Here is a 140,864-nt window from a genome sequence, read left to right as displayed (position 1 = left end):
GGAAACGGAACAAAAAGCAAACCTCACGATGACCAACATATGGTAAGAGAGGCCCCGGTTCCCCTAACTTTTCCAGCCTCCTTCCGTTAAATTCATGGAGGCAGATTATCTTCCATCCTGTTTGGGTGTCATTCTCATCATCTCTTATTTTGTGCGGTCACAATTAAGCCACGTCAACATTTTATATTGATTTTTTTATAAAGATAATAAGACAAAAAACAATAGATATATAAAATTTTGACGTGGCTTAACTGCGACAGCACAAATAGAAAGGGATGGGAAGGGCACCCAAACAGAAGGGCAGACAATCTGCCTCCTAAATTCACTATGTATCACATTTTTTTGTTTTTTTATTTTTGGTCTTCCCATCAGCTATACATGGGTTTAAAAAATTAAGAATGTATAAATTTTTATTGTTTGTTGTGCCACAAACCATGTGGCCCGGTTTTAATCCCATTTTTTTTGTCTTCCCAACAGCTATACACGGGTTTAAAAAATTAAGAAGGTATAAATTTTTAGGGGTGTGCTATCCACACACCTCATTTTATTTCTCACACAACCTTTGTTAATTTCGGTCCATTAATCTTTTTCAATTCATCTGATCCGACGGTCGAAAATTAGAAGGGTGTGTGAGAAGTAAAAAATGGTGTGTGAATAGCACATCCCAATTTTTATTGTTTGTTGTGCTACAAACCACGTGGCCCGGTTTTAATCACATTTTTTTATCTGCCCACCAGCTATACGTGGGTTTAAAGAATTAAGAAAATACTAAAAGAAAGACTCCACAGATGGAGGAACGGGTGAATAAAAAGGGCAAATTCGGGATTTTACTGTACAAAAAAGACAAAAAGTAATGGCTGAAGACTAACTTTAGGGGCATTTTGGTCCGCACGCTGCCCTAGAACAGTGCCACCCGAGTTTGGGTTTTAGTATATATAGAATATAATTTTCCATGTATAGATATATACTTGGCACATTTTATTATTATAAGATATATGTACAAATACTAGGTAAATGTTGTAAACTTTAATAGTTTAAGTGAAATTATGTAAATCCTAAATTAGATTTTATTCTAGTTATCCTTTCCTATATGAACTTGTATTCCTTGATTCCTTGGGGATGAAGGATTTCTTCCCCCTCTTATTACTATAAATAAAGGCACTACGTAGGAGGAAATAACACACACATTCCTCCATACAATTCTACAAAGGCATCTCTCTCTTTTCTCTCATTGTCGTCGGCCACCTTCTTCTTGTCAGATAAAATAGGCTACAAGACGTTATCAACATGTTCCTACTGTTGCGCTTAGGAATCTAACATAAAAGTTTTCTGCATCAAACCAGTTCATCCATATCATTATGCAATCAAGTTCTTCCAAAACAAAGGTTTTTATCTCGATATTTTTGTAGCCTTGATAGCATGAACATTCACCATAATGCATGACCCAACTTTACGTTTTTCAAATTTTAAAGTTTTCTGCATCAAACCAGTTCATCCATATCATTAAGCAATCAGGTTCTTCCAAAACAAAGGTTTTTATCTCGATATTTTTGCAACCCTGATAGCTTGAACATTCAACATAATGCACGACTCAACTTTACGTTTTTTGAATTTTAGATTCTACATAAATTGTGCATGCATTATGTTCATAATTGTTGAATTATGTGAAATTGATATTGCCATAAATTGCATCAAATATATGTCCATGCATTAAATTATTAAATTGAATATGCAAGCAATTAAATTTTATAATCTAGAATTAAGAAAAATTTTAAAATTAAGGTTTATTAAAAACCCATCCCATCGAGTCGCGAGTCGCTGGCTTCCAAGCCGCGCCACATCGAGCCATTATCAACAGGCTTGCAGCCTGTATAACTAAGCCGAGCAGCAAGCCGAGGGCCAGCAGCTCTTTCTCCATGAAAACCAAAAAGACGTCTTTCATGGCGTCGTCCCACACTCGCTAGTAGACGAGTCACGGCACCAATGCTGACAATGATTATTAAAATTCCCGTCAAATTTCATTAAATTTTTTCTGATTTCAATTCGAAATCCCCATGGTTTTCACACCCAACATCAAGAAATCTAATTTCTTTGTTCAAAATAAGGTTCCAGGTCGAACCTGTAGTTCCCCTAACCAAAATTCAGCAAGAACACGATTACCAAAAGCGGCGGCGCTGGCTTCAACTCCTGCGACCTTACCCAATAACGATGGGATGTTCTTTGGTCCTTACTTGAGCCCACATAGGCTTGGCTACCCTTAGTACAAACACCAGCCCTTTGAGTTTTGGTGTTATTTTCAACTCATTGGAGAGATTTATTAATCTGGGCTCACATATTGCAGCCCATAATCCGAAGCTCGGCCTAAGCGCGGCACCAACCCGTAGGACTATGGTGTCCTATACTCCTGCATGAGTTTTGGTGTTATCGGAACTCATGAAGAGCTCGCGAGAACTGCCGCCTACTTGAAATCGGAATTTGAGATTAAAGATCTAGGAAAAACTCGATACTGTCTTGGTCTTAAGATACAGCACTGTTCGGATGGAATCTTAGTGCATTAAATGAACTACACCCAGAAGGTGTTAGGCCACTTTAACTAGGATAAAGCAAAGCCTTCAAGTACTCTTATGGTCGTTCGATCGCTAGATGCAAAATAAGATCCCTTCCTTCCGAATGAGGATGATGAAGAGATTTTGGAGCCTAAAGTTCCTTATCTAAGTGCGATAGGCGCTTTATTATACTTAGCTCAATGCATTAGACCCAACATCTCTTTCATTGTTAATCTTTTGGCAAGATACAGTAATGCACTAACACGCATACATTGGACTGGTGTTAAAGACATTTTATGCTACCTTAAGGGTACTAGGGATTTAGGCTTGTTCTATCCATATGGATCCTTAAGTGATGCCGCACCCCGGCTTCTCGAGTCAATTCTTGCCTTATTGGTTATGCCGACGCATGATACTTATCTAATCCGCATAAAGCACGTTCTCAAACAGGTTGTCTTTACCGTTGAAGGCACTGCAATCTCTTGGAGGTCAACTAAATAGACCTTAGTTGCCACTTCATCTAACCATGCTAAAATTCTCGTCTTACATGAAGCAACTCAAGAATGCTTTTGGTTTAGAGCAATTATGGGCCATATTCAAAGCTCCTAGGATCTTTACCCCATCGTGGATGTCCTAACAATGATCTATGAAGATAACGCAACATGCATCGAACAGCTCAAGAAGGGTTACATCAAAGGAGACACCACCACGCACATTGCATCAAAGTTCTTCTTCTCACATCAACAACAAGAACATCAGAAGATTAAAGTCAAGCAAATCCATTCACAAGACAATCTGGCCGACCTCTTCACCAAATCACTACTGAAGACAACATTTTAGAAGCTTGTTCAAGGAATTGGTATGCGTAAAATTTCAAAGTTGTAACATTGCTAGTTCTCTTTGGAATTATGTCAAACTCAAGGGGAGTATCTTGAAGTATAGTTGCTTGATCTTAATGTACTCTTTTTCTTTATGGCACCCACCTTAGGTTGATCATATCCCTGATGACGTCTCATAGACGTTTCATTTGACTTTGCATTACTCACGCATTTTTCCTTAGACTATGCATTTTGTCCCTACTTAGCTTTTTACCATAGCCATAGGGTTTTTTTTGGTGGGACTTACTTCTTTATACAAGTTCCTACCTTATTCAGAATAGCATTGTTCCCATAATCAATGCCGACAAGTCGACTTCCTCAACTTCTACATGATGTTGAATCTACCTTGAGTATTTACACACTCAAGGGGGAGTATTGTAAACTTTCCTAGTTTAAGTGTGATTGTGTAAATCCTAGATTAGATTTGATTCTAGTTATTTTTTCCAATATGAACTTGTATTCCTTGGGGATGAAGGATTTCTTCTCCCTCTTATTACTATAAATAAAGGCACTGTGTAGGAGGGAATAACACACACATTCCTCCATACAATTCTACAAACACATCTCTCTCTTTTCTCTTCTTGCTTTGTTTTGTAAGTAAATGAATTTTGAATCAGATAACATTCCTTTATCATGTAGGTATTTTATTTTGTATGTATCAATATCACATTTATATTGGGCACATTTTATTATTATAATGTACAAATAATAGGTAAATTAGTATTGTATAAAATAATATTGTTTTATTATGTAGGTAAATTATTTTGCATGTGTTGGGTTTGCTTTATCATGTAGGTAAATTATTTTGCATGTATTTTGCATATATTGGGTTTGTTTTATTATGTAGGTAAATTTTTACATTTATTTTACATATATTGGGTAAATTATGTTGCTTTTTTTAGCAATCTAACATTTTAATATTAAGGGTACAAGTCATCAATATAGTTAGCAAGTTTGTTAGTATTTGGTTAGAGTTGTTAGGCTTTCTAGTATAAAAACAGAGTGTGTAATCTTCATTCTTTTAAGTCAATATACAAGTCTCATATTTCTCTCTCTAAATTCTCTGTAGTTCATCTTTCTTAGTTACTCTTTCTGCTCCATTTTCTTTTCGATTCTCAAATATTTCAATGTAGTTAACATGGTATCAAAGCCACCAATCTCACGCCATAGGTTCTGATGGTTCTGCATCATTAGTTTTTCATCGTCTTCTAGTTTTATTTATCTTCCGTTAAGTTCTTCAATGCTTCCGCAATCGTCAATTAGAAGTGGGAATTTTAGGTTCTTGAATATCTTGGTTCTTGAATTTTGAATTCTTTTTAGATTTTCATCAAGTTCTTCATCTCCTATTGGTAGGAGGAATGCCTACATCTTGGAGGCTCATGATGGTGGTCTACAATTTGGGTTTTGCTCAGGAAATGGGTTTAGCTCCGAACATGGTCGGTGTTATGATTCACATCCTGTCATCAATTTATGAACTTTATGCAGTCTAAGTGTTTGACGAAATGCTTAGCTCAAGATTTTTTGTGAAGCTTATGTTTCTTGTCACTTTCTCTGATTTCTTTGAAGAATTAGAATGATTTCTTGCTAGTTGCTACAATTACTTATATGATGTGTGAATCAATTGGTTTCATCCACACTAAGGCACGTAATCATCTCACTTCTAATCATCTTTTCTGGGTTTTCAAGTTTTTGGTGGTTGTTAAGGATTACGATTCTGCTACTGGTTCAAGGTTATGTCTTGTATTGCCGATTCATGAAGGATGAGATTTTGCATTCCACATGTTTGACTAATTGACCCAAACAAAATAGTTCTCTGTTATCTCTGGGTTCTGCATCTTTGATGTTTTGCTGCTTATTTTCTATCTTGGTTTTCACTTCATTGAAATGAGTTTTTCTTGGCAAAGTAGTGTGACATATTTCTTGCTTATGTCAATTAGAGTTTGGCACAAAGTTATCTATTTAAAGTTGGGTATACACCATTCTCAAACTAGTTGTGGAATGAGAAAAAGTACAATAAGGACATAAATAAATTTTTGTGATTAGGAGTTCTAGTATATACTATTATTCTTCTTGTTCTTCAATTTCTTGGGCAAGTGATCATTTTCTTGATTAATGTTGGAAAAGAATTGAAATTGGGATTAAGGCATGATGCCAATAGTTAAGGAGCACTGATTTAGATGCAAAAGTAGCTTTGACATGGAATGAACTTCAATTATAGTTAAAGAATGGAGTGCATTGCCCTATTGTTGGTTATTTTCATGTCCTTAGCTAATAACTTGGCCCAAATTCTAGTAAAAGTGGTTGTTGCAAAGTAACGAAGGCATCGATTATCATACATTGACAGATACTTCAACAATATTTGAGTTCCTTGCCTCAGCCTATAATGTCGAGTTTAATCAGCTTAGTTGTTAGCATGTATCTACTGTAAGTTTGGTTATACGATAAAGTTTGACGAAGTTGTTAGTGGTAAATGCCACAAAGGGTAATCTCGTGATGTGAATTGGTAAATCCCACGAAAGGTAGAAGAAGTTATTAACGGTAAATCCAACAAAGGGTAGTTCCGTGATGTGAGTAGGTAAATCCCACAAAGGATAATCTTACATAGATGTTGATTTTTTGTTGGTGAAATTGTGAAGGCCGATGCCATTGTTAAGAGTAGTTGTTTTTGGTAAAATCCATAAAAGGCGATCTCATGGTACTATAGTTAAGGTCGATGCCACACTATAGTTTGTTAAGTTTATGTTTTAAAGGCGGAAGCCAATGTTGAATGAGATTGTTGACGGTAAATCCCACAAAGGGTAATCCCATAAGAAGTTGTTATACCGGCATGAGGGTGTGCTATGACTACTTTATAGAAGGTTGTTCTTTGTGAAGCTCTTGTTAAAGGCAGAGGAAAGATGTCATGATTTCGATACACTGATTAGAGTCAGAACTATGCAAAATCTGGAAAGATCAACAAGAGACAGAGGTTTTGGAAATTGTGCAAAATTTGATTGATGTTGGCACGGATGATAATTTTCATATGCTCTATAACACATATGGGAATGGTTTTCATACGAAACAAGGTGATGTACATGAAGATATTATGACATGGAATGAATCTGAGGTGGATGAATTCAATCATCCATATGGATTACAAGATTGCAGATGGTTCAACTATGTTCTATTTTCTGGTTTCATAGTAGTGATTGCAGATGCTCCTCCAATCTTAAACTGGGTTTCTCCAGTTGAGATTGAGGTGGAGTATTAAGGGTACAAGTCAACAATACATTTAAAAATACAATTAGCAATACAGTTAGCAAATTTGTTAGTATTTGGCTAGAATTGTTAGGCTTTGCTTACTGGTGCATCTACTCAAGATATCTAACGTTCTTCCTGCAAAAAGCACATAACTAGTGCTTCTTGAACTCAAAAATATTTTTTGTAAAAGTACTTTATTTAGTTATTTTAAAAACAATTTCAAACGAGCTCGCACTTGAATGGTACTGTGTATAGGAGTTCTACTGCTTTTCTTGTTTAAAACTGCCTATCTCTAGGGTTGGGCTTGGGCTGAAAAGCTGATCCCAAAATTGGTCGGCGATCCCAACCCATGTAACGTTGCAGAAGCTCTGGACTCTTCCTCGTAATACACACACTATTCTCACTTCCTAACCTCTCCATTTCACAATTTCAAACGACCACCTCTCAACTCTAGGAAGCTCTAGAAGTTGCTCTCTCTCTCTCTCTCTCTCTCTCTCTCTCTCTAAATTGTGAGCCGAAGCGGTCCTTGTTTCTGCTGTAATCCCTCACTGATCGTTGGTGCTCTTCTATCTCTCACTCTACTGTAAGTCCCTGACTTCCTCTGTACACAATTAGTTTCATTTTATTTTCCTTAATTAATAGCCATGCTAGCTAGCTATGTCTCTCTCTGTGTGCCTGTAAGTAGCAATGCATGCACTTGTTTTTGCTGTTTTGTATTGACTTAAAACAACTTTTATTACCACCCAACAACTTGTTTTTGCTTTCTGGAAATTGGAAGAGGCTCTTCTCTCTGGTTTCTATCTTTATTGTTCAAAATTTTTGTTTTCTTGCCAAGTTTTGACCTATTTTGTTGGGGTTTCAAGTAAAATATGTGGGGTTGTGGTTTTTTTTTAATTTTACTTTCATGTTTCTACCAACAAATGTGAGATGGGTAAGTTGCCTAAGAGGTGTTTGTGAGAAGGCCTGCTTGAACTATATTTTCCCAATTCTGTCTGTATACTGCAAAAGCCAAGACGTATCAGCAGGTCTTTTAGGATTTGATGTTGCCAGCTTAGATTTGTTGGTTTCTCTAGTTTTTCATTTTTTGAGTGTAACTTTCAGAACATGTTCCAACTAGGAATTAACTCAACACATGCTCAAATGGAAAAACAGAATCAATTTTTTTTTTTGCCGTGTTAAATCGTAAAAAAAAAGGATCGAGAATGCTAATATAGGAAGATAGAGTTTGGTAGATAGCAGAGATTGTGATTGTACATGAAACCACGAGATTTGTAGGCGTTGCTCGGGGTAAACTAGTTCAAATGGATGATTGGGCAGCACAATCTGGGGGGAAGTAGAACTTGAATTACATTTTTTAAGTGGTTCCAACCACATACAAATGTTTCCTCATTTAGGGAGGACTTTAATCCTTTTTTTCTTTCTCTCTTTTCTTCTCATCTCTTAGTTTTCATCACCTTCTCTTCATCCATTTGCAATTTTTGAAATGCAGGGATGGCTGAGCCAGCATACACAGTAGCATCTGATAGTGAAACCACTGGAGAGGAAAAATCGTCTTCTCCTTTTCCTGAAACCGCTATTGGGATTGACATTGGCACTTCACATTGCAGTGTTGCAGTCTGGAATGGCTCCCAGGTTGAGCTCCTTAGGAACAGTAGAAACCAGAAGATGATGCGGTCGTATGTCACATTCAAGAACGAAAACCCTTCAGGAGGAGTAAGCTATCAACTCTCCAGTGAGCACGAGATGTTATCTGGAGCTTCAATTTTCAACATGAAACGATTAATTGGCAGGGTTGACACTGATCCCGTTGTCCAGTCAAGCAAAAGCCTTCCCTTTTTAGTACAAACATTGGGCATTGGGATGCGCCCACTGATCGCAGCCTTGGTGAACAATGTATGGAGATCCACCACTCCTGAAGAAGTTCTGGCAATATTCTTGGTGGAACTCAAGGCAATGGCAGAAATCGAGCTAAGGCGACCCATAAAAAATGTTGTTCTGACTATTCCAGCTTCATTCAGCCGATTCCAGCTTACTCGTATTGAAAGAGCTTGTGCCATGGCTAGCCTTCATGTACTCAGACTGATGCCTGAACCAACTGCCATCGCACTGTTATATGCACAAAAGATTTCAAATCAGAATGTAAACACCGGATCTGAGAAGATTGCTCTAATCTTCAACATGGGTGCTGGATACTGCGATGTAGCTGTTACTGCTACAGCTGGAGGAGTTTCCCAAATAAAAGCCTTAGCAGGATCTGCCATTGGAGGGGAAGACTTGCTTCAGAATATGATGCGTTATCTGTTGCCAGATTCCGAGACTCTTTTAACTAGCCACGGACTTGATGACATAAAATCAGCGGGCATTCTTCGAGTTGCAACACAGGAAGCAATCCACAATCTCTCCTCCCAAACAAGTGTCCAGATTGATGTTGACTTGGGAAATGGAACAAATATATGTAAGGTTGTGGATCGTGAGGAATTTGAGGAAGTTAACCGAGCAGTGTTTGATAAGTGTGCGAGCCTCATAAGCCAGTGCTTGCACGATGCAAAGGTTGATACCGAGGATGTGAGCGATGTAATAGTTGTTGGTGGATGCTCATATATTCCAAAGATAAGAAGTCTTGTCATGAGCATTTGTAAAAAGGAGGAGCTGTACAAAGGGATGAACCAGTTGGAAGCTGCTGTCACTGGAGCGGCACTAGAAGGAGCGGTGGCATCAGGTCTTAGCGATCCCTTTGGTAGTTTGGACTTGCTTACCATTCAAGCCACCCCTCTCGCCATTGGGATTCGAGCTGATGGAAACAACTTTGTGCCTATCATACCTAGAAACACAGCAATGCCAGCACAAAAAGATATGATTTTCACAACTGCCCATGATAATCAAACTGAAGCACTAATAATCGTCCACGAAGGCGAGGGGAAGAAGGTGGAAGAGAACCATTTGCTGGGGTATTTCAAGATCACTGGAATTCCACCATCCCCGAAAGGAGTTCCGGAAATAAGAATAATTCTGGACATCGATGCATCGAGCGTGCTGAGAGTTTTATCGGGGGTTTTAATGCCGGGGTCTCATCAGCCGGTAAATCCAGTCATGGGAGTGAGGATGCCAACAGTTGATGATGGTCACGGCTGGTGTGCCCAAGCCCTGCACAGAACTTATGGTTCTACTCTCGACTTGGTTACAGTGTAGAAGATATAGTCACTACTTAACACGAATGCAGAGAGTCATGTTTTAGCGTTAACTGGTGAAATGTAAAGCTGATACTATATTTTTGTATGCATACTTTACTGTGTGTGGATTTGGTGTAATAAAATAAAATTGAGCAGCTTCTGCTCAAATGGTTTGATAAATTATCAGATTAATATTTTCTATTTTCTAAGTGATTTAGATGGCACCAAAAGTATTGCCTTATGATTTACCAGTTGCAGAGTACTGCGTGTCGAGACATATTTTCCTCTATCCCGCAAATCACCAACGGGCAAGTACCCAAAAATGCTTAATAAAAGACTAAGTGTAAAACCACGTCTTAAAGACCATATCGGTACCATTTTTCTAACAGAGGTGGACTCATTGACACATATAGATTTCATCTCTATTGGAAAAATGATACAATTTGTTATAAAAATGTGGTAAGAACAACATTTTTGTCAACAAAAGCGGAAAAAAAAAAAAAAAATTCTTTGCATGTTTATCAAATTAATTTGACAGATAGGTAAGTAGGAATGTCTTTCCAGTGAAATGCAGCAAAACATTTAAAGTTCTCATATGCATAGAGTTAACTTGGTTAGTGAACCAAGTGCATTAACCAAAAGATCATTTTCTCCACATCGATGAAAAGTTCACTCTCACAAAAACAAAAGAAGTCGCATTTAAACTTAAAAAAACTGCATAGAATAAACCCTAACAGCAGAAGCACGACCAAGTAGAAATGGTCATCTTCTTCAGAACTTCACTGTACTTTAAGAAATACTTTACCACTTCCATTGCACCCCGTAGTCCATTTAATCCCTTCACAGAGCTGGTGTTGAGTTGCGAGGACAAACAAACAGGCAAAAACTCTAGTGGATTGAAGGGCTTGAACTATCCGCCGAGTCTTCCAACTTTAACACGAGATGTTCGACATTAGGTGACTTGTCAAGAAACTCAACTAGGACTTCCCGCTGTACCTCATAAAAAGTTAGCTTCAATCGCTTCATGTTTCTGGAAGCAAGCATAGAGCAAACCCCAGACCAAGTTCTAGCTCCCGAAAAATTAACAAGAGACATGCCTAAACTGGAAATTTTGCCAAGAATGCAGTAACACGGTCGGCGTAGGCAGGAATTGCATTGTCTATTTAATCACCGATAACAAGTTTGATCTTGAGTCTTGACTAAAGCTTTCGGATTCTCCAGAAAGTAATTTGACGATGCAAACCCCATGACACAAAGTTTTTCAAGATTTGGGGCATTGACAAATAAATTGTTTGACAACTCTGTATCTTTCACAGTTGTTCTTAAAGTCTTTGATTCAGGAGCAAATATTTTGAAATTCATTGCATCTATTCCGAAAAATGGATGTATATCCAAATCTTCAAGAACAAGGGAGTTACGGAAAAGCTTTTCCAATGAGGTATCACCTAATACAAGATCTGTAATAACATGAAGCAACTTGAGACTTGGGAAACAACAACGCAATGTCGCAGGAAACCCAAAAATTTCACTAAAAAGCCCAATTATATTTGGAAGCTTAGTCATTATATATTCGTAGCAAACCAAGCTCAAATTCATGAGTAGAGTGCAAAATGAGGAGTACGCAAATTCACATTCATGCCACGCCAAAAGAAATGATAATTCATAATTCGGATATTCGAAAAAACTCACAGTAAGCCCATGTAAAACCATGTGTATTGATCATGCCAAGCCAAATTGAAATAAGTTTATAATATTAATACATTAACAGTTTAATTCGAAACACACCAACCTGCTCTTCACCCAACATGCTTAAGTGGGCCAAGCCACATAATGAAGATTGCCGAGCGGGTTGTGGCATTGACGGTTACGAAAAGTCCATTGGGCCTACGTAGGATTCGAGCTTGTGGAGATTTTGGGCTACTTGGGAGAACCAAAATCAAGGCCCACAACTCTAGTTTCACACGGGAGGTCATGAGAGATATCCCAACCCGTTTCCTTACAAACCAACCAAAATGCTTCACACAACCAGTTTGCCTAGATTTATGGGTTGATAGAGTCTAACCTTGGGCCGCACACCTCATTTTAACGTGGTGGAAGAACTTTACCATTTGAAGCTCGCGCAGGAAATCAAGGAAGAAAATGGAGAAGGTAGCCAAAGATGGAGCGGGATTTGGTGCAAGGCAAAAGGAGATTTGGGCAAAATGATAAACTTAGCCTTCACAAGGCGACTAACTCTCTACAGTACTATCCCAAAGAGGCATGATGTGGCTTCAACAATGGAAAAGAGAAGGAACGACTTAACAAACCAAGACGAGGAGAGAAACCTAAGGGATTCTCCAGCTGGGATTTTGAGGATTCATGTACCTATAAATTCAAGCCATCAGCACATACGCTTGGAATGCAGAATGCACCATGCACAGCAAGCAATCTCTAAGTGTTGAAAAACCCTAATTCATGCGCTTTAGCCTTTCCTTCATTCTTATCCTTGCCATAAGACTCCCTTACCCTTCAAAATTACCACCCCATTAGAAACCCTAATTAGCCACTTCAAAACCAGCAACCATCAACGACATCTCTCTCACACTAAACTAGAGGGCTTTTAGCTCTCACACCACGAATCACTCACGCAATTTATAAGTTGTTATGATTATTCAATCATTGCTAAAAGGAGCTGTTGATATATCTGGGATATCTCTTATGACACGCTTTTTTTTTAGGTATCTCTTATGATTATTCAAGCGTTGCTAAAAGGAGCTGTTGCTAAACATTTTGTAGCTGTAGTGAAAGCTTATGGCTTATATGTCTCAGGTTTTGGACTCCACCCACAATCTAGGAGCTGAACTCTAAGCCATAAGCAGTTAACTTGATGCAATATATGTTCAAGTCAAAATGAGAAAAATAAATAAGGTAGTCAATAGCAACACTGAACTTCGATATAATATGTGACTAATTTAACTACAATGATGTACAAATTGCCATGCACAGTCTAAATCCTCGTAAATGCAAAATAGAAACTGCAGTGCTAAGTCTGAAGATGCGTTTACCTATTTCAAATATAAAAAATTTGAGAAAATCGTTGCCAGTTGTATATGTAATGGCTTTAGTTTGCAATTTTTGTTTGGTTTGGACGCATTAGTGTAATAGGAAAGTCCATTAACTACAAATTAGAATAGTATGATTGATATATTCTTAAATTTGAAAGGTTGATTGAGTTAAGATCAAAGGTTTCTACTTTTGACTAATACAGGAGAGATCGAACTTGTGTGGATAGAGAGAGCACATCAATCTTAATTACTGTTGTGTAATCGCTTCACTTTGCATGGCAAAGTTCATATTAAGTACTACCATTTGTACTTTTCAGACAAAGCAGATGTTTTTTTTCTCGCTTGAACTACTTGGTTTTACCGATTACTTTTGTTAAGTCACAAACATTTTAGATTAGGTCGCATCTTCGCTAAAAACTACAATTTGTTGGATTTAGCCAAGTTGCTTAACAATGTTCTCCTTCATTGCACCTAATTTCGACTCTCCCTCTTAGAGTTTAGATTAATTAAGAGTAGATATAGTTTGAATAAAAAAAACTGCAGCACTTAATATTTAAACTCAAATTGCCCTAAAGAAAGTGAGTGTTAAGTACTGCATATGACAAGTCTGTCCACGTTCTTCCAAAATACTCACAAAGGTAAATGAAAGGGACACAATCGAACTCCAAAAAACTGCACGGACTAAACTCTAAACCTTCAACAGTAGCTGTACCAATTTGTCTTCATATAATAAGTTCAAACATATAAACGATGATTGCCAGATGTCAGCTCCTAAAAAATTTCAGAAAACAATTCACCAAAACTAACTCCTCTAGTTTATATTCTGTAGCAGTAAATCCATACGAAATCAAGTGTGAATCGACCTGCAAATCTCAACAGTGGAAACCGATCTCAGTAAAATAGAGTGCGCTGGAAAAAGGCATATAAGTTCCAAACAGATGGACTCCGATACTTTAACGTCATCTCCTGTGGAATCGAACGCCGGTACCTCCTGAGGACAATTGGTACTCGACAAAACCGCACCCCCAACCCAAATATGCATGTACATACAATAAATCAAAACCACCCTGTTTACAAAATCTATTTACATTCGCAGAACTCCACTCACTCCCTCCACACTCACATCACCACTTGCATACAGATATATTATCATAAAGTATACGACTTTGCTTGAAATGAAAATAAAAACAAATGTAGGCATGTAGCCACCGCACTTTGACTTCTTAAACAACAAAACCCGACACATATTCCTACCATTTCTGCTCACGTTAAATATAATACAAAGAGTTTGAGACCCCAAAAACAAAAACATAAAACATATAAATATTAATTACCAAATCATACAAGAACAAGACTCCAAAACAAAATTCAAAATTCAAAATTCAACACCCAAAAGATTCCACAACAGCAAAAGATAAAATATATAAATACATTTATATATATCAAAGTTTGAATTGAAATAAACAAAGGCTTTTTTTTTTGTTCCTAATCACTTGATGGCTTCTTTTTTTTTTCTTCCTTGTTTTACAGCATATGGGTTCCAATGCAGTTTTCACCGTGTCGACCACGCTATCTTGTTCCCAAGCTTTGTTGCCCTTCGAAACCCTAAAAACTTAGACTTTGTGAAAAATTAAAATTAGAACCCCTACACATTTCAAAACTAGACAGTGGTGCACAATCTCTCACACCTTGCCTAGTACGTCGTCGTCTTAGTACTTTAATGCACGAGGAGAGTTGGACTTTGTGAAAGGATTATCTCCGGATTCTTTTCATCAAATCTACCCAATCAATCAACCCGAGTCCTTAAAATTATATCCAACGGCTATAAATAAAGAATCTATTTAAAAGTTATAATAACTTTAACCGTTTGATCAAATTTCAAATATCCAGATTAAGTGATAGGTAGATTTAGTGGAAGAGATCCGAAGAGAACTTCTTTCCTTTGAGAAATAATTAATCAATTATTACTGCTCGCGTCAAAGGAGACTCCTTGTTAATTTAACAAAATCTATGTACTTCTCTTCCCTTTCTCTGGGTTCAGAACCGTTGTGATACGGACACGTGGCGGCGTCTGATGTGGGGAGAGACGATGGAGATGAGTCCGCCCAGTGGGGGCCGCATCTTTGACCTGTAGATCATCTCGTCGTACGGCCTCCTGTAGAACTTCAAGAACGGCGCGAAGGACTCCCGGGACTTCTCCGTCCTGCTGGCGTGGCTCTCCCTACGGAAGAACGTGGCCGGCGATTGGAGGAACGAGGGGCGTGGGGTCCGCGGCGGCTGGTTGTGGTGAGGGGTTCTGCTGGGCTCGCTGCCGGAGCACCGTTGGGGGAGTGGGGTCGATGGGAACAGGCTTTTTCTCATGGCAGCGGAGTTGCCATAGCCGTGGATTGTTCCACGTGGTGTTCTGGCGGCGGGGGATGCGAAGGAGAAGGACCGGGCGTTTAGCGGAGAGATGAGCGCGGGTCCCAGCGGGGAGGGTGTGGTGGGGCCTACTTTGGATGCGGACGTGTCTGTGAGGCTGAGGTACCAAGGCTTGAGAGAGTCGAACTGATGCTGAGCGACAGTGAAGGAGAAACGAGAGGATGAGCAAGAGCCGATCTTGGCCGTTGATTTGATTGAGGCGGGGTCGAATCGGAGGGACGAGGCTCGCGGGTAATTTGAGAAGTCACTGAAATCCAACGACTCCTCAAAGTCTAGAGATGATACCATCATCGTAGCCGCTGATAGCTCAACAAACGGTCGAACACCCTACAAAGTACAATCCAATTAAACAAGAACGGTCACACTAAAGACATTCACCTTTTTTTTACTTTTACCTTGTTGTCATATAAATTAACTAGTAAAAATTTAAATACAAACTTGGTCACTCCAAAAATTGAACAATGACACACATTAATGGTAACGCATGGAAAAGAATTAGAAGCCAAATGTAACATAACAGCTAACCGCACGACTGTCTAAGATCCCATTCTTTAAGCTACCCGTTGAAGTATATAAATGTTATGGTGATATTGCTTTACCTAAAGTTCGATCTAGTAGCAATGTTAAAATAATATTTTTAAGTACTTATAGACACTTATCGTCGACACATATATAATCATTAACTCAGTTTAAGCTGGTAAACTAAATTCAACAGTCAATAAATGTACGTAGGTATTAAAATAGGATGAGTGTTTTAAACTGTTGATAGCTATATTATATTCTGTGAAAGCAAACAAGCAATAATTGTGGCATAATTTGAATCCAAGCAAGCAATCAGGAGCTCATGATAGCTATCTTGACTTGTATTTTTTTTTTGAATTCTGGGAAACCCAGCACAAGGATGTGACCTAAACTTGAAAAGGATAAGAATTATAGGTACGTTTTGGTTTTGTACCCAAAAAGCACCACACAGAATGCACAAGTTGTCAAAACAAATACAGTAACATTGGACTTTTATACCACCAACCCAATGAGCTAGATAATTAAATTTATATAGGTTAGGTTAATTTGATTTTTGAAAATTTAATTAATTATTTACCTTCCAAAGATATGAGAACATTGTGGGAGGGTCAATTACGAACGCTTTGAAGAGCCGTCTTGGGTAGTACTCCGCCACAATTTTCAGTCCGGCCACCAGCAAGTTCATAAAAGCAGAAGCCGACCTGAAAAAACCTGCAAACTTATCCCATTAAGTTTTAATTTAATCAACAATTAAATTCAAAATCATGTATTTTAATTAGTGATTAAAAGAATAAAAAGTGATTAGTGTCTGGTGGCGTAAAAGTGGAATCCTGGGTACTTCTGCCGCAGGATCAAAAATATTCAAAAGCGAGCTGTATTGGAATTGACGAATTCTCGGAAGGACTCCAATTCCCTACAATGCCCCTACATTCGTGGACCGCTAAAGAGGGTTAGACTGTGACACCTGGGGGGCACTCCGGACAATTTCTGATGATATCTCAGCTTCTCCGACATAGCTGCTTGCCTGGTCTCTCATTAACTACGCTGTTCCAACCATATCGTGCAGTTTCTAACGTGGAATGATGTTGAATGACTAAATTGGCCTTCGGGATTAGGGTGTGTGTTCGTTGGATTTATGAAGGGTAAGTTTGGGAATTGGGAGTAGGGGGCTTACTTGCGTCGAAAAGGAGGACGAACTGCTCTACGGTTTTTGGCATGGACTGAATCGCCACCTCCAGCGTGAATACCAACAAGCGAGTGAACCTTAAATTTACAAAAATGGAAAATTAATTTCAGAAATAAAAAAAGGTTGCATGAAGAATAAATAATTTCAAAAAAATAAAGGAAATATTAATTAAAAAGGCTTTCTGGAGTTTGTTTACTCACAGTTTTTGTGAATGGAACTTCTGGTAATCTTGTTTAATCCTGAAAATCTGTGAATTTAAAATAAGAACAAAAAAGTGAGGTTAAAAAATACAAAAACAAAAGATTAAAAGGGGAAAAAAAGGAGTGAAATGGTAATTTACCACAACAGGCCTGGATTCTTCATCATGGCCAGACACGTAGGCAACACCTTCAGCGAGCTCAGCTGAGAACTCATCTGCTATCAAGTTCTCTGTGTGTTCAAAAACATGAAAAATTAAAATAAAATAATAATAACAGATTTCAACTTTATTTTTTTTCTCCTTTTTTGTGGTTCGAAAAAATAAATTAAAAAAAAATTAGGGAAAGAAGTGAGATTAATCATTAGCCGGAGTTGGGCTTACACTTTAACGTTTAATTCAAAGTTGTGGAAAAAGCAAGATTCTTTGGCTAACCACAAAACAAAAAGAGAAACCAATATGCACTTAAAAAAAGAGAGAACTAGAGAGAGAGAGAGAGAAGAAAATTGAAAACCTGGGTTTTTACATACCAGTGCCAATATTCTGTCTCCACGAAAGGCAAGCCCTAAGTTGCTTGGCCGTCTTCTTAACACTATCTCCTTTTGCTTTCAAAAACCTCTCCACACAAGCAGTGTTGCAAAACTTCTCCTGCAAAAACAAAAAAATGAGACCTATATTCCATAAAAAATTATTAAAACAGACAAAACACATTTAAATTAAAGTTTGAAAAATAAGAAAACCAATTAAGATCGAAATTTTAAGAAAACCCATGAAGTTAAAAATGGAGATCTGAAAGTTGACGTGAGAATCCAAACCTGTTTAACTGTGAGTGGGGCTTGTTTTCTCAGAAGCTGAAGAACTGCTTCCACTCTTGCATTTCCTTTGCTCTGTTCATCTCTCGGGTGGTGATCCTTCTTCCCCATTTCGAATTTCGGACCAGTGATGAAATAAAAAAACCAACTAAATTCCACCAAAACACTCGGACGTTTATACCAGTCTTCAAATTTACGCAACCATTAAAATGTTCACTCAGGAGGGAGGGGGGGGAGAGAGAGAGAGATATATATTAGATAATGAGAGGGAAAAGATGTTGAAACTTGAAAACTGAGAGGGTCATAACGTTGAATAAAGGGGAAGGGAGGCGGAGAGGGCGTTATATATAGCAAAACGACAGCTCATAACGCCGTTACTATAAGGGGGCTTCTTTGAATTAAAGCAAAGTTCCATCCGCGTCAACTGCTTGGCTTTTGGTCAATGCTATTGTAAATATTTATTTGAGTTTTTGCAATGATGGGTCCGAAAGTGATTCGTAACGGAAAACGTCGGCTGGTCCAGGCCCAAGCCCATCGCCCACCAATTACCTTTCAATTGCTTTTATTACTTGCCAATTTTACCCTGATCTCGACCTTTCCCTGTTTGTCCCTGTGTTTCTTTATCAGAATAGTATGGCTGCCTACTTGTTGGCTAAGGCTCAAGAGTTGACTGTTTATGGAGGCAGTTTTAATGGCACTCCCCCCATAGATTTCAGGATGATATCTCTCTCATTATTGTGTGATTTGGACACTGACATGTTGCTCGATGGTCACTCATTTATGTTAGACAATGTAGCAAGTATATGTCATTATAAATTTTAATGTTAAGATTAAGAGTTTTGCTTCCATCAATTATATAGTTATATATATGGAATTCAGTGCTGAACTAACGGTAATAATAGCGTATTTAGTGTGAACAACCAACGGTAACAATGGTTGACTTTCACTTTTGAGTAATTGGCGTGTTTGAGAGGACAAAGATTAGTACTCTACCCTTCTATTAATGTAGAATTCAAAATTGTTGTTTTTTTTTAATTTCTAATTTAACTGTTTTATTTCCTATTTAAACGAAAAATTCACTCACCTCACGTTTTTTTGTATGTACAATATCAATCAACTAGTAAGATTCGTTCATGGAAATGGGGTGATTTTAACAGTTCAACAGAAATAATGACTGACAACTTTTTGCGTACTTAGTGTGCATGAGAGACAAATGTTAACATTTTACCCTTCCGTTATATAATTCAAATTTTTTGTTCTTTTGTTCCTATTTTTAATATTTTGTTTTCTTTTTTGAAAAAAATATCACTCACATCATGTGTCTTAGTATGCAAAGTAACAACCAACTAATAAGATTCATTCTTGGAAAGAGGGAGGATTTAAACTAAGAGCCGAGAAAACAAAGTGAAATTGATTTTCTTAAAGGAGTAGGATTTTTTCCTCTTCTATCTCCATCATCTTCTCTCCCCTTCCCTCCTCTCCTCTCATATTTTGTCTCTAAAAAAAATTAATATAAGATATTGACGTGGTTTAACTATAACCATTCAAGTAGGAGAGGAAGGAAGGGGGGAGATTACGAGGGAAAAGAATTTTCATCTTTTCTTAAATGCACGTAAACATCCTTGTACAAATATATTTTTTTATATTACCTTTTCTATACAATTATGTCTATTTTTCTTGTTATACGTTAGCTTCGTCACATGATGGCAAAAAACAGGTAGATATTTTGATGCAACAGATAATATGGAGGATCAGAAGACTCCATCCCTTGTATCATAGCACTTATTCTTATGGTAGAGAATTAGGACCATATGTGCATGCATGATTCATATGCACTAACACTGAATGTGATGATTGGCACAGTGACTTTGTATGGAGTAAAAAGGCTGCATGCAGTGGTACTGGATGTAATTATTGCGCGAAGAGACCAGTTTTGTTCTGGTAAATTAATAATCGAGGGTTTGTAATGATGACACTTTTTTAGAGCAACTTGGGATGGGATGGTTTTGGTTATCATTGAAATACAGATAGTATATCACGTGTTTTTATATAAATAGTGAGAAATTTTTTATTTTTTAATTTATTAATTTTTTAACATATATATCTCATCATTTATACGTAATGTATTACCATGTTCTAATCACATTGAAAAATCTCTAATGGTATAGGGTTTGATGACAGAAGCCAAAAATTTCAACATGTGATCAGATACTGCGGGATATATACATGAACACAACAATTTAGATCAGAGGGTATATGCGAGTCCTACGCCTGCATGTTACAAACTTACACACAATATCTTCGTATAAAAATCAAAGGCAAATCTAATTTACTGTTATTTTCCCAGTTTTACATATTGATGAAACATTGAGTTGCTCTCCCTTTTCTTAACCAAAATCGATCGTAGTACGTTTGTTGCTGATTTACAGTAAATGGGTAAAAAGGAATACCAGATCTTACCTAATGACGTGACTCCAACATCATCATGACAACGGATGGAGGGTTTACATTTCTATACGTACTTTTCAACCGCTTTTACACATGGATAATTGATATCGAGTAAAGTAAAAGTGCATGGTAAGAATTAGAGTAATCACGTTGATAGCTTGCTTTCGTACCATGCTAAGAATTAGAGGTAATCAACCAAAAACCGGTAGTGTGTGTGTGTTGTGATATTTATGTATCAAAATTACAGTGTTGAATATGAATTTGGATGTGGGGATGGATCAGATAGAAGCAGAAAAGAAGTGTTTGAAGAGTTCTGGCATCAAGGTGATCAATCGAAGGTGGTAGACAATATCGATCGGATATGGCCAAATAAATCCTCTTGCATTTCTTGTTTCGGTTTTTGTTATTTGGCCTAAATCAATCAAACTGATTACGACTTACAGGTTGATTGGTAGTTGTTTTCACCATACATAAAAGAAGAGAGACTATAACTCAAAATCAAACAATCATGCATATATAACAAGACAGCATAACATGTCATATTACAAGAATATATATTGTTTTGGTTAATTAATCTATGCTATTGCTACGAGTACGTAGATAGATGAGAAATGTAAGGAACAATCACTGTTCATTGTCCATGAATTATGATACTACATATGCTGATTTACACCACAATTTCCGGAACAATGTTGTGAGCAAACAAAGAACATAAATATGCACATATTAAAACAAAACACTTAGTCCCATGAAGTCAAAACCTTGATACTTGACGTCCATAAATATCATACAATATCCAAGTCCGTTGTTGTTACGGCGGAGAATTTTTCTTCTTCACACTTGGCAATTGCATATATATAGATACCCACATTGTCGCCGACATTCTTCACGTGTCCAAGTCCTTAATCAAACCCCTTGATCGCTTTTCAATAATTAATTATCCATTTGTCCTCCCTCAATTTTAAATTGTGTTGTACTTTGTTTCTTTATGCAAATAGCAAGCTTCGATCTCCTCTAGAAGTAGTAGTAGTAGTGATTACTAAGTTAGCCGCTTGCCCAGTTTCGAATGAAAGAAGTCAAAAGGAGCTTAAAAATTGATGCTATGTGCATGCCTCCTTATATATTCCACCTATAATTATCAACTTTTCTCACCAGTATTGTTTGTCAGAAGAACGTAGGTTAGGAAACATTACCCTTGTCTTTTTATACTCTCCCACAATCTAATAGTTATGTTATGTTGTTCACTTATAAATTACTATTGTTGGATTAGGTCAAATACAAACAACATCATATGTCCAACAAAAAATATCTAGTATACGATGAAAGCAGACGAGGTCTCAATCCCAAACCTAATTAGCAATAATACGGAGAATAAACCTAGTCCTTATAAGTCTTGCGAGATTTCATAATTACTTTTCTACGTGAAACAATTCTTCCTGTACTCGCATATTATATCGATGAAAGTGTATGCATATTCAGTCGGTAATTCTTCATAATCAACGATCTTTAATTATGATATTAGCAGCATAACATGTCAATTATTTAGCATAACATGTCAACTATTTAACATAGTATTTCTCCATAGATCCTCACAAGATTAAGAATCATATAATTATGGACAGATTTGTCTAACACACGCACAAAGAGAGAAGATCGTTGGGCTCCATATGTAAAAGCCATTGCTCGTCGCTTAACTAAAAGGACGTACAAAGTTAAGGTTAGGCAAATACATATAAGTTTAGTTAAATCTAAATCAAGCGCAATGTAGGCTGGTAATTTGGGGTTTCCAAAGATGAAGTTGCAAGCTTTATCGTGATAATTAAAATAATGTAACAAAATTAATGTTTAGTGAAAGATTTGTTTCGTTTGTCCACGTTCAAATGTGCGAGAGATTCTTTCCGCACACTTTACCCAACTCTCTTTCCCTTTGTATTTCTAATATTTTTTTTTAATTAATTTATATATTTTCTCAAAAAAAAAAAAAAAAACAATATATTGTATGCATGCTTATGATTTTGATACTTGTTATAGTTGGGCATGATATTATGACGGTGGGGATCAAAGGAATATGATGTTGTTGCTTCAAATCCCTCCCACGTGGCCCTAGTTTACTAATTAAAGTGGTCTCCTAGTATATTCTCCATTGGACCATTTCACACCTAACCCTTTTTTGTGATTCAAATTTTGAAACACCAACCTTTTTTGTCACAAAACATTATTTCCTTCTAGAAAAATAAATAAATAAAAGATACAATGTGCAACATAATGCACCCAAGTCCTTTAAACCTGAGGTCCAAAACAATATGATATAAAATAATCATTACGTTTTAAATTCAAAAAAGTGTAATGTTATTTATACCATATTTTTATATCATATTTCTATATCATCTTAGATCACATCTGATGTGGACAGCCATATCATTTGAAAAAATTACAAAACTCAAGGAAATGAAGGAGAAAGACTCTTCATATAGCGCAATTATTATTTAATTAACTAGTTTTTCTTAATTATTAGTTTATTAAATACTGAAGTAAATTTAAAAACCTAATTAATTCAAATTATGTAGCTATCCATATCAAATGTCACCTAAGAATGTATAAAAATATGGTACAAAAACATGATGTAAATAGCATTACTCAAAAAAAAAAAAAAAAAAAGAAATATATATATATATATAATCTTACTGCTTTCCTCTCTGGCTCGTACTCTCTCTCCCTAAATATTCATCTAACCCAAATATATTCATATAAAACGAGAAACGGGGTAAAAAGGTGTACAGTTTGTCTGCTAAAAATGTTGGGGAAGGAAGGGCCTAGGCAATTTGCCGAATATCGACGGGTGGGGGTAGGACCTTTTTTGTTTGTCCTAACTTTCTAACTTATCGGGGTAGAAGTTGCAAGCAGCTTTGTGACTTTGTCTCGATGAAACTAGACCAAGTCTCCAGATAGATAGCAATCTGCACGAACGAAACAATTTATCCTTTTTCAACCAGTGGCCGGGTACGGATATCAACTGTTCATGGCAAGCATATACCCAAGCTCGAAAAGAACAGTGGTGTATTGGGCATATATATGCACGTGTATTTGTACGTTTAAATATATTTTTGTAATTTGATTCTGGTTTTTCTTCTCAAGGGGTATCGTCGATCTTGCCTAACAGCTAGGGTTGGGCATGGTTCAGTGCGGTGTGATTTTGGAGTAAAACCAAAATCAACATTGAATTTGATTTTAGTTTGGTTTGGTTTGGTTTAACAGTCTGCACTCGGAAGAGGTGGTCATCCTTAGAGAGCTGACCACTAGAGAGCAGACCACTTGAGAGCCGACCACTAGATAGTTGGCCACTTGGAAAATGTGATCAATCATGTGCCAAAGGGTCTCTTCCATATAACGATGATCTAGTCCCCAACCAAAGAGTCTTCCATCCCACAATAATCTAGTCCCTTGTCAACAAGTCCACCATCCAAAATACAGTAATCTAGTCTCCAACCAACGAGCCCTCTATCCAACGGTAGTTTAATCCCCAGTTAACGAGTCTTCCTTGCAAATGGTGACATGACAAGAGTGAAGTTGGGTCAGACAGGGATTCACGTTAACAAAGACCATGTGATTGAACTAGATAATATGCTCTTTTTTCTGATAAGACTGGTAATATAGTATGATATCAGAGTTGGATTAAATTTTTGTGTAATATAAGTAGTGTTTACTGATATCAGTGAAAATATCGATATGCAAGTTTGTGGAAATATTGATGGATATATCAAATATTGATATCAATTGTTTTCGATGGAAATTTAGAATGAAACTTTAGGGATTGTCAAACATTGGTTTGGATGAAATATAAAAGTTTCTCCGATATTAAACAGATGTGTCAGGACGATACCTGCTTCACCTCCCACCCCCCCGGGGGGCCCCAAAACCACAATTTCATATCTTCCTGTCATGAAGAAGATCATGTTTCACAATAAAACTAAGTAGTAATTAATATGATAAATTTTTTTTATTATGATGAATAGTCTAATATCTTATAAAATTCTTTAATTTCTCGATGTGGAATTTATACTCCCAACACTCTCCGGCTGTTGAAGAAAGTGAAAGTAGATGTAACATCAGTTTTGTTTGGCTACATATAAACAATTTCACTACGTGCGAGAATGTCATGGGTTCAATATGGGATAGAGTTGGTCATTTTTCTCAAAAATTCAAATTCAAAACCAAAATATGTTTTTTACTAAACTCCACTTTGACTACTTAGTAAGTGATATTTTTCCTCTCCTACTCTAAGAAAAAAAATCAACCAACTAGCGACTATTGTGTTGTTTGAATGTAAGTGACGTTTGTGAAAGTTAAAATATATAGCCAAAAGCTGATGGAAGTGTGAAGTGGTATGGCCAATGCATGATGCGTCGTATCGGATTAGACTTTGGTGGCACAACGCACCGACTTTTCTGTCTTGAAGTCCTTGAAAGGAACCATTAGCCATTTGTGGGTTCCTATCTCAGCTGCTATTTTAATTGTTGACCACAAAACACATAATTATATCATATAATGGACTCTCTGCAGCAATTTCACATGGTAGTTGGGACCCTTTGTCCTAATTTGCGACTTCATCGCAATGACTCTTCCATTGAGAACAAGACATTTTTATATACCATACTGCCTAGTTTGTCATGACACCTTTGTTTCTACACCACCTTTCTGGAGACTTGATCATACCCAAAATAAATAACGAAAGAAATATAGAGGAGAAGTGGATAGAACCCTAAGTGGATCAGAACCCTCATAGTATTAACTGCGAAGATCGATAATTAAAAAATTATTGGATGCAATGCAACAAGTTTTTGTATGTAATTCATTTGTACAATTTAGTTGACGACTGATGTGTTATGATTCATAATTTCATACACAAAATTAGAAATTGTTTTCTTTCTTCTTTTTTATTAATGTGTGTGTGCAACATGCTGGCATGCATTGTATTCACTAATATTCGATATGGTGTTTCGACTCTGAAGGGATTTTAATTAGTATCTCTCCATCAATTTTTTATAGAAAAAGATTCTAAAACCATATTGTTAGTATTCAATTTTAAATGATGTAAGAGAACCAATTTACTACTGAATTTTTTATACTAGGATAACGATTTAGTGAAGATAAGAACATTCAACATGAAGGTGAAAGTAATGAAGGTGAAACAATTAAACTTCGAACTCGTCATTCATCATGAGATTTGAACTTAAGACATCTCATTGTTAAATGAAGAGGAATGCTACTACACTACAGCGTTAAGTGACAACTGACAAGACCCTCCACTTAGAAGTTGTAAGTGAAAATAAATATCATTAAATCGTAGTACCAAGTAGCAAGAATAATACTTGACTACTCAAAGATGAGTAGGAACTCCTACTCAAAACTCTTAGTGTTTTAATCTTTGAGTTTTGTGCTTATGATTAGAACCGTTCATACTATGAATCACACTGTAAATGTCATCTCTATAAAAAAATAAATTAAAACTAAGGTCGTTTAGTCAATTTATTGTAGCAGTCGTTTAGTCAATCTATTGTAGCAAATACATAGACAGTTCGTAATGCTTTTACCAATATGGTTCATTTGTTTTTAAACAGTTTGATGACTAAACGACCTTAGTTTTAATTGATTTTTTGCAGAGACGATCTTTATAGAGTGATTTATAATATTAACGGTTCTAATTATAAACACGAAATTCTATAAATTGACAACGAACAATTTTAAGAAATTTTAAGTAGGAGTTCCTACTCATCTTTGAATAGTCAAGCATTATTCAAGTAGCGACAGGCAAATAAATTCTTAAAACTTGAAGTAATGAGATTTTTTTGGAATGATTTAAAATTTGATAAGTCGACTTGACGTTAATGGAATGAAAAATATATTAATATTTGATTAATTTCCATGAAAAGTTTTACATTGATTAGGGCAATCAAGGAAACTTACAACCGTACAAGTTAATTCATGCTACAAATTCAAATTTTCATTTCATCAACATTCTCTTATATGATATCATGTTCTATAGAATCCATTGGCTAATATGTTGTTGAATTGACATGGAGAACAGTAAAACTACCGTTAAACTGAAATCATGTAAGGATATGGTTGAATTGAGACAACAATTCAAGTAAAAGTGAATTTGGTAATGATAGTAAGTTAACTTATTAACCTTTTCACTTGGTCTGATGAATTGGTGTGATTAGACAAAAAGGAACTTGTAACATTTAGATGATTTGACTCCAATATCTCAATATTTCTTTATGTTGTTGCGTGTGCGCTTTTTACAAGTGATACTGAGATGGAGGAAACGAATTTATGCATATGGTCTAAATTAATAAATTGATGACATATTTACTTAACATGAATTAGAAGTAAAGAACTGAAGAAATCAGAATAAAGGAAAGAAAGTGAATCAAATCAACTAGTTCTTCTAGTTTTTTACTTTTTTACTTTTTTATTTTTTTTCTTTTTTAATTTATTCAATTACGAATTTGAAGGTAAATCTACAGTTTTTTCATATACCATATGAGCTGATAGACACATTACAAGATAACGTGTTCAAATAAAATTGCTATCGTTTCATTTCAAAAAAATAAATACATGAAAAGTTAAGAATTAAAATAATTCTAGAGACACTTACTTTTCAGTCTCTCATGATCAAATGATAGAAACTCATGCCTTATTTAGTTCAAAACTTTGATTCAAGTCCTCTATTTATCACATTGTCATAACTCATCTTAGTGACATACATATATGTACCTTAAATTACTAGCATTGCCACTAAAATCTCCAGATTATCCAACTCCTGATTAACGTCAAAATTATCTCAAATTTAAATCACGCACACCAAATATGTCAGTTAATTTAATTTTCAAATTTGAACATCTAAATCTGCACTGCTCACTATTGTATACAAACCCAACTAGAACCCACAAACAATTTCCTTCTGTAACATTACCCAAGCACTCCAAAAGTTGTAGGTACAAAATCATAACACCGTTAATTGTAGTATATATGAGGTATAATTGTTTTTATTTTAATCTTTGCACCCAAGAACCAAATTTATATTTGGTCTTTCTACTCACAAAGTGCAAATTAAACCAGTGTTTTATGTTCATTTTTGTACACATTTTAATAAACGCAAGAAACTAAAAGGCTATAACGATTCCAATTCGTATTTGCTAACATGCCTTTAATTATTCTACTAGCTCTTTTACTCATGTTTGTATTACTTTTTTACCATGAAGAAGTGAGAAGCCCATGAATCAAGTATGCATTGTCGTAAACATTGCAGATCATTTCCAATCACATGGCGAATGCAGGTACCCCGCCAAATGAGGGCTGCATGTCTAAATGGTAAAAGTAAATTACATCATCTTGTGTATGAGATATGGCGAGGTCAAACTTTGGGAGTGGAGATGGAGCATCTTTATTTCCGGATTTTGGATGAAATGATTGAAACCCTGTGTGAAAATCAATAATTATTGGAAATCCTTTTACTGTAGACGATCTCAGTCAGTCTTACAGATGATTGTATTGGTTCTATCAACTGAGCTTTTGCCTTGGGCCAAGGGAAATTTTAATAATTTAAAAAATAAAAATTTTCACCACTTATATAAAAACACATGGTGTACCCTTCGTGTTTCGGTCACAATGAAAATTTTCTCTTGGACCAGAGGATTGGTCCGGTTTCAAGGACACCGATTGAACCGTAGGTTCATAGTCTAGATTATGCATGCATCGTATTGGTACATGTGTATCTGAAAAGAAACTTACGCATAACATAACATTATTACAACGGGAAGCACGGTAGTGGTTATTCATTCGATACAAATTACTTTCATTTTATATGCTTTGGCCTTAATTGGTAGGATTAACGCAACCAGTGGTGCAAGGGCAACCCAAATCCATCGAATCCGACTCAATTTTTTTGTTAGTGTGTGAAGAACTGTTCTACATTGAAAGTTTACGAAATATTGTATGTGCGTATAAGAAATTAAGTTACTCTTCATACTGTCAGTTGCTTTCATGGTTAAACCTCAACTACCTTCATAGTATCTAAGTCTGGTTAGCCCACATATGAAGCTTAACGACCCCAAGTGCTCCACCATATCGAATTAGTGTTGCTTACATGTTATATTCATTATACATGAAGAAATGTCTCACATAAAAAGTATAAGATATCTCACATATCCGTATAAACAGGTAAACTCTTATGCCCATATTACTAATTAATTTAGAGTAGAACTTGAACTTTCCTTAAAAGTGTTCTGGCACATACACTACCTACTTCATAGAGGGAAAGTAAACCATGTATATATTTTGTGTTTCTTATTACCAAGCACAAATAGAAATATTTGTCTAGCCAAAAAAAAAAAAAAAAACAAAAGATTCTTCACAAATCATATTATTGTACTACAAAGATTTTAAAATCAATTTTCGTGAATGACCAGTTTCATACCAAATTATTATAATTAACTCGTTGTATTCAGAGGGATCCTCCACCATATCATATTACTTTACAAATCAAATTACATAAGCGGAATTTAAGACTTACAATAAACATATACTAAAGTAGAAAAACCACTATTTTGCGAGAATGGAATGTCCCCATTTGTTGCCCTACTCTTGGGGTTTTGTACTTTCCTCCTGTTGCTGCTATTGCTTTGATGCAACGTTATTTGTTTCTGGTGGCTGCAGCTTATGCTGCTTGTTTTGTATTTTTTTTTTAATATATTTTATTTACAAAAATAAAAGTAGCAAATCAACGACTGTATTTCAAAAGAAGTGTTGGGCTTTCTGTAGGCCTATTATAGGAGCCAGTTTAGTGATTAGGTCCAATGACTTTGATAAAAAAAAAAAGCCCAATGCAGCAACATCGGAAGAATAGCAGCTGGGAAAGAGTTTTGAAGTGGTCTGCAGAAGATGGTACTTCTGTGATCGGGCTAGACTGAAATCCTCATTATTGATCACCTTGGGAAGAATGGAACGAAATTTAACTGTTTGAAAAACCAAATTGAAGAACTTAATGGATTGAATGAATAGGAAGGGCTAATGTGGCTGATGTTTATTTTATAGTAAGCCCCAACTCAATTATTGCCCAAGAATTAGACCAAAAGCAGTTTTATAACTTTTATTTATTTTTTATTTCAAAAGCAATGTCTCATTACATAATATGGATTCCAAACATTCATTACCTAGATGTGAATGAGGCAAATTACTTAGACCGATTGATCATAACAGAGACATATATGACTAAGATGCTAAAGGCCATTTCTTACCTATGAGAAGAGGAGATTATGTTTTCTGCTTCTTATTTATTAGTTTGAAGAATGTGCTATTCAATCATGAAGGTCATATCCCTAATTAGAAAATTAGGACTAATCAAAAGCAAATTAAGAATGGTATGGAACCAAAGGGTTGATGAGTCAGCTAGGGAACCATGGTCTGAGACACTTCTAGGGCAACCAAATTGGAGTATGGGACAGGTTGAGGTACTGAAGACACAGACCTTGTACATGAGTCCAATGAGAAGCTTGGGGGTTTACTTAAACGCAAGAAGTGACCTAAAATGGTAAAACAAAAAAGGGAACTGATTTCCGTAAACTTATTTTTATTTTTTATGCATATTTCTGTTTAATTGTAGCCTTTGGATTGAATAAATCAAAGGAGAATTAATAGATAATAATAAACAGAATGTGAAAAAAGTAAAAAGTTGAAAAGGAGTGCAGGAATAGGAAAATGTGGCTCGAGGCATAAGGAACTCAATTCACAAGAGAGAGAGAGAGAGAGAGAGAGAGAGAGAGAGAGAGCTCTGTGTAGAAGTGTGTAGAAAAGCAAATGTGATTGGTGAGGGTGGCTGAGTGGCTCCTTGTGTTATAAGATATAAAAGGGCGAGGGTTTGACAAAGACATGGCAGCAAGAGCAACATGTGATACGCGTGACTGGCCTGCATTGCAAAGGGAATGAAAGTAAAAATTGTCTTAGCAAACAGTGACTTCAAAAACTTCACCCCTTCTCTAAGCAATACCTAAATTTCATTTCTCTCATTCCGTTTCTTTGTCTCTTTTTGTTTATTTTTCTTCTTCTTATTTGGTTTCACCTACATGCGCGTCACACCCTCTTCTGAAAATGGGGTGGCTGCACTCCCTCTTCTCTCCTCTTAAGAAGATGTGGTTTCGCCTCCATTCCGGTCCGAAGAAAAGTAAGTTCTCATCACTCTCTCCAACCCTTGCATTTTCTACATACTTCTGCACGCTCAACTACGCGTTCTAGTTTCATGTTCATGCACCCAACCTGCATTTCCCTCCACTTTTGAGTCTTCTGCACAATATCAGTGTCTTCTTGAAACTGTCGCGCACGCACACACAAGCCTTTTTAAGATCTACAATCTATTGCGATTGCTAATATTTGGATCTCTTTGTGGCTGTTTGTAGCAGGAAGAGGAATTTACATTCTGTATGAGGATGTAAAATCCTGCCCCTGCGAGGATGTGCATGTCCTGTGGTCAATACTAGTGGAGGCCCATACACATACCACACCTTCTTTACCACCACCAAAAGCATGAATTCATATGAAGGCTCCATTGTTCTCCATAGTATATGAGTGAGAGTGATTTCGTGCTGCCAAGTATACATCCTATTTATGTACTTATGTGTGTATATATACATTTTTTATACTGGGGTACATGTAAAAGGTCTTTGTCCAGTATTTTTTTTTCCAGTTACCGGTAAATGCAATGCATTGAAATATTTTGCCTTTCTTGTGATTTAGGAGTTTTTGAATGGCTTCAAAGCTGAATGAATCTTTCTTCTACATAATCAGATATGCAGTATGCTTTTCTGAAACGAAACGACATATTTCATATGTGAAAGCAGCAAAATATTACAATCAAAACTGTGGGCCGTTTGGATTTTTATCCAACGGCTATAATTATTATAACTTTAAAATGATCCCTCTATTTATAGCCGTTATATAAAAATTCAACGACCTACAGTTCTTGGTCAGGAGGATCCTCTCCTTAGGCTCAGGAGAGGATCCAAGTCCCTTTTTTTTTGTTGTTTTGTCTATTTCCAGTGGTTGAGGTGGCTCTTTTTGTTTCTTCAGTTTGTCTATCAACGAATGGATGGGACAACCTACATGATTTACGTGTCTTATATTTTTTTAGAAACTAAAAATATCAAATCAGTAAAGTAGTTTATGATTGCACAAAAATGTCAAGCAATCTTTAATAATGTGATTTATTGACTGACTGATTCTAGAAAAAAAGTAGTGAGGAACTTTGATGTGTAGTTTTATATTTGATATTTGCGATGTCGTGGATCCTTTACTAAGTGATCGAAATAATAGAATATAAAAGTTATAGATTTGGATCAATATGTAGACAATTTTATGATTGTTTGATAACAATTTTATTTTTTAACTAAGAAATCCTAATATTTTCTTTTGGTTTTTAGAGCTGAAATGGACATGCATGTACTTCTCTTTATGAGATATAGGAGATAGAGGAATTTTAAGAGCACGGTGGCTAGCTAAGGAAATAGAGAGAAGGATAAATTTTTGGTTTTGGGATTCATAATTTATTATTTATTGCAAAACTGAATTTTCTTGATCTTTGGTTGTTTTAAAATTCATAATTTACTGCAAACCTAAATTTTTTTTATTTTTGTAGGTTTATGTTTTAGAATTCGTAATATACTACGATGCTTTCTTGTTTTCAGTTAGTTTTTGTGTTATATTCTGTAACTTACTGCAAAACTGAACTTTGTTGGTTTTCTCAGTTTTTGTGTAGTTCGAGCCGGACCGTATCAGCACTCAAATTGTTGTCCGCATCTTGCTACTTTGAAACATTTCCTTTAGTTTTAAACTTTTTTTTTTTTTTTTTTTTAACAACGATATATCTTATACTAAGGAGAGGAGGAGTTCGGCTAAACCACATAATGATCAACTTAATTTGGTATCAAATTCACCATCAACGAGATTCGAACCTACGAGCTCTCACTTATAAGTGAAAAGGAATACTACCAGACCGTAGTACTGAGTGTCTTTAGTTTTTAATGTGGAATATTGATGAAAATAGGATGAAAGCGGTATAGGTTCAAGCAATATAGGTCTGTGGCATTAAAAAGCAAAGGTAAATAGGAATGCAGGTCAAATTCACGTGTGTGACGTTCCGAAATGGGTTATAATTAGGCCTGGTTTGGTATTGAGGTAATTCTGAAAAACGCTGGTATAAAAAAAAACTGGGAGCTATTTTTGTGTTTGGTAAACATTCAGCTTTAGCTTTTTTTCACAGTTTTGGGTGAAAAAAAGCCAAAAACAAGAAGCTGCAAAACACAACTTTGAAAAACTAGCTTTTTGCACATCTGTTTTGCATAAAAGTTTACCAAACACTATAATACTGTTTTTTTTTTTTCAAAAGCACTTTTACAAAAAAGTTTACCAAACACTTTGCTGCTTTATTTCACAGCTGCTTATTCTCACAGCACTGCAGAAGCAGTTTTTTTTCAAAGCACAACAATACCAAACCAGCTCTTAGTTCACTCAGTCATCTGAGGCTGATTATATAATTATGGAACAAACATGCGCCAGAATACAAAGTAACTCTATTGTCTCTCTAAAATGGCTCTTAGCAGCTCATTTCAAACAGACAAGGGCATTTCGAACAGGATAACGTCCCCGGAATAACCTACTACGCGCCTGATATTTTAGGGCGAAGTGACACAATAAGCAGTTGAACACTACCAATCTTTTGATAACTATGAGCTTATGTTTGTAAGTCTAGTTTCTATAACTTCTGTTTCCTGTATACATATATTTCCAAAGCATCTTAAACACCAACACATCGCACGAACACTTTGCTAGTAACATACTAAATCTTGGTGTCCACCGACCTGGTCCATGGATGATTAAAAAGCAGTAATCAAACTGTCTTTAGGTCATTTTTTTTATGCGTGACTCGAAACCTTAATGACTAATTTCGGATGAAGTGGCCATTCGAGATGTAATTATTTCCTTCTTTTTGGTTTTTTATAAGTGTGCGTTGGAAACACAAGACACCTGGTCGAGTTGGTAGCAACAGCCACTTTCAGGCCACTAATATCTCCTAATAAAGTAGTGCGATTTAGTCTAATCTTTTTTACTAGATTTAGATATTTTTAGAACTTTTTTGCACTTCGGGCAAATACAACTTCAACACGTTAAATAGGACACGACAAATCTCCTAAAGTCCCATCCCTCAATATTTTCGCAAAATTCGACTCTAATTACGGAGAACAATTTACATGACATTTCATACCCTGTCTTATACTAATAAAATAAAAATATTTAAACTTATACATGTACACATATCTTTATAACAGTATATCCGTATATTATAAGTCATTCTAATCACTGGAAAATACTTGTGTAAGACAATTGTTCATGTGTATTATGGTGAGTTGCCTCACTACGGCTGCATAGCCGAAAATAATACCTGAGAAACTTTGCAAGCGTTTTAGTGACACGGAGACTCAATTGGCAACGAATTAATTCCAGGCCCTCAATGTACATAACACTTTCATACTAATTCGTAAAAGCAGTGCAAAGACCAGGTTTGATAACACAAGTACCTAAAAATTATAAGGTTCAAAATTAACAAATATAAAAGAATTTCAGGCTTATGAAAACTTTACTGTGTTATACTAACCAGGTCGTTTAATAGCTTTATAAAGCCGATGGAGAGGGGCGCTCAACCACGGTTGGAAGCCACTCTTTGAAGTAGGTCTGGCAGTCTATCTCAGCATTAGAGATGACACCAAGAGGAGTGACAGTAATCTGATCAAATAGTGAGTATTGTGTTAGTGTATAGTCATGCAAACTACAAAGATACGTCTGCAGAAACTAAAATGATACGCACATATCCTTCTTGAAGAAAGCGGTGGTCATTATCATCCTCATCAACTTGCGCACCCCTTACCTGCAAAATTGGAAATAGATTACCCTGAAATGATGCACACAAACCAGGAAAACATTCCCTTTAATTTTGGCTGCTCTAAACAGCATCAGATTTGTGCAACTCATTCACTCAAGTCAACTACAATCAAAAGAACGAGAGAAAGGAAATCAAACACACGAAAATATCTCAGAAAGTATTGCATGTTGCGGAATGAAAAATATTAAGGAATGAAAGTTTTATCATCCTTACTTCCATCATCCAAAATCTTAATTAATTAACCTTGAACTGAATGCTGTTTAAACCCTATACATTATTACCATCATTTCCCTCCTTACTATCCTTTCGGCAACAACTGCCACTAATACCAGTATTGCCACCATCATTACCACCTCATGTTCAGACATAGCCAAATACATGCGTCTACCATCAGTCATTGGCAGCACCACCTTCCACCACCAAGACCACAACCACCAAATTATCAGCCTTCTTATCTAGTCGTAAGCAATTAGCACCAGCTTTCCCTTACTCGGAACTATTTTCAACTATTAACCAAAAAAGTGTACTTAAATCAGTTCTAAATTTACAGCACTTCAAATTTCAGCATCGATAACCCAGCATTTAGCACTAAACAATTTCAAAGACTACAACTTTAACACTACAATTTATCATTCAATGCTTAAATTTGAGTTTTATAAATAAGGCCCCTGACCACCCTTCTCCCCATATTAGCTGGTATTCGAAGATACCTCAATTCAAGAATTGCAGTTCCCTTTAAAGGAAGAACAAAAGCATCAAATGTGTTCGTCAACCACCCACATTGGTGTACTCCAAAAAGGTTCAGATTAACCGATAGTTGTTTCAACCAAATATACAATTACAAGAGCACCAATAACCCCATGGCCACTTTTTAAAAACTCTCAAAGTAACTTTCTTCAAGGAAATGACAGTTCTCCGTATGAAAGATGGAGAAAACCCAAAATTCTAGATGGTGTACTTTTAGACTAGTTTCTAAAGAAGAACACAGACTAGCACCAACAAAAAGACACCAAAGACTGCACTGCTTGATTATCTAATTCCTTCATCAGTTTGGATTCGAGATTTCTCATTCAATGATGTAACCAAGAGAACTAACAACAAGCCAATTATTATGTTTCTAAGGAAGAAATGATATGGAGGTAAACAACTAATCAAGTTTTATTTAAAAGAAAACAAAAGCAATGGAAAAGGGAAACAGCCTAGAATACAGTAAAGCAGAAAGAAAGAGAAAAGGACCCACTTCTCTCGCGAAATAAGGATTTTCAGCTGGTGTGGTTGATGTAGCAATTTCAGCTGACGCAATTGAATTTACCATTGTTGACAACATTTTCCCGCCTTCCGAGTCAGAAGTAACTTGCCTCCACCCCATTTTTATTATACTTTTACCTTGCTTAGTCAGCTTATACCCCTATTAAGGCACAAGAGAAGAAGAAAACAATATTGCAAAGCCATATGTTAAAATCAATGGATAATATAAGGGATAATGCTCCTGTCATAAAACTTGAAGCAGCATCCATTTCACTAAGGGTATGTTTGGGTGAGGAACTTCAAAATTCCAAGAGATTTAGGCATAGTGATGAAGAAATGGACCACAAAAAGCTTGACAGGGGGATTAGACATGCACCACATTAGCATTATAAAAGGCATGATAGAGGAATTTGAAAATGCCTACTTGGAATCATTTACAAATCTCTATCACATACAATGCTCATGAGGTGCATTTCTAATTCCTCCTGTCTTAACTTTCTGTCCATTTCTTCTTCACTTTGCCTAAATGCCTTGGAATTTGGAAGTCCCTCACCCGACCATACCCTAAGAGAAAACCAAACTTAAGTGCAATCCAGTAACGCTAACTAAAGCATATAACAATAAACAAACTGCCTACAAATCTTGCATTGAAAGGTATTCAGAGTAAAAGAAAACGAGAGACAAAGAAGGAAAGGAAAGAAAGAAAAGCTACTGATACAAATTACTTCAGTAGTGAAATAACCTGGATAAGCATGTTCATGCACAAATACCACTGCGCTTATCATTCAGTTTTGTCTTCTGCAGTATAGTGAGTCTTAAAATGACTCAATACAAGCACATTGGAAAAGAGAAAAGACAGAGTAGGCGTGCAAGTTGGCAAATGTAGTTGTTAAGGAGAAACTGCATTTGACGAGGGTTGCTATACCGAATATTACAGACACACAGCATGCATCCAGAAATTTACCTTATGATTAGCAACATTACATGGCAGATCTACATTCAAGAAACATCTTTGAGGATAGGTTTTGTTTCTTAATTCCACCAGTACTCCATTTATGATGGGTAAGCAAGCCTCGGCAGCAATTGTGAAATCATTAATATTGCTCTTACCTCCAACCCTGTACGGCCAGAACTCAATGTAGTCATACAGGAGATTAAAATAGGTAAAAACACACAAGAATTTGCTTTTTCTCCAAGTAAAAAAAGGAAAGAATAAAATTACAAGAAAAATATAATACCGGCCCTAACAATTTGAAATGTTCATTGAGATTCATCATTCATTCATGTGCAGAGAAAATATTGTTCATCAAGCAATAAACCATCAAACCGGTACACTTACCAATCATATGATATAGATATTGCAGGAACACCGTTGAAAAAGGCCTCGCGAGCACCAGCCACCGTTCCAGAGTAAACACTACAGTTACAATAAAGAACTTTATTAATAATGTTATGGGCTGAAAGAAGCAAGAAAATAAAACTAGCACTTTGAAATTTTTAGGGACAACTAGATTTGTAGGCTACTCTCGAGAACAAAACTATTGGGTGTTTGTCTTTTATTCATCAAAATAATAGATCTTCATAACTTTTTGGGAAAAGATTACATCTTTGTGAGAAGTTGTGCTTGGAATAAAATCATTCTAGTTTCCTCACTATACCATCTTTTGGAAACCCAAATCTTTTCGAAAGCAAATAGTTAGTATAAAATTACATTGGGTTTCAACAATTAAAAGATAATCATTTCAGTTCCACTGGCCAAAGCTGATGCAACTTACACATATCTTTGTGTTTAAATGTGATAATTTTGAAACAAAATCTTAAAAAATGATAACTAATTATCGACAGGAAACAGAAAACAAAAGATTACTAACATGTGATAACCGCAGTTGCTGCCCTTGTTTATACCACTGATTACCTGTGTGTATAAACAGTAACACATGTAATTACAAATCAGAAAAACCCCAGATAAGAAATGTGATCAAAGGCAACAGTGCAGAAGTAAAAAATATTTACCAGGTCAGGAATTGTAGGAAAAAGCGTTTTGGAAACACCCAAAGAAGCACAATCAGCTGGAGATCCTGCAAACAGAGTTGATCAAGAACAAAGCTTGTTTACTTTTTACCTTTCTGGGCGAAAAGGGAAGTAATCATTTTGGGAAAAAAACTGGAAGAAACATTCTGGGGTTTTGAAATTTCCATACCAGAAACAGCATACGCTGTTGCTCCATCGATATGCACTTTCTTGGCAGCAATCGGATGAAGCCATGTGATGCAGTGACTCACTGCTGACTTCTCCCTGCAAAGGCATACGAATTTTCAATCAGCAAAAATGAAGGATTGGATTTTGATTGGAGGAAGTGAAGACTGAAGAGCATTTAAATGTTTAATTCTTTTCTTTTACGTACGAGTCGGGGGCACAGACGAGAACATCGTAGCGATGGGTGGAGACGAGGACTTGGACGAGAGCGAGAAGTCCTGGCCCTTCAATTCCGTCGTCGTTCGTCACCATCACGGTGGGCTTGTCGCCGGAGATAACAGCGGCGTTTTCCATTTCCTTGTTCTCTGAATTTTGGTTTCGGAATTTGGGGGATGAGAATAGACTGCTAAAGATAGAGCAAGAATAAAAAACGGAAGTATGAACTGCAACAGTGTCAGGCACACCGCACATCATGTATAAAGTTTTGCTTTTTACCTTCTTTTACCTTTCAAAGAGCAAATGAGAATCCAACTCAAATATTTCAATAATACTTTTATTTTTTTAATAAAATATATTATCTATAGTTGGCGCTTTGGCAATGATCGAATATAAAATTTCTTACTTATAAGTGAACAGAAATATCATTAAACCATAATATCACGTGTCATAACTCATTCATTTGAGAGAGTAGGTAAATATTGTGGTCAGTTTTACTTTTAGGTCTAGTTGGATTGTTAGTCTTCATCGAGATAGTGTGGTAGTTGAAAGATAACTTTTGTGGTAAAAAATTAGGATTTAAACTTGTCACATGGGGACCACTTTCTGGGCCCCGCTCTACCATCATATCATGATATTGTCCGCTTTAGGCCCCAACCACGTCCTCACGGTTTTATTTCTGGGAACTCACATGAGAACTTCCTGATGGATCACTCATCCTAGGAATGCTCTTGCGCGCTACTCGTTTAACTTCGGAGTTCCTACGGAACTTGAAGCCAGTAAGCTCCCAAAAGGCCTCGTGCTAGGTAGGGATGAGAATATACATATAAGGATCACTCCCTTGAGCAATGTGAGATATCACAAAACTCCTGTGGTGAAGTCTCTAGAATTTAGGCCCAAGTTTGAAAATTTCGTCAACTCTCCATTAATTGTTAGCATATAAAAACTATAAAACTTCACTATATGAGCTTAAATTCTAATTTTTTTTTATCACAGAAATTATCTTCCAATTATCGTATAACCACAAGACTAATAATCCAATTACACCTTACTTTATTCATACAGAAGGAATATTCCTCTACAGTTTATTTATTTATTTTTAAAATGGCATATAATTCATAAAAGAGTAAAGAGGAGCAAAAGGACTAGAGAGAGTCACAACACGGGCGGCTGCGTTCTGTCCAAGCGGACCATTCAAGGTCGATGTTGTACGTTGACGCCGTTTTGGTAAAAGCGCAAGCGCATTCAGGTAATTCGATTGAGAAATTTGGAAAAATAATTAAATTGTAGGCTCTAAATAGAATTCGAACCATCATTTTAAATTTTTAATAATTATAACTAAAAGTTGATATGAAATACTAATACACCCTTAAAATAAAGTTTTCAAAAAAAAAAAAAAAAAAACCAAAAAACAAAAGGCTTAATTGTCTTTTACCGTCATCTCTATCCTTTCTATAGTATAAAAGATAATCCAAAACCACAAAAACCTAACCCATCACATCCCAACCTAAGCACAGCCAGCCATAGCATGCAGCACGATCCCTTTCTCTTCTTCTTTTATACCCTCACAGACAACCTTCATTTAGTTCAGAACCCCCAAAATTTTTTCGACCTCTTCCACATGAAGATGACTCTCACACCCAGTCTCAATCAGCTTCCTCCTCTACTCTCCAATTTCTGATTTTCAACTACGATAATGTAATCCTTGAGTTCGAGCACTTGCACCACCAAGCTTACAACGAGGCCTTCGCTCACTTCAGTGTCTGCTGCCCTTCCACAACATCTCAGCCCCTCAATTGGGACCTCCATTTCTAAGATCGGCTCTAGAACCAAATCGTTGGTGAAAGACCCAAAATGCGATGGTCCCTATCTCTTTCTCTCATTTTCTCCGAAGGTTGAACTTTGGATTTTGTTTTCTTCTATGATTGAATGGGGTTTTGGGTTGTCTAAGGAACTTCAAGGAGCACGGGTGGCTTTGAACTTATTCAATTCTACTTCGAATCTCCTTATCTTAATTGAATCTTGCTCCAAAATTTGGTTAGTTTTCCAAATTTCCCAATTCGATTCCCGCCATAAGGTCACACGTCACATGCATGTCTTGACCTAAACCAAACTAAAACGGTAGTAAAGTGTCATATGCTTTTATCATATTGGACCAACTTCCACTACGGTGAAGGCTTCGCATTTTTGAAGACTGCTTAGGGCTGCTTGTGGTCCAATTTATTTGTGTACCTACATGTACTTAACTTATTGGTTTTTAACAAATGATATTATCTACACTAAAATTATCTCCAACTCTTAGGTTAAAATCTAAAATTTTAAACTCAAAAATATTGAAAATCACTAAACCGACACCATGAAACTCGTAAAACAATATGAAAGAATATGAAATACATTATAAAAAAATGTTTTAAATTACTTGAGCAAAGAATATTTTTTTTAATTACTTCAACTGTTGGATTAAAGTTGGACCATTAGATCTTTTTTTTAGGCTTAAATGTGAAAACAGTCCCTGTGTTATAGCCATATGACCAATTTAGTCTCCGTGTTTTCAATTTGGCTAACTTAGTCCTCGTGTTTCTCTGTTAACCAATTAAGGACATTTCATTCAATCTCTTTTAAAAATTCATAATAAAAATCATATGAGATATAATTACCCTTTCTCTTTACAGAAAATGTAAACCAATGAGAAATAACACATAAGAGATAAAACTTTCAATCTGAAAAATGATTAAGGTTGTGACATAGAAAAGAGAGGGGGTAATGTTAGGGAAGAGGTCAGAGAGTTGAGAGGAGAATACTTTTTCTTTTAATTTTTAATTTAATTTAATTTTTAAATATTTTAAATCAAATAAATTATAATTTTATAAATAAGTTATAATAATTTATATATTTTTTTTACAAAAATTAGACGGAAATGTCTTTAATTGGCTAACGGAGATAAACACAATGACCAAATTGTCTAAATTGAAAGCATAAAGACTAAATTGACCCAATGACTAAAACATAGGGACCATTTTAACATTTAAGCCTTTCTTTTACTATAGGATTTAATCATATTAGATCTTAGTAGTTGGATTGAATGAATTTATAAATTTAAAACTAAAAAAAATACACATATATGGTGGGGCAGCCCCACTAACGCAGGGGAATCCTGGTCTAAATTTGTCCTAGAAATAAGTTTTGGGTTAAAACTCATATTTTCCCCAAGTTGAAGCAAGTTAGGGTAAGTTTAGAACCAAAAATTTGAGTTTTACTCCAAGAGTTGGAGTAGGTCTAAGGGGTGGAGGAGTGAGCTCACAGGGGGCTAGCAATAATATAGTTTAAATTTATCTTTGGCGATAATTGAACATAAAATCTCTCACTTACTAGGGAAGAAAAATACTATTAGATTGTAACATTGAGTAGCTGTTTGGGAAAGGATTTAATTAGTTGATTAGTTACTCTCAACATCCAATTTTCAACTACTCTCAACATCCAATTTTGTAAAGGAGTGGTGGTTGTGTGTTCAATAAAGGAGTGGTGTCCCCCCATTGGTTCATGGTACCATGACATTAACAATTCAACACAGATGCCAATCTGCTGCAGGCCTGCAGCATGATTCGTTTCGACCATAAAACACAAAACAAAAACCAGCATGACTCACGATTATTAATTAAGAACTATATATACTCTCTACTTAATCTCGTGATGAAACAAAACAAAACAAAACATCTCCAGGTCTAAGGTTTTATAAAATCGTATCACAAATCACCAAGTGAGAACCGATACAAATTATCTTGTATGCAGTGCGATGCGTGTCAATGTTGTATTCGAACTTCTTATGTTTTTGTTCTTTTCACTTGCAACTTAAAAATAAATACAGCACCTGCTCCTCCTCAGATTATAAATTTATTAAAAGAACCAAACAAACGTTCCAAAATCAAGGAAACAAGCGTACACATAATACAACAAAGATCCTAATAGAGAACTTCAAAATGTTGTTCTACCTTTGGCAAATCATGTAGTTTTATATTATAGAGGACCAAAACGAACATATTATCAACAAAGCAGACGAAGGACAGCAATCATGGGTGCCTATTTTTGGAAAGGAATTCACTCCAGATTCCTTTCTACCTAATCCACTTAGTCTGAAACTTGAAATTTGATCTAATGACTACAAATAGGAACATCTTTAAAAGTAATAATAACTGTAGCCGTTGGAATAAATTTCAACGGTTCGAATTCTAGACTAGGTGGATTAAGTGGAAAAGGATCCGGAGATGATTCATTTCCCCTATTTTTATACATTAACAAAAAAAAAATTATTTACAATTCCCATTTTACCGTAACACAAAATAATCATTCTACTCCCATTTTCAACACGACTGCTGAAAACCCATCCCCCACTAGACATCGCGCCACCACCCAAACAACCACCACGTGACTCCCTCTCAACTTTAGCTTTGCCATCTTCTCCGCTAACAAAAGTTGCGTCGAACGCGATCCCAACACATACTCATTAGTGGCGGAGTTCGTATTTCATGTGAGAAGAGGCATCTCACAAATTTAAAAGGAATTAAACAGATAGTATTTACAAAGTTACTAACCAAAACATCATAAAGTTTTTTTAGTAGTGCTGCACTATTTTATAAGGATAAAATTGAGAGTTTAGGTGTAAAAATATTAAAATTGAGTGTAGAATGAGAATAGTTGGGTACAAATAAAATTTCACAAACTAAATTAATTTAAATTAAAAACACAAAAATAAGTGTGTAACTTACACAAAGAGCTAAGAATTTATAAGGTTAAGTCTCCACTAATATAATCTCCTAACTCATATTTCACTTTTCAATTTCATTGTATTATGTGACTCAAGTAAAATAAATTTTAGACTCAATTCATCTAAACTATGGAAAGAAATATTCAAACTTAATGGTAATGGCGCGTTTACGTAACCGTAATCAAAATAGAGGAATTAGATTGAGGAGGAATTGAATTGTGGAGGAATTGGATTGAGGAGGAGTCAGAATTGAATTCCTGTTGAAGCTATTTACTTAAATGTTCTGGAATTGGAGTAAAAATGAAATGAAATTCATATCAGTTGTTTACTAATTCACTTGAATCGGAATAGAAATCAATATAATTACTAAAATGCCCTTTAGTTCTTTATTTTTATTTCATCTATATTTATTTTTAATCACATTTTCATTAGTTACTTTAAAATGGACTCAGATCCAACGCCCAAATTATTTTCACCTCTTTCTCTCTCTCTCTCTCTCTCTCCCCGATCAACTCTTCTCTTTCTCCCTCACTTGGAAGCACCCACCACCGCCACACCTGCATCTTCTCAATCTTCTTCAACCTCAACCCACCCCAATTAAATTCTTTGTTTATTTTGTATTTCTTATCTTCGAATCTTTAATTTTTGTTGTATGTTCAGTGATATTTTTGTAGGTCATTTGAATTGGGACTTTATTCAACACGAAGAAGAAGAATTTGCAGCATGGGAGGTTGGGGCGGGAGAGAGCCGGAAAGGGTTGTTGGGTTGTGTAAGATGTGGAACTACAACGGGAGGGTGGATGTCCAGAAAAAGATTTTGAAGTATTTATACATCTATTGGAGATTAACTTTAGAATTGGCTAAAATGGCTATTTCTTTAAGGGCTTGTAGAAGGATCCAACACTCGATGGAAGACCACAGTCACGATCAGAATAAAAATGGAAATTTTCTGGGGAAGTCTGGGATGCTAGTTCAAATTCATCTTCCCAGTTCCAACACTCAGCAGTGTTGCGTCTGTCGAAGCATATGCGAAGCCTCTTGATGAGAGGGCATAATAGGAAAGAAGAAATGCATTCCCGATTCCTTCACCATCCCGGAATCCAAATACCTCACCCATGGATGGAGTCCAATTCCTCCAATTTCAAGAATTGAATTCCATTTTTTGTGTGGGTCCCACACACTTTTGATTCCTCTAAATTGTAGTAAACACAAGAGTTATCCGTAATCGGAATCGGATTCCTTATTTTCATTCTGATTACGGGTGCGTAAACACACCCTCAGTGTAAAGGAGCAAAGATACTGCTCTAACCAACTTAGTTAAATTCATGTATATATATGCATCATTTATGAGTTGAAAACTTCACAATACAAATCTACCACAAGATAATATGAGTCTAAAATGTCATTTTTATTGACACGCGCGCTAAAACACCAAAATTAAATATGATTACAACACAAAAGCTAAGCCATAACTAGTCTTGAATTTGGTTGAATATGTAGGACTCCCATGCATGTGCATCTCCAGTCTTTGCTCCTTTTGCCCGCAGCAGTACATGGACGGAACGTATACTCAATTATATGCTCTGGTTAGGTTTTTGTGTAGACTTATTAGTTTTGCGAACGGTAGCTTCTGTTATATAGATGGTATCATTCACCTAACAATATTTGGCACGCAGGACCTGCATTGCATGGGGACCAATATTCATTCACTGTAGGCCTTGACGCAAAAGTACAGACGCATCGACTTTTTATCATATAAATCACATGCCATGCAATCGTGAGGTTTTTACATGCTTCTGCTTCGGAGTATAAGATATTTCAAACTTTTTAATTGTTAAATTTTTAGCGGTTAAAAGGTTAGGAATATAGTAGAGAATCATAAAATTCTTGCTTGGTTATTAACTTGATTTCAGTTTAGGCTACAATTTGAAGTTCAATTCGAACCTATTCAAAGTTAACAACCAAGACGATGGAAGAGTTGGAAAGAGAACTGTACGATTGAACGTAAATTAGAACCCATATTCAATGTCATTATAAAAGAAAAGGAAAATATATTTAATACCCGAAAGGTACAACAAAATCCAAGAGATAAGAGGAGATTGTTTTTCACACCCGGTTTAGCCTTTGTTTTCAAATCGAGCCTAATATATAAAAGTACTTTTGTAGAAGCCACTTTTGTTTACAAGTGCTTATTGAATAAGCGGTATTTAAAATATAACAAAATGTTTATAAAAAGGTTCATGTGATTCCTAAAAGTACTTTTATAACTCAGAACATTTTCTACCAACTTTCCAAATGCGTTTTTTAGCCAAATAAATACTTTTAGTCATTCTAAAATATGGTCAAATAGGTCGATAAAATAGAACAAGCCAATATAAGATGAACAGGGTAAAAAAAGAGCATAGTATGAAGTTTTCTGTAGGACCAGAGTGGAGTCCTCATCACACCCACCATTTTCCAACTATAAAGTCTTTCACAAGATTTTCGTGATTTAAATTTAAAACTTTCCCCGAAATGAAAAGGTTCCACATTCTCATTTGTGCCACAAAACCATAAAATAGCACATTTACATAATAAATCAATTCTGTATATAATAGACGAAACTTTCACATACTATTTGTCTCTTCTTGTACATTTTTATTTACTTTCGGCTGAAGCAGTTATTTAGACGGAAAACTGAATGTATATTGACACAATACATACGAAACCAACATATAAAATGATAGGGCTCACCTCCATATGTGTCAACTTTGTTGTGAGCATTTTGGGACAAGGATAAGGATGAGGATCGTCATGATCAAGAGATGTGGGTCGTTGGATGAAAATCCAACGGCTACAAACAGGGGGTCCCTTTAAAGTTATAATAATTATGACCGTTAGATTTTCATCCAACGGCCCACATCCCTTGGTCATGAGGATCCTCATCCTTAGATTAGGAGAGGATCCTGGTCCAGCATTTTGCTCACCACATTTTACCGCTGCATTAACTATTGTTAGATAAGTATTAGTTTCGAAATTTGTGTAGCATATAAATTAAACAGAGGAGAATTCTCTACCTTCCTATTCTCATTCTTTTTGATCCCCTCCTCTCATACATTACTTTTTGTCTTATTATCTCTATAAAAAAAATCAATATAAGATGTTGACGTGGCTTAACTACGATCGTTCAAATAAGAAGGTATAAAAAAGTAGAAAGATTAGGAGGATAAATAATCCTCCTCCAAATTAAACCACACTCATCAAAACTGTACCACAACTTCATGGTGGTGATAAAAAATAAAAATAAAAATAAACTCCAATATATCAAAAAAGTTTATTAATTTTTAGCCTTTAAATTTAATTAAGAAATTATTTAAAATAAAAATTAAATAAATGTATGCAGAATAAGAAAAGATTGTTTGGTTTTGGATATCGCTTCCATAATATATACGTTAAAGAAAAGAAGATAAAAATTAAAAGTTAGGAAGCTTGGTTGGTTGGTCCATGTCGTTCAAGTAGTTGGTTTAAATGTTTTAACTGCAGCTCGTGAAGAGATAGAGAAGGACAGGAAGGTGAAAGGGAGATGGGTTTTCTTTGTTTTGTCAGGTTCTGTGGTTTTGGGGCCTGTTGTTTCTGAGTAGTTGTTTGTTGTAGTTGGCAATTATCTTTGTCCTCCTCCTGATGGACTCTCCAAGGATCTCTGCTTTCCTCTTCTTCCCTCCACAATAAACAACCACCATTCTATTTCTTCCCTCCATTTTATTATTAATATTCATTACCATATCAGCCTCCATTAGCATTGGATGATTCATCTCTCTCTCTCTCTCTCTCTCTCTCTCTCTCTCTCTCTACCTGTGACTCTGTATTGATTGAGATAACAAGATTTGATATATATGGTGAGAAGAAACAGTTTAACATAGAGAAATTAATAGGTTAAAATAAAAAAGGAATGAATGGTGGTACTGCTTCTGAAGAAGAATTCTCTGAGTTTGTAGAGGTTGATCCTACTGGAAGATATGGAAGAGTAAGCTCCTCTTCTCCTTTCCTCTAATTTGTTTTCAATTTTCATGCCTTTTTGCTATTTGGGTTAGTTTATAATTTTGTTTTTAACTCCCAAGTTTGCTGTTTTTTTTTTTTTTTTTTTTGCAGTACAATGAAGTTCTTGGCAAAGGAGCTTCAAAAACAGTGTATGGTTTCAATACCCTTTTCAAATTAATGCATAAGTTTGACTTTTTATGTGGTTTAATCAAAACCCTCTCAAAATACCGTAGAAGTTTGAATTTGTATGTGGTTTGTTCAGTCAAAACCCTTTTGAATTTATGCACAAGTATATATTTTTATGTGGTTAAATTCAAAACCTTTTTTAAATTGATGCCCAAGTATGAATTTTTGTGTAAAAAAAATGTATTTTTGTTCATAATTTGTGTTGGTTTTTGCAGATATAGGGCCTTTGATGAGTATGAAGGGATTGAAGTGGCATGGAATCAGGTGAAGCTTTATGATTTTCTGAGAAACCCTGAGGATCTCGAGAGGCTATACCGCGAAATTCATCTACTCAAGACCTTGAAACACAACAATATCATGAAGTTTTACTCCTCTTGGGTTGATAGTACCAACAGAAATATCAACTTTGTTACTGAGATGTTTACTTCTGGTACTCTCAGGCAGTAAGTTTCAGTTTCACCCTTTGTTTTCTGGTCCGAGACTGTAAATTTTTGTTGATTATTCAATGTGGGGGTTTTCTTTTTTTTTTTTTTTTATTGGTTTTTGTGTGTAGGTATAGGCTAAAACACAAGAGAGTTAATATCAGGGCAGTGAAGCATTGGTGCAGGCAGATTTTGAAAGGGCTTCTCTATCTTCACAGCCATGACCCTCCTGTGATCCACAGAGATCTCAAGTGTGACAACATTTTCATCAATGGAAACCAAGGTGAGGTCAAGATTGGTGATCTTGGCCTCGCTGCTGTCCTCCGTAAATCCCACGCTGATCGTTGTGTTGGTAAGTCATTTCTAGGTGCTTGAATGTCTTTTCAGTGATTAGAATATCTAGAATTGCTTGACAATTTGAGGTTCTTCAAGCATATGCCATTGTTCATAACGAACTTCCGGATATTTGTTTTTCTCTAATGAACTAATTCGATAGAGTTTTTGCTCTTTGAGATCATCTCATCTTTGTCTTGTTTCTCTCTCTTTTCCTTTGTTTTCTTTCCGCTTGCTCAGGAACACCAGAGTTCATGGCTCCAGAGGTTTACGAAGAGGAATACAATGAGTTGGTTGACATTTATTCTTTTGGGATGTGCATCTTGGAGATGGTTACCTTTGAATATCCATATAGCGAATGCACTCATCCTGCTCAAATCTATAAGAAAGTTATCAATGTATGAACTCTGAACTCTCAAGTTAATTTTCTGGTTGGTTTTTGTTTCTTCCAAATGATTTATGTATTTAATTTTTGATATAGGGGAAAAAGCCAGAAGCCCTGTTCAAGGTGAAGGATCCTGAGGTGCGGCGTTTTGTTGAGAAATGCTTAGTGACCGTCTCTCATAGGCTTTCTGCTAGGGAGCTATTGAGAGACCCTTTCCTCCAGGTTGATGACTACGGATATGATTTAAGGCCAATAGAGTATCAAAGAGATATGTATGAAATAGGGCCTCTCTTAAGACAACCTCACTCTTCACTTCATCAAAGTAACAGCTCTTTGAGCAACGGGCATGGCAATTATCTTGGTTACGAAACAGAAAATGATTTGGACTACAATCCGATTGATTATGGATTGAGCGAAATTGATCTCTTCGCTTGTCAAGAGGATGAGCATTTGGGAGATGTTGACCTCACAATCAAGGGGAGGCGGAAAGAAGACGATGGCATCTTTTTAAGGCTCAGAATTGCAGATAAAGAAGGTAAAAGTTTCAGTCTAACTGCATACATGTGCTGTTGTGTCCTGTAAATTCTGAAATGAAACTAAACGTTCCTTTTCTCTTCAGGCCGCATCCGAAACATCTATTTCCCTTTTGATACTGAGAATGACACGGCATTGAGTGTCGCCAGAGAGATGGTTTCTGAGCTTGATATCACAGACCAAGATGTTACAAAAATAGCAGAGATGATTGATGGTGAAATTACTACCTTGGTACCGGAGTGGATTAAGGGATGTGGCATAGAAGAAATTCCCCATTGCAATAATGCAAGTTTTTGTCAAAATTGTGCTTCGTATGGTTCCATTTTGGATTATGCATCACCAGATATTCCAGGCGTCAAGCACCTCCAAGTTCTTCAGTGCTCAAAACACGGATCAGCTGCTGTCCATGGACGTTTCGAAGAGATTACATACCAAGTTGAAGGCGCAGAGCATAGTCTTACAGGTGCACCTAGAACATCAAACCATTCTGATGGCTTGCACTATGCTGATATCTGGGCTCAAAGAGAAGGACCGGAATTAAGCTCACAAGGTTCAGGAGATTCGAGTGATATCCAATGCAACGAAAATCATGAAGCATTGGATGTAACAAACTTTGGTAAGGAAGAGAGAATTATAATGATGGACAACCAGAGCGATTCGAAAGCAAGAAAATCTTTCTCAGAGAAACTTTCAGCCAGTTCTGATCGGTTAGATGATTATGAGAACGAGCTTCGTCAAGAACTACGATGGCTCAAAGCAACGTATCAAATGCAGTTGAGGGAGATTAGGGACCAACAGCTTGGAGCTAGACCGAAAGCTTCAAGCCTAAGTCCAAATTCAAATCACTCAGGGAACAGGGAAACAAATGGAGCTTCAATGTCCTCGGCTTCGCCCCAGCGGACGAAAGAAAACAAAAAACCTTCCTTGAAATCGTTTTCCTCGGGGAAGCATTTCCCATATTCTCCGGTGGATGCTGAAAAGAAACATTTGGCATGCCCTGGTGTCCAAAATCACGAGGCATTTGATGGGGCTTACAGTCCTGAACAAATCATCACTGCAAAGAGTTTCTACATTGGTGCATTGCTTCCACACTCCCTTCACCGGGCAACTTCTCTACCGGTCGATGCTATAGATGTTTAAGGGCCTGCCAACTTCTCTATTTCTGTCACCAGGTTTACACCACACCCTCAAATAATACTAGCAGCTGCCTCTTTTCACCGATACGAAAAACGAATGTGATGGATATTACTTGTACAACAGTACAAGCAGAGATGTAATTTACAGCTTGTAGGTTTTGAAACAATTCCAGGTAAAACAATTGAATCAATGAACATTACCCACTAACATGAAAGTAACAAGGCTTGATTACATGAATTTGTGTCTCATATCTCAGAAGGAAGGAGATAAGAGTTAATGTGATTTATGATGACTGCAGATGATAGTGAATCAGTGATGGGAGTAAATTAGTTGATACATTTCTTTCTGGTCTATAGAATGCCTTTACAAATGAATATACCTCGTGACATGCAAGTTCTTCTGGTCATTGAGACAAGTTCCCAATACTTACTCCCAATACCAAAAAATGTCAAGAATGTTAGACGACCACTAGAGGAATGGTATCTTTTTTCTTATTCCGATGATATTAGATTACAAAAGCTTAAGCCGCCTAAAATGAGACAACAATGTATGTAACTTAGTATAGCACCTAGAGGAATACTAGGTCAGTAGACCAACAGGCAACAGCTACAATTTTGTCTGTTGTTGATGATCTACTTCCCTTTCCTCCACCCAACCTTTTCTTTTTCTTCTTTACATAAGGTAAAAGCTCCTAAAAAAATACCACTTTAAGAGGACTGTGGGATGGTTGCTGGTTTTAAAGAACAAAAGTAGAATGGTCCAGCTGAGAGTCTACCATATAGCTCCACTGGTTTAAGTATCATGGACCTCACTGTGGCGCCATGTGAATTTTGGCCTCACCAAGTTGTCAACTTGTGCTATGATATTTGAGGATGAGCATTTCCTCCAAATTAGGTATCACTACACCAAATGACTATTGGTCGTAACCATATTCAAGGACTATTTCAAAGTTACGTTGAGGTTAAATATAAACAACAGTAATTCTCTGCTGCAATTTTAGTATTTAATGACGGATGTACACTAGGGCAAGTGAAGGCTATTGCCCATGTTTGGCTATTGCCAATGTTTGCCATTTTGTAGTATCCTTGAAGTTGCCTCACATTACATTAACGTACTCTTCGAGGATATGTGTCATTTGAGCAAGGTGTTCGACAAAATGCTAGTATAAGTGTTGGAAATAGTTATTTTAGAAACTAGATATTGTGGTAAGGAATACTTCCGACCTTCTCTTGAAAATCAGTGTTTGAACGTCTCTAATCTTGCCTCACCACAAAAAACTCATGAATACGCGATTGCCAACACAAATCGAAGATCAATAAGTAAACCATAATCCAGAGCACAATGATGCATTATTAAAAACGTTGTTGAGTGTATCAGGCTTTCGTTTCACTTTGGTAACCAATGTTTGCATGATTGCATATCTATCCCCCCGCGTGCAGCATGAAAACATTGAAACGGCTTTCTGCCTTACGAGCTGTAGAAAACGTGATTGTACGATAAGCACTTTCACACGTAGACAGATTCCATTTCTCATCACTCTTTTAAAAGTTCTCTCAAAACAGCCTCCCATGTGGAGTGGGTTAAGTATCAGCCCATCAGAGGAAAAAAAAATAAAATAATAATAATAACAATAATGAAAAGTAAGGCTTGACCGTACAGAAAAGAAATTATTGACCACCATTACCACCACCATCACCACTACGACGCATTGAGTATATGTCCAGCTCCTGTCATCCTCGTCAGCCCCTAACCTCCCCACTTTCCCATTAAACTTCTATGACTTTTCCGCACCAACAGGTGATCAAGAAAACAATGTCAGAATTCCAGAGTCGGTGACGTTAACCACACAAGCGCACTATTAGAACCTTTGTTATGCATGTTTTTTTTTGGGAGACTTTGGATACAGTTCTTACTTATGAATATTCTTTGATTGAAATCTTGTTGATTTTTAATTTTTGATCAAGATTTCTGAAATTAATGTGATAATTTATTTCTATGTATGTTACTATATTTTTTAAATTAAAAATTAGAAATTTTAGTTGTTTATATAAGTGAGATTTTAAATAAAAAAATCATAATTTATGGGATTAAAAATATTAAAATATAAATATACTATTGTGTGTGTGTATAAACATGGGTATATTCATCAAAATTAATTGTATCAAAACATGGGTACAGTCTTCAAAATCACAAAAATAAAAAATAAAAAAAAAATTAAAAAGAAGAAGATATTAGGCTTAATAACATTAGTAAATTTCTTTGATTAAACTTGACATGGATACATTTTAAAATCAAAGAAAAAAGAATGTACCCATATAAGTTTAAAAATGGATTAGAAAAAAATTGAATAGATTTTATATAAAATAATTGTAGATTTTACATATAACAAATTGGTATATTTAAGAATGAGTACATTTTAAGATTTAAAAGTTTTACATGAATGGGTACATATAATTAGCATGGGTACATTTAGCAAAATAAAAAGTAAAAATAAAAAAATATATGGGTACAAATACAAATAAACTTTAAAAAATATGGGCACAAAAAGAAATTAATATATGGGTACAAATTAAAACTGAAAAGAAATTTGGTACAAATTAAAAAAGAATTACAAATTAAAAATGGGTACAAACTAAAACTAAAAATATATGATAAAAATTTTATTTATAAATATAAATATACTAATTGTAACATTTTTAACATTAAATGAATATATTTAGAAATAAAAAAAATATTTTATTATTGAAATAATTAATGATGTTATTAATACTCAAGGACCTTGATCAAAAATTGAAAATGAATAGGATTTTAATCAATGGAGTAGCAAAAGGAAGGATGAAAACCTAATTTCTCTTTTTTTTTTTTTTAACATCGACGATATGCGGAAAATTTGTTGATATGAAAAAAGAAGTTACATGTAGTCAGAAGGGACATAAACATTACCTCTTATAAAGCAAGAAAAACAAAATATAAGAAAATGTTGGGGGGGGGGGGGGGGGGGGGAGAGGGATATACACTTTACCCCTCTTGAAAAAGAAAATACAAGAACAAGAGGAGGGACATAGTGTTGGCCTTTTAGAGATTGATACCATCATACCCTTGCATGTTTATACTCAGTAAACCTATGTTGTGCATGGACATTAAATGAACATGCATTAACCTTAATCTCTCGTTGTGGAGCCAAAAATAATCACAAGGTGACATGTGGATTTTTGGATAGAAGAAGACAAAAATACCCTTGAGGTATACTAGGAATCATCCCTCAACCAAGTCAAAAGTGCCCAAAAAAGGTAATAAATTCAAAATTATTTCATCATTCCTCATTCCATATTCTCTACAAAGCAATCATTCCATAACCTTCAAAACACTCCATAAAAATTAGGTTAATTGGTTAATTAATAGATTTATTTCTTAATTAATCCATTAATCACCAATTAAATCACCCATCATATCAATTAATCACCCATTATACCAATTAATCACCCATTACAAAAATTATCACCCATTACACACCAAAAATGCCCTAAAGGGCTGGCCACCTTTTTCTCCAAAAGGGACCGGCCATGCTCTATATATTGAACCCATTTTTCTCTAAAAAGCCAGGTTCATACTTTTGCTAAAATTCTCCAAAACTCTCAAACACTTTTCTCTGTAAATTCTAACTTTGTCATTGGAGGTTCTTCGGCCAAAGCCCCCCCCCATTCATTGTGGGCGCATGAGGCTCTTGGCCTTGACCTATGGTGTTATTTGTTTTGTAGGTGTAATTTTGTCCAAGATCAAGGAGGAAGAAATTTGCATCCACACTCGTATACAAGGTTGACAAACCTAACCTGAATTCGCAGCCATCTTCAGCACTTGAAGAGTTAATTCCTAGAAGAATGATTAGCCTTCTCTTCTCTTGTAATCACGTTAGAGTTCTCTAGTTTTCAATGGGACAAACCAATCTATTTGGAACAAGGACAGACCACCGAGAAAAGGGACCAAGCATATATATATATATATATACATATATATATCAACATTGCAACTGCTTCCTCCCATTATGTGAGCAGTTGCAATCAGTTGTTAAAGAAACTAAAACTGCATCATTCTAATTTCAAATTAGTTTCTTATAGTTTTCCCTCCAAATGGTTGTTATCCGGTTATAACCCTAATTAGGTCTTACTTCATATATAGCTCATATTACTTGTGTTATTGCATGACTTGGTGTTTGATCTTGCTCACCAAAGAAAACCTTACATTCTCCCACATGAGCAAGATTAAACACTCTAACATTGCTGCATTAAATAGGTAACATGTGATCACTGAGCTATTAAACAAAAATGACTTATGACTACTTATCATTCAATACATCAGACGAACTTTAGAAAAGCTGATATTAAAGTTGGCATCAGGTCTTCTGAAATCACAACTGATCATATCAAATATAAGCATTGCCAATGAGGAAACCTTATTTGGGATCATTATAGTATACTAATTGTGCTCCCACATTTCTTTGGTCTTGAGATATTAAATGAATATCTCATACATGTGAAACTTGCAAGAATTAACACATGCACCTGACATAATTTGATGTTGTACTGATTCATTATAATCATTAAGTCAATTAAGTACATTCATAATACATCATAAAATGGCAAGATATTAACCATAATTGTCTCACTCCCACATTCAAACTTAATCAAATGAGTTATGTAAACCCATACTTGTAACAAGATTATTGAAACTTGTAACATGTATAGCTTTTGTTAGAGGATTGGCTATCATATCACGAGTGTTGATGTGCTCAATGTCTATAATACTTTCTTTCACTTTATCCTGCACCTTCAGATACTTAATATCCATCAACCTTGATGCTTCATAACTCTTATTGTTCTTGGCGAAGAACACTGCAGATGTATTATCACAGAATGTCTTCACTGGCCTTTCAATGCTTCTAACTACTTTCATATGATAAATCAAATTATTCAACCAGTTTGCTTGTCTCCTTGCCTCGAAACACTCAATATACTCAGACTCCATTGTTGACACTGCCCTCGCTTGTTGCTTCTTACTTTTCCATGAAACTGCACATCCAGCTAACATAAAAACTTAACCACTAGTTAACATTCTTTCATCAACACATCCTCCAAGATCAGCATCAGTATAACATGTTAATTCTAGATCTTCAACATAGTGGTAACACAATACATAAGATTGTATCTTCTTTAAGTACCTGAGTATTTTCTTTCCAGCATTCCAATGAGAAATGAGTGGATTCAATTGAAACTTTCCCAAAACACTTAATGCAAATGCAAGATCTAGTCTGGTACAAACTTGAGCATACATCACACTGCTAACCAACGAAGCATAAGGTTTGTCCTTCATCCGTTGAATCTCGAATTTAGTTATGGGACATTGCTTGGTAAAGAGTTTGTCTCCTTTACCAATTGTCACATCTCCATTGTTGTTTTAACATCCATTTGATGAAGTTCTAAGTTGAATTGTGCAGTTAATGCCATAATCACACGAAATGAGTCTTTGGTGGAAACGGGGGAAAATGTTTCAGTGAAATCCACACCTTCCTTTTAAGTAAATCCCTTAGCCACAAGCCTTGCCTTATGTCTCTCTACATTTCCTTTTGAATCTCTTTTAGTTTTGAACACCCATTTGCAGCCTATAGCCTTAATTTCTGGTGTTGGTTCCACTAAACTCCATATGTTATTACTTGACATAGAATTTAATTCATCAACCATTGCTACAAGCCAAAAAGAAGCATGAGTACCTGTCATTGCCTTTTGATAAGTGATTGGATCATCTAAATCATTGATATTGCTGGCCTTCTTTGTCTAGAAGACTTTCTTGTGGATTGCAAAGTTTGAGCACTAGCTATTGATTATGAAGGCTAAAATGAAACTAATGTAGTACTAGCACTAGGCCCCTCAATATTTGTATCATTAGTATCAAGAAATGGTTGTGATAAGGGTAAAGAGGGCTAAATATTACTCACTGATACAATAGATGCAGGAAAATGAATGTGTGCAGTCAAAGTGTCAATATATGGAGTTAACATGGGAACTGGCAATTTTAACATTGAAACATGATTTTCAAAAGGCAAATTGGTACATGCAAACTCATTTTCTTCCTCAAAATTATTCGAATACTTAGAGCTAACTTCATCACAACTGTCATCTTCAATAAACTTTGCATTGTGGGTCTTTGCAAGTCTAGTGTGAGATTGTGGGCAATAAAATCGAAATCCCTTGGATCTTTCAGCATAACCAACAAAGTAACAAGTTGTTCTCTTCAAATCCAATTTTTTTTCATTTGGATTGTAAAGCATGGCTTCACAATGCGCAAAAACTAGGTTTCCTTCCTGTCCAAGCTTCAAAAGGTGTGAAACTGGCAGCTTTGGTTGGCACTCTATTGAGTATGTAATTGGCTGTTTTGATGGCTTCACCTCATAAAAATTTTGGAAGATGTGCATATGAAAACATGCTCCTCACCATGTCTTTAAGAGTTCTATTTCTTATCTCAGTTACTTTATTCTGTGATGGTGTACTTGGGGTTGTATATTGAGCCACTATACCCTTTTACTGCAAACACAATGCAAATGGTCTCTTAAGTTGCCCTTGTTTTGTGTATCTCCCAAAGAATTCACCTCCACCATCAGATCTCACTATTTTGATTTGCTTATTCAATTGTTTTTCAACCTCAACTTTGAAAATTTTAAAACAGTTTAAAGTTTGAGATTTTTCAGAGATAAAAAACAAGTAAATCTTGAAAAGTCATCAATAAAGAGAAGGAAGTAAGGGTGTCCACATATTCTTTTTGTTGGAAATGGACCACAAACATATGTGTGAATGATCTCCAAGATATCACTGCTTCTTTTAGCTTTGTTCTTGTTGGTTAAATTAGTGGTCTTGCCCTTAAAGCAATCTATGCAATCCTTGAAGTCATCAAGGTTAACATTTGACAACATAACATCCTTCTTAAGTCTCAACATTCTGTCTTTGGAGATATGCCACAATCTTTGATGCTAAAGCATGTAAGATGTATCATTAGTGAGCATTCTCTTTGGTGTAGAATGCACTATATTGAAACAATCATGATAATATGAACATTCAATTTGCCAAAGGTCACCATTTGGGAAAGCATAGCCAATAGCACTGTCAAACTGGTTCTTAAGATAAAATTTTATTTGATTGGAATCTCCAATACAAGAGAAACCATTTTTAACAAACTGAATCACTGAAAACGAATTCCTTCTAAGTGAAGGGACATAAAATACATTGTTTAATGCTAAAATATAACCAGATGACAATTTCAACATGACAGTACTAACTGCTTCAACCATGACTTTATTTACATTCCCAACATAAACATTATAGGACTCTCTACTTGTCTCCTTATGGCTTTGAAATCCCTACAAAGAATTCGTTATATGGATGGAACATCTAGTGTCAAACCACCAAGAGTTTTGAAGTACAAAAACCATATTTGATTCCACAGTAACAAAAACATCAAAAACAGTCATACTTTTCCTGATTAACCATGCTTTAAAATTTGGGCAATTCTTCCTTAAATGTTTAATGGATTGACAGTGATAACACTTTTTAAAATGAGTTTTTGAACCTGTAAACCAAGTAAGATAAAGGCTCCAACAGTTTTGAGAGATACACCAAACCTTTGATTTGTTTCTTGGGACCAATTGCAGCATTTGGAGTGGTTCAAGATTCAAAGGCTTTGTTGCCCTTATAATTATCATTTTTGTTCCCCACAATCAGTTTCCCTTTGCCTTTGCTAGTATTGACAAGATTAGCCAGTTCCATTCTTTCAGCTTTGGACTTCTTCAACCTCTATTTCTCTTGACAACATATGGTAATGAGTTCGTTAATACTCCATGTTTCCTTCTGAGTGTTGTAGTTGACCTTGATCTGGTCATACTCTCCTGATAAAGAGTATAAAGCCATATGCACCAGAAATTGATCAGTGATACCAATTTCCATTGCATTCGGTTTGTTGGAAATATTCACCATCTTCAACAAATGCTCACGTACACTACTTGGCCCATCATGCTTGCTGTTGATAAGTGCAAAAAGTGATGCACCCATTTCTGCCTTGTCAGACTTCTTAAACTTTTCTTCAATCCTAACCATATAGTCTTTGGCTAAGTCACAACTAGATATACCACCTCTGATGTGTTCTTCCATTACATTCTGCATAATGAGAAGAGACATATGATTGGCTCTTTCCCATTTGGCAAAGTGTTCCCTTTCTTGAGCAGTGCTTCCATCAACTAAAGTTGTTGGTTAAGGAGTCTTGAACGTGATGTTGAACTCGAGCATTCCTAAGTTCATTTCAATTTGTTGCTTCCAAGTGTTGAAGTTGTTACCATTCAACTTCTCAATGTTAACAACTTTAAGCATATTTAACCGTGCAGCATGAGACATTTGGATTGAAAATTCATAAGTATTGTAAACAAGAACTAGTCTTAATTGTCTTGTCACACTTCAACTATGAAACCAGTTACACCTTTGGGAAAGAAACTGTCTATAAGGCATATGAATTTCAACTTCATTGCATAGCCAAGTATAAGGGACATAATCTTATGTAATACTACACCTTTAGGCAAGAAGTATCACACAAGCACTTAATTTCATCACTCACTATACATCAATTCATAATAATCCCAATAAATAAATTTCTTTGGAAATTTCTTAACTTGATAATATTATGAACTGCTATTTGTAGTACTCTTTATGAATGCATATAATCTTTATACTTATTCAAACACTTTGGTGTAAGAGTTAAGTATATTACATGATATCAGTACTCAAAATTCAACACATATATTTATGATACTGGTATATCATTTGCTGCAATGCAAGTTATTGCAGATTTTCACAACAGCGGAAAGTTCATCATCATCATCATCATACATTTATATATACATATATATATATATATATATATATAATAATTAGATTTGAAGGGACCGACTCTGATACCACATGTTGGCCTTTTAGAGATCAATACCATCAGACCCTTGCATGTTTATACTTAGTAAACCTATGCTATGCATGGACATTAAATGAACATACATCAACCTAATCTCTCGTATACAAGGTTCACAAACCTCACCTGAATTCTCAACCATCTTCAGCACTTGAAAAGTTAATTACTGGAAGAATGATTAGCCTTCTTTTCTCTTGCAATCACATTAGAGTTTTCTAGTTTTCAATGGGACAAACCAATCTATATGGAACAAGGACAAACCACCTAGAAGAGGGACCAAGCATATATGTATACATACATATATATATATATATATCAGCATTGCAACTGCTTCCTCCCATTAAGTGAGCAGTTGCAATCAATTGTTAGAGAAACCATAACCGCATCATTCTAATTTCAAATTACTTTCTTATATTTTCCCTCCAAATGGTTGTTATCCAGTTACAACCCTAATTAAGTCTTACTTCATATTGAGTTCATATTACTTGTGTTATTGCATGACTTGGTGTTTGATCTTGCTTACCAAAGAAAACCTTACACATAGACCTTACCTATCTTGAAAAAGAAAATACAAGAAAAAGATTGGGTGGAACCCAAACCCCTATATAAAACTAAAAGGTAAGAACCTACAACACAAACTGCAAAATGAAAAGAAAATCCAAAAAGATTAGGTAAAAATGAAAATCACACCTCAAGAAGGGGAGAAACCTGTAGGGTGGCATGCCCAAAAAATCTGAGTGCAGAATATGAAGAATCTCATTAGGAGGAGAGGCATGCCAAATAAGTGAAGACGAGAGAAGCCCTAAATTGGCTAATTTGTCAACAACTGCATTCCATTCTCGAAATGTATGATAGCAATAGAATACCATGTTCTACCATTGAAAAATACAATTTTTTTCCAATGTGTCTGGAGTGACAAGGAGGAGAGAAAAATCCAGAAACAAAACAAGATATCATGCTGGAAGTCACTTTCCAGCCATAATTTTTTCCATCTCCGCGCGTGAGCTAACTCTACAGTAATGATGACAGCATGAACTTCTCATAAAAAGAAGTACGATGCCCCAAGCTTAGGGAGAAACCACCAAGAAAATAACCTACAGAATCTCGGAAAACCCCACCACAAGTCGCATGACTTGGGTTACCTTTAACAAGGCCCATTAATATTCACTTTGACCCAAGAAGATGGAGGGGATGCCAAAGAACATGGACTATAGAAGGAGCTTTACAAAACTGAACCAAAATTCCAAGACAGACTAAAAGTTGCTTATCCAAAATACCTCGTACCTGACCAAGGGTGAAAACTCCAACATGCCTAATCCAGGCCAAAATAGAATGGCAAAGGCGTGAAAAGGGGGCTTACTTTCAAACTTCACTTTGTTACGCATCTTTCAAATAGCCATTAGTAAGAAAACCCTTGAAGTTAGCCAAATATTGCAAAGTTGTGGAGAAAACTACTTTGACACAAAAGCAAACCATAAATATGCGAAGGAACCCATAAGTGGAAGAATTGTGCCAAATTGGGTAGCTAGCCAACACCTAGAACATTGTGCAAATTCACAACTAAAAAATAAGTGTTCAATAGATTTAGAATTCTTGTAGCATAGTTGACATATTGGAATCTGTGGAATGCCCCATCGCTGAAGTTAATCCTCCATTGGGAGTTTTTTGAAAAGAATATTCCAAATTAAAATAGAGTAGCAAGGTGGAATGAAAGGACGCCAAATAATGGAAGCCCAACTCTTAACAAGAAATCGATGACGAATAATTTCATAGCCATCAGAAAACGAAAAGACTCCAAACGTAGAAGCTTTCCAAATAAACATGTCATTGTCCTCACCAATTGGAAGCGGCATCTCTAAAATCTCTTTAGTCAAGTCTAAAATCTCTTTGTTATGTGGGTAAAGAACTTTCCAGAATATTAAGAGGAGTGATTACTTTTTGATATTTGGTTGTATAATAATTAGGTTTGTGTATGTTATCGTTATGTCGTCAATATATATGATCAATATATTGTCATTACTAAAAAATGATCATTTATACAGCCAAATGGTAAAAATTAATCATTCCTACCACTTACCTTATAACCTAATACCAACCTTTTTTGTCGGTGGTCAAGATGTTTACTCAAAATAAGAATGGAAAAAATTGTAACACTATTTGGCACACAAATGGGATATGGGGATATAGTGCTCCACTCCCACAGGCACCGATATTATGTCAAATTTTCCTCATTATTTATGCCTTTGTGTTTATTATTATTGTTAATGTTTAGGGCATGAACCCTACTATATTTGGGGTTGATGTGCTCATCCAAACTCTTTGTATTTAGCCCCTATTTTATTGCAATTGCCTCTCTGTTATTTTAAAACAAAACACGGGTAAAGCGTCAAGACCTCACCGGCTTATATCTTAATAGGACGGAAGGAGGAAGAGAGTTTGGCTCCTTAACGTTAAGGAGAAGTTCTTCCCAAAATATTTTGTGCCCTATGTATAGAATTTTGTGCTTATAATTAGAATTGTTCATATTATAACTACTTTGTAAAGACCATATCTGCAAAAAATAAAAAATAAATTAAACCAAGATCATTTAGTTAATTAATTGTGGTATATAGATAGAAGATTTGTAATGCTTTTACTAAATCTGTCCATCTAATTTTAAACAGTTTAATGACTAAACAATCTTAGTTTTAATTGATTTTTTTGGAGATGATGTTTAAATAGTAATTTATAATATGAACATTTATGATCATAAACATGAAATACTGTGAATAGACCACGAGGTGTTTTAAGAAGAGTTCTTCTTAATCCTTGAAAAGCCAAGTTTTCTCTTGGAAAAGTGCCTACATGGTAAATACCAAATGGTAATTAATAAGGTGCTAACTCTTTTTTTGAACGATAATAAGGTACTAACTAACCACTATTTTTTAGGAGAGTTCTAATGATCGGAACCTTGTAAAGGTGTAAAATTGGATATGTTCCCTTTACATCGACTTCTTTCTCCTTTTGAAGGAATAAAGCATTTTCTGATTCCGGTAGAAGTATATTGGGCTTCTGAGTTCTGATCCAATATGTTCCTTTACAGATGGATTGGGCCGGTTAGTTTCCTTGGTACGAGGCATTTGGGCCTTGACTAGATAATGTGGTAAAAAAAAAACAAAAAGGGAATAAAATAAAATTAAAAAAAAAGGCGCGAACAGCAGAAAGAAATCCTTTCGTTTCTCTCTCGGTTTTCAGCCAGAGTCGCCTCCTCCTCTCAATCTCATCCGCTCCGCCGTTACTGCTACGGTTTTACCAAAGGTACCTTGTTTTTCTTCCCTAATTTCTGAATCTTCAAGTTGTCTTTGATGTTGGACAAACCAAGGGGTTATGGAAAGACGAGGGATAGATGACTTGGAAATCACTCAACCAAAAGCAACGGATCTCGCTCGAAGTTATTAATCATGGATTTGTTCACATGACCAAACCAAATGCTCGATTTGAGAAGAAGAAAAATGCTCTCTTCAGTTGCACAAAGCAATATATTTTAATCCATTCAAGTCTCCCTTAAACATACATATTAAGTCCTTTAAATAGAGAGATTACAATACACTGGTAGAATAGATACTTAATACCAATATTATAGTTTCCAGGCGTGTAATTAAAACATGGCTTTGAGAGATGAAAAGCCACCAAGAACATGGCATCAATTCAAACTCCTAGTTCCCACCGTAGAATTTCACTTGATTGTTATGGGTCAATTTTATGTGTTTATTTAGTCTGTATATACATTTCAAGTTATACTTTGAAGACATTTGCACATTGAGAGTCCATTAGGTCTGTGTCTGATATTTTGTCCTCTTTGTTAGGGACATGCTGACAGTAGTCTCGACCGACTATGGCAGACTAAAAAATCTGGAGCTAAGCAACACTCGAGCGATATATCTGTCTGTTCTCTACTATTTCTTCCCTCCGATTTATGTTCTTGAGGATACAAGTATTCAGTATTTGAACAAATGTATGATCACGAGCATTTTTTTTGTTTTCATTAGTATTTTGACAATTAATCTATGAAAAAAATACTAAAGATTTAATTATATTGCTCAATTTAGGATACTGTTTCCACTGGCAATGCATCATGATCTATGTGTAATCCATAACTAAATTCATAGTTCCGCAATCTACTCAAGTAACTGAATCACATTCAAACTATATAAAATTGTAAACCAAATGTAGAAATTGTACTAACTTGAATCGAAATGCTCTTCTCCTCTCTGTACTCCAAAATGTTTAAGCTCTCGATAAGGCAAGCAATAAGTGATTTGAACTTGTGAATAAGAGATCATAAACCATTCCTAATGTGACCAAAATTCTTCTCAACTCTTTGGTGTAGTTTGCGATCTTGTATACCATGTTTTTCATAGTTGATAAGTTGCCTGCACATATTTCTGTTGTTTTATATAAGACAAGCTATTGGAGGAGGGGGAATCGAACTAAAGGCTCCAATGTATGGGATAAATGCTCTTAACTACTTCGGGTAAGGAATACAAAATGCTCTCTCATGAGTTGTTAACCGCTTTCAGGTTCACACCAAATAATACAGGCTTGCTTGCCGAATTATTATGAGAATTGATTTCTCTTATTCCATATCGTAGTTTCCACCAAACAAACGTGGCCTTAGATATGCAAGTGGCCCTCTATCACAGTGGTAGAGAATAGTGTTGTCATTGCACAATAGTGTGGGTTTAAACCCTGTTAGCTCCCTAATTTAACATCTAATTTAACAAATCTATAGTTTGACCAAAAAAAAAAATGTGGCCTTAGATATTTCTTTTCAAATCTCCACAACAGGTTTTTTGTTTCACTTATTTGGTGTGTGGAAGGCAGACGAGGCGTTGATAGTGGTGGCCAGCATAAGGGAAGCTAAGCTACATCAACTACTAGTAAATTTACCAGAAACTGGCACTTTCAAGCCAAATTTTTCAACTTCCAAGTTGGAGTTGGTGGCCTAATTTTGATATAGTCAGCCTTCAGTTTAGTCAAGTGGAAATCGGAGTTAGGACAACAAAAAATTATAGTAAATATTGATTGGATGTGCGCTCAAGAATTCGAAGAAATTTAATGAGCTGATTTGAACAATTTTTAAAAGATAATACTCAACTGTATGAGAAAAATTGAGTAAAACTAAAATCGAGTTGTAGCCAATTGTGAAGCTTGCCCACATCGTTTGTTCAAAAAAAAAAATTGAGTTGTAGTGAGCCCTAAAATAGTGCAGCAAAAACGTCTCATGAGGATGGTCTATAATAAAGGGAAGTTTTAACTAGGGTGGCAGTGCTATCTACACATCATTTTTTATCTTTCAAGCACTCTTTTCAATATTTGACCATCAAATCGAAAGAATTGAAGAAGATCAAATAACAAAAAATAATAAGGGGTGCATGAGAGGTTAAAAGATGTGTGTGTATGACATTACCTTTTAGCTATACCTACACACTCAACCCCAAAACACCCTTTATTAATTGAGCATCTGTTTGGTAACCATTTTATTTTTAGCTTTTAGTTTTAATTTTTAATTTTTGTGTTTAGATAAATGAAAGTATGTGAGAGAAATGAGAGATTAAGAAGAGTGATGAGCGAGAGAAGATAATAAACAAGAAAAATTGAAAACAAAATCTTGAAAGTGGAACTTAAAGTTGTATTTGGTTTTTTTTATTTTTTGTGTGCATTTTCTTGTACAGTTCTTCTCATCTCTCTCACCATCCTTTATTCACTCTTCATTTCTCTTTTTTCCCATGCATTTTTCCTTCCATCACTAACACATGTGAACCAAAACGGAAAAGCGTAGCGTGGGTTCAAACCATTACATCACAAGGCTAATAATTCAGTGAGTACTAGTCATGACGAGTACGGCTATTTTTTTATTATTTATATATAGAAATACAAAGAGGAGAATAGCTATCATTTAAATAGAGTTTATTTGGAAGGATTTTGATATGCATTCGTAGGTTATTAGTACATCTCTTTCATTTTTAGAAGAGTTTCCAAAATGAATCATCCTCATCCTCATACAATACGATGGTAAAACTAGACTTGAAAAATAATCTAAAATATGAAAATCAAGCTTGTATGAAACGTGAATGATTATGATCCATGACCTCGGTGTTCCAGTTGATTAAAAATAAAATAAAAAAGGTTGAGATTTAGTCAAATTTCAACTGTTAACCTTGGTGTTCCAGTTGATTAAAAATAAAATTAAAAAGGTTGAGATTTAGTCAGATTTCAACTGTTAAGACGTAAAAAAAAAAAAAAAAAATCGAGAGAGTGCAAAACTCAAAAATAAAAATAAATAAATAAATAAATAAAAACCTTTATGATGCCAATCAATCACCAACTAAAAAAAAAGCCTGCAACTTCTTAAACCTCGTTTAGCACGTCGTATTAAGCATCGGATATGATTAATAATACGGTAGCAGTTGTTTGGTGCACTCTCGTACTAAATAAGCACCCGCTTAATTATACATCCACCAAATTTAGTACGGCTAACACCGGACAATTAATACAACCCAAAAGCTTGGTATTATTAGTCGGGGGTGCTAAACAAAATCACAATCGCTTCCCCTCTTCGGTTTCACAGATCTGCTCCTTGGCGAATCCGCTCCATCTTCACCAGAAGTTCCTTGACGAGTTCTTAATGCCGACAACCACTCCTCTGCAATCGGTCGCCGCTTCCTGTTCCGTCATGTTTCAATCGTCGACGTCAAAGCATGAAGACGTGGACGAAGAGGTAGTTGAGATCAAGAAGCCCGATTGATCGTCAACAACAACAGGCAACTCAGTCATCTTCCGCCACCGATAGTGTTGGATCCAGCTCCGACGGCTTCGGTTAACTTGGACCATGCCACAAATTGATTTCTTTTCTTCATCAATTTGGATCTTCAATTTAATTAGTAGTTGTTTTGGTTGGTGAATCGATGTGGGTTTTGGGTGATTGAAAAAATAAGGAAGTGGGTTCATATGGGAGGGTAGAATTTGAAGTGTGGGCAAGATGGTGAAGAAAGGAAGACAAGCCGAGAAAACTCCAGGGTTTTTCACCTTTCTTTTTTTTCTTTTTCTAAATTTTCTTTTTTAATTTTGTCTCAATGATGTTTAATTACTTTTTTTCTTCTTCTGTTTTTCTCCTTTTTTTTCATTTTAACAACAATTATTATGTTTTTTTTTTTAAATTATTATAGTCCGACGTATTATTCGATGGACAAATTAATCCGACACAACACTAAACGCCCGACTAATTTACTCAGTACTATCCGACGACTATTTATCATATCTAACTGAAATAGTCAATACAGTCCGAGCTGCCAAACGAGGCCTTAGTTCTTTTACCTAAACAAGGCCTAGAACAAAACTGTGAGAAGCTTAGGTTATCTCACCAAAAAGGCTAAACATAATCTCATGCAAAATTTTATACCTGTAAAAATATTTTTTTTTCTTTTAGTACATTGATATTTTTACATTGAAGGGATGAGAGTTTGGCTAAGCTACACAATGGGTAGCCTAATTTAATATCGAATTCACTATTCACGAGATTGAACCTAAAACCTCTCACTTCCAAGTGAAGAGGAATACCACTAACCCTGTAAAAAGTTATATTAAAATGAATACTACCAGACCATACTCATATACCATCTCCAACCGAAGGGGCTAAACATAGCCTCTTAATAATTTATTAGTTTTAAGTTTGTACTTTAAATTTTATGGGTTAACGTAATTAAACTACTATTTGATGTTTTCAAATGTAGCCGTTGAATTTAAATCAATTATTGAAACTGAGGAGCTGGGCCCCAAAAAAGAGGCTAAGAGAGGGGCTACATTTGGCCGGCCTGATGCCCATTTGACTAAATAATGGCCTAGTGGGCTCTATAGAATTATAGCTAGCCATCGGTTGGAGATGAATTTCTATACAAATTAGACTATTTTTTAACTTTTAAACATTTATCTCACTTCATCAGAGCAAATCCACCCCTAACAAATGAGCTGGGCAATAGCCCATTTTTCCCCTAGCCCCCCAAAAATCCACTCTACCCCCATCCAATTAGTTGGCCCAAAGTGGAGGCCAGCTTTGAGCCTAACACAAAATGGACTGAGTAAGAAACCGGGCCACATGACGTTAGCCATGTAAGGGAAATTCTTTTGCGGCTAGCGCGTGGGAAACACGCGCGTGTGGGAGCGTGTTCCAGATTAAAAAAAAATTGAAAATGTTAGATGAAGTTACCATTGGCCACGTGTCCACTTTTGGGCTGTTGGGTAACATCCCACATCGACCAGGGGAATGGATCATGTAAGCCTTATATGTATATTCTTATCTCTATCTAGCACGAGGCATTTTGGGAGCTTACTAACTTCGGGTTTTATTGGAACTCCGACGTTAAGCGAGTTCGGGTGAGAGTATTCCCAGGATGGGTGACCCATTAAGAAGTTCTCGTATGAGTTCCCATAAACAAAACCGTAAGGGTGTGGTAGGGGCCCAAAGCGAACAATATCGTGCTACGGTGGAGTCGAGCCCAGGATGTGGTGGGGACCCGAACTGAGATGTGACATGTTGGATTTCAACCTTTTTGAAATCCAATGGTCCATATTAATTAATTCAATAAAAAAATTATAAAAAAAATGTTTAAAAATATAGAAAAAATAAAATGGATTTCAACCTAACATATCACTTTGGTATCTGAGATTGAAAATCAATAGAAATGGTCCCTGAGATTGTCCACCATCCATTATTTTGGTCCTTCCGTTAAAAACTCCGTTAATTGGTCTTAGAGCTCATACCGAAAACTGAGATTTTTGGCCGGAAGTTTGGGTAATTTTTAAAACTTCGTAACTCAATCGTTTCTTAACCAAATTCGACCCATAATATATCAAAATGAAGATAGGAAAGTGTTGAACAAGATTATACCTATTTGGAAGCCCAATGGTTGCCGGGGATGGCTGGAAAATAACCTAAAAGGTGACTGGTCCATGGGAAAACTGGAAAACTTGCCGTGATTTTCTTTTTTGAATCACTCGATTTCGTTGAGTATTGAAGAAGTTATGAACGTTTAAAATTTACCCAGTTTCTAGCGAGTTTTCCAATTTTCTCACGGACCAGTCATCTTTTAGACTATTTTTCGGCCAAACCACGACAAATTAGCCATCGAGAAATGTACCATTCTCTTCGTCTCGTCGAGAAGTATAATTTTCATGTTTGAATCACTCGATTTTGTTCAGTATTGAAGAAGTTATGAACGTTTAAAGTTTACCTAGTTTCGGGTGAGTTTTCCCGTTTTCCGCGGACTAGTCACCTTTCATGCTATTTTCCGGCTATCTCTGGCAACTATTGGGCTTCTAAATAGGTATAATTTTGTTCAACATTTTCCTATCTTCATTTTGATATATTATAGGTCAAATTTGGTTAAGAAACGATTGAGTTACAAAACTTTAAAAATTGCCCAAATTTCTATCCAAAAATCTTAGTATTCGGTATGAGCTTCGGGACCACTTAACAGAGATTTTAACGGAATGACCAAAATAATGGATGATGGATAATCTCAGGAACCAAAGTGATGAATTATGCAAATCTTAAGAATCATTTTGACTAGAAAGCCTTTTTAAATTTTTATCCAATAGCAGAAGACCCCAATTGCCTATGCACTCTCCCCCACGCGCTCACTCCCCTCTGTCTTTCGCGCGTGGAACGCAGGTTAAAGTTTTACTTGTGTTTCTCTGTCTAAACAAGATATACGACATTGGTCGACATCGTATTTTAGTTCCCAGGTGAAAAACGAGGCTGATAAACCTAACAAATACGTGAACTCCATACGAGAATCCAAAACAAACAACATAAAGTAGGAATCAAACTGTAAAAACAGCTTCCGATCCCGTGTCCCGCTCCCACTCCAATCCCGCCACGTCATGTGCCCGACCAACAGACGCTGTAGATTCATCCGACGTGGACGCATCATGCACCGTTCATGCAGTCGCGCCCCACATTCGTGTGAAGATTTGGAGGGAAATCTGGGAAAATTAATGTAAACGCATAAATGCAAAATCTGCAGAAAAAAGGGGAAAAAATAAAAGGAGAAAAAATGGAAATATAAAATAAATACAGGGAAGAAGGGCTGTGATTTTGTAATTTACAAAGTGGCAATTGCATATATTTACAATCCAAACCCAGCCCCTTCTCTCTCTCTCTCTCTCTCCCTCCCCCTTTCTCTCTCACCGTCTGAACCTTCCCCTCCCTCTCTGATTCGAAGAATTGCGACGGCGATCGGACGTCTTCAATCGGCGGAGTTCCATACTCTCCGGCGAGGTAAGATTTTTGTGAAATCTTCCTTTGCCCTTTCAATTGGACGGTGTCGTTTTTGGGATTTGTGAGATTGAAGTATAAGCATTTAGGATATTTTGGTACAGATCTGGTGGGTTTTGATTAGGGGATTTTTGCTGTGAGAGAATTAGGGTTTCTGTGTCGGATTTTGCTTGGTTTGGGATGAATTGAAGGGCGGGGTTTTGAAAAATTAGGGTTTTTTTGGTTTCGGGAGGTTGATGTAGATGGACGAAGGTGTGAGATCTGTTGGCCCTTCTGGGGTTTTGGTGAAGAAAAATTCTTCTGGTTGTTTAATTGTGAGGAAGAAACCCGAGGGGTTGAGTGGTGCTGTTGGTTCTTCGAGTGCTCGGAAGGTTTTTGAACCCAAGGACAAGAAGAGGTCGAGGTTGGTCTTGAGCGATTCGGGGTCTAGTGATGAGATACCTCCTCGTAGAAAGGTGGAACCTGAAACTATACGGGTTTCCAATGGTTTAAGAGCTGTAGATAAGGGCATTGCTGAAGATAGTGAATTTAGTCAAAAGCGGGAGAGATTTGATCCGGTTAGGCGTAGCGAGGATGGCATGATTGGTAAAGGTTATTTGGATGAGAGTGGTGGAAAGAGAAGTAAGTTGGAGGTGTACGAATTCGATGAGTATGATGCAGAGATTTCGAGAAGGAAACGGTTTAATGATGGGGTGGGTGAGTTTGGGGGGAGAAGGTTTTCAGGAGCGATTCCTGTGCCACTAAGTGGCATTAAGAGGGAATTTGAAAGTGGTTCAAGAAGACATGTAGTTGACAAGAGGAAGAATTTGTACTTTGACAGGACGACTAGCTTGAACCGAGATCATACTGACAGGGGTAGGTTTGAGATGAATAGGGATGGAGCTCAGCTACCCTTATTGAGAGACAAGTTCACAGGTCAATCAGAGGAATCCATTAGGCTGCAGGGTAAAAATGGTGTTTTGAAGGTCATGGTGAAGAAGAAAAAGAATGCAGGTGGGCCACTGGAGAACTATAATTTTCGCAAATCTGAAGAAAATAGAAAGGCTCTGAGTGACAATATTGCGAAAAGTGCTATTATCCCTCCATTTTACTCTGAACCAAAGCTTATTGAGAAACCAGTTTCAGTGGTTAGGACAGTGAAAAACCATCCGAATGTGCGAAAATCATTGCCTTCTTTGAACAGTAAGGGCTCGGACTGGGATTCAGAGGATAGTGATACATCATTGAAACTAGGACCAAAGAGTGTGGAAGCCTCTAAACCTGTGAAGAGGGTGGTTTGCAAAGATGAAGGTGCTCCTTCATGTGAAAAGACTCCTCCATCCAGAATCAAAGAAGGTAAAGTTAAACGTGGTAGTGGCACGGAAAAGCAAAAACTACGTGAACGAATACGAGAGATGCTTCTGAGTGCAGGCTGGACAATAGACTATAGGCCTAGAAGGAACAGAGACTATCTAGATGCTGTGTACATTAACCCAGCAGGTACAGCTTACTGGTCCATCATTAAGGCTTATGATGCGCTTCAAAAGCAATTGAATGAGGAGGAAAATGAGGCTAAACCTAGTGGGGTTCAACCTATAACTGATGATGTACTCAGCCAATTAACAAGGAAAACTCGAAAGAAGATTGAGAAAGAAATGAAAAGGAAGCAAAGGGCTGATGCTGAGGGTGAAAATGCGAGAGGAGTCCGTATGAAAAGATCCGCAAGTATCAAGCGTGATCCAGAGAGCATGGATAGTGTTAGTTATGAGGAGAAACTAAGCACCTACTTAAAGCAGGGTGGTAAGTCGTTCAAGGGGAAAATGAGTGAAAATGGTTTGGCCAATGTGAACTCAAATCATCCACACGAAAGTATTGAAAAACCGTCTTCAGGATCAAGTTCGCATATGCCACATGAAAGGAAAAGTAGAAAGCTTGGAAGGTGCACTTTGTTGGTTCGTGGTTCTAATTATGGGGTCAACTCGGAAAGTGATGGCTTTGTTCCATATACTGGGAAACGGACGTTGCTTTCCTGGCTGATTGACTCAGGAACTGTTCAATTGAGCCAAAAGGTGCAGTATATGAATCGCCGAAGGACTAAAGTGATGCTGGAGGGGTGGATTACAAGAGATGGAATTCACTGCGGTTGCTGTAGTAAAATCCTCACAACTTCAAAATTTGAGATTCATGCAGGAAGCAAGTTGCGCCAGCCATTTCAAAATATATGTTTGGACTCTGGCGTTTCCCTTCTGCAGTGTCAATTAGATGCATGGAATAGACAAAAGGTTACTGAACGCATTGGCTTCCACTCCGTAGAAGTCGACGGTGACGATCCAGATGATGATACTTGTGGCATCTGTGGGGATGGCGGGGATTTGATCTGTTGCGATAGCTGTCCATCAACATTTCATCAGAGCTGCTTGAATATACGGGTATGTCGCGTTATTTTTCTGCAGAGTGCAGCATATGCTGGCGCTGTATATTTTCAACAGTCCATTTTCTACAATCATCTTCTTTTGTCATATATTTTGGGTCATTGGGTTAATTTTTCCCTTCTACCTATGAAGTCCGGTGAAGTGAGGTTTACTTTTGAAAGAAAAGGTTTAGAGATTGTAGTAACATCTTTTTATTTTTATTTTTATTTTGATGAAGGCTGTAGTAACATCTTTAATTTTGTATATGCATTGTGGCATTTGTTGTGTCTTTTTGTGGCATGGGAAATCATTCTTCGTAAGTCTTGACACAGGTACCTTTCTTTTTTTTTTTGGGGGGAAGACACGGGTAGCATAATACTTGAATTTTATGGATCAATGGAGAGAGAGGTTGAATGATCTGAGTTAGCTCCAAACACTCCAAACACTTCTGATGCTCTTTATCAGGATTGTAACTCATATATGTTTGGTGAGGGAGACTGCCTTTTTGCAGTCATGCTTAAACTACTTTGCTGTTATGGTTGAGCTTTTGCGTTTCAGTTGTAATTTTAGTTGTTCAAAGTACCATATCATCAATTCAAAGATATTGCATGTAAATTTTGGAAAGGAAAATCTTGTTTAGAGCTTCTGATGCTCTGAAAGTTGTGGATACAAATTTGATCCAGTTTACTCTAAAATGCAAGCTAAGACAGTGTTAGTATTTGTCAAATTTTTTTTCCTTTTGAGTTTTGTGAACTTGCAAAATAATTTCATTCTGATTGTACACTCATGATTAGGTATTAATACTTTTTTTTCTCATTGCAGATGCTTCCTCCAGGTGATTGGCACTGCCCAAATTGTACATGCAAATTTTGTGGGTTAGCAAATGAGAATGTTGTTGAAGAGGATGATACAACTGTTGATGCACTGCTCACTTGCTGCCTCTGTGGGAAAAAATGTACTCATCATTTGTTTCCTTGCTTTTGAAATTCTTGGCGTCTGCACATATGGTTTTTTTATTTCTTTCCACTGCTTTCAGATGCACTGCTTGAAATATGATTTTCTGCTTTTGCAGGTCACATATCATGCTGTCAGGAGATGGATGGTAGTCCTGCTGATCCTCCTAGTTTAGACTCTTCATTCTGTGGGCAGAAATGCAGAGAGGTATCACTTCATTTGTGGTTTCAGAAATTTTATTTTCTTGATATGTATGCACATGAGGTCTGACTGTAAGTATCGAAGTTCTTAGATATGAAATTATAAACTAATAATGTCCAGTTGGGGGTAATACCTAAATTGATGCTTCATCGATCTTAAAGTTTATTCACTACTTTCATATTTTAAAGAAATTTCTCCTTGTTTTTGTTACCGATGTTTCCATCAATGTCAATATTTCTGCAGATATGAATGATCAGTATTTCCATGGATATTGACATTTTCATCCTCGTCAGTCATGAAGGCATTTTTTAAATTAAGCAAAGTGTTAATTTTTTTTTATCAATACCTAAATGTCAAGTTATGAAGTGTTATAAAACTGTAAATGTTGGTAAATCGTTTGTGAAATAATCGTGTTATTATTTTCCTGTTATGACCTTTTTCCTTAACAAAATCTCATATGTATTAGATTGATGTACTAATGACATTTTTCTTCCCATGCAACCTCTTGTAACTTTTGTTCTCTTTTTAATTCACTGTTTAACTTTAATTTTGTTTTTCTTTAGCTCTTTGAGAATTTGAAGAAGTATCTTGGGGTCAAACATGAACTAGAAGCAGGATTTTCATGGACACTTGTTCATAGAACTGATGAAGATGAAGGGTTCCCGCAGAGGATCGAATGCAATTCTAAGCTTGCTGTTGCTTTGACTGTTATGGATGAATGCTTTTTGCCTATTGTTGACAGGAGGAGCGGCATCAATTTAATTCATAATGTTCTTTATAATTGTGGGTAAGTGCTGATCTCCATTGTTGTTGATTTAGTTGACAGTTGATAAAGTTTGCTTTTCAACCATGTAATTTTCGTAAATAAGACCTGGTTATCTTTCCTGGACCTTGACACACCAGGTTGAAGGTGGGGGTCTTTAGTTTTTGAAATACAAGATAAATGTCTGTGTATCTTGTGTTGTGTTACATTTACAAATAGTAAAGTGCTGAGATTAATTAAAAATTGCAAACTCGGTACAAGTACGCTGTTTAGATGATTTTTTTTGCGTATACGATAAGCTGTTGGATATTTGGCTAATGAATTGTTTTGGCCCATTTTCTTCTTAGATCAAACTTCAATCGGCTGAACTACAGTGGCTTCTACACTGCTATTTTAGAGAGAGGCGATGAAATAATTTCTGCTGCATCAATCAGGTATATTCTCATATTTGATAGCTTTTTATATCTTAGTTGTAAAATATTCATTTTTTCATTTTCTTGGGCTGCGTGTTTGCTTTTTTACTTCTATTGATTATTGGATTGGCCCAGTTCATCTTTTCTTTCAGTTTCTCCAAAGAGTCATGGGCCATGGGTTATATGACCCCAAATTGGTTATGGCAATCTATGGTTAGCTTTTCGGTTTATCATGAAAGCAAATTCTTATAAAATATCTACTCTGCTTCTGGTTAGGTTTCATGGTACAAAGTTAGCAGAGATGCCATACATAGGAACTCGCCACATATATAGGCGACAAGGGATGTGCCGCCGGCTTTTTTGTGCCATTGAATCGGTAAGCTATGTGAGCCGTGCTCTTTCTGTAATTTTACTTTCCCAAAAATAATATTCAAATTGATTCCGGCTCTCGGTTGTGGTCTTACCTGCTGTGTTTTGTAAATGGCTTTTGATTGGTCTTGTTCTCTCTATTTTGAAGGCTCTGTGCTCTCTCAAGGTTGAGAAATTGGTTATCCCTGCAATTGCTGAACTCATGCATACATGGACAGAAGTTTTTGGTTTTATTCCTGTTGAGGAATCATTCAAGCAAGAAATGAGGTCAATGAATATGCTAGTATTCCCTGGTATAGACATGCTACAGAAGTTGCTAGTGGATCAAGGCAATGAGGGGAACGTGACAGCAGACCCAGGTTTTCTTTTAAACTTGTATTTTGCTCTTCCTTAATCACAATATTAGCCTGCTCTCTGACATCAATTTTCCTTTTCCCTGTATTTTCCCTTGCAACAGGCTTAAAGCAATTAGAATGCAAAGGCAAAGATTTAATAAAGCATGGGAGTGGAAGCAAATCAGATAGTGGTTCACCTGCTAGTATTGATCCTCGTGGATCTGATGAAACCAGTTTGCCTCACATAAATGAAACATTTGATGAAGGTACTGCTATGGTTTCTGGTTCTCGATGTCTCGGTGTCTCCTTAAATGATACTCCTGTGATGAGTGGTTCTTTAGATGGTTCTGATGAACTTAAAAATTTAGATTCCACTGAGAGGAGTGTATCTTCTGACTCTCTTTTTGGGGCCGAATTACCTGGATCTACTTTGGACAAGGAATGCCCTATTGATACAACCCAAGAGACAGCAACAGGAGATAAGCCAGTGCTGGATTCTCCTGTTGAAGATAAAACTCAGTCTACCTCTCGCGGCCCTGGTGAGGCTCCGGCAGAAGAAGATGAGCCGGCGCTGGATTCTCCTGTTGAAGATAAAATGCAGTCTACCTCTCAGGGTCCTGGTGAGGCTCCAGCAATAGAAGACGAACCAGTGCTGGATGATTCCCATGAAGAGAATGTTGATGCTCCCTGTCTTCAGCCTATTCCTTCTTCTGAAGAAACTTTCGCCGAGAACCCTGCTGAGGAAGTTAATGGAAATCAAGATTCCAGTTTCTGTGGTGCTAATGAGAGTTCTTTGCCCAATAATTGTGATTTGAATATTCAACTTGATTGTGAGGCAAAAAACAAATCGTATGTGGCTTCAGAAGTCGCATCTGATGCAAGGTGGTGTGAAAAGAGCATTCCTCAAGCATCTAGTGATGGTTCCAAGGCTGATTCGGGGAACGCTGAATCTGGTTCTGTTTGATATATCTAAGAAATCTTTGCTGAGTCCTGTATGCCTATCCACAAATATCTCTCAATGCGGGAATCTCTCATATGTTCACAATTTTGCAGGGCATTGGAGGTGAAGGCGATGCCCTGACTTGGATTGTGTGAATAAGCAGAATTGATTACAACTACAAGGAATTTGATAGCCCTTTGCCTTGTTTTAGTATGGTTTTAAGGTTCTAGTTCAACTTTTAAGTGGACTTCAAGATTATTTTTTATCCTTGGAAGTTTCAAGATGTGCGTTGTTGCATCTAGGATGGTATCATGTACAATTAAGTCAATTGAAGGTGCTGCTGTCAAACGCCACCTTAAATGTCCTGTAATATACTGATGCTGCTTCATTGTGTGTACCTCTGGATCTGCTTGATGTGAGAGGTTTGGGCTTTCTCCGATGTCAGCTCGTGATGTGGCGTAGGTGGTTTCAGAAGATTACTCAGCAGATTCTGTCATGTCAGTTTAACCTTTGTTCCTAGTACCGGTGCAGCATTGACAACACACCTCAGCCGCTGTTATGATTGCCAGTTGTTTGGAAGCACCGAGTTTCTGTATTGTCAGCTTCTTAGCTGAGATGAGCTTCTCTTTCAAAATTGGATTGAAGAGGAGAAAGGTGATCTGCTATCGAAAGGAGTTGTTCCCGTGCATTTCCATGAAATGTCTGATGAACTCATCGGATATGTAGAGTTATTGGACGAAAAAATTTCATTGCTCTTAGGATGATACGATCTTTTCTGTGAATATGGTTATTTCTATTTCTTTAAACTGTTCAAGTTTTGTTTATGTAGTTTCTCATGTATTAGTCAAGGCGGTTTTAATGTTTGTTGTCAAACTGGGTCTACATTGTACCTCAAACTACCTGCTGCTTTGTTAGGCATGTTGTGGAATATTATATGAGCTCTCTTTGTTACTTCTGTCATCTTTTGCAATTTAATTCGGAGTTGCGCTAAGCAACGGCCGCCGCCGTGCTCTCAAGGGCGGCTATCAGCTGTTGATGCACTGCGGGACCCCACTTGTGATCAGTTGCTTGATGTGTGGTTCGCTCATCCGGCTGTGTCGATATATATAATTAGAAAGTCTGTTGCAAACCAACAGGCAAGCAGCCGGCTCGTTGTCCATTATTTATACAAGGGAAGGGACGTGCGTGCATGAATGTCCCTCTGCCTTGAGTTGTGCTCATATAAAATGCTTACAAGCAACCAATTGAATGAAACACTATTTGCCTATTCAGATTTGAGTAGAGTTAGGAATGCAGAGGGAAGCAAAGGACTTATACACCGGCGTAGTCCCTTACCTCTATCGGGTCCTTTACCGCCAGCTTAGGCGTTCGCGGAGATATCAAAGGGCCGAGGTTGAAGAAGAGGAGCGGTGCGGTTTAATTAACAGAAGGCTCAGAGATGTGAAACAAGTGTAAGTTTTGACTAGGCGAAGGTTCAGAGTTGTGGGAGTTGCAGTCATGATTTCGAGGTGGAAAAACATTATGCCCTGTGATATGGTTTGAACTTTGAACTTGAAGTGTAATACATACATCATGTATGTATTGTATTATGATTATGTTCGATAAAATTTTTTTTTTTTAAATAACAGTTATGAACATGTCTTCGTTATAAAATCAATCCAAACGAACTAGTTTTTTACTGAATTCAAGTGTGTTTTAATGACCTAAAAAGTGCTTTTGGAGAATGAGAAAGCACTTTTAATGAGTATTAGCAAATATGTTTTTTTTGTTAAGATTATAGACTCGTTTGGAAGTGCTTTTAAAATGTCTGGAAACTTTTTTAGAGAAAATGACTTTAAATTCCAAAAGCACTTGAAGTGCTTTCTGGAAAAAGCACCAGTTATGTCAAATGTTTTTCCAAGATACTTTGGCAACTAAGAATAAGTTCCAAAAGTACTTTCAGTCTTTCACCATAAATACTTTTAGCTAAGTACTTTCAAACAAGTTCTTAAAGTCTAAAATCACTATTGGCCATGGAGACAGAATCACATAGGCATGAAATTACCATTAAACCACGTCTATTTTCTTTATCTTATATATACTAGCATTTGCCTACACTTTGTGTGTATGAACACATTTTTTTTAGAAAATGAGAAGGAGAGAGGGAAGGAGAGAAAGAGAGAGAACGTGGGGGAGTGGAAGGTTTTTTTTTTTTTTTGTGTTTTTGTGTGATAGAAGATTAAGTAGTATTTTCATATTCTTTTGGTCGACAAGGAAACTTCATTAATTAATAGAAATATATATATATATATATATATTTTTTTTTTTTTTCTGCTTCAATACATTTATTTACACTTCAAAAAGTCTCCCAACAAAAAAGAGTGATCTCGGTTTCACAAAATGGAGCTATCACTCTCGGCGCCACCCATTCCAACCCCTTCACCTCCGCTACTAAAACCGCTGGTGAGCTTCTCGGTTTCTCGTCCGAATCTCACACCCACTCCGCCGTCTCACCGCCCATTACTTTCTTCACTAAAATCAAACCAGCTCTTGAAGCTCAAAGCCACGGACTCTCAGAGAACAGCTCCGCCGCGCGCCTCCCTGGCCGAAAACAACGGCTCCACTATGACCGATTCCCCTATCCCAATTAGCTCAGGTAAACCTTAACCCTAATACTAATCCCAATCGCTGAACTGGATTTTAAAATTAAATGGAGTTCCTAATTGTTGGTGCAATTTTTGCAGGGGCTCGAATTGGGGAGGTCAAGAGGGTGACTAAGGAGACCAATGTTTCGGTCAAGATCAACCTGGACGGCACTGGAATCGCTGATTCCAGTACTGGGATTCCGTTTCTTGATCATATGTTGGATGTCAGTAATCTTTTTCTCTTAGCTCTTTGAAATTGTAGCTCAAAATTCAATCTTTGGTAAAAGGCATTGATATTGATAGTGTTATGGATTTTATTTTGTTAGTAGAAAAAGTATTTTCAGATATCCGAAACCCAGTATTAGTCTTAAGTAGACTATATTTCCTGTCTGTTTACAGAAGAAAGTTGGGTGCTTAATGTTTTTGTTTCTTGTGATTTTGTGTACGGTGCATTGACTAATTGTTGCGTTTATTTGTTTATTTCAGCAACTCGCTTCGCATGGGTTGCTGGATGTGCATGTAAAGGCTACCGGTGACATTCACATTGATGATCATCACACAAATGAAGATGTTGCTCTTGCTATAGGAACGGTACGGTAGAAAGCAGGCATCTTGATGTTTCCTTTGGAATCTATTGTCTTCCAGCTTCACTTTTTGGATTCCTCTCTGTCTCAGAGTAGGCAGCTGATTAAGCTAATTTTGCTTGGTGTGCAGGCTTTGCTTCAAGCACTTGGCGATAGAAAAGGAATCTACAGGTTTGGTGACTTCTCTGCGCCACTTGATGAAGCACTCATACATGTCTCACTGGTATGTTCTATGCCATCATTTCTTTAAGATTATTTAGTAATATTTGCCAATTGCAATGTGTTAAAATCTTAAGATGAACTTTTGGATTCATTTGAATGCTTGAGGACAAATTAATTTCAAAGTAACTTATGCTTTACAAAATCATAAACTTATGGCTTCATAGCCCATAAATGATCCCTCTAGAGATTTTGGTTATATCCAGATAAGATTTATTATATGACGAAACTGAGTAAAGCTTATCCTAAGGGTTGTGTTTGATCATGATAATTTAATTTCAAATAAAAGAGGTGACTTTTGCACCAGTTAGCACTAGTATCGGAGTGCTATTTATTTAAGAGGGATAGTTGTCCAGTGGTCGTATACTGTGTTATTTACTTAAGGTTCAGCTGTCCTTGTTTACTCCAAAAAGTAAGAAGTATTTGCTTAACTGGAGGTTGTATTCAGGATTTATCTGGACGACCACATCTGAGTTATGATCTCCAAATACCAACAGAGAGGGTCGGCACATATGACACTCAGGTATTTTACTCGAAAACCTGGGCTTCAAATTCCTGCTGCATATGTTATCCATCTGTAAAGTATTGCTGGAGATATTGGTTTAATATATGTTACTGTAGGGAGCTACATGAGAACTTTTCTTTCTATTTACTTTTGGAAGATACTAGGTGTTCCAATTTACTAATTGTTGTTTGAACTGTCCTTTTCATAGCTGGTGGAACATTTTTTCCAGTCTTTGGTGAATACTTCTGGTATGACACTCCACATCCGGCAGGTAACATACAGAGCTTCCTAAAAATCTTGAATCATCAAAATATTGTGTGTTCACAGACTAGAAGTAAACTTCAATGACTGATTGCCATCTCTCGTTGTGCATGAATTTCAATTCATTTTTGCGTAGACTGCAATATGAAACGGACATGTTATTTAACGTTAATTTATTGAATTTTTATAATTCTAATTCTATACATGTCAGTAACTACACCATTTATGATTTTATTGATTCATGAACTAGCAGGGTGTAATGGTTTTCAAATAGCTCCAGTTTCTTGTTTCTGACAGTTCTCTTCTTTTTTGGGCACAGCTTGCTGGAAGAAATTCTCACCATATCGTTGAGGCAACCTTCAAAGCATTTGCAAGGGCTCTCAGACAAGCAACAGAATCTGACCCACGTCGCCTGGGGACCGTGCCAAGGTTTGAAATGAACTTATCTCAATTGAAAATGAATCATAGTCTTTGAATGGATGGTTTATTCCATGAATTTTTTTAACTGCCCTTTGGTTAATCAACCATTTTGGTCAATGTTGTGTTTACTCTTTTGGTATGTGAAACTCAATCTTCACTTTATGGAGTCAATTATGCGCAGTTCGAAAGGCGTCTTGTCGCGCGCTTGATGCTTCATATTTCTTCAGTTCCTTGAAGCATACGGTGAGGGGATGGATGCCGCGTTGTTGGTCTCTGTCTACATGGCAGATCATTGTTGTATATGTAACATTATAATCGCAATAAACTTTTCCGTGTTGTTGATTCAATGTAGGAACAAAACCAAGGCTTTTGATTTGTTAAAAGAGTTTATGGAATAACCATCCATTTGTTTTCTATGAAAATGTAAAGGGAAATGAGAAGCATAACAAATAAGGAAATGATGGATGATTTGTTTTCCATGGATATAGCTGATGTTAACGATCAGTATTCCGACTTCAGCCTACAGGCAACCGTACTAGGCATGTCACAATTAGTTGTAGCTCATTTAAACGTATCTGGTTTTTCTTTAAGCCTAACAGTTTTATTAGTGGGGCAAGTTCATTTATGTAAGCACACTTACTTGTATTGTTAAAAATAAATGTATTTCTTTTCTAATATTGCTTCAATTTCATTATGAGGAGAGAATATACAAGATTACGTTTTCTTTTTTTTTTTTTTTGCTCAAATATATCGTGTTAAAATTTTTAGTATATTTTTTTATTTATGTGACAAATTTCTTGACCCTCCGCAACGCACACAGGCATGAATAGTTGTTTGAACACTAACCCACAAATGTAGGGGTATACAATATTAAGCTTTAACCACTTCATCAACAAATTTCTTTCAACATTAAAGAGTACTTGCCGATTTAGTCATCAAATTGTTATTTGAGCGAAAATAAGTGTATAAATTATGATTTTCGAAAAAATATACTCGTTTAAAACTGACAATTACCTCCTATTATAAGATTCGAAGCTATTCTATCCGACCAATTTTCCATAAACTTAAGTCACGTGATTTGCTTGTAACACGCTATGAATTTAGGAACTCAAATTCTCCATCCAAATTAGGAATAGAACAACAAACAAAAGAAAATGAGAGGAAGAGTAAGCATAAACATTAGAAAGACCAGTCTATCTATGGTCTTCATTGAAGGAAAGAGCAGTTACCAACAATTTACCAAGAACAAACCAATTTTAATTCAAACCTACCAAGAACAAGAAAAAACGATCGAGCCAACGCCGATGCGGACAAGGGCTACTATTCCATTAAGCCAGGGCTGGCAGCGTAGCATGTCCATGCTGAGGTATCTTGCACTTCTTGTAGTTCATGCAAGAGATGCTTACAGCGACTGTAACAAGTGCTTCCCATCAATATAATCAGTTATATCCTGGTTTGCAAGGTTACTTCAATTCTTTTTCAATCAACCTTTCGCCACCCGACATAACATCTACCGGCACCAAATTTGAACAAACTCCAAAATTAAACAAAATCAGAACGAAACATGCTGGTGTCAATTCTTTTTCAATCAACCTTTGGCCACCCGACATTACATCTACTGGAACCAAATTTGAACAAACTCCAAAATTAAACAAAATCAGAACGAAACATGCTGGTGTTTGTTATCATGAATCATCAGTGGCATGTATACAAAATGTATCATCCTGCAAAGTTTCTTTTTGTTTTGAAGCAGCGAATATCAACCAAAACTGCAAAAAAACACGGCTTATTTGATCCTTTTCTTGTGTTTGTAGATTCTTTCAGGGCTAATATATGTGAAAAATGGATGATATTGATGATTTACAGACATTGACTTCTGCATTGGAGTTTTTCTTAGAAAGCGGAGTGCTACAGAGTTGAAGGAGCCTTGCTGCATAAACATTCTCTGCCTATATATTGAGCCTATTGCAAAACCTAACTCAAAATATTCACACGAGCTTCATAGTGATAGTGTTTGATTTCTGGGTTGAATTGATTCAATGGAACTGTGTATATGAAATTGAAAATGTGCAGAGAGAGAAAGATTAAAGAGTCATGGAAGCTTCAAGGTCTAAGAATGCTCATTGGATTCTACTCTCTCGAGCAAGATGCTCGGAAGGATTATATGACCGTTGGAGGAGTAACAAACTCACTCTCCCTCATTATTACAAAAACAATCACAACCATCCATTCTTAAGTCATCATGTAAGATGCTAACACTTGTCATGAGCTATGACTCACTACAATCTAATCTAAGATGCCATATGGAATATGATCTGATGGCCCACATTAAATCCTACAATCTACATATAAACTTAACCATCACAGCAAATACATTTATACATCAACACTCCCTTCTAAATGTTTTGCTGATTTCACTCCAAGTGCAGCTCTTTAGTACTCAAATCGATCCTTAGGTAAAGCTTTAGTAAAGATGTCTGCCAATTGCTCTTCTGTTTTGCAATACTTCAATTCAATTGTGCCATCTTGAATTGCATCTCTTATGAAGTGATACCTTATGTTGATATGTCTAGTTTTCTGGTGAAACATTGGATTCTTGGACATGGCTATGGCAGAGGTATTGTCACATAGCAAGGATGTAGCCTCCACTTGTTCCTCTCTAAAATCAGATAGCACAAACCTTAGCCACATTGCTTGTGTTGTAGCTTCTGCAGCACTTACATATTTAGCTTCTGCAGTGGATAAAGCCACACTGCATTACTTGACAGAAGCTTAAGAGAATATCCCTGAGCCAAAACTAAACGTATAACCTGAGGTACTCTTCATATCATCTTCACTCCCTGCCCAGTCACTGTCACAATAGCCTAGTAACACAACTTTTTTACCCTTCGCATACTCAATTCCAAAATCCAATGCCCCTTATACATATCTTAGGACCTTTTTAGCTGTCCCCATGTGCTTTATGGTAGGCTTATGCATAAATCTTGCCAACAAACAGGATGCATACATCAAATCTTGTCTAGTAGTTGTTAGGTATAACAAACTACCAACCATCTTCCTATACAAGCCTTCATATGCTTCCTCACTTCCATCAACCTTAGATAGTTTTTCATTGATTGCAAGTGGTGCTTTCACTGCTTTACAATCTTTTAAACCAAACTTCTCATGTAAAGGCTTGGCATATTTCTTATGATGAATGAATATGCCCTTCTCAGTTTGAATTATGCCCAAACCAAGAAAATGATGCAGCAATCCCAAGTCTGACATCTCATATTGCTTCATCATGTCCATCTTAAATTCTTGAATCATTTCATCAGAACTCCCCTGTGTAGATAGTATCATCACATACAGAGACACAATAAGCACACCTGCATCACTGAATTTGGTATATAAAGTAGCTTCACTTTGGCTTCTCTTAAATCCAGATTTGTTGAAGTAAGTATCTATCTCATCATACCAAGCTCTGGGAGCTTGTTTTAGACCATATAAAGCCTTTTTCAGTCTGTAAAGCTTGTCTTCTTGTCCTTTCACTTCAAATCCCTGCGGTTGATCAACATATACTTCCTCATGCAGTGTACCATTTAGAAAGGCATATTTGACATCCAATTGGAACAATCTCCATTCCTTTTGAGTTGCCAATGCAATTAAAGTCCTAATGGTATCTGACACGCCCCGATCCCAATGTCCAGTTATTTGTATGATAAACTTTCAATATGTACACTTATTCTTTTATTGATATACAGAATATGATTACAAAGAAGAAAATTTACACAGAGGAAAGGAAAGCTTCAGATGCTTTGTGGGTTGAGATAGAAGTCAACACAACTGAAATCACACGTTTGTTTAGTATTGTACAAACACTGTATATTATTGTCCTTGTAAACCCTGTCAACCACAATCAGAAGAAATTTATTGTCTTAAACATCCTATTATAACTAGCTTAAAGAGAAGATTAGCATGTATTTATAAGAGAATTAACAAGACTATTAAAAAACAGAAGTTTTATCTTGATTATCTTAAACATCATTCATTTATTAGTAAGTATAAAAATACATAAATGCAACATAACATATTAGCAGCAAAAAGAGGAACTAATCAATCTTAGAAACTTTGAGAGAAGAAATAGAGCTTAAAAAAAAATTCAATTAGCAATAATATTAGTGAACAATAAAAGAGAAAAATTGACACACCCCGACCGAGATCAGGGCGTGCTGGCCGTCACGCGAAGGTGACGTAACCATGTGCGCGTGCGGAAGCTAATGAGAAGGTAATATAAAAGTACGAATAATTAAAAACCTAAAAGCATACAAAGTACTAGTGTATGTGAGACACAATTCAGAGCAAGTCTACAACAGTCCAAAAGGAAAAGATACGACATATTTACACCCGAAGGTGACCCTACAATGGTGAGTGTCTGTCAGAAATGCCGGGACGCCCTCTGGGATAAACCACCGAACTTGCTAGACCACTAGAACCTGGAGGGGCGCAAAAACAAAAGCGTGAGTGGGCAAAAACAAAGTTCTTTGAAAACTCTTTAGCAAAACACTTTCTAACCCCTCGCCGTAAAACCTGTATACTTCCCAGAAAATGAACATATATACGTATGTATAGGTATGCCAATCATGCTCCACAATATGCCATTCATGCTCACAATATGCCATTCATGCTCACAATATGCTATTCATGCTCACAATATGCCATTCATGCTTGAGAATATGCCACAACAGAATCTCAAAATCAAATATAAATGCTCAAGCATAACCACATCAATAACATATAATCTGGCAGTCGGGAGTCACCTAACGTGACATGTACCGCTGCATATAGAGCTCCAATCTCAACTCAACATCTGAATCTGCACACAAGTCGGAGCCACCTAACGTGGTCTGTACGACAGGACTGGGTGTAATATATACGCTCTAGTGCTACGATCACGTGAAGACTGTGCGAATAATCGCGGGTCACCTACGAGTCGGAACCACCTAATATGGTCTGCACGACAAGGCTTGCACCTAACTTGGATCCAAGGCGAGCGTGTGGTGCTGGTGAACATACACGTGAAGGACTCTGCCCCTCTCTGGGCGGGAGCACTAACACCGGGGGTGCAGATTATGAGCTCTCTAAGCATTTCAAACTACTATTGCATAATAAACAGGAATGCATAACCACATGAATACCGCTTACCTGGTACTTACCTGTGCGTCCACAGCACCAAATACACATTTATATATATGTATGCCACTACTAATACATGCGATGATGCGTAAACAACATTCATATGATGCATGGCATAAAACAAATAACCTTTTCTATTCTATTTCTGGGAATTTAGATGTATATAGGTATATACGGAAAACAAAAGCCCACTCACTGGTAATTAGAAGGGTCGTAGCCCCCCTGCCTCGAGTGTGTACGCTCGTCCTCGGAATACGAATCACCTAAACGCGACAAAGTTACGAAAACGTTAATTTAAAAGCACCTAAGCAACTTCTCGTAATAACTTCTCATACATTGCTCAAATTGGACAATTGAATATACCAACGTGACCTACACAACCTCAGGATCACACACATATTTTTAGAAAAAATTTTGGACCACGCACGCGCCCCCACGCGCCGGCCAAGGCACGGCCCTACGCGCCCCCCACGCGCGGCCACGTGCACTGCACACTGACGGCGTCAGTTGACGCCGTCAGGAATATTCCGTCAACTAACGGAATATTCCATTAAATCTAACCAGATTCCGTCCACTGCCGTTAGGAATATTCCGTTAGACATAACGGAATATTCCCCTTTCTTCTCCGGCGAGCCTCCGGCGCCGGCGACGGCGCCGGAAAACTGGGTAATTTTCAAACTAAGTTTTCTCCTTCGTTTTTCAACCATTTTTCACGTTCTTTATACCAAAATGAAGCCTAGGACTAGTAGAACAACGTTAGACTAGTTTTAAGGCCTAAAAATTAAGGAATCTCACCTGTCTTCAAGGTCAAAACTCGGCCAACTTTGTACAGGACGATCGTGACGTCCAAATTCACCCAACGAACTACTCCGAGGCTCCTTGGGACCTCACAAACACATCTACAAGCTTAGAATCTCCTAAAACAAGCTAGATTAGGTTTGCATGAACAGTGCAATAATCGGACCTCGTGATATCGACGTGAAAATGGTAGTTTCCTTACCTGAAAATGGCACCACTGGACTCCTCTCAGCTCCACGAACACGATGGTGGTCTTGGTTTCTCGATTGGTGAAGTATTGAGTAAGTTTGTGTGTATGTCCGTGTGTTGAAGAAGGAAGAAGAAGAGAGGAAATGGACTCGGGGAGAGAGAGAGAGACTGAGAAAAAGAGAGAGAGACTGAGAGACAGAGTGACAGAAAGTGAGGAAAAGAGGGAGGGAATCCCGGAAAGTGATAGTGTGTGTGTGTGTGTGGGTGTGATCCAATACATTCCACACCACACCAACAACTAATAACGTGACAAAAACGATCTAGGGGTAAAATCGTAAATTCATACGTACGTTTTAATAAATCCCGGGACGGGATGTTACAAAAATCACCTTAGACCAAAATAGCTTAATTTGTCATTATCAATTAAGAAAGCATAATCATGTTTTACAGAATAAAGAAAATTCACAAGCAAATAATATTGTAGATCTTATTATTAGACAGTCAGTAAATATAAAATTAGAAAATAACGTGCATAATTATTTATTACACTTGTTGCTAAACTATTTTCAGAAAAAAAATCCATAAAGACTATATTAGACAGAATTTAGATTATATTACATCCCAATTAGAAGATAATAATAAAAATATTTAAAAGTTTCCTAGCAAAAGAGAGATAAAAAGACTTATTAACCTTATAGATAGTAAGCCTAAGCAAATAGAACTTAGATCACTAGAAATAGCTGACCAATTAAAATTAGAAGAAAAAATCAACTAGTACAAAAAGAGTTAACTGAACAAATAGGTAAGTTACGTAATAAAATAGATAGATTATTAGTTTAATGACCGATTCTAGAACCAATAGGAAATGTTTTCAAGTTTTGAAAGAAATTAGGAAGTTAGATAAAAAATCAATTGGTTTAATAGACTTTTCAACACAAGTAACTAGTAGTAATATCTCAATTAGACAAAATAATTTAATCATCCAATTAGTTTTAAATTTAGCTGAAAAATTAAATCAAGTTGAAGAACGAAAAGTAGAAATAAATCAAATTTTACATAACACATCTTCATCATACCACCAATTTGTTACAAAAATTAGAAAATTCAACTTTGAATACAAATAATCATATTAAAAGATCTAAGATAAATCATTTTGATAATAGAAAATGGAACTCTTTAGAAGAATAAAGAAAAATAGGTTATTAAATGCATAGAACAAGAGGCCATTGAGCCCATAGAAGATAGAAGAGAGAGATGTTAGATGGGCTTTTAGAAGAAGATATTGAAATGGAGTATCATCATACATACAAAGAAAACAAAAAATGTATGAAAGATTTCTTAGGACTATTAACAAAAGATGATATGTTATTAGAATAAATTTCAAAAGCAAAATTAAGAATAATGACAATGGATATGAAATATGAGATCCTGAGCAGAGCATCACAGTCAATGAAGGAGCTACAATTACAATGTGTTTGGTATCAGTCTATCTTTGATCCAAACCAGAGATGTAAATTATTACAAAGGTATATCCATAGTTGGCTAGGATTAATATGAAAGATTTTAGATCATGACATTTTAGTTATGAGCATAAGAAACGGCATAATGTAGTAGAAGCTACCCAACCTTACTATTAGAGTTTGGCTATGTTGATTAGGATCACTTCCTAAAAAGCTTAAGAAAGTAGTGGAAGGTTATTTAGAAGAATGGAAAGAAATTTGTATAAGTTTTATTAGTAGTATTCTAGGTTGGTATATGCATTTGCACAAGGAGAAAATTAGGCATATAACCATGATTAATGAAGAGTCCTTTAGATTGTCATCTATACCACCACACATATGAACTCCTTCATACAAAAATATTTTGACATATAGAGAAACTCAAATGTTAGCTTTGAATGAGTTTGAAGATTTGAAGTATGATATGATATTAGTATCAAAAAAAGAAATGTACATTTACAACAAGATAAAAGTCTGTCAACATCCCTAATGAAAGCCTCAAAATTAAAGGAGAAACTTCAAATACTTATTACAAGATAAAAGAAGATAGAGAAATAAAGGTAAAACTAGAAGAAGGAGATGAACAATACTGAAACAATTCGGTAGAAGAGGAACTGTATAACATTGACAACATGACGGAAGCATAGAAGAGTTGTCAGTAGATTAGCAAAAGATGAAGTAGCATAATAATACAAGAAGTAATAGTAGCACCATGCAAAACTACGTACAATATTTCAAACATTAGAAAAATGTAAACATCATTGTGAGACCCGCCATGATAATTAAATATGACATAAGAGTAAATAAAGAAAATAGTTTGGCCTATTATAGACCTTTCATACCAAAAATGTCCTTATGATTAGGATAAAATAGTAGTTAGACCTTTTCATTAAGTCTCTGGTTTTTTAATTCTTCTTTGGTATCCAATTTTTAGTGTCAATTACAATGACATGAAAACTATGCAATAAATCTTTGGCCTATTTTTCACTGGAAGATATCCTCAGCTTTGACGATGAATGAGATTGTGTGATTGTTGGAATAAAATACACAAGAATTTCATCCTTTGTGTTAGATTGGCTTTTTAGATGATGTAGTCACAACACCTCAACACAAATTTTTCTTCCAGTATATAATCATTTTTTGACTTATTGTCACAAGTTCAGTCTAATTTGTGTATATTTATTTTTTTCTAGTGAAAACTAATGAAAAGTTATAAAAAACTTCTATTTAATCTTTGGGACAAAAGTTTTTGAAAATACCGATCTTGCCCTTTAAAACATTTAGAAAGCTTGGTCCATAAAAAAAGCAGAAGAAAAAAGTTACTAGACACAAAAGTGGTCTAAAAAGGCAAACATGCAACAAGTTCACGTGTTCCTCATCAAAACAAATGTGAAAGAAGACAAAGTAAAAACACGCATAAATGTTTTAAAGACAACCACAAATGATTTCCTTCTTTTGTGGTTGTCTTTGCTTTATCTTCTTTTGCATTTGTTTTGATGAGAACCACGTGAACTTACTACATGTTTGTCTTTTTGAACGACTTTTGTGACTGGTAACTTTTGTCTTCTGTTTTTTACAAGGACCAAACGATCTAAATGTCTTAAAAGGTAAGATTAGTATTTTGAAATCTTTTGTCCTAAAGATTAAATTGAAGTTTTTGAGAATTTTTTATTAGTTTTTCCAAAAACCTATGGGGTGAGATTGTAAAAATATTAAAATTGTTGTTGAAGGTCCCAAATGTTTTTATGGGCAAAGTATAATAAATCGACGGCTACAAAATCATCACTAAGGAGTGCACGAAGGGGTGCGCCGCAGCGTCTAATCACCATCTAGGGTTTTAAGCATTACGAACTCGCTTAAATTTGATCCTTTTAAGACCATCTTCTTCCTCACTAGCCCCCTCTCACCCGGCGCGCCCACACTCACACACTCGCACGCAGAGTCACAGAGAGCAAAGAGCCGCAACACTCTAAGGCCGTAGCCATGGTGAGTCAACTCCGATCCGATCCACTCGCTTCGACGATTCCCATTGTCTTCAATCTTTCACCCCAAATCTTAATTCGGTTTTCCTTGTTTTGCAGTCTCTCGTCGCAAATGAGGAGTTTCAGCATATTCTGCGTGTGCTGAATACCAACGTGGATGGCAAGCAGAAGATCATGTTCGCGCTTACCTCCATTAAGGGTATCGGCAGACGTTTCGCTAACATCGTCTGCAAGAAGGCCGATGTCGACATGAACAAAAGGTTCGTTTTTTAATTGTTTTTATTATTTATTTTCTGAAAAATAGTCATAGACCTATTTATTTCGATTAAAAATAGAGGGTTCAGAAATTGAGATGGGTTTTATTTTATTTTTCAAATTCAGGTTAATAGGAATTATTAAAGTTTAGTAATCCCACTTGATTTAACTTAACTTTGTAGCTGGAATGAATGATTTTATCTCCATCTCTTATAAATCGGGTCGAATGTTTGTTTGGAATTGCAAAATATGAGGTGATTTATTTGCAAATGCAATGTTTAGTTTGTTATCCCAGTAAAACGACCCGTGCACCAGTTACCAGTGATGTGGGCACGAATTGCTGCCCCCCTTCTGTGTTTCATGTTCATCTTATTGCATAATCATGTGGCTTGTAACCTGACAAGCTAGTTTACTGTTGCGTGCACACTATCATGATTTAGTTTGCGTGGGTCTGGTCGCGCCACATTGCAGGGCTGGTGAACTATCTGCTGCTGAGCTCGACAACCTGATGACAATCGTGGCAAACCCCCGCCAGTTCAAGATTCCTGACTGGTTCTTGAACAGAAAGAAAGACTACAAGGATGGTAAATACTCCCAGGTGGTCTCCAATGCTCTGGACATGAAGCTCAGGGATGACCTTGAGCGTTTGAAGAAGATCAGGTCTGGTTTTCTAGTCAGTTTTCTTCTTTTTGTTCAGCACTGGTCATATCATTGTTATGTTTTCCTGATATTATTATTGTTCGGTAATTGGTATATCATTGTTTTGATAGTTGTACTATACCAGTTCTATTGTTATGCATTTCTGTTAACTGATTGCACCGTTGGTCATTTTAATTGTTTTAAGTAATGTATGTCTATGATGCTAAAGATTTTAATATGCCATACGATTGGTTGGAAATATAGCTCAGTAGTTTACATTTGTTCTACATAGTGTTATCCATTTGTCCTAGATCATAGTAATAGCTTCAACTTATTTCTAGCATTTGGGAAGACTCATGCATAATCTTTTGGAGCAAGAAACGTGTTGGGATTACAAAGTATAAGCATTGATTTTTGCACTGTGATTAGTTAGTTGGGTAGAGGTCAAATTGTACATTATGGCTGCATTGTGATCGACTCAAATTGTGGACACTTTATTTGTTGGTGGCTTACAGCCATTCACACCCTCTACCCAATCCGTTTCTTTAGTAGTTCATCATCTGGCTCGTGAAGCTTTTCTCTTGATTCTTTACCAATAAGCCCCGTTGAAGCTCTTGATTCCCATATTTACCTGTCAACACATTGAACAGTATCTTGTATATCCATATGATATGACAGTGTTTGTCTATCTGATTGTACTTGAGTTTTTCTTGGTGTCTCTGTGTATGCATATTATCTGTTGTTATGAACGTCTATAATTTTGAAGACTCTGCTTAGGAGTATGACTGATATATCTTTCTTGATATGCAGGAATCACCGTGGTCTTCGACACTACTGGGGCCTTCGTGTGCGTGGACAGCACACCAAGACCACCGGCCGCAGGGGAAAGACTGTTGGTGTCTCCAAGAAGCGTTGAAGAACTTTACTGCCTGTTCCGGATGTCATGTTGCGAATTTTGTGTTACTTTTTAGAATACCTTCTAGTGTTTAGCCTCAATCTACTTCAGTTTTGATGGATTAATAGCAGTATGTCTAGCTGTCGTTTAATTATATTCCTATAGACTGCTTGATCTTTGTGTTTGAGGATGGTATGGTATGCGATGGAGTTCAATTCCAGATATTTGTTGATATTCTAAAATCTCAATTGTATGTTCGAATTTCTCATTCGTTTGGGTCTTGAAGTTCCTCCGGCATCCTGGTTCCAGATCTTGAATTGTACGGATACTGAGACCTAGACCCGGTTCGATATTCGGACCTTGTTCCGAACGCAGCTTTAGACTTGGATCTCAAGTCTGAATCAACTCAGTAATTGGGGCTTGGAGTATTTTTTCTTCTCCAAACGATAGATTTTGTAAGATTTGATGTTAGATTAGTCATATACTGGATTTGAATTCATATCATGACGCAAAGGTTTAATGTTTTTTTCACAAAAAAAATAAAAAAAATAAAAAAGAAAGATTCGACTTTTGAAGTGGGATTTGAAGTTCGATGCGTCTTCTTTCTTTCCAACGAAAAATGTAGATTATTATTCCATCGTATGTGAGACTCAAACTGGAAGAAATTTCCATACAACTATTTTGGTACTCGGCATTCAACTTTAGGCCTTTTTTTTAATCTAAAAAAAGTCATCATGCACGTTTTGGTTTTTGCTTTATATGTAACACAACACACGAGTACATGATGACATTTCTTTGGAGTGCAATTAGCACCTCCATCAACAAATCAAATAAAAGAAATCGACGCTTCCGAGTGTGGAACTTGAATCAACAAGCGGTATCAGCTTCATTTGGAAGTGAGAGGTTTTAGGTTCAAATCTCGTAGATGGCGAATTCAATACCAAATTAGGTTGCCCATTGTGTGGCTTAACCGAACTCCCCATTTCCTTAGTGTAAAAATATCGATGTACTAAAACAATAAATTTTTTTTTTCGTAGTAGTTGTTGGAACTTTGGAACGAGGATCCTCTTCGGATCCTTTTTGTGAGGATCTTGGAGATCTTCAAATCGTGTTCGTTCATCTTACATCGTACGGTCAGAAATCATTTTAAATACTTTTATTTAAAATTAAACATAAACATTACCTGATGAAAACTAATCGCACGATATATGATGAACGAATACGAATTGAAGATTCTCAAAATCCTCACAAAAAGGATTCAGAGAGTATCCTCATTCGGAACTTTGAATCCTCTAACGATAAAATAAAATAAAATATTGGTGCGAGCTCGATTTGAATTGAATTTTTTTTTTTCCCTTTTAACAGCCATCGCTCACTAAAAAGGCCAGAGTTCGTAATTTTATTGATTTGAAATTAAAAGAAGAAAAAAAAAAGAAAAGAGTGAAAAATCCTTTTGCTACAATGGCCTTCCTGTAGAAACAAAAACATATAAAACTCCCAGCAAGCATATTCCTCCTCGTTCCACTTTCTCTCCCGCTTTCAGACAAATCCCTACCTCCAGGATGGCCGGAGGTCCCCCTCCCAAGGGCCCACCACTCCACAAGCCATCTTCTTCTTCCTCCGCCTCTAGCCGCAAATCTCGCTGGGAATCCTATCCCAACGCCACCGCCACCGCCACCGCCACCACCGCCACCACCACCACCACCACCACCAACAAAAACAAAAACCCACCGGACCCCAAATCCTCCAAGACTAAACCCGGACCATCCCCGAAACCCAGCCCCGCCCATCCCAAAAACCAGCCAGGCCCCTCTCCTAGAGCTGCTTCCTTCCCCTTCTCCGACCCGGCTTCTTTCGGCCCACCACCTCCGCCGGTATACGATTTCCACATGCTCGAGCGCCGGACTTTTGTTCTTGCCGACGGTAGTGTTCGATCTTACTTCGCTCTGCCGCCAGATTATCAAGAGTTCCCTCCGCCGATGAACCCGCCTGGCCGGTTCATGCCATTCGGTCCCGGTGGACCAGGTGGGCCGGATTACTGGAATTCGCTCGGGCTCGACGGGCGTGGGCCTGCAGAAGGGCCCGCTAAGAGGAAGTACGCCGAAGAAGAGGAGCACAGGGATAAAGCAGAAGAATTGGCGATGCGTCGGCAGCAATTTATGCAGTATGGGAATCCAAATGGTTTTCCGGGGGGTCCCGGAGGAGGAGGTCGGGGAGAGTTTTTGCCGGGATCGAGTAGTCCGTTTCGGCGGGAAGTGGGCGGCAGTGAGGGGAGAGCTAACAAGTACATGAGGGTTGGTGGTGGTGGGGGTGGAGGTCAAGAGAGTGTGGGGTTTAGGCAAGGCGGCGGAGGCGGAGGCGAGAATGTGGGTCTGAAGCATCTTCAAGTTGATCAAATTGCGTTGAAGAAGGCGTTTCTTAACTTTGTGAAGCTGATTCATGAGAATACGCAGCAGAGGAAGACTTACTTGGAGGATGGGAAGCATGGCCGTCTGCACTGCATTGCTTGTGCCAGGTCTTGTGCAAATTAATTGCTTTATCTATATTTCTGTCCTTCGATTATGTTCGTACTTAGTATTGGTATTGTTTCATTGATTTGGGCGTCGTTGGTTTATACTTAGGACCCGAACTATTCTAGCTTTTCAACCTTTCCATTTACGTTCTTCCCCTTTACCATAATAAGCCATCACTATCCAACTACCAGATTTATGCGTTATTCATATTGAATGGGAGGAAGAAATCTTTTTGGAGCTTTAGGAATTTCTCGGTTCATAAGTTAGATCCGGTGCTTACAATGCTTTCAGTTTGAAGGAGTATGGTGGGAAGAAGGAGCTTTCATGTTTTAAAAGATAGGATGGCTGATAAAGTAATGGACTAATGGCATAGTTTGTAAATATTGTGACTATTGTCTAACTCTCTACTTAGGAGTGAGAATTTGTCTTAAGAGATGTAAGTTATCTATATGTATAGAGTTAGTTCTCAAATGCTAGTAGGGTTTGCTGATTATATTGTCTTTGTTGTTGTTGTTGGCACTATATATTTGGTATTAGCGCCACTCAGTACTACGGTCTGGTGGTATTCCTCTTCACTCGGAAGTGAGAGGTCTTAGGTTCGAATCTCGTGGATGATGAATTCGATACCAAATTAGGTTGCCCATTGTGTGGCTTAGTCGAACTCCCCCTCCCCCTAGTGTAAAAATATCGATGTACTAAAATAAAGAAATATATATATATATATATATATATATATATATATATATATATTTGGTATTAGCTATTTGGTGAACTTGAAGGGTAGCCATGTTGGTCCTCATAAATGTTTTACTCTTCTTTTGCGTGTATTTTATCTTCCTCTAGGATATAGTACCTCCCACCTAATGTTTAAGACATGCTTACACCAGGATCTGTGCTTTATGGTATGTGCTGCATTAGGCTTCAAGGAAAAGTCATTTCACATTTGGTGGATAATGAAGACTGGTTATCTCCTTGGAAGAGAGAATCGTTTTCCCTTTCTCTAAGTAACAGCTTGTTGCATGAAAGCTTGCGTTTTCCCTTTCACAAGGGTTGCACTTGTTTTGTACGAGAGTTCATTGTAGGTTTCTGAAAGCTTGTGTTTTGCACGCTAAGTAACAGCTTGTTGCATGGTAGCTTCTGTTTATAGTATATCTCCAAGGAGGCTCTTTCATTTGTCTTTGTTTTTTGCCCCTGCATGGAACTGAAAGTTAATTGTAGAATCTAATCTTTGTGGGCTGCAATTCTATGTATCAACTATCAAGTAAACATTATAGCAAAGTGTGCTTAGTTGACTTTGAAGGCTGCAAGGCTATGTCAAAGAACTCAATGGATGTAATGTCGACTAGTTAGAAGCTTTGATGTGTTTCTGTTTTGAAATTTTAGTTCATCAGTTATCTTTATTGATAATTATTAGTTAAGATTTGTGTACATACACATATGATGCTTCTTTTCATGTAAATTCATATAGAGTTGGTAAGTATATTGTTGTGGTGGCATTTGATGGTGACCTGATGGTAGCCATTCAACGCAAAGTAAAAAATTTTGTTCGATATCCCTTAAAATGATAAGTAGGTTTGTGAGAATACCAAGAAGTTGCTTGCATATGTGAAAGAATCATGAATGATTCGTAGGAACATTATACATATGTCATTACTGTGCTATGGGAATTCTAAATGTGTGTTTAGGAGTAGGAAGAGTCTCATTGCTTTAGGCTTTTCCTAGATTTCTTTAGGGATCTATGCTCCAACGAAGTTTGGAATATCAGTGGGTCCTTTTATTGATGTGTAAGAGGTGCTGTATATTTTCTGTTACAGATTAAATAGTTTATTACCTCCTGGAAAGTGCCAACAGAGAGGGGAGAATGAGTGGCTCCTAAAGTTCGTTTTCTTTTCATGTTTTGCTTTTTTTATTTTTAGATTTCCTTTAGAAATCTACCCTGACAGCGTTTGGAGAATCATCGATCCCTTACTTATTGTGTATGAAAGAGTTGTTATTTACGTACGACCTTACTATCACTGTATGTATATGCCCATATGTATTTGTTTATACTTTATAGTGAAGGTGGTTGCTCATTATTCCTAAAGGTTTGGACATATATGGCTGTGATGATTTGTAGGTTCTAGGACTACTAGTTGGATGGTAGCTCAAACGACCTGGTTGGTTTAGCCTAAAGCTGATTGAGATGAGGTTTTCTTTTGGTGTTACTGACTGTTGTCAGGTCAGGCTAAGACTCAGATGGGCTGAGCTGGCCCTTAAGAAATGTATTTGACTTGGGCAAGTCTCAGTCCATCCCAGGGTAGATCCAGGATTATTCAGTGCAATTGATAGGGTGTGGGCATTCGATTTGATCCATGCTCTGTTCTCATAAGAGAGTGCGTTGTGTCTGTACAGTTCTTTTAGATTGTTACCAGTGCTGTCTAACTTGTGGCAAAATGAGCACTAGCTCTTTCTTTATGAGCTGTTCAAGTCTAGAGGCTGAATTTGTTCGATTGAATCTTTGTTTTGGTATTTTGGAATTGTTGGAACCCATTTTGTTCCTTGTGAGAATATTTATACAAGGAAGCACATGCATATGTGCTTGTTGTTTAGTAGGATTTTGATGGTTTATAAGAGCTGATATTTTGAACTGTATTCACACAGCATTGGTGTAAAATTGGTATGCTTGCCATACGAGGATGAATCCATATGTAAATATCCATTACTATCTTTTTATCTCTGGTCTCAGATGATGCACAATAATATCTACAATATTAGCATTTACTTTCCTGTTTGTTATGGAATTAAGAATATTCTGCATCATTACTGAGGAGCAATGAGTTACATTGTTTGTTATTTAGTTTCCTACATCATCAGGCCTCTAAGTACCCGTTAGATTTTTTGTTCCCAAGTGTCTATCTTTGCTTTCTCTTTTTGAGAAGAACTTGTTGCTTTTCAATGATCTGGTATTGTGATTGATGGGAGCAAAGCAAATGTGAGGATGAATTATAATTCTATTTAATACTTGTTTGCGACATGTGGTTTACTAGATGTCGCTTGGTTCCATTTTCTATTCTGGTTTGCTCTGCTTCTGTTTTTTTGTCGGTTAGTGGATATAGTGGACTGGGATTGGTTACACAGTGCACACCATAACTTCCCTTATGCGTTTTGAGCTAATTTATTGATAAGGATTCCCTATGCATAGATCTCCTTTCTGTTTCCCCACTGTAAAGAATCAGATACCTCTCTACATTTTGCTACTGACTGGTTTAGACTGATTGATGCCCTTATTGACATCCAAGTTCTGTCTTGTATGTGAGTCGAAAGGAATTTGTTGGGTGGCATCTTTTTTACTATTTTCTTCTTAACACATGTTTTTGTTCCCCTTTAATAAATTGGGTTTTCTTGCTGTTAGCTTTGTATTTATGTTTCTTGTGTGAACTTTACAAGAACCTCTTCTGATTGATTCTGTTCAAGTACTACTACCACTATCTTTTTTGTTCCGTCTAATTTTGAAACCTAGACCACATGCCATCACATTCACATGGATCATTCCACATGATTCATTTACTAGAACACTAGGATTTTCTTTGTGTATGAGACAAACAGACAAAATATTGTAGGTTGAAAAAATATGAATGCAAAGACTTAGAATTTTACTTTGTATTGACTGAATCAAATACCCGTTACTGGTGTGTGTGACTCAGTTGACCTCGTCTGTTTGATGGAGTTTACTGTAACCCAAGTTTTGTGCAAAGGTTTAGAGGCCAACTTTGCTTACGTAAAGATTACATGAGAATTTCAGGATGCTTTTTTGATGTTGATTCTTATATTTGTTGTTTTCTTTTCCCCTTGAAATTTCTGCATTAGTTGTGGAAATTAAGTGCCACTAGCCGTGTTATAGAATTAAGTTTGCATTAGCTACGATGATGCAATTTTTGGCTTCTTATGTGTTATTTTATGATGGATAGTACTACAGTTCTTTGTCCGATCATATTGTTACCTATCAGCGTTGTGCTTACACAGTTATTTGTGTGTATACCCCAATCTTACAAAATTATCCTTTTTCATTATAAATTATTTACCTTGTGTCAGGGTCTTTCATTAAATGAAAATATCTAAGTAATATCATTTTATGAAACTAAGAAAATGCATCTTTACACTTGATGATATAATGATATCAGCTCACACGAATAGCCTTGGTAAATGCATCTTCTTCATTGCCCTTTGGAGTTTGAAGTTGTAGGGCATTAATGCTATCTAAGAGGTAAACCTGAAATACATTGTTCAATTCCCTTGATATGCATTATTTCAGGTCCTCTAAAGATTTTCCAGATATGCATAGTCTCATCATGCACAGTTACAACTCTGATAGTGCTGACTTGCGCGTGGATCACCTGGGGTTCCACAAGGCTTTGTGTGTTCTAATGGGTTGGGACTACTTGAAGCCTCCCGATAACTTAAAGGCGTATCAGTTTCTTTCTGCTGAAGCAGCAGCAGCAAATGTGGATGATCTGATTATGTGGCCACCTGTGGTGATAATTCATAATACTGTTACAGGAAAGAGTAAAGATGGCCGCATGGAGGGTTTGGGCAATAAAGCAATGGATAGTAATATTAGAGGTATACTTCTTCATAGTTCATATGTGTCATTCTTTATGCTTTTTTCTATCAGATTGTTCTTTGGAGAGGTTGGTCCCAGGTCAAGTGCTCTTTACGCGTCCTATTTTAGCTGTGAGCCCTTCCTTTTAATCTGTAAATGCATATAGTATATTCAGAGACCATTTTAATAGATTGACATCTATATTGGATGGAGTCAACCTTTCGTAGATACAGCATGCAGCATGCCTATTCCATAGAATATTAGTCCTAGGTTATCCACCCCCTGGGGAATTAAGGTTAAAAAATGTGGCATGGAATAAGCCATAGTATCTCGCAAGGATATTCATAGGGCTTACTGGGAGGTGAGGTGAAAAGAAAAGCCATGCGTGCTAGTACCTTTAGTTTCCTGTCACCCTTTACAGTTTATTTGATTGAGTATGGAAAGGGAAGGTCTAGCTGGTCCATGTGAGGTATTAGTGCTTCCCTTCATAATAGGTATTTTTTGTTATATATTTTATCTGGACTTCTTGATCATACTGGAATGGCCTTAGGTTGAGCTTAATGGAAAATATAGAATGCATTTGCAACTGTAGTTTGCAGGGATTATATGACGTGTGGAGATTAGTTGTTCCATATAATCTTCTTTTATGTGCGATACTTGTGTTCTCTATGTGGCAATTAAAGTATGGTTGAGATGAGCATGCGACAAACTGAGCCTAATGCAGGGTTCCTAATTCATGCACTTTGTTATTATTGCATTGCCCTCTAATCACCAGGGAGGAATTTTGATTAGTTGAATCTCATTCTTCACTTTTAATGGTTCCGCCTATGGTTTGTACTCTTCTTTATGATAGTCGTCATCTTGTATTTTTTATTGTTGAGTTCTAAGTTTTAAGTCCTTTATCACCCTTTTTCAGTCTGCCACCACCCTTGCCTTTTTCTTGGACCAGTTTGGCATTGTTAACCATTTTCTCGCTATTACTTTAGACAGACCAGTTCCTAATTCTGTGATCCTAGTGACTTGGGATATGCAATAACTACCTCTGTGATCCAGTTTAGACCAAATTTATTAATTTATCTCAGTTGAGCTAGAAAGTTGTACTTACTTTTTATAGTTGCATTTTCTTTATAACCCTTCTGATTTGATTTGATTTATTCATTTTAAATTGTGTGGTGAATGAAATAATCCTGACACATCGGCTTGCCTTTTCTTCTTACCTGTACAACCGCTCTTAGTGCTGGTTAAGAATGAGGTAATCTGGGTTAGGATTACCAGGATCTTGGGCTTCACTATCAAAGATCATCAAGAACAAAGATTTTTTTGTGAGGATTACCAGGATCTTGGGCTTCAATATCAAAGACCATCAAGAACAAAGAATTCTAAAGGCTACGGTAGCTAGTTGTAGCTTGCTAATGTCTTGGTTGCATCTGAATTCCAATCTCTGTCATTTTGTCTTAATTTTTCCATTGAAACTTTTTTTTTTGTCATGAAATGAAAGGATATGTTAGTTTCCTATATGATGGTTTGGGTGTTGTCCTCATGTTGGGTGATCTTGAAGGGGAAGAATGCTTGTGTCTATTGTCAGAACTTTTCGTCCCTCACCTACACCTGCAACCAAATTGAAAACCAGTGGTTCCATGCACTTGAACATCAACCCAGTTCAGCCAAAAGTGGCAAATTGGATAGATCTCTTACTGAACTGAGACAACCAACCAGGGGCACTGTCTGGCAGAACGAGCAATGTTCTTGCAGATCTTTCATACATAGAACCTAGATAAACTCGAGAGGATAACTCTAATGTTAGATTTTAACCTTTTGATAAATGGCTTTTGCTTGTTTAATAGGCTTGGTTGCTAGTTAGGCAGTTCCTTACCAACTCTCTAACTTCTGCAGCATAATATAAGATTTCAGTTTGTCCTAGCCTTTTTAGTCAAATGCAACATGATGCCAGTTGTGTAGGATTAGGATGGTGACCTTAGCCTGGGCGGAGAGTTAGGGCTGGTTTGGTATTGCTGTGCTTTGAAAAAAAGTTGCTTTTGCTGTGCTGTGAGAATAAGCAGCTGTGAAATAAAGCAGCAGAGTGTTTGGTAAACTTTTTTGTAAAAGTGCTTTTGAAAAAAAAAAGCAGTATTAGAGTGTTTGGTAAACTTTTATGTAAAACAGATGTGAAAAAAAGCCGGTTTTTCAAAGCTAGGTTTTGCAGCTTCTTGTTTTTGGCTTTTTTTCATCCAAAACTGTGAAAAAAAGCTGAAGCTGAGTGTTTACCAAACACAAAAACAGCTCCCAACTTTTTTTGATAGCAGCTTTTTTCAGAATCACCTCAGTACCAAACCAGGTCTTAGTTCCTTGTGATACATGCACACAAGTTTGTATTTATAGTTTACTTTTCAGTGGATATGAAGAAGTTACGTTGTTGCATACTACATTATATTAGGAGAATTTGAGGTGATACATCTGGGTTTGGAACCAAGTCCAGGAAAGGCTGGGTGAAAAGGTGGTGTTGCCGTTAACATATAATACTTTCTATTTTGTTGGGTTTTTGATAGTTTATCATTCGTTGACTGGATCTTTTATGCTTATGTATGTTACAATCGATATTTGCAGTCTGTCATTGTTGTTAGTCTGATATATGTTTGGCAACTCGGGTTCATCAAGTCACAAGTATATATGGTATGTTAACATTGGACCATGTTGGAACATTTTGATATTGGTCTGGTGGTCATCAACAAAGCCGTTTTCTTAATGGTTCTTAACGATAGGGACATAGGGGGTACTTTAAGCACTTTTATGGCTGTTGGCAGCCATTGTCATGACATTTCATGTGGATTGATTAGGTCCTTTTGACAAGTTGCATGTTTTCTCATGGAATTTCTGGTAAACAGATCTTGGATTTGGAAGTGGGAAGTCGAAATCCTTATACGGTAGAGATGGTCATTTGGGTATGACTCTGGTTAAGTTTTCCGGTGACGAAGCAGGCCTTAAGGATGCCATTCGAATGGCAGAGTTCTTTGAGAGGGAAAATCATGGGCGCAGGGGCTGGGCTCGTGTACAGCCGCCAACACTGGGCAGTAGGGGTGATGATAACAATCCAAACCTTGTCAGGTTTGATGAAAAGACGCGGGAGAAGAAGAGGATCCTATATGGCTATCTCGGAACAGCTTATGATCTTGACAAAGTTGATTTCGACACAAGAAAGAAGGCCGTGATCGAAAGCCTTAGGGAATACAAGTCATCCAAGTAGATTCGTGGTAACATTCAAGGTATCGATGTACGTTTTAATATATGCCATTTATTACTTTTTAACACCATATGATCATCAACGTCAAGGCCTTTTCGTTTCTTTGTTTGGGTTCAGCCATCCCGTCTCATGGCATCGTAGGTGATGGAAGCTCTACGTAATATTCGAGCAGCATTCTCTAATGTCGCAAGGCCGAGGCGTGAAGCCCCTTCGGATGCCTGACGATCATTCTTGGACGGAGTTTTTTCCTGCTACGGCTCTTGGTGATATAAAACAAGATAATTCAGTGTAGCAAAAGGATTTATTACGAGCGCTTGTATTTGTATGGTTTCTGAGATGAACAACTTGTATGACAGCCAATAATTGCTTAGTAACGTTTTCTTGGTGAATGGTAAGTGTTTAATGGCAAGATGTTGGTTGTATAATTGCTCAACATTTGCCATGGGCTTCAGTGTCACGTGCTCAATGCACCCAATAATCAATTAATCACGTGACACAAAAAGGGTTGAAGTTCCTCTGCCCCACCCACCCGCAAAAGCCCGATTCATTTAAGCCTTTGTCTTTGTGTTAGTTATGCAACTAATTGATACGCACTCTATTCACACTTTATTTATTCTAAAATAGGGTTTTTATCTTGAAATTATCTCATATTATTAAGATGGTTCTTAAAAATGAGAATCGGTCAATGTAGATTTTGAATATGAAAATCGCAAATTAATGCGGTGGTCATTCTATTATAATTTTATAAAAAATTTATTAATGTGTTGATGTGATACATATTAAACTCATAAATACGTAAGTATTGCCATGAATAAATTACTGAAAATTATTATAAAAAAAACTAAGGAAAATGACACAGGGAGTTAATTTTTAGCCATCTTTTGGAAATCGCATAATCTAGCGGTTGATGGTTGGGTCTTTTTTTTTTTTTTTTTTTTTTTGCTAACGATTTAGTTTTTAAAATCATTAATTCAAAATGATTAAAAAAATAAAAATATTAAAAGCCGCATTTACTTTCACGATGTGGAAGACTCAATTGGTACCAAGGAGAGAGAGCCGAGGCAAAGGGAGATCATCGTCCACCAAAGGCCATTGCTGCAATGATCGAGCCGAAGACGTGATCCAAGCTTGTCTCAAAACTTTTTCGTTCATAGATTGCCTCGCTGTCTCAAAGTTGGGATCAGGGCTTGCGATGGGGGACTGGCTTGGTGTCACTGTCAACCGGAGATTGGGCTGAGTTGGCTGTTGGTTGAAGGGAAGCGAGTCGGGGTTGGTTGGTGCGGTCATGATGAGGAGGGGAGGGGGAAGGATTGACAAAAACGATGGTTCTGCAGTCGAATCAATGATGGTTTTTTTTTTTTCTTTTTTTATAGTTCTTTTTTGTTATTATTTTCATATTAATTCTTTTATTTTTCACTACGTTACACTGCTTAATGAGAATGTGTGGCACGTTAACTTACAAACAAAATTTTTGACGGAATTTTAACAAACACATCACGTTAATTTGCGGCACTCATATCCAAGTGTTATATTAAATAATTTTTATTTTTAGAGACTATCTTGATACTATTAGTTAATTTTAGCGACTGTCTTGATATTATAGGAATTTTTCAAGGACTACTTATAAAGGACCTTCTAAAATATAAACTCGTAAAGTAGTAACATTATGTAATGATATTAGGCCAAATCAACTTAAATAACATGAGCATACGCTATTGTAATGTTTGATGCAACGTCAGTAATACAAGATGTCACAAGGCTACATGCGCTTAATTTAATGATTTCATAACAACGTTGTCAACAACAATAATTTGACGTCATAACAATAAGTATTTGACCCCATAATATCACTATAACAACAACAATAAAATCAGATCATTCACAGTCCGTGTCAGCGTCGTCACAGTCGTTGAATTGTTGGAATATCGTTATAACGTTATTAGATTGAACCGAGTTATGTGTAACCCATGCACACGACCCCGTGCGCAGGATAAAACCTTTGTAACTTTGTGTAGATGTTTGTTTGGGGTTCTTTCCCACCATCGCCTGCTATGGCAACCTTTCTAAGGTTCATATGTCAATCTTAATGGCTGTGAACCCTATCTACTAACGGTGCTGAGCATAAAGACGAATTTGGAAAAGATAAAAATTGCATTATAAGGACGAAAATGAAATGGCCGACACAGCAAGGGACGAATAATGTAAAATTTCCTATTTTCTATTTTGTATGTATGCGTATGACCAGTATGGATGGTTTGGTTCAACTAATTCTACTCTACGTCAACGTATACATTGTGTTTGAAGTGACTTTGATTGAGTGTTTTAATATATTTTTAATCCTTCATCGCACATTTATTTGTTGAAGTTGATAAAGTATATCGTAAATTGAGGTACTCTAGAATTTTCATTGTTCAACTTAAAGTATGTTGATAGAAAAAAAATATTTTAGAACTTGTTATTGAACATTCACTTTAGTTTCTACTGTTTACTTCCATAATTTTTTTTTGTTAGTACAACAATGTGGCACACTCATGGGTCTCCCATATCTAATTTTGAATATACGTTCATGAAATTAGAAAAAATCAAAACTAGTTTATGCATCAAAGCTAAACTATGGTTTGAATTTTACGAATTAAGTTACACGTCTTATGTCATTCCATATAATCAAATTAACGAAAAGTTTTATGGAGGAATTAGCAGAGGCCGCAGAGCACGTTTTGTTGGAAATACAAAGACTAACTCTAAATTCAAACGTCCTTTTGCTTACACGTGAAGATGGAAGTACGGAAGACTCTAAATACGTTTTAAGCATTGGATTTTTGTTTAAATGCAAAGAACCGAATACTCGAAGCACACGAAAAAATTTGACGCGTAGATAATGAATGTGTGACTGACGGCTGAGTCATCACAATGCGCACGCGGTCATTGTTTGTTCACGTACATACATGACTACGTAATCCGGCACTTTATCCGACCATCCAATCCCATTCGTATTCCTATGTGGTGCTCTCAGTGGGCCTGCCCCACCCACCCCCACACCGCCTCTCCCGGCTTTTTCTCCCTGCATCCAGCTTCGATTTCCGGGAAAGCACAATACCCTTTTCCAAACACCCCCTTATCCTACGTCATCCTCCCCTCCTACTCCCACTTTACCATTTCCCTTATCCTGCGCACCCTCCCCTCCCGCCACCAGCGCATTCTAGCCACCTTTTCGAGACGCCTCCACACGTGTCAACCCTTCCTCCACCCACGTTAGCGCAATGTCATCTTCTTTCTCCTGTCCACCGGCTGTCTTAGCTTTAGCTTAAGCTCACTGCTCAAGCTTTTGCTTTTTCTCTCTCTCTCTACCTCCGAATTCTAGGGTTTCTCCTTTCTCTCTCTACCGTATCTTGTTCCCCTTTGGCCGCTGATTGCACCGTACGACGATAATGGGGTCGATCCCCGATCCCGGCGAGGTGACTGAGTTGACTCCGCCGAGCTTCGACGAGTTCCAGCGGCAGACCTCTCTCATGACCAGCTGCACTCTCCTCTGGAAGGAGCTCTCCGACCACTTCTCGTCCCTCGAGCAGAACCTCCTGCAGAAATCCGAGGCCATCAAGCTCAAAATCCAGACCCTGGAGCACGAGACCAAGGCCTCGCTCGACGAGCTCGAGCAGCGCGAGGTCTCGATCAGGGACATCTTCGAAGTCGCGCTTGGCAAGGTCGAGAAGAGCAAGGAGGCGGCGCTCAAGGTGTTGAAGAGAGCCCGCAGCGATGACGAGTACGGGGAGGTGGACGACGGCGAGGGGTTGCTGATGAATCTCAAGTCGTTGTGCTTGAAGATGGATTCTGGAGGGTTCTGGAGGTTCGTGACGGCGAGGAAGAAGGAATTGGAGGCTCTGAGGTCGCAGATGCCTCTGGCTTTGGGTGATTGTGTCGATCCGGCGAAGTTCGTGCTGGAGGCGATATCGGAGGTGTTTCCGGTGGACAAGAGAGTGGAGAGGAGCGATAGGGGAAACGATTTGGGCTGGGCCTGCGTTCTGTTGCTGGAGTCACTGATTCCGGTGATGATGGACCCGAAGATCGGGAGAAAGAGGCTTCTGGTGACGCGGAGCGTGAAGCAACGCGCCACCGAGATATCCGAGACCTGGAAGGCCAGCTTGGAGGAGAGAGGCGGCATAGAGAACGTGAAGACTCCTGATGTGCACACGTTCCTGCAGCATTTGGTGACTTTCGGGATTGTGAAGGAGGAGGATGTTGAGTTGTACAGGAAGCTTGTGGTTAACTCAGCCTGGCGCAAGCAGATGCCGAAGCTCGCTGTTTCGCTTGGCCTCGCCAAGCAAATGCCGGGTGCGTTCCCTAATGCTAACTTGTTCCTTTCTTTTATTGTTGTTATTTGTAATTGTAACATTTTCGATGCAGTTCTTTTGCCATTGCTTGGTGTTGCTTATAGTTCATGGAAAATGTGTTACTTTATAAGCTCTATATATGTAGGATGAGGAAGTGGTGATTTTTCTGTGTGGTTAGTAAATTTTGAGTGAGACATGTGTAATTTATAGGTCATGTTATTTCCCCGACCGCGGCTTCTATATCGAAATGTCTACTCTTTCCAATGATAAATTGTAGAATTGTTTGATAGTGATTCATATGATCGGCATTACTCTTCAGCTGTTCCCAATGTATTGTAAAGAAATTGTGGATGGTAGAACTTCAATGTTTAACATTACGATGGTATCTCATGGACCTTGTAGTAGTTTCGTAAAGATTTGCTTTTTCCTTCCATCTTGTCATCTGTGTTAGTTGGGAATGTTTTGATATGGTTCTTTATATGTACAATAAAGAGGGCACCATTCTCCAATTTTTAATGTTTGGAGGTTGTTACTATGTGTGCAGATATGATTGAAGAATTGATCAGCAGGGGACAGCAGCTTGATGCGGTGCATTTCACCTATGAGGTTGGACTTGTGCACAAGTTTCCTCCTGTTCCTCTACTGAAAGCTTTTCTGAAGGATGCTAAGAAAGCTGCGGCTTCTATTTTGGAAGATCCCAATAACGCTGGGCGAGCTGCGGTATTATTTTAATCATTGCATCTATTCTTGTTCTTGATCTCATATGTCGTGACTTTCAGTCCTGAATATACATCTCCAAATGTATGTGTGTGTCACCTTCTGGTTCCCATAACTCCCCGTCATTTCCTTAAAATTTCCTTTTTCCCACTCCCCCTTTCTCAAATGATTGGGAAGAGAGAGAGAGAGAGCGAGAAGAAAGAAAAGGGAAGGGAACTTATGCCTTTTTGTTTGTGTCTAAAGTAGAAGAGGGAAACACCCCGCCCTCGCAAAAAACTCTCCTCTAATGGAGAGAATGACAGCCATCTACAAGATATGCATGATATTAACATCTTACCCTTTACTAATTATTAGATGTGAACATGATCATATTTTTTTCCCACAGTCCTTACTATTTTATTGCATCAGTTTTGCTCTCATAGTGTTTATTCATGCCAGTTTCATCTTATTGTAGGAACATGTATGTAGTTTGACAAATTTTTGGGACAATAAACTCTTCTATATGGGTGGAATATGATTTCCAGTTTATGCATCAATTAAGTAGTCAAGATGCAATTAGAATTTTTGTTTTCTCACCAATAATTGCAGGCAGTTCATATAGAAATGAACGTAAGTTTGCTCGAGTATTTGGTGTGGCCTTATCTTCAAATTGTTGGTAGTTTTGCAAATGAGGCATAATGGTATTTCCGATGGATGTCTTCATGATGAGGCATTGTGCAGTCATAGACATCCTTGTTTGCGTTCTGATTTCTTCAGAAAGATGCCCCTAAAAGTGCATGAACTTAAGTTTGCTGCCCTCATTTGTAGGAGAAACTAAACCTACAGAAAAAACTGCACATTCTTTGATCACTTAACTCTTCGTATGCAGAACCTAGCTGGACGCAAAGAGCTGTCAGCGCTTCGGGCTGTCATCAAGTGCATTGAAGATTATAACCTTGAGGCAGAATTTCCTCCAGAAGACCTCAAGAAGCGCCTTGAACAGCTAGAGAAGGTGAAACCAGAGAAGAAAAGGCCAGTTGTAGTCCCAGCCAACAAACGAGTACGAGCTAACAATGGCGGTCCCATGCCTCCGGCCAAGGCTGGACGCTTGACGAATGCATATGTGTCTTCTTTCCCTACACCTCCTACATTTGTCAGGTCTCCTTCCCATGGCCAGTATCCTGCTGGGTTCTCACCGTACCATTCCCCACCCACCATGTATGGTAGCAGAAGCCCACCAACCCCTTATGCATACTCACCGGAAGCAGCACCCCCTCCTCATGCCGGATCATACCCTGGACCTCCGATGAACTATCCCGCATATGGGGCTTATGGCAATGGTATGGTACCAGCTTATCAGCCGGCTTACTACCGATAGACATGACAAACCTCATATGAAGATGGTAAGCACCGATACGATGACCCGAGATCTCATCCGCTTTTATAATGGGCTTGTTTGTAATCACTAACCGTTTTCATGGTAGCGATGTGTGTATTAATCATGATATTTCGTCATGCTTCTTGCTTCGTCACGGTGAGAAGTTGTATTTCTAATGTTGATCAAGCTGTAGTAGTAGTAGGTCATTGTGAAAAAGTTGTTAGGATGACTTAAAACATCGACCCACGGCACCACCAACTCTTCTTCAGTTTAGTTGTAGAAAGACTATTTAATGCTTCTCTACGTTGTTCTCTATGGTTCTGTCTCTCCTCCCTGTCTATGGTTCTCTATGGCGCTCTCAAATCTTCATTTTTCGAGGGCCTATATCTGTTGAGACCTCACATATCAGGGGATTTTATGCCGACAGGATCCTCTACGGATCCTGCTGGTGAGGATCATTTGTGAATCGTGTCTGTTCATATTACATTGTGTTGTTAGTTTTTGTTAGGTATTGTTTGTGTTTAATTTTAAATAAAAATATTTAAAATGATTTCTAATCGTACGATGTACGATTCTCGGATCCGTGGGATCCTTACAAAGAGAATCCGGCGAGGATCCGGATTCGATTATATGGTTCTGTATGGCGCTCTCTCGCTCCCTCTGTCTATGCCTCTCCCTTATTAAAGCTTTTGAAAGACAATTTAATTAATAAGAGAGAGTAATAATTCAAGACCATTTGGATTCTGAATGAAAATTATACAATAAAAACAGCAAAAACAAAACCCACCACGTGGTGGGTGGTTATGGTGGGCTCCTTTTTCTTTGAATCTTTTCTGAAACAAAATAGAATTCAGTTATAAAATTTAAAACATAAAAAAACGCACCACATGGTGGGTGGTTATGGTGAGCGGTTCAATTTAATTTAAGTGGGTTTGCAAAGGGCCAAAATCGTAACCAAATAATTCATTACAATTTAGTTCAATAGAGACGTTAAAACCAAACAAGAACCGGCCCTACAATTCAAATTGGCCAGTTTGATCAGATAAGATTGATGCCGCCTTACAAATTGCATTTTTGGTAATAACCAATGCCGCCTTTCCTTGTAAATTGCATTTGTCTAGGTTTGAACACGATACATCTAATGGCGTATCCCTCCATAAGAACTGCGTCCTAGCCCCTAGGATTGACCAACCAACCGAGTGACCAGTTTTCAGAGAGAGAGAGAGAGAGAGAGAGAGAGAGAGAAAGAGCTTCATGGCAGCTGGGTAGGACGAGCTGTGGGGAAAACTAGCGTGGGGCGGGTGCCAAACGAGGTATAGCAGTAATCGCCTACCAACTGTTTGATGACTTGCTCCTTAGAGAACTCTCTTGCTCAAATCGAGATACAACAGTATTACTCTTTACTATAATGTTCTCAAAGAGAGGAATCGCATTTGCTTCGGCACTGTCTCCGCATTTCCTTTCAAGGGCTGCTCGTAACTTTTGCTGCAAGCCAACCACCACAACCATCATTCCCATAGCAGATCATTCCGGGAAAGTTGCCAATTACTCTAGTAGCTTTCATCTTTCTCCTTGGTTCCCCTCCGACGATTCCAAACCTCATTCAGACAGTTACGATACTGAGCTTGTTGATCATGTGGCATGGCAAGTTTCATCCGGTTTGGCATTGGCAGGGGGAGGAATGCAGGGGTCTGCATTGGACTCAAGTTCGTTATCTGATGAAGTGGTTGATGAGCCAATTGATACTTGCTCAGTACCTGTTGAAGGTGACCCGGACTTTGATGACATTGACAACATGAGAATTCGTGGCCATCTGTTCTTTAAACTCGACCGCGATTCCAAAGAGTTTGAGGAGTATAATTTTGACTTCCATCGCAGGAAGAAGTCTTCTAAACAAAAGGATGATCCAAAGGAAAGTAAAAGGAAGGATAATGAGTTAAGGGACAGCAAAAGAGACAACCTAAGTCTTGACTTGCCCTCCAGAAGCGAGAAACAATCTAGAATTGTGAACGATTCTCCACTTGATGAATTGGGCACTATTTCTGTTGGGAAGAAGAAGCTGAGGAGTCCGACCTATAATCAGCTAACGGGTCCTTTCCATGAGCCATTTTGCCTAGACATTTTCATATCAAAGGCTTCTGTTCGTGCGTGCATCATTCACCGAGTGACCAGTAAGGTTGTTGTTGTGGCACATTCCATATCGAAGGACATGAAGTTTGACCTTTGTTCGACTAGGAATGCAGCTGCTTGTGCTGCTGTGGGGGAAATTCTCGCGCAGAGGGCATTGGATGATGATATCCATGATGTGATTTACACACCTAGGAAGGGGGATAAATTGGAGGGTAAGCTTCAAATTGTGCTTCAGTCTGTCATTGATAGTGGGATTAATGTGAAGCTGAAGTTGAAGCAAATAAACAGGAAGAAACGTAGTTCCTCGTATGCAACTTAGGAAGCTGGTTGAGACAATTTCAACAACAAAAAACTCCTCGTGTTGGAAACTACTTTCGTTCGAGCTAGGAGAGGGGACTGCCCTGCCCTCCTTTTCTGAGAGATAAGGACTTGCAACAACCACCATGATGGTGTAACTATTTAAGGTACTAGGTATTCACCCCTCTTTTATTTGCACAGCCAACCACGGCACGAGAGGAATTCATCGAGTGGACTGCAGTCCCTTAATCCCCTAGCATTGTTTAAACAAATTTACTCTTGTGGAACTATTAGCGTAAATTTTTCTTCTTTGTAATGTATAAATAATGATCAGTTCTCTCTCTTTCTGCAGTGTACATGCACCATGCCATATTGAAATTTTTTGAATGGAGCTGGAGAAATTAGTGCATTTATCATCTGTTTAACCTAACTGATTCGATCCCTAACAGCGGTCTGAATTCTGTGATTACGTTAAATCCCATTACTTCTAGGATCCCTTCATGTATATGCCTAAGTTGATTAGCTTATTTGCTCCCATCAGTTAGGCCAGTCAATCGGTCACGGCAGGGTGCCCACCCTTTGCATTAGTGTTTGAGTCCCTGGTAGGTTAAAGTAGTTTAGAATATTGTCTTGCCAAAAATGAATGGCGTACTCATTCATAAGCTTTGAACAATCATCAACTGGTAGCATAAGATATCAAACGATTTAAGTGATAAAACAAAGCAGAAATTACTTGTATTCAACAACCCACAACTCAATACAAACATGGGTCAACTCCCCAGTTGCCAAAATCCGAAAATTTCAGTCATTAGCAGTTGCTAATTGCAGTGAGAGCAGCTCATCCTCCGGGATTGTGCTAATATGACAATCCGACTTCGGGTACGACACGCACAACAATGTGTACCCACCTTCCACCACATCATCACTCAGCATTCCTTCACTCTGATCGACGGTGCCGGTGAGAAGCTTGGCAGGGCAAGTCATGCACACGCCGAGCTTGCAGTCATGCGGCACAGAGAGGCCGGAGTCCAATGCCTTTTCCAGTATGGTCTCATCAGGCTCCACCTCCAGCTCGGTAGACTGACCCTCGTGTTCCACCACCACCTTATAGGATCGGACGGTGCAGGAGTAAGACCGCCGTGAGCGGTGGCGCGGCCGGAGATTGAGCTGGAATGAAGCGGAGAGATTGGTGGTTGTGTGTACTTGTTTTGGGAGGGTGAGAGAAGGGGAGGGTTTAGGAGTGAAGTGGAGAGTAGCCATGGTGTGTTGGGTTCTGAGGTGGGAAATGAGGGGAAGTTTCTGTGGCAATGCGAAGTGTTGTATTGTTTATGGTGTGGAAAAAGATAAGGTTTTGGATGTTTTTGTGGTTTATTTATGAGGCATGGGCTAATATGGGTTTGCAAGCAAATCAAAGTTTTTATTTGGTTTCCAAACCAAAGTTCTAATGTGGTTTAGGGACAAATTTTTGCAAGTGACCGGTATTCAAAAGTGTATTCTATGTGTTATTAGTAAGTGGAGTGATCTGAAAAAAATATATTATTTCATCTACTTGTAGTATGTCATGCGGAATACTACTTAAATACCTAATGCTTAGGAAAATCGCTTTGATTTAGCACTGTTTAATAACTATTTTTTAATTTTTTAAAACAAAAAATCAAAAGTCAAAATTTGTAACAAAGCAAACTAGCTTTTAATTTTTAGTTTTTTATTTTCATTTTTTTTAAATTGAAAGTAATTAACAGACGAGTTTTCAGCTAAAAAAAAAATTGAAAAGGAACTAATTGTCAAACGGTTTCTAATTTATATGAGAGACGACTTCCACTCTTTTTTTTTTTTTGGTGAATAGAGGAGTTTCCACTTTTTATTTTTTATTTTTTATTTTGTCTTAGATATTTGTTTGTTTAACTTTGCCCTCTGATTATGTGACTTTTTTCGTGTGACATTAATGTTGATTGTGCGGGTTGTTCGAATACTCGGTACTTTACTACTATTATCTGGGTTCTAATCTCATCTCCTGATGCTTTAAAAAGCAGCCGACAATTTCCCGCTCCTATGCAAAGTTTGGGTATCCCTCCCATACTCGTGCATGCACTGAGACCACTTGGATTTTCTTTCTTCTTGGTGAGCGTGGTGTTCACTTGTCTACTCCTATTTACTGCATTAAATTGAGTGCTAACCAAGTTCATAATGCTCGCACATTTCACATTGAACTGGATTATCATTTTTTGTTCATGAAAAAGTTGTTTTTGGTAGTCATCGTGTTTGCTACATTGCCTTTATTGTTCACATCAAGGCTCTTCATTAGCCTCGTTATGTGCTTTTTTGTTTTAAGGTTGTTTAATTAGGCTCGTACAATTTGCGGAATGTTAAAATAGGCAATTAATCCGAAGTTATATCGTACAATTTACGGAGTGTTAAAATAGGCAATTAATCCGAAGTTATCTCCACAAGTATTATGTATTATATGAAAGTAATTTTCTATTTAATTATAATAAAATTCTACCAAAACAAGGCTTTATATAACCCCGCATACATTGTAATACTTTGCACAAATCAATACATGGAGTCATATTTATTCGCACGCCAGGTTTACCGTAAAAGTAGGAAGACATAAAAGTAAAGCTACATTCAATATAAAACCCGGTAAATGATTCTGGCGAGAATCATTTTCCTAGGGATTTCGTGATCGTGACTGTTTATCGTACATCGTGTGATCAGTTTTAATTAGATAATATTTATATTTAATTTTAAAATTTAAAATAATTTTTAATTGTACGATGTACAGTCACGATCACGAGATCCTTAAGAAAATGATCCAATGAGGATTCTTTTTCATAAAACCCAATGAAACATAATCGTATTTATGACGTCATATTTATGAACTAAATATATATGATTTCTGGTAGCTTCATTGTTTTTGATCTTCTTCTTCACAAGGCGTGCTCATCAGCTGTGTGGTGGTGATCATCTTACGGTCTCAAAAGGTGAAATTCTCGGTCTTTATGTCTTAATTAAGTGTTAATCACATTCACAGATTAAGAACTGTTTTTGCTTCGCTGATCACATCCACAGATGAGTTACCCTATCGTTCTGCAAATTAAACTCATTAAAAATTCTGGGGTTTTGAAAAATAGCGATAAACCCACTAATCTTTGTCATAACCAGATTATGAAATCATTAATGAAAGTTAATTGAAACATATTCAAGAAAATACTCTTTAATCTTGTATTCAATTCTTAAACTTTATTGCCAATTGATAACTTAGCAGTCGGTCGTTTCCTTATTTTTGCTAAATGATTGTGTTAGACTTTTCTGCCTTATTAATTTTTTAATTTAATTTTTTTTATTCCATGAAAATTAAAATTTATTGTAATTATGGTTAAGGAATAAATTTTAGGTACCAGGTGTGTTTTTGGTTGCAGAAATCTGCAAAAGAAGCAAAATGGCCGTTGAGAAGGCCGGCATCGCCAAAGATGTCACTGAAGTAAGCTGTCGAATATCCGAGTTTTATGTGTACTAGGGTATTGTGTTTTGAATGGTTTGTTTATGTTTATGATGCTGAAAATATCTGTTTCGTTGTGTATAGTTAATTGGAAAAACCCCGTTGGTGTATCTGAACCATGTCGTGGAAGGTTGTGTTGCTCGTATTGCTGCCAAATTGGAAATGATGGAGCCCTGCTCCAGTGTAAAAGACAGGTATATAGGCTTTCAGTTGTATGGCTTACTGTTTGGTCATTTTCTTGTTATGCTTGCTGGTTTCGCGGCAGTGATACCTGAATGTGTTGTGCTTTTGCTCTGATTTCTGTTATTGTTTACTGATTATTGAAAAACAATGCAGGATTGGTTATAGCATGATTGCAGATGCCGAGGCGAAGGGCCTTATCACACCTGGACAGGTTAGTTATTTGATAGGGAAACTTGCTGGCTGGGACTGTTGTATTTTGAAGAATTTGTGCATGAAAGAGAGGATGCAACCGCCTTCCCCGTATACTATTCTTGATTTCTCCCCTAGCTGGCGTTTTATTTCAATTTCAAATGATGAAAAAGATGCAACCATGCTTTTCTCATGGGATGTTTTTGGCTGAAAACATGATTGGACTGTGTAATTAGAGAGGATTTTTTTGCATTAGAAGTGTTAAGCAAAAATTTCAAACATGTAATAATAGTCTACATTTCATAAAACTACTAAAAATATTGGTTTCACCAATATTGTGAGCTGACTGATCTTCATTGAATCTGACATTTGGTTGGATGGTGTTTTCTGAAGAGTGTCCTCATCGAGCCAACAAGTGGTAATACTGGGATAGGATTAGCCTTCATGGCAGCAGCTAAGCATTACAGACTTATCATTACAATGCCTGCTTCAATGAGTCTTGAAAGAAGAATCATCCTCCGGGCCTTTGGAGCTGAGTTGGTTCTCACAGATCCTGCAAAGGGCATGAAGGGGGCCGTTCAGAAGGCTGAAGAGATATTGGCAAAGACACCTAACGCCTACATTCTTCAGCAGTTTGAAAATCCTGCCAACCCTAAGGTATCTACTCAATCAATTCTACAGGTTATGAAGCTGGCGCAACTTGCAGAAAAACAAAGGGTATATTGTGCTTGGAAAAAGTTATTTGATTTTTGTTACTGTAGATACATTATGAAACGACTGGACCAGAGATATGGGAAGGTTCGGGAGGGAAAGTAGATGCTTTTGTTTCTGGGATAGGCACAGGTGGAACTATAACAGGTGCAGGGAAGTTTCTAAAGGAGAAGAACCCTGACATAAAGGTTAGCACATTTTAAAGGTTAATCTAAAAAGTTCTTTGGTAAATTTGTTTATGAGCTTCTTTTGAAGAAGATCTGAACAATAGCCTGTACTTTCTTCGTGTTTTTTATGCTCTTTTACTTTGTCTTATTGTGTTCCTTTTTCTTTCTTAATGTTAGCTGTATGGTGTGGAACCCGCTGAAAGTCCAGTCCTAACTGGAGGAAAGCCTGGTGAGTTATACTGCATTGCTGCTCTGAGAATATTTGTATTCCTTGCATAATCTGGCCTCTGCAATCTATTTACTGGCCTTTTCACTAGTTTAGAGAAAATTTTGTTCGTAATTTCTGTGAGATTTTTAGCCTTGCGAATGTAATTTGGTTTCTGATGGAGATACGGCTGTAATAAACAGTTGGAGATTACTGATCTCAGATGTGACTGGTAGCATAGGGAAGAGTTTCGTTGAGGGACACTCAGTTACTACTTCGGTGGAATGAGTCTCTTTCTTCTATGACTGAGAATGTGTTAATACTCTTATTTTCTGTAGCTTCTGGCTTTCAACTTTAGTTGGCTTCTGATTTATTAACTCAAAAGTCTGTTGGAGTGAAAATTCTTCCTAAACCCCAATTCTACCATACATGGTGTAAATTATCCCTCAATCTTATACATACTTAGCTTATATATTTATAACTTCATACATGACTGTCAATTCTAGTTTTTGCTTGCACGTTGTTGAAGTTAATTATTGTGCTCCTTCTAATGTAAAGGTCCCCACAAGATCCAAGGAATAGGAGCTGGTTTTATCCCGGGTGTTTTGGAAGTCAATATCATCGATGAAGTTTTTCAAGTAAGGCTCAAAGGGTTTTTACTTAATCGATCATAATTACTCAAGTGCATGACATTTTTCATAAATCGTTATATTATTATTTGCAATACAATCATTTATGGAAACAGCAGTCAAGCCGGATATATTGTCTTTCATAGTGTTTTAATGGACGAGTGTATGAATGGCCAACAATTTCTGTGAGCTGGTGTCTGCAAAGAACTTAGGAAAAGACACAGCTTGTTAGTTTGTTTCTAACAGCTATTAGCCTATTACTGCTGCCCGTGTACTAAATCTGTGATGTGTTGCAGATATCAAGTGATGAAGCAATTGAAACAGCGAAGCTTCTCGCACATAAGGAGGGTTTGCTTGTAAGTTCTTAACCTACAAACAACTAGTAGTGAGTTAATATCCTTGATATTGAGCCATCACATTCGAATTTGTGCCATATCTAGGATGAATCACCGTATTGCAGCCTCTGTATTGAATTACAAGTGTCTGATTATCTGTTCCAGGTGGGAATATCATCTGGAGCTGCTGCCGCCGCTGCAATTAAAATTGCAAAGAGACCAGAAAATGCTGGAAAGCTCATTGTTGTAAGTTGGATCACTCCCATTCAGTTACATAGACCATGTATCAGCGTTCTGCTCAACTGCTAATACACATCTACGCAATGTAGGTGATATTTCCAAGCTTTGGGGAGAGGTATCTCTCCTCTGTCTTGTTTGAGTCCGTGAGACGGGAAGCCGAAAGCATGACTTTCGAGCCCTGAGCTGATTCCTCGGTTTCTGGCTGCTTCAAGTTTTAACCGGTGGAACCGAATTGTCTCGCTTCTTAAGTTAAAAGCTAACATAATCTGGTAGTGTTTTTCTTATGTTGTCGGGGTTTTGGCTGGTTCTCTATACAATTCTGAAGTGCAACTTCACCCCGTTTAAGAGTTTTCCGGACTATTACTATTCACATTAATTTTTTTAATGCATAATTAAATAATGTACGCTAAAAAAATTTTTGATTTTTTTTTTTTCTAAATATATTTTTAAACGTTTATTTTTTATTTTATTTTAATTTTAAAAGTTGAAAACCTACGCACCGTTCGATCTCCATTTTGGAGACTAATCGGCCCAGATTTTGCCGCGTCAAACACCATCAGTTGCCTAGTTTTATTTTATTTTATTATTATTATTATTATTTTTTTTTTTGGACAATGGGCTGCTTGTTTTATTGCCAACAACACATATTTACAAGAAAGAGGCTCACATACAAATCAAACACAACAACAGAGTATGGACCCCCAATGTACAACAAAACCAAGCCCAACAGAAAACAGGAAAAAAAAAATATATATATCCTAAGAGCCTGCATCCTCTGCCGCTGCTGCCATCAAAAGGACCACCAAACTCGAAATGGTGGCCTGAAATCAAGCCAAATCGAGCCCCAAATGAATAAAAAGAAGACTTCAACAACCTCTAAAGAGCACATCGAAGATCGGCACCACGAATCGAAGGAAGCAATTGCCTAGTTTGATTTGGAGAAAGGCAAAATTTCTCATATGAAATTGACAGGGCACCATTTGAGGGGAAATTTTTCCAGATGACCGGCACATTAGCTTACTTGCAGTTCCCAACCAATACAACTTTAACACGTGCCTATTTCATTAAAGATTTGCCACGTTTTGATATTTATGATAGGTATTAATAAACAAAACTCCTATATACCCTTACAGTTCAAAGAGAAAGAAGTCAGAAAAATCTCCGACTACCTTTTCCACGTTGACCACCCACTCTATCAGAAACCACCCACCTCTATCGCCTCTCTGTGATTCCATCGGCGACACTCCATATATTCTCTCTTCCTCTTTTTCTTCCCCCTCTCTTGTTCTCCCACACCCTATCAGAAACACCCACCTCCATCGACCCAAATTTGCCGTCTCCGACCTTCAATTTAGGATCTGTCTTTCGGCATCCATTGTGTCCATCTCAGAAAGAGCACAAGGAGGACAAAATATTGAGATGAAAAAGAAAGGGAGAGAGAAATGTGTGGTGAAGGGAGGGATGATTGGGGGTGGGGTGGATGATGCAGGTCTCCAACAAGGAGTTTTCCACTTGGGGAGGCATGGGAGGAGAAGGGTGTGGGAGGTGATTTAGAGACTAGGAACATAGGGAGTGGATTTAATTTTATTTTTTTACTTAATTGTATTTATGTTATAAGAATACAATTGTCAACAGGTTATTAGTGGGGAACACTACCTGTAATGCTGAGGTGTGTGTTCTAGTCACATGAAAAAATTTCTCCCATTTGAGGAAGGCAATTTCTCTATGAAATTGTCGGGGCACTGCCAACGCTTCCTGTGCAACCTCTCCACTTCACTTTGACCAGCAAAGTCATCTTCAAAGGAGATGGCTAAAGGTCCAAAGCCAAAAAATGAGTTGATTTGTTCAAAAATTCGTCTCCAACTAATGGTTAGGCTATAATTTTATAGAGTTCATCAGGCCATTAAAAGGGCATTAGGCTAACCAAATGTAGCTCCCCCTTTAGTTTTTTATTTTTTTAGGGCCCAATCCTCAATTGCAATAATTAATTCAAATTCAATAGTTAGATTTGAAAACATGCAACGGTAGTTTAATTAAATGAACTAATAAATTTATAGTATAAATTTAAAACTAATAAATTATTGAAGAGCTATGTTTAGCCCCTTCGGTTGAAGATGGATGACTATGGTCTAACATTGTTTATTTAAAAATATTTTTTTATGCCACTTAGTACTATAGTAAGTAGTCTTGGATGGTAATCAACTCTCTGGTTCGATACCTTCTTGCTTAAGTAGACTCGCCCGAGCTCTAAGACGTCTGTCGTTATGGTCCAATTTGTTGACTTCCACAATACCGTCTACCTTCTGGGGACTTGAGTATATCTTGTACCTAAACTTGTCATTCAACTTTCTGAACGGATATCGGAAAACTTCTCTGTGCTATCATATGTCTCAAATGGTGCGCTCTGTGGTGAAGCCCGACTCCATGTTCCACGATGCAAAAACAGCACGCTTAACCGGAACTCAAAGAAAGCTGGTACATCTAACTTGAAATATATTATTCCAGGGATCGTATCAGCAATGTTGATACAACGCAGGAAAAGGAAAGCGGAAGTTGCAACAGAGACTACCTTGCTACCTCAACTTCTTTGGCAAAGATTTTCACGCGCAGAACTTGTGAGGGCGACAAACGGATTCAACGAAAGTAACTTACTTGGCACGGGGGGTTTTGGCTCAGTATATAAAGGTACAATTTCTGATGGGAGAAATGTTGCTGTAAAGGTTTTCAATTTACAGCTTGAAGGGGCTTTTAGGAGTTTCGACAGTGAATGTGAAGTGCTGAGCCAAATTCTTCACCGAAATCTCGTCAAAATCATCAGTTGCTGCAGTCAAGTTGATTTCAAAGCCCTCATACTGCAATACATGCCTAATGGGAGCCTTGAGAATTGGATGGCTCTCCGTTGAGTATTCTGCACAGGTTGAACACAATGACGGACGCAGCATCGGCGTTGGAATACCTTCATCACGGTTATTCGATACCAATATATGTGGGATCCACTTATATTAGAGAGTGTCAACTGTTTACAAATAGTATTATTGATCACTAAATTCACGTAAATTAAATTATGCAGAGTTCGAGTTGGAAGGAATTGTTTCAACAAGAGGGGATGTGTATAGTTTTGGCATTGTACTTATGGAGACGTTCACAAAAAGGAAGCCAACGGATGAGATGTTTGTTGGGGAAATGAGTTTAAAGCAATGGATTGCAGGTTCATTACTTTCAAACGATGCATTCGTTGAAATCACGGATGCCGATTTACTTGGGACGGAGGAAGATGGTGGTTTTGGGAGCAGGAGAGATTGCGTATCATCCATCATGAGATTAGCTCTAGCGTGTTCTGCAGCATTGCCGGAAGAGAGGATTAACATGCAAGATGCTCACGCCGCACTCAAAAAAATCAAGATCAAGTACTTGGAAGGATTGTGGAGGACTCAAGTCTTAATTTTTCTTCTGCAAAATACGATAATTTATCGTCTAAGATAACTAAATCTAGGCGTCCAATTGAACAATTTATCGCATACATTGATGCACAGTTGAAAAACCTCCAACCCACGATTATATTCTCGTCTAAACTCCAAAGGTGCAGTCACACCTTCAGATCAAATGAAATCCTCGGACGGCAAATACAACACCCTGTTCAAGGAAGAAATAGTTTTGCGTATATTCTCAGAACAGAAAATAACATCTCTTTTAATACTGTTGAAAGTTCGAAACCATCAGAGCCTACCTCGAAAATTCTCTCCACGGCTCTGTCAAAAATAAGTTTCATGTACGGTCAGTAGTAGCGAACAAATAGCGGAAGAAATTGAAAATGTTGAAGGTCAACTCCAGAATCCAACCAAAGTGAACTTCAAGTTTTAGGCCTCTTTGGTGTGTCTGAACTTTCAGGCTCAGCTTTGCGCTTTATCCCTAGGAAATGTTCAACCTGAAAAAAAATAAACTAGAGAATTATTCTTTCCATGGAAATGAATGGATAAAAGGGGAGAAAACAGAACGTCACAAATGAATGAATCGATATTTACTACAAACTATCAGTAACTGCTGCACGCAAGACAATACAGCAAGTAATATATCACCTAGAAGCATTTTATATAGATCAAGGTCAAGAAACGAGGGTAATGTACTGTACGAGTTCGCTCACCTTTCTGTCACCAAGCATGGGTGTCAAGCCCCCGGGGAGATCCCTCTCAACCGTTGCAAAACCACTTCTGGGATCGCTAGTTTGCCTGGAAACATAAGAACAAAGGGGGAAAGGGTAAATCAATTGGGAATTCTCATGTTGAATACAGAAAGGATTAAGCAGGGAAGCATATACCACAGCTCATATTTCTTATTCAATTCTTTAAATTAAGACATTCAGAAAAGTGTTCAAAAATTTAGAGAATTAATTGAATCATTTCTTAAAGTTGTAAAGCACCGTTTTAATGTATGAATATCTCACATATACCAACTCCAAGCCTAGTCACAATACTGATTTTCTTGTTTGAAGCTGTCTTGGTCAAATCCTACTGAAACTAGCAAAAATTGATCCAAAACCAAAAACAAAAATCTGAGTTGAATGAAATGATTGAAAAGCATACCCTGGTTTAACATGGCCACTGAGGACAAGATATGGTGTCTGCAAGCGAGCTTGAGTGTCCCTCATCCTCTCCGCAGACAGTGATGGTGTATCTGAACTCTTCATCTGCTTCAACTTTAGTTCTTCCTGGTATTGCTTCATGCGCTTTTCTTGCTTCATCTTTCCAGGCCCCTTCCCATGGAACTTATGAGAAAGTATCCTAAAGGCTTCCTTGGGCGTCAACTGGTGAAAATAAGGAAATATGTTAGCAGCACATAATAATAAAACTACTTGATCACTGATGAAGCAAAGATAAAAACATACAAAATAATGCATGCACCACAGCTTTCCAAACACAAAACTTCTTTGTATTATAAGCACAGAAATATTTAAATTGAATGTCGCTAACCTACTACACAGCTTTTAAAAACTACACATCCAAACCTAAAATTGAGCCCGCGTAAAAGGCATAAGAAGATTATCAATGACCAAGGCTAATATAACTCTATGACCAGATTCACCGCAGTGTAACCATGCCAAACCATAAAAACAATTAACTGTAAAGGAACTGAACAGAAGTACTTACAGTTCTGCCAAATTCATCGGTTCTCTCAATGCGAATATCCTTTTCCTGATAGACTTTAGGTGCACGAGTATCCTTTTGATGGCTGGAAGAGGATGAACGAGTATCCCTTGGTTCATCCTTTTTTTGACGTGATGTATGGGTCTCCTTTGGCTGCTCCTCCTCATCATCATCTACAATACCAAAAAGTTTGCTCTTTTTCTTGTCCATGTTTCTGCCACCCCAGTCAATACCTTCTTTAAGGGTTCCTCGATCTTTAAGCAGCTTCAGTACACCTGATAAGCCCTTCCCGACCGCAACTTCATGAATTGTTTCATCAGGAACTACCTCCTCCTTATCCTCATTATCAGGCTGTTTGTCTTCATCCATATCATTAACTTCAGTCCATCCACCAGGTTCATCCATTTTTTCTTCATGGGGAACTTCGGGTTCATCTTCTTGCATAAAAACATCTTCACTTTCAGGCTTGTGGGATTCTGAAAAAGTACAAAAAAGGAAAAAAGTCATTTTCTAATTATAGATGAAACTGTGATGTAGCGGCAGAACATTAAAAATTTTCCATAAGTTTAGAAGGTTATAATCAAAACATCCTTGAGAATAACATTGTAAAGCTTGCAGAAGGCTCATAATTTAACACACAATTACACAAATTTAAAGCAGAAAAACAAAGATCTAATTGGCATGTAAAAAGCAGCAGGAGCAATATTATACCCCTCCATGGGACATTGATAATTAACGAACCAGAATTTGGTGGGATAGGAAGATGGTCACCACCTAACTATAAGATGATGACCATTATAACATGATGTCTAAGCTGGGAAAGAGAGGCACTCCCACCCTCAGCCAATAGAAAATCAATTAAACAATACCCTAAGGTTGATTAATAAAAGCAAAAACACAAAGATAGAAGATACCTTCATCAAGCTGGAGGCCCCAGACAAACTCTTCCATCTCAGTGAAGACAACCTTGTTATCCTGTGACTCTCCAGTTGAGGGGATTTGATCATCTGCAGTCTGACTACTGCCAGTGGTGGTGGCAAGGAGAGCAATCGCTTGTGGACCAGATACAGTTTTTTCCTCCTCTTTCTTTTTAAGAGCCAATTTCCTTGCTTTCTCTAAGGATTTATACAGATCATCGTCATCATCTGCGAAGACAGGATTTTCATTTTCCTCTCGTTTAACAGAAAGAGTTTGTTCCAGTCGCAATGATTTAGATGCCTCGTCTGCTCTAGCATAAGCCAGCTGGTATGCACTATTTCTCCTTTCAGCTTCCAATCTTTCTTGCTCCTCTTTACTGGCCTGCCTCTTTGCATCATTCCTAGAACCAAGGTCTTCAACACCCAACCCTGCAGATACTGCTTCTGCTTCAAGGGCATCTAAGTCTAGCTTCTCCCTCTTCCGCAAGGATTTCTTTTTCTTAGGTTTTTTAAACTGAAGCATTTCATCTTGAGTATAGAAATCAGATGAGATCTTCCCAGACATGTTGAGATCTTCAAAGCGGTCCTTTGTGGGAACACCCTGTATCCTCTTACGTAGCTAGCAGAAAGAAGTAAAGCCACTGTTAGTCTTTTCAATTTCTTTTGTATTTCTTTGCCTTTATCTAAAAGCACTAAGATTGCACTACAAACTTCAAATGATCACAACTCAAAAGATAGGGAACCCAAAAAAAAAAAAAAAAAAAAAAAGAAAAAAAAGACAGAAAGCAATGAAAGCAACACCTATTAGAACACCATTTCATTTCACTGCAGCAAATGCCCTGAAGTCCTATCCTCCTTTTTATTACCGCTCACAAATTATGATGAGAAAGAAAATAGTACCTCTTCAAGTTTCTTTTCTGCTTCGCCAGTAAAGCGTCCTCTTTCATCTAAAGTTAACCCCTGAAAATAGACATAAATTAACATATTAAAACCATGTTCCCTGCTCAATGTTTCAAACAAATGTACATGAACAAGGGAAAACACTGGGTTGTAAGGTAAAACGTAGGGGAGATAATAATATTTTCACCTCATCTGGGGTTGGATCATCATACTGTGGAAGCATTTTCTTCTCAGCGCCAGGGTCGTCATTAAACCTGATGCGCCATAACACATGCATATAGTTAATACCAACCAATGTTGGCAATGAGATGTGAAAAAATTCCAGATTATAGAAGATGGTTAGAATAGACAATGTCACCCAATAATTAAGTTGCTTTTGGCAAATCAAATTTTTATTACACTTTATAATTATGGTTAACATACTTATCGACATAAGCCCCCCTTTTCTTCTTTGCTGCCTTGTAAGCATCGTCTCGCTGCTTCTGCTCTCCAATTTCCACATTCTCAAGCATATCAATGTCTGTTACAATGAAACAAAAACCTCTATTAAACAGTATAAAATTAAAACATCCATGGCATGCCTAAGAGAGGCTCTGGGCCGTGAGAAAAACAAACTAACTCAAAACTTCTTTACCTTCATTAATGTCACCATCAGCTAGAATATTCTGATCTTTGAGTGTTAAAACAACTGCCCCGCCTTCCATTACTTTGTCAAGGCCATGAAGAACTTTAACACCAGCTAGATCATCTGTAAACAGGTATTCAGAGTAAGGTGACATCAAAAAACCAATAAACCCAGAAAAAAAGCATCATAGATTGCAACTAAGTCATTCAGACAGTATTGACACGTCAACTGAAAATGTGAACCCAATTCTACAAGTACTATCAACAATATTAGACCCCACAACTTGCAACTGTTGGGTCACAGTTAAAGATATAGAAACCATATATCAAGAGCAGGTGCATATTGTCAGAATACCGAATCAAAGCTCTAGAGGCAATGAGGCATACAGACACAAGTCCTCAAGGTTGATGTACTTTTTATTTTGTGCTCAGGTGTAAAATAAATTCCGTAACTCTACAAGTTCTAACATAAAATATGCATTCTACCTTAACCATAGCGCCACATACGGTATGTTCTCAAATATAAAATGAAACGATAACTAAATTCAAATTCCTGTTGATGTCCCAAGGACCCTTAGCTTCTATTACGAAATATTAAAAAAAATATCTGAAGTGAGAAGGAATCTTACGAGTGGGATCCTGGGCTGTCTCCTCATCTTCACTTTCTCCTTGACCAATATTGTCCTGAGAAATTAAAATTATATGAATGGCAGTTATAAAATCAAGAAGCTGTAAACACAATACAAAAGGAACACTATCAAACTGACCTGTTCCTCGAAAATCTTAGAAAGCTGGAAAGCTTTCTGCTTTTCTGCATTCCTTTTCTCCTCGATCTTACGACTCCTACTAACCCATGCTAAAACCTCAGGAACATCTTCTGTTTTCTTCTTTAATCTCTCTTCCTTTGTCCTGAGAAAAAAGCAAACCCAATATAACAAATTTGTAGCACGATGCAAAGAAATATAGACGTGTTACACATGGCAATGTCCTTAAAATAAGTGTTTACGTACATCTATGTATACAACTCAATACAGTTGTATTGCCACCATCTGCTAGAATGTTATGATATTTGAGTGTTCAAATTAGATTTAAGTAGACCCCATGTAATTGAACGTTGAAAATTTCTGAAAGAACAATACCCACTCTAGGGGGCTGACCACCGTCCCGATTAACCACTAGGTGTTTGAAAATTAAAAATGGACGCCTAGCCCGCCAAAGTCGCGACTCTCACTTAGACAAAAAGTAGATAACTTTCATTTTGCATTTTATTTTTTTCAATAAATTGTAAGAAACCTGTTGAATACTTGGATAAACACTCATTATATGCTTCTTACCATGTTTTCAATATGTTCTAATACTTCATAATCTATACGTCATTCTATTTTGCAACTTATGTATCCCAATACAATATGTTCTAATACTTCATAATCTATACGTCATCCTTTGGGAGATGTTGATTCAACTTCTTTTCTTTTTTTTTTTAAACACCCAGTATGCTTTTGCATATTTCATTCTGCTTACTATTAACTTCGAAGCACATAGCCCAAGAATATTATGCATATTGTATATCACAGACAAGTTCAGGTTGCCCATAAGATGACTTTATATGATTCCTTTGAATACACCAAAATCCAACTTCTTCAGTTCCCAATAAAGAACAATGAGATGCAATAATGCTTAATGCAAAATGGGATATGAAGCGGAAAAAGATAAAATAGGTTGATAACATAAATCAAATAGGCATAAAGAGAACATAAATGAAGCCGTACTTACTTCAAGATGCGTTCCTCAAGCTCCGATGATGATAGATGTGTTCCACTTGATAAGCCATCAGCATGCCGTTCATCCTCAGCATTATGGGAAACCTTCCCTTGCTTAAGAATGTCTTTATCCCTGTTATCATCACCATTTAGCTTCAACTTATCATCTCTTTCAACGCTTCTCCTGCTTCCTCTGTCTCTTGATTTATCCTTATCTTGATCCACCTCCCTCTCTTTTTCCCTGTACTTGTCTTTCACCCTCTCCCTATCGGTATCTTTATAGCTTTCCCTCCCTTTCTCTCGATCTTTATGTTTTTCTCTCTCCTTTTCTCTTTCCTTTTCTTTTGCCCGGTCCCTTTCCTTTTCCCTTTCCCTGTCCTTATCCCTATTCCCCCTCTCTTTCTCTCGTCCTCGATCACTATCCTTCTCTGCCTCTCTCTCCTTCTCCCGCTCTTTTTCCTTCCCTCTGTCCTTTCTATCTTTCCCCCTATCATGCTCCTTTTCTCTATGACTCTCTCGATCATAATCTTTCTCCTTCACCTTGTTATCTCTACTCTTATCCTTATACCGGTCATCTCTATCATCCTTCCTCTTTTCCCTGCCATATGCTCGATCCTTTTCCAAATCTTTAGATTCTTTCTCTCTTTCCTTCACAACATCACTCCTCGACTGCTCTCGGTCTTTACTTCTGGCATCCTTCTCTTCCCCTCGGCTACTCTTCTTCCTATCCTTGCTCCGGTGCCTGCTTGATTTGTCAGCCCCGTCTAAATCATCATTTGTTCCCTCATCCCGATGCTCCCTCATTGGAGAGTCATCCCGATCGTACTCCACTTCCATTTGCTACACACTAAACTGCGAAACTCCACCACTGGAATATCGAAAATCAAAGAAATCAAACCACATAAACAAGCGATATAACTTTCCAAAAACCCAAGTACATTGTAAAGTATTAAGTTCAAAATATCCGGTGTGTTTGGCAAAGTGATAACATAACGAAGGAAAAAGCATCAAATTCTGACAATTTCACTTAATTGCGAAAAATAAACAGAATACGATTTTTACATGAACATATGAAAACTGAAAAACCCTAATCAGCAATAACAAAATTAAACAATCGATATTAACTGAAAAAAAAAAATCAATATTTAGAAAGAAACCGATACCTTATGAATTGTATCGGGTTTGTTAGGCGGCAAGTGTCGGCGGAGCTTCCTTCGCAATCTCAAATATCTATAAGCTCTGTTTTGCAAACTTGGACTGGAATTTGTTTGCTTTGGTAGATCGTTCAGAAATTTAACAACAATTGAGTAGCGGAATCCGGATTTGGATGGCGGCGATGGCGATTGAGCGCTTGAACTTGTTGAATTTCGAAGCTATATGGGAGCACGACAGTTGAGTGAGAAGAGGGGAGGGGATGTGGAGGAGGTGTGGCGGATTTGCGTGGGTTCGAAAGCGGGGAAGTGCAACGACTTGAACAAAGGAAGGGGTCTATAGGGGTAGTTTCGAGTTTTCACCTTTTAACCGAGCCTTTTCTTTCTCTTTCATTTTTAAAATTTAGTTTTTCTATTAAAAAATCACTAATACTTTTTATTTGTTTTTACTAGTATATGCTTCCGCACCTCATGTATGAACATTATTTTTATTTTTGTTTTTAAAATGACAAGGTAGGAGAGAGAGTATGGGAATGGACTGAGGAGAGATGCTTTTGTTTTTTGTTTTTTGTTTTTTATTTTTTAATTTTTAATATTAGATATATGTAAAATTCATGTAGCTGAGGTTTAAATAAACAAAAAATGATTAATCTCAGTTTATTACTCTAAAGTTTCTTGGTTTTCAACATTTGGTATATGAAGTTTTTTTCATTCCAGAATGGTACCTAAAGTCATAATTTTAAGACAGTCTCATACATCCGTTAAGTTTCCGTCAGAACCTCTGTTAATTGATGACGTGGCACCTACATGGACAATGAATGAGTGCCACGTGTTAGTATGGTTCTACGTGAATATTAAAAAAATTAAAAACTAAAACAATTTTAAATTTTAAATTTAAAAACTAAAAAACCAAACCTAAACCTAAAAAACCAATCTAAGTTCATCTCTCTGTTTCTTCTTCCCCACCCAACACAGAAAATCACGATCCTTCCTCTTCCTTCGCCTCTCCCCCTCCCCCTCCTCCTTCGCCGGCATCGCTCCCCTCCTAGCTTTCTTTTCTCCCTCTCATCCAATCCAACGACCAACCCTTCTTTTTTGTTCTCCATTTATGCTCTCGCTTTCAATTCTTCTTCTCTACACGAAGACACCTAAATCTTGCAGGTACTCTCTATGTCCTCCTCAATCTGTCTTTCTCTACCTCTGTGATTTTTATTTTATTTTTTCCTTCCATTTTTTGTGAATTTGAAGGAAGTTCAGAATCAAATCTCCGCCAAGAACAAGTGGATTTGCAGGACGTCAGGGTCTCTAGGCTAGATGTGGGTAGGGGTCCGATTCGGGAGCATCCAACGGTACGAATTTCGGGTCAAATTCGGGGAGATCCACGTTGGCATCGGATTTCGAGCGAAGGTTTGGAGGCCTTGACCAGATCCGGAGGAGGAGGGTAGAGATATGCGGCCTTAGGCTTGGTGTGTTGGAGGATTGGGCTCCGTGAATAACTTCATGCGACGGCATCTCTTGGCTGAGGTTGGGTTTTGGGGTGTGAAGGATGGGGTTAGGTTTTATGATGAGGAGGATGAGGGTTTGGAGCAGGACGTTGCTGGGGATTTGCAATGGTGAAGACGGAGATGGGGCTGCTGGGGATTTGCAACATGGTTCGAAATGGGGATGGGAAAAACCCTTAGTTTTGTTTTTTCTTTTTTTTTTTTAATGTCCAAGTGGGGCCAGCTTGAAATTTTAATTTCACGTGGATCCCTTAATGACACGTGGTGCCTAGTCATCGTCCAAATGGGCACCACATCATCAATTAACGGAGGACTTAAGAGTCAGACTAACAGATGTATGAGACTATCCCAAAATTAACACTTTAGGTATGACTTTGGGACGAAAAAAACTTCATGTACCAAATGCTGAAAACCACGAAACTTAAGGGTGGTAAATTGAGATTTACCCAAAAAAATTGATTTTAAAAAATTACATTACTGTTCATAAATTTTTATGTGATAGAAAACTAAATATTCTTTTTAACATATTTTGGTTGACAAAAAAATTTTGTTAATACTTTTTTAACGGAGAGATAATTTTCATATACGTATTTTAAAAGAAAAATTAATGTGATTAGTTTAGTGTGACTTGTTTTTTAAAAGAAGAATTAATGTGATTTGTTTTTTAAAAGAACAATTAATGTGATTTATTGGGTAAAAAGAGAATGAAAATGTTTAACAAATTGCGAAGGTGGACTAGCTTTGGGCTCACCTTCCAAGTTCCAATCAGCACGAGTTTAGGGTTTAGTCCACCCATATTTGCCTCACCACGTCTTTCACTTCCAGTGTTGCTGCGACCCTACAATATTAGTACAGTCGGCAGAGCCACCGTCTCCTTCCCCAGCTCTTGCTAGAAGTGTTTTTTTTTTTTTTTTGGCGGCAGCAGTCAATTAGGTATGCTTGCTTTTACCTTCTTGGATGTTTCCTTCACCTCCTCAATGTCAAATTTCAATTTCAGACTGAATGTATCTTCTCTGTATATGGAGTGGGATTGCTGGTTAGATTAATTAATTATGAGTTTGATTTTGGTTAATTGTTATGGGTTTTGTGTTTTGGTTAATTGGCTTGTGCTGTTATTTTGGTCAAGTGCTAAAGAGTTCGTGTCTTTCATTAATTGATATGAGTTTTTGTTTTGATCAATTGATATGTGTAGAATTATGGAACGATATTATAAGCGACAACCATCAACGATTAGTTCAGATAATGTGGGTAGTTCAAGTTCGGATTATGAAGCGGATATGAATCTAGTGAATCAAAAGAATGTCGTTATCAATCAGTTAGACCAAGATCGTATGGCTTATGACACTTGTTTGAATATCTCAATCAATTGCATTAAGTTTTTGTTGCGACAAGATCTTTATTTCTTTGATTATTGTGATAGTGTCACTTCAAGCAACAGGGGAAATTATTTGGAACTCTTCCAATTTATTGCCAATCACAATGAGAAAGTTAAGCCGGTTGTATTGATGTATTAACTCCCTCAGGTCAAAAGAATCTTGTCAATATATGTGCCATTGAAACCATCGATGCTATCATGAGTGACGTAAAAGATAGATTCTTTTCTATATGGGTGAATCTCGTGATTTTTCGACATTAGATCAAATTGCAATTGTTCTGCGCTATGTCGACAAGAAAGGGGATGTAATTGAAGCGTTTGTGGAAGTCCAACATGTTGGCAACATCACTTCAAGTAAACTGAAGGAGACCATTGACTCATTCTTTTCTTTCAACAAATTGAGTTTTTCCAAGCTATCTGGACAAAGTTATGATGGAACAAGTAACATGAATGAAGAGTTCAGTGACCTTAAAACAAAGATTTTGAGTAAATAACCTTGTGAATTTTGTGTTCATTGTTTTACTCAAAATCTTGAAATATGTCTTGTTGTGGCAGCAAAGAAGAATGCTGAAATAGCCATTTTTTTCACATATGTAATTAGTGCAATTAATCTTGTTGGAGCATTGTGTCACCGTCGTGATGCACTTGGAGAACAACTCCATAAAGAGCTTAAGGAAGCTTTTGGAAATGATTTTCTAATGGAGAGATGCATGAATCAAGAAACTAGTCTCAAGCATACTAGAGTATGATGCATATTGGAACTCATATTATGGTGTATTGCTCAGTTTGATTTCCATGTTCTCATCCGTGGTAAAAGTTCTTGAATTGATTGTTGATGATTACTACATTGATAGTGTTGGTGAAGCATGTAGTACATTGAAAGGAATACTCTCTTTTGAGTTTGTTTTTCACCTCTTTTTTATGAGATCTATTTTGGAAGTCACACACATTATGTCACTTGCATTACAAAAGAAAGATAAAGAGATTGTGGTTGCAATGGATTTAGTCAAATCATGTAAGCAACAACTACGCCACATGAGGAATAGCGAGTTTAATCTTTTGGTTGATAAAGTATCTTCTTTTTGTATCAAGCATGATAATGAAAATCCTAGCTTGGATGAGACACGCGTAGTTCAAGGGAGGTCACGGCGTAATGCTCCATTAAAGACAAACTGGCAATTTTATGCAGAGGTCTTTTTTTGTGGCATTGACGAGCAACTAACGGAGTTGGATGATCACTTCAATGAGGTAAATATTGAGTTACTTGTTTGTTTGGCATGTTTGAACCCGGATAATTCTTTCATAGCTTTTGACAAACAGAAGCTACTTCGTCTTGTTCAATTTTATCCTCAAGCTTTTTCCAATGAATACTTTTTTACACTTGAAGGTCAGCTTGGGCTTTATATTCATTATATGCGTTCGAGTTGTGATTTTTCTCAATTGCGAGGGATTAGTAATCTTGCAAAAAAAAAAAAAATGGTGAAGGGGATGCATCGAAATTTTAATTATGTGTATTTGCTCATTACACTTGCTTTGGTTTTGCTGGTTGTGACTGCATCAATGGAGAGAGCATTTTTTGCCATAAAAGTTGGTGATGGTTCAATCTACAACATGGAGATCAATGGTTAAGGGATATTTTGGTTATTTATATTGAGAAAGATGTTTTTGGTTGTATTGATAATGAAGCTATTATGCTATGTTTTCATAATATGAAAACTTGTGTTGAACAGTTGTAGTTTGTGCCGGTCTTTTTTTACTGTGAATTATGAATGAAAGAACTATTGTTTGATGTTTGATGAATTATAAACGAAAGCACTATCGTTTAATGTTTCATGAAGTATGGATGAAATCTCCATCATTTACCTTTTCTCTCGGGAGGTTCCCTCCTTAGCCCAATCACTCTTCGCTTCAAGTCTTCATCGGTTGATGGTACAAGCCTTGAAGGAGGTTAAGAGACTAAGACAAGCCTTGAAGGAGGTTAAGAGACTAAGACATAAGCTACACAGCTGATGAATCAGCAACAAAATCAAACCCCATTTTAGACGATGAACATGTTGCACAACCGAAAAGAGATGCCAAGATTCACGAACACCGTTTTCTCAAAAGAAATATTTCTCCACCGTGTAAGATTTTGTCGAAGTTGATCTCTGTTTTTATGTTTTTGAACTTTATAACGTCGGGAAGTTAGAGTTCACAATGCCTAAAAGCGTTTTCACGAGCAAAACACTAGTGGTTCTGAAGGTGGACTCAATTGAATTACCTATGATTTCCTTGCATCAGTTTGTTTCTCAAGTCTCAAGTGCCTTTGTGTGAATCCTACAGGTATTGCATTAACCAGAAAGCTCGACTCCAATTGCCCCGTCGTCGAATATTTGGAAGTAAAGGGATATTTCCCAAAAGATGGTCAGGATTTTAACATCTCTGCTCCTGTAATCGAGAATGTTACAAGGAAAATGACTATTTGTATTGTTGTGAGGTCTTACCTTTTTCACCAACCTAGGCAAGAGATACACAAACAACTTTCCATGTCCAATATTGGTTCAAAAGGACTTGTCGTGTGGAATTTGTTAGGTTTTAGGAATGACGAGTTCAAAAACCATTCCTCTTAATAGAGAGACTAATTGCAGTTTGACAAATGCGTATAAACTTATATTTTGTGTTTTTATTAAGTTACTAGAGTTTGAATATCACTTTCCTTTCTTTTTGTGAGCCTTTGAGATGGATACAAAGTGATAAATAATTTGTTTCATGTCCATGATCTTTCTTGTTCACTAATTTGGTTTTCTAATTAGATATAACCTAGGATTTATGCTCCCATGACGCTCAAATCTTGATGAGTGCTACAGAGACATGAAAATATATCCTCGGTGACATCCAATCTTTTCTTATTTGATGAATTAGACTGAGTGAATGATTTTTCTGCAAAATCTGAAACACGGTCACGTGACCTTATTATTTTACTCAAATTCTAATTATCCGAAACAAGTTTGTATAATCGAGACTATTACGAAGAAAATGACTTTGTATTGTTGCGAGGTCTCTTACCTTCTTCACCAACATAAGCAGGAGATACACAAGCAACTTTCCATGTTCAAAATTGGTTTGAAAAGGACTTGTCATGTGGAATTTGTTAGGTTTCAAGAATGACGAGTTTAAAAACCATTTCTCTTAATATAGACTAATTGTAGTTTGACAAATGCATATAAACTTATATTTCGTGCTTTTATTAAGTTACTAGGGTTTGAATATCACTTTCATTTCTTTTTGTGAGCCTTTTAGATGGATATAATGTTATAAATAATCTATTTCATGTCCGTGATCTTTCTTGTTCATTGATTTGGTTTTCTAATTAGATATAATCTAGGATATCCTCCATGATGCTCAAATCTTGGTGAGTGCCATAGAGACATGAAAATATATCCTCAGTGACATCAAGTCTTTTCTTATTTGATAAATTGGATTGAGTGAGTGATTTTTCTGCAGATCCGAAACACGGTCACGTGACGTTATTATTCTATACAAATTTTAATCGTTAATTTATTTTTTAATTAGTACTTATAAATTTGATATATCAACTTTGTCGTCTTCTCTTATTATAACACATGATTTAGCTCTCACAGTTGCTCATAAAAAATTTCTCGGACTAACGGTGCTAACTGGAATGAACAAGAGGAATGAAAATGCAACAAACATAAGGATGACAGTGAAAATTTAGTAAATTACACAGGGTATTTGTGCAATTCCGCCAAAAAACCAAAGTAAAATACTCGCTGTGTCAAACCGCGGTTCAGCAGCTTCGTCGTTCGCTTCCTCCGTCGCTGCCACTCTCTCTATAGTCCACAGAGCCACCGTCTCTCCCTCCGTCTTCTCAACAGTTCCTCCGCGCCACCGGTCAGGTACGCTTCCTTCGCCATGGATGTTAACTTCGTCTTCTTTCATTTGAAGTACGATCATAGGGTTTCGAAACCTCTGATTTATGTAAATTTAATCAAAATTAGTAACTGCTTGTGTTTAACTGCGCCAAGAGCACGGAGAAAAGGGAGTGTTTGGGTACTTGGGTAGCTGCGATTTTCTGCTTAAGTTGGAATATTAAGATGTTCATCACTCATCAGTATCTGCAGAAATAGCATAAGTTTTTCTTGTTGTATTCGATTCGAACTCCGATTCTGGATTCGTCTTCCTGAAACTGCATAAAGTAGACAAAGAAACAACATTTTTCGCATTAAACATGTAAATATTGGGAAGTTGGTACTAAGCTAAGCTATTATATGTGAATTTATAACAAACTATCCAATCGAAATCATAAAATTTCTTCGAGTTCTTGAAAAATTTAAAGATATTCAACAACCAATGCCCGTTATTGCATACATATGTTTTCTGAGCTTGTATAGAATATGAAAACGGCATTCATACACCATGATGGTGACATTTTCGCTGTATTTCTGATGGATTCCAAATTTCTAGTGGATTTAGCTTAGGGTTTTCGTTGGGTTTCCCTGTTTAATATCTCACGCTGTGTCAATTTCAGTATGAATAGGTGGTCTTGTGTGTTGAAGAAAAATCATAGGACAGGGAGGGGAAACTTATTCTTCAAGATGAAACTAAAGTTTTAACCTTTTCCAGCTTCATTTTAATCTAGGTAGAGATATAGGAATAGATTAGTAATCTCGATGCTTTTAGATTTAGTAAAGAACTGTTTGTTAATAAATTATCTTGAATCAATTATTTTTGAAACATTTTTTTATTCTGGTTATTACGTACATCTTCAAATTCCAGTTCAAGATACTTTAGGGTTAAAGATAGACTCATTTGAAGACTCAAATTTCTAGTTGAATTGTTACTAGAGTACATATTCAAAGGTCCAAAGGGTGCAGCTCAATGTATCAAACATAGTAGATATGCTCGTACAGGCCAGTGTTTGCCTTGATATTTAACATTTGTTAAAAATCATATGGTCAGAGACTCAGAGGAGTTGCTAACAGCAGATTCTATGCATGTGCATATTTAGTGCAACCATACTATAGAAGATTCACAGAATCAATTGATTACTTAGATGTTTTCTCGTCAATTAACTGCTACCTACCACATATTGTTTCCGTCAGATAACAACATTTGGTCAAGGAGTATACGATAAGTTGACAACAGATTTTACGTATGTGTTTATGTAGTGCAAGTGTGCTAGACAGAGATGAGTCAACAACCAGAAATAGCCCCGGAGGGATGCAGTCATTTTGCATCCTTAGTTGGGGAGGGGATAGTATCATAGTCACACCAATTATAGTTACAACTAGGATAAAGCTCTTTTTCCTTTTCATTTTTTGTTGGGGAATGAATAAACTCATATTAGATGAACTTGTTTGTTGTCTATCATGTTGAAAAATTGTTTCCTGGTTGCAACAAGCTTGAAGGTTGATTTTTTCCCCAAATGAAATAATGCGAGTTTGCTCCAAGGAGCATATGAACTTTGTCTATGACTAATGGTAGATGCAGCCGCAAAATTGTGTTTGTTTTTTTTAGGGTAGTGCTATCCACACACCCATTTTTACTTCTCACACACCCTTCTTTGAATTTTGGGTCATCATATTGAATGAATTGAAGAAGATCAATGGCCAAAAGTTAATAAGGGTGTGTGAGAAGTAAAGTGGGTATGTGAATAGCACTATCCTTTTTTAAAATAAATTGCTTACACTACGAGAACCAGGAAGCAGAAGCTTTACGGTTTCTACTAAATGCAATATACTGTATACCTTTTTGTTGTGATCTATCTTAGGTAGCGAATTTATGTTTATGTGGATTCTTCCTACTCATGAATACTGTTTGCTCCATCATTTGTAGAGAACCATGGCCACTAGTAAAGCTGAAGATCAGAAGGAATATGTAAATGAACAAGCAGTCGCAAATAAGTTTGCTGCTATGAGGTCTGAACTCAACCAAATTTACTCGAAAATCACTGAGCTAGAGATGGAAGCGAGCGAGCACTTGTTGGTCATCAATGCCATCCAGCCACTCGATCCATCCAGGCTTTGCTTCCGGATGATCGGAGGTGTTCTGGTGGAGAGAACCATCAAGGAGGTTCTGCCTGCTGTGCAGCGCAACAAAGAGGGGATTGAGGAGGTTATAGCTAGGCTGAATGAGGCATTGGAAAAGAAGAAAAAGGAAATCTCTGATTTTGAGGCTAAGTACAAGTTCAGGATACGGAAGGAGCAGGGTGAGGAGAAGGATGATAGCGCTCGGAAAGAAGGGACTGCTCAAGGAGTCCTGGTCGGCCCTGCTGGCGGAAGCGAATGAACGATAAGTCTCCATTTCTATTGTTTTTCGACCTTTGTTTCGTCGTCTCAAACCTTTTAAATGCAGTGTGTTTTCAAGTGTAGCAAGTGCTGGAGATTTGGGGGTTTTGGTTGATCACGGTAGTAGAATAGTTAACAAGTTACAACTATTGTATTGAATTATGATTGTATTTGTACCCTATTTAATTATGTTTTTCTTTCATTGGTAAAAATTTCAGGGGAAAAACACAAATTCGTAAAGTTAAACCACAAATTTTGAAGGATAAAGTATTGATTTTTATCTCCGTAATCTTAGCAAAGTTTTATGTTAGCTACTTGGTTTAACACACAGCGTTCGGAAATCAAATTCTCTTTCCTTTTAGTATAGCTCGGAGTAGTAATATCGCTTGTAGTTTGAAAATAAATAAATTCAATCCCGTCATTTTGTGAAACACAAAGAAATGAGTCTCCACTCTCCATTACATGATGTACAGTGTCTCTCTTCCAGGAAGACAACACGACACATATGGGCCGGGCCGGGTATGATAGTGGGCCCAGAAGCCCAACATTATCACTTCTCTCTCACTCCCAGTCTCAGCTGAAAAAATCCTGAACCCCTCTCCCGGCAAAAAGCTGATCGGAAAACTCAGCCAAAACGGCATTGACAGTGAGCAAAACGACGCTGGAGCCGGCAATGACGCCGAGCACCACCCCGGTGGTTCCCAACACCTTAGCGAACGCCGGCCACTCGATCTCCCTAACTTCATCCGCCACTCCGCTCAAAAAGTCCCCCTCTTTCTCCTCCTTCCTCTTCTGCATCGCTGCCTTGATGTCCTTCCCCAACTCGCTCAACTCGACCGGTTGACTCGCGGCCGACTCTCCTTCCGCGGCCGATTCTTTGTCTTCGGTGCTCACCGATTCCGCACCCGACTCGGAATTCGTCTGGCTTTCGTCGACGGCTCTGAGAAATGAATGTCTTCTGTTCTTCTGTGTTAGGGGCCGTCTGGGTTGGGATAGGGGAATTGAGTGGCTACCGGCACATGGCAGTTTCAACCGTACGGGTGAGTTTAGGCTACCGGATTTTGTGGGTGGCGGGAAGGGTGAGGTTACCGGGAACTGTACGAACATGCGTAGAGCCATGTTGTGGTGTTTCTGGGTGGTGGTAACTGGTCAGATTGAATTTGGATGGTGGTAGATTTTAGGTTTTTTTTAGGAAATTTTTGTTTGTGTACATCATGAGTGCTTGTTTATTGGGTTGGGTCGAACTTGGGCTCTGTTTTGGAGCCCCGAATTCAGTTTTTTCTGTTGTAACCGGTTAAGTTTAGCTTTTAGGCCCAAACTTTGGGTTTAGGCACACACTTTTTGAGTGCATACATGGAAGTAGATGTGAAATGACTTGTGTTTGTTATATTCGTCTTCACTCCTTATCTTAACAAGTCGCATTGCATCAATCGGTTGTTCGAACCTGAATTCGACTAGTTAAAATAGCGGGTTACACTACTCGACGTGTTTTACCCATTAAGAAATACTTTTGGTGAGAATGGATTTTGAAATTTTATTTTAAAGGTGAAACACCGAACAACAATCAATAAGACCAAATAAATCCAACTATAATCTTCTAATCATGCACTATCGAAAATTATTTGTATTTTCAAGATTCAATAGTTAGTAATAGTAATTGTCAGAACCGTGAGATGTGAAGGGTAAAGTTTCACATAAGAGAATAAACAAACTGTGCAAGGGCTTGTTAAAAATTGTACACCTATTCAGGTTGCGTATTAATTTTTTAGTAAGTTTGAGACAAGTATGGAAAATTATTAAAATATTCATATGCTTCTAACGAGTGGAAACAGGCACAGCGCGCGCTCGTCAAGTTTGATCGCTCAACACCTTTTTTTTATAACATTTATAAACGCTTGTGCCGACTGCGATTTGATACAGTAGCATATATGCAATGTGAGAAGTGTCCTGACGCGTGCAAACAAGAGCACAAGAATATGTGCATGGCCTACAGGAGAAATGACAAAAATTCTGTTCCATTCCCGAGGAAAACCAAGTACGATTGAACTCATGAAACTGCAGGAGATGTAGTGTATAGTTTCCATCGGACCCAAAAAAGTTAAATGAACATATGTATATGATTTGACAGAAGAATCTCCATCTGATATGAAGCAAAGTTTGTCAGATTTGTTGCTTTATTTGATCCAGAGGATCTTAGTTGGATTTTTTTTTTTTTTTTTTAAGGATTTTGAGAATTTTTCAATTATATTTGTTCACCGTACATCATGCGATCAGAAATTATTGTAAATTTTTTTATTTAAAATTAAATGTAAACAATACCTGATAAAAGGCTGCACAATGTACGATGAACGAATATGCTTGGAGGATTCTCGGATCCTCACAAAGAGGATCCGATGAGGATCCAGCGAGGATCCTCACTCGTATTTGAATGGAAGAGCATCCTCCATTGTGAGAATCCTGGGGATCATCAAATCGTGTCCGTTCATTGTACATTGCACAACCAGAAGTTATTTTAAATACTTTTAATTTAAATTAAATATGAATAGTATCTATAAAAAAAACTGACCGTATGATATACAATAAACGGAAACGATTTAAAATCCTCCTGGCTCCATTGGCATAGCCTCCAACAGTCCCTTCCTCTCTCTCCTCTTTCCGTGGCAGTGCCATTGAGTGTAATTCAAACTACTGCACTATAACTCTACCCTCATTGGAGTGTTTCTGTACAACTACAAATACATATAGTTACTCCCTTTGAAGGGGATTTGCTTTACTGTTTATGGAGTGGGATAGATTATTGCCCATATATAACACGTATATTCATCTTATATCACCTATATGATTTCACATTTTGAGTTACACATATGGATAAAAACATGTAATATATACGTGTGGTATATATGTGAGTAATAACACGTTTCGCTTTACGAACAGTGGAGCAGAATACTTGCAATAAAGTTAATATATATAAACACACGCACGAAGACATATATACATATATATACTGTTATACGTATACAGGTATATTGCATGTGTGGAGTTTAGATACTTAATCCAAATCATGGGGTCCCTGGCAAAGATCTCTAGGTCCAAGAAAATCAATGTTAAGTTGATTCATATATGATCATCCATAACCCGACAATCCTCCCAACACTATTCCTGTTCTCCTGCTATTGCATTATTTTGCATTATTTGATTGTCAAGATGATGTGTGTGTGTATATATATATATCCTGTACTTCTACATATATTATTTCGTTGTTTCTCCAAGTTTGTAGTCTGCCATCTTGTTAATAACTACTACATTTTCTTCCTTTTAATGTAGATTAATATCTTTTGTTCGGAAACAAAAAAAAAAAAAAAAAAAAAAAAAACTACTATATCCTCAAAAAAAAGTTAATGACTACTACTAATTATAAGAGATAATCCAACTTCTCGGCCGACCTCTATTTCTATCTTATCACTTGATTCATCGATCCATGTACTCATAGATAATAAGTTGGATCCCCTCAATAATATGTTTGATAACTAGAAATATATTTTATTCAGTTTACAACACTTATTACACGATCAAAGCACAAAATAAATATTGTACACACAAATTTATCAACTAAAATATGAAAGAAATATTTGTTTCTATGACTCTTACCGCTAAATCATTTCTATTCCATTTAATCTATGACACAAAAAATGTATCCATTAAAAAGATATGAAAAGTAAATATAACAAAAAGGATAAATAAATATGCACTTCAAGATAAGTTTCTCGTACTCGATACCATACATGTGAGCACCCGCGCCTAAGAATGTGAAGAAAATTGAGGTTATTCCCTTCAACCTATAAGAATGTGAGGACAAAGTCTCACATTGGTGAGAAACCAAATCATGCAAGAGTTTATAAGGAGTTGGGCTATACTCTTATATTATCAATTGATTTTATGATGGAATCTTATGTCACTGATTATGTGCATCAACATATTCTTTATGGTATCTAAGAGCTAAAATCTTACGACATCATTTGATTCTCCCTTTTTTTTTTTTCTCTTTCCAAATGGCTTGGAAGGACTTTATCCATCATGCCAATTGATTTTGAAGTAATACCTCTACTTCCTTCAAAATTTTCCATCATGAAAGTATAAAGTTTTTTTTTATTGGGGACGTGACTTGAAGCTGTTTTGAATGCTAAAACATTGACATTTTAATTTTAATAATTTTTTATGTGTGTACACATATGGTTCTCAACTTTTTATCATATCTAAGCACAGCATAAATACTAATG

General features: G+C 37.1%; 15 protein-coding genes across 21 annotated transcripts; 10 read left to right on the top strand and 5 right to left on the bottom strand.

The window, feature by feature from the left end:
* The first annotated feature begins 7,092 nt into the window (after positions 1-7,092).
* Positions 7,093-10,020, top strand: LOC137738039 (heat shock 70 kDa protein 8-like). Its single transcript, XM_068477643.1, has 2 exons — positions 7,093-7,247; positions 8,154-10,020. Exon 2 carries the CDS (start codon positions 8,156-8,158, stop codon positions 9,851-9,853), a length of 1,698 nt encoding a protein of 565 aa, XP_068333744.1. The 5' UTR covers positions 7,093-7,247; positions 8,154-8,155; the 3' UTR covers positions 9,854-10,020.
* Positions 10,021-14,733: 4,713 nt separating this feature from the next.
* Positions 14,734-18,286, bottom strand: LOC137738278 (uncharacterized). Its single transcript, XM_068477907.1, has 7 exons — positions 18,019-18,286; positions 17,734-17,851; positions 17,348-17,436; positions 17,208-17,254; positions 16,996-17,084; positions 16,399-16,532; positions 14,734-15,626 (listed from the first exon to the last, which is right to left on the bottom strand). The coding sequence occupies exons 1-7, from the start codon at positions 18,124-18,126 to the stop codon at positions 14,916-14,918; spliced, it is 1,296 nt and encodes a 431-aa protein (XP_068334008.1). The 5' UTR covers positions 18,127-18,286; the 3' UTR covers positions 14,734-14,915.
* A 15,464-nt stretch (positions 18,287-33,750) lies between these two features.
* On the bottom strand, positions 33,751-38,342 carry LOC137737549 (uncharacterized). The gene is made up of 10 exons (XM_068477068.1): positions 38,106-38,342; positions 37,902-37,996; positions 37,715-37,779; positions 37,573-37,616; positions 37,041-37,118; positions 36,666-36,819; positions 35,694-35,861; positions 34,379-34,438; positions 34,169-34,296; positions 33,751-34,091 (listed from the first exon to the last, which is right to left on the bottom strand). The coding sequence occupies exons 1-9, from the start codon at positions 38,249-38,251 to the stop codon at positions 34,186-34,188; spliced, it is 921 nt and encodes a 306-aa protein (XP_068333169.1). The 5' UTR covers positions 38,252-38,342; the 3' UTR covers positions 33,751-34,091; positions 34,169-34,185.
* Positions 38,343-46,384: 8,042 nt separating this feature from the next.
* Positions 46,385-50,200, top strand: LOC137737410 (probable serine/threonine-protein kinase WNK9). The gene is made up of 7 exons (XM_068476869.1): positions 46,385-46,877; positions 47,003-47,040; positions 47,293-47,520; positions 47,631-47,851; positions 48,073-48,230; positions 48,314-48,752; positions 48,837-50,200. Exons 1-7 carry the CDS (start codon positions 46,803-46,805, stop codon positions 49,889-49,891), a joined length of 2,214 nt encoding a protein of 737 aa, XP_068332970.1. The 5' UTR covers positions 46,385-46,802; the 3' UTR covers positions 49,892-50,200.
* An 18,578-nt stretch (positions 50,201-68,778) lies between these two features.
* On the top strand, positions 68,779-76,516 carry LOC137736923 (uncharacterized). Its single transcript, XM_068476242.1, has 8 exons — positions 68,779-71,608; positions 72,413-72,545; positions 72,663-72,751; positions 73,309-73,532; positions 73,856-73,942; positions 74,198-74,297; positions 74,439-74,649; positions 74,748-76,516. The coding sequence occupies exons 1-8, from the start codon at positions 69,443-69,445 to the stop codon at positions 75,587-75,589; spliced, it is 3,852 nt and encodes a 1,283-aa protein (XP_068332343.1). The 5' UTR covers positions 68,779-69,442; the 3' UTR covers positions 75,590-76,516.
* A 1,392-nt stretch (positions 76,517-77,908) lies between these two features.
* LOC137737637 (uncharacterized) lies at positions 77,909-80,855 on the top strand. Its single transcript, XM_068477177.1, has 8 exons — positions 77,909-78,200; positions 78,289-78,413; positions 78,676-78,780; positions 78,904-78,996; positions 79,441-79,515; positions 79,706-79,768; positions 80,078-80,187; positions 80,360-80,855. The coding sequence occupies exons 1-8, from the start codon at positions 77,945-77,947 to the stop codon at positions 80,385-80,387; spliced, it is 855 nt and encodes a 284-aa protein (XP_068333278.1). The 5' UTR covers positions 77,909-77,944; the 3' UTR covers positions 80,388-80,855.
* An 8,832-nt stretch (positions 80,856-89,687) lies between these two features.
* Positions 89,688-91,880, top strand: LOC137736946 (small ribosomal subunit protein uS13z/uS13y/uS13x). The gene is made up of 4 exons (XM_068476272.1): positions 89,688-89,825; positions 89,921-90,081; positions 90,548-90,736; positions 91,526-91,880. Exons 1-4 carry the CDS (start codon positions 89,823-89,825, stop codon positions 91,629-91,631), a joined length of 459 nt encoding a protein of 152 aa, XP_068332373.1. The 5' UTR covers positions 89,688-89,822; the 3' UTR covers positions 91,632-91,880.
* Positions 91,881-93,017: 1,137 nt separating this feature from the next.
* Positions 93,018-102,613, top strand: LOC137737927 (uncharacterized). Its single transcript, XM_068477514.1, has 4 exons — positions 93,018-94,125; positions 98,415-98,722; positions 101,585-101,962; positions 102,058-102,613. The coding sequence occupies exons 1-3, from the start codon at positions 93,173-93,175 to the stop codon at positions 101,941-101,943; spliced, it is 1,620 nt and encodes a 539-aa protein (XP_068333615.1). The 5' UTR covers positions 93,018-93,172; the 3' UTR covers positions 101,944-101,962; positions 102,058-102,613.
* Positions 102,614-105,232: 2,619 nt separating this feature from the next.
* Positions 105,233-108,895, top strand: LOC137736489 (FRIGIDA-like protein 4a). Its single transcript, XM_068475751.1, has 3 exons — positions 105,233-106,269; positions 106,813-106,988; positions 107,854-108,895. Exons 1-3 carry the CDS (start codon positions 105,369-105,371, stop codon positions 108,340-108,342), a joined length of 1,566 nt encoding a protein of 521 aa, XP_068331852.1. The 5' UTR covers positions 105,233-105,368; the 3' UTR covers positions 108,343-108,895.
* Positions 108,896-109,336: 441 nt separating this feature from the next.
* LOC137737427 (uncharacterized) lies at positions 109,337-111,112 on the top strand. Its single transcript, XM_068476892.1, has one exon. It carries the CDS (start codon positions 109,751-109,753, stop codon positions 110,789-110,791), a length of 1,041 nt encoding a protein of 346 aa, XP_068332993.1. The 5' UTR covers positions 109,337-109,750; the 3' UTR covers positions 110,792-111,112.
* Positions 111,113-111,404: 292 nt separating this feature from the next.
* LOC137737428 (ferredoxin C 1, chloroplastic-like) lies at positions 111,405-112,086 on the bottom strand. Its single transcript, XM_068476893.1, has one exon. It carries the CDS (start codon positions 112,027-112,029, stop codon positions 111,571-111,573), a length of 459 nt encoding a protein of 152 aa, XP_068332994.1. The 5' UTR covers positions 112,030-112,086; the 3' UTR covers positions 111,405-111,570.
* A 1,578-nt stretch (positions 112,087-113,664) lies between these two features.
* Positions 113,665-117,300, top strand: LOC137737118 (cysteine synthase-like). 4 transcript variants are annotated; one of them, XM_068476502.1, is made up of 11 exons: positions 113,665-113,753; positions 114,192-114,253; positions 114,356-114,465; positions 114,608-114,665; positions 115,037-115,300; positions 115,405-115,542; positions 115,699-115,750; positions 116,285-116,364; positions 116,652-116,711; positions 116,856-116,936; positions 117,020-117,300. In XM_068476502.1, the coding sequence occupies exons 2-11, from the start codon at positions 114,212-114,214 to the stop codon at positions 117,110-117,112; spliced, it is 978 nt and encodes a 325-aa protein (XP_068332603.1). In that variant the 5' UTR covers positions 113,665-113,753; positions 114,192-114,211; the 3' UTR covers positions 117,113-117,300. The 4 variants fall into 4 exon arrangements, with proteins under 4 accessions (XP_068332603.1, XP_068332600.1, XP_068332602.1 ...); XM_068476499.1 differs by having other exon boundaries at positions 113,683-113,753; positions 114,167-114,253; XM_068476501.1 differs by having other exon boundaries at positions 113,690-113,753; positions 114,174-114,253.
* A 3,168-nt stretch (positions 117,301-120,468) lies between these two features.
* LOC137737351 (SART-1 family protein DOT2-like) lies at positions 120,469-127,739 on the bottom strand. Of its 4 annotated transcripts, XM_068476803.1 has the most exons (15): positions 127,436-127,739; positions 126,286-127,140; positions 125,280-125,421; positions 125,142-125,196; positions 124,523-124,636; positions 124,312-124,408; positions 124,076-124,142; positions 123,889-123,948; positions 122,986-123,607; positions 122,075-122,547; positions 121,511-121,731; positions 121,072-121,156; positions 120,770-120,855; positions 120,658-120,679; positions 120,469-120,563 (listed from the first exon to the last, which is right to left on the bottom strand). In XM_068476803.1, exons 2-13 carry the CDS (start codon positions 127,107-127,109, stop codon positions 120,781-120,783), a joined length of 2,835 nt encoding a protein of 944 aa, XP_068332904.1. In that variant the 5' UTR covers positions 127,110-127,140; positions 127,436-127,739; the 3' UTR covers positions 120,469-120,563; positions 120,658-120,679; positions 120,770-120,780. The 4 variants fall into 4 exon arrangements, 3 of the variants coding, with proteins under 3 accessions (XP_068332904.1, XP_068332903.1, XP_068332902.1); XR_011068822.1 differs by having other exon boundaries at positions 120,658-120,855; XM_068476802.1 differs by having other exon boundaries at positions 120,469-120,679.
* A 6,319-nt stretch (positions 127,740-134,058) lies between these two features.
* LOC137737235 (prefoldin subunit 2-like) lies at positions 134,059-136,789 on the top strand. The gene is made up of 2 exons (XM_068476660.1): positions 134,059-134,196; positions 136,136-136,789. The coding sequence occupies exon 2, from the start codon at positions 136,142-136,144 to the stop codon at positions 136,586-136,588; it is 447 nt and encodes a 148-aa protein (XP_068332761.1). The 5' UTR covers positions 134,059-134,196; positions 136,136-136,141; the 3' UTR covers positions 136,589-136,789.
* A 194-nt stretch (positions 136,790-136,983) lies between these two features.
* Positions 136,984-137,760, bottom strand: LOC137737234 (preprotein translocase subunit SECE1-like). Its single transcript, XM_068476659.1, has one exon. It carries the CDS (start codon positions 137,704-137,706, stop codon positions 137,161-137,163), a length of 546 nt encoding a protein of 181 aa, XP_068332760.1. The 5' UTR covers positions 137,707-137,760; the 3' UTR covers positions 136,984-137,160.
* Positions 137,761-140,864: the final 3,104 nt, after the last annotated feature.

Source organism: Pyrus communis, chromosome 6, assembly GCF_963583255.1.
Source record: "Pyrus communis chromosome 6, drPyrComm1.1, whole genome shotgun sequence".
Lineage (NCBI taxonomy): Eukaryota > Viridiplantae > Streptophyta > Magnoliopsida > Rosales > Rosaceae > Pyrus > Pyrus communis.
Note: the sequence above shows the minus strand (reverse complement) of the source record. Positions and strands in the feature narration are given on the sequence as shown.

Bases quoted from the DNA above. Each gene is read 5' to 3' on its own strand.
- LOC137738039 (XM_068477643.1), top strand. From the start codon at position 8,156: ATGGCTGAGCCAGCATACACAGTAGCATCTGATAGTGAAACCACTGGA.
- LOC137738278 (XM_068477907.1), bottom strand. From the start codon at position 18,126: ATGGGGAAGAAGGATCACCACCCGAGAGATGAACAGAGCAAAGGAAAT. The intron at 17,437-17,733 runs GTATGTAAAAAC...TTGAACACACAG, and splicing joins GAGACAGAATATTGGCACTG to AGAACTTGATAGCAGATGAG. The intron at 17,085-17,207 runs GTGAGTAAACAA...TGTAAATTTAAG, and splicing joins AAGTTCCATTCACAAAAACT to GTTCACTCGCTTGTTGGTAT.
- LOC137737549 (XM_068477068.1), bottom strand. From the start codon at position 38,251: ATGGAAAACGCCGCTGTTATCTCCGGCGACAAGCCCACCGTGATGGTG. The intron at 37,617-37,714 runs GTAAATATTTTT...TTATACACACAG, and splicing joins TTCCTACAATTCCTGACCTG to GTAATCAGTGGTATAAACAA. The intron at 35,862-36,665 runs GTAAATTTCTGG...GTGCCTTAATAG, and splicing joins GTAATGTTGCTAATCATAAG to GGGTATAAGCTGACTAAGCA.
- LOC137737410 (XM_068476869.1), top strand. From the start codon at position 46,803: ATGAATGGTGGTACTGCTTCTGAAGAAGAATTCTCTGAGTTTGTAGAG. The intron at 48,231-48,313 runs GTATGAACTCTG...TTTTTGATATAG, and splicing joins TCTATAAGAAAGTTATCAAT to GGGAAAAAGCCAGAAGCCCT. The intron at 48,753-48,836 runs GTAAAAGTTTCA...TTTTCTCTTCAG, and splicing joins CAGAATTGCAGATAAAGAAG to GCCGCATCCGAAACATCTAT.
- LOC137736923 (XM_068476242.1), top strand. From the start codon at position 69,443: ATGGACGAAGGTGTGAGATCTGTTGGCCCTTCTGGGGTTTTGGTGAAG. The intron at 72,752-73,308 runs GTATCACTTCAT...GTTTTTCTTTAG, and splicing joins GTGGGCAGAAATGCAGAGAG to CTCTTTGAGAATTTGAAGAA. The intron at 73,533-73,855 runs GTAAGTGCTGAT...TTTTCTTCTTAG, and splicing joins AATGTTCTTTATAATTGTGG to ATCAAACTTCAATCGGCTGA.
- LOC137737637 (XM_068477177.1), top strand. From the start codon at position 77,945: ATGGAGCTATCACTCTCGGCGCCACCCATTCCAACCCCTTCACCTCCG. The intron at 78,997-79,440 runs GTATGTTCTATG...GGTTGTATTCAG, and splicing joins CACTCATACATGTCTCACTG to GATTTATCTGGACGACCACA. The intron at 79,516-79,705 runs GTATTTTACTCG...TCCTTTTCATAG, and splicing joins TCGGCACATATGACACTCAG to CTGGTGGAACATTTTTTCCA.
- LOC137736946 (XM_068476272.1), top strand. The intron at 90,082-90,547 runs GTTCGTTTTTTA...GCCACATTGCAG, and splicing joins GATGTCGACATGAACAAAAG to GGCTGGTGAACTATCTGCTG. The intron at 90,737-91,525 runs GTCTGGTTTTCT...CTTGATATGCAG, and splicing joins GAGCGTTTGAAGAAGATCAG to GAATCACCGTGGTCTTCGAC.
- LOC137737927 (XM_068477514.1), top strand. From the start codon at position 93,173: ATGGCCGGAGGTCCCCCTCCCAAGGGCCCACCACTCCACAAGCCATCT. The intron at 94,126-98,414 runs GTCTTGTGCAAA...GCATTATTTCAG, and splicing joins CACTGCATTGCTTGTGCCAG to GTCCTCTAAAGATTTTCCAG. The intron at 98,723-101,584 runs GTATACTTCTTC...TCTGGTAAACAG, and splicing joins AATGGATAGTAATATTAGAG to ATCTTGGATTTGGAAGTGGG.
- LOC137736489 (XM_068475751.1), top strand. From the start codon at position 105,369: ATGGGGTCGATCCCCGATCCCGGCGAGGTGACTGAGTTGACTCCGCCG. The intron at 106,270-106,812 runs GTGCGTTCCCTA...CTATGTGTGCAG, and splicing joins CCTCGCCAAGCAAATGCCGG to ATATGATTGAAGAATTGATC. The intron at 106,989-107,853 runs GTATTATTTTAA...CTTCGTATGCAG, and splicing joins ATAACGCTGGGCGAGCTGCG to AACCTAGCTGGACGCAAAGA.
- LOC137737427 (XM_068476892.1), top strand. From the start codon at position 109,751: ATGTTCTCAAAGAGAGGAATCGCATTTGCTTCGGCACTGTCTCCGCAT.
- LOC137737428 (XM_068476893.1), bottom strand. From the start codon at position 112,029: ATGGCTACTCTCCACTTCACTCCTAAACCCTCCCCTTCTCTCACCCTC.
- LOC137737118 (XM_068476502.1), top strand. From the start codon at position 114,212: ATGGCCGTTGAGAAGGCCGGCATCGCCAAAGATGTCACTGAA. The intron at 115,751-116,284 runs GTGAGTTATACT...TCTAATGTAAAG, and splicing joins CCTAACTGGAGGAAAGCCTG to GTCCCCACAAGATCCAAGGA. The intron at 116,365-116,651 runs GTAAGGCTCAAA...GATGTGTTGCAG, and splicing joins TCATCGATGAAGTTTTTCAA to ATATCAAGTGATGAAGCAAT.
- LOC137737351 (XM_068476801.1), bottom strand. From the start codon at position 127,109: ATGGAAGTGGAGTACGATCGGGATGACTCTCCAATGAGGGAGCATCGG. The intron at 123,949-124,075 runs GTGAAAATATTA...GTCTATTTTCAG, and splicing joins ATGATCCAACCCCAGATGAG to GGGTTAACTTTAGATGAAAG. The intron at 121,732-122,074 runs GTAAGTACTTCT...TATTTTCACCAG, and splicing joins CCGATGAATTTGGCAGAACT to TTGACGCCCAAGGAAGCCTT.
- LOC137737235 (XM_068476660.1), top strand. From the start codon at position 136,142: ATGGCCACTAGTAAAGCTGAAGATCAGAAGGAATATGTAAATGAACAA.
- LOC137737234 (XM_068476659.1), bottom strand. From the start codon at position 137,706: ATGGCTCTACGCATGTTCGTACAGTTCCCGGTAACCTCACCCTTCCCG.